At 36.8% G+C, this 144179-nt stretch overlaps 1 protein-coding gene and 1 long non-coding RNA gene across 6 annotated transcripts; both read right to left on the reverse strand.

Moving 5' to 3' along the window:
• Positions 1-16124: 16124 nt before the first annotated feature.
• Positions 16125-77053, reverse strand: POT1 (protection of telomeres 1). 5 transcript variants are annotated; one of them, XM_071423774.1, is made up of 21 exons: positions 76696-77053; positions 75971-76054; positions 72437-72570; positions 68209-68281; positions 66773-66864; positions 62577-62687; positions 60682-60729; positions 59402-59516; positions 52456-52586; positions 42783-43073; positions 38655-38810; positions 32494-32654; positions 30128-30213; positions 28930-28974; positions 28338-28494; positions 26835-27040; positions 25429-25564; positions 22778-22872; positions 21217-21308; positions 18967-19072; positions 16125-17966 (listed from the first exon to the last, which is right to left on the reverse strand). In XM_071423774.1, exons 3-21 carry the CDS (start codon positions 72557-72559, stop codon positions 17854-17856), a joined length of 2337 nt encoding a protein of 778 aa, XP_071279875.1. In that variant the 5' UTR covers positions 72560-72570; positions 75971-76054; positions 76696-77053; the 3' UTR covers positions 16125-17853. The 5 variants fall into 5 exon arrangements, with proteins under 5 accessions (XP_071279875.1, XP_071279876.1, XP_071279877.1 ...); XM_071423775.1 differs by having other exon boundaries at positions 76911-76932; XM_071423776.1 differs by lacking the exons at positions 68209-68281; positions 72437-72570; positions 75971-76054; positions 76696-77053 and adding an exon at positions 67427-67523.
• A 7796-nt stretch (positions 77054-84849) lies between these two features.
• On the reverse strand, positions 84850-88034 carry LOC139588719 (uncharacterized). Its single transcript, XR_011678785.1, has 3 exons — positions 87902-88034; positions 87406-87484; positions 84850-85449 (listed from the first exon to the last, which is right to left on the reverse strand). It is a non-coding gene; the product is annotated as an uncharacterized lncRNA (long non-coding RNA).
• Between the last annotated feature and the right edge of the window lie 56145 nt (positions 88035-144179).

The following is a 144179-nucleotide window of genomic DNA, read 5'->3' on the forward strand; positions in this document are numbered from 1 at the left end:
ATAGCCAAGATTTGGTAGAAGAATTATATTGTGTTTTATTGTTAGATTTTGTTTATATAGACAGAAAAAGAGTTTGGTATTAATGTCATCAAATTTGTGCAGATATCCTTCCCTATAAACAAATCTGAGTCCTCAGCTAGATATTCCTTCCTCCAGAATTTAGGTGGGGATATAGGGCAAGGCAAGTGGTTGGAACATGTTGTTAAGGGGAAGGTCTGCAGGAAAGACAATTCCCTCCATTATTATAATCTTATTTATCTCTTTTAATCTTGGAGACAGCACAAAATATTTCCCAGGCACCCCTAAGCTACCCAGCATAGTTGCACTTGCTGCATATTTCTCCTTAGCACACTGATTTTACAGGTCTATATCCTAAAATTTGTAGGGAATGGCTCCCTCCCCTGCAAAAGATAAGGTATTGCTGCAAGTCACAGAGAACCAATTTTGTACCGATTCCTTAAGTGTTAAAGGGAAAATCAGCCCATTCAGTTGGATTGCAGTGGTAAATTGCATTTGCTGATACATTTGTACAGTATTTACTATGCATAGTGTGTAATTTGTGAACTGTATTCAGATCTCTAGGTTATAAATTCATTTACAAATATAATAAGAGTTTTTAGGAAACACAATAGAAAAAGCTCATTAAGGAAATTTTTCCCTAGAAAAAAACAAACAAACTTCTTAAGGACTTTTCTTTCTGACTGGAGTGACTTAGACAGTCTTTCAATAAAAAGAAGACAAAAGATGCATCTGTTTCATAATCATCATTTAGACAGCATAATAGTGTCAGAATGCAAACACTACAAGAACTGCAGATGCTGGGTCAGTCCTCAAAAAGGACTGATCTGACTGACTGAGTATTTGATATCCAAGGCTTTGAGAACAGTGTAAGATTAGCATACACAGAGAGCAATCTTTTCATTACAAACAAAACCACGCCAAAGCCCTCAAGCCACCACTTTCCTGCAGGTTAAAGTTTTCCAGTTCATTTTCATGAATTGTAATATGTCAGGTGTTTGCACGAAAATGTGTGAAGTACTGTAACAGAATGTGCATCTTCCAGAAGAGCTATGGCCTAAGAAGAAAATTAGTGGGTTTGCCAAAGATGAAAAGTGATTTAGATAATGTTTTCTACTTGCATTTGCTTAACTGGTATTTAGGAATATCCATACTAATTGAGACCCCTGGGTGCAACAGTAATAGAAACAATAAAAGTATTGTGAACATAGATCAAAGTCCCCTTCTTCCCTTGTCCTAGGATTAGAAGCATGAAATTATAAGAAATATTAGAATAGATTTTTAAAAAAATAGAAATAATATTTGCAATCATAAACTCTCTGTTGTTTTCCAGTAAATCTGTAAAGGTTTTACAAGGGGCAGGCCCAGCTGTGGTGGTACCAAAGCCTGCTCATCTCAGAATCAAAACCATCCCCTTCTGGTGCAGTGTGAGCAGATGGAGTAAGACACTTGGATTTTAAAACTGGATGAAGAAGTTTATGTTTGACCTTGGTTAGAAGTCAATATATTATAAGATTTTCACATTCTATGTATTTTGCAGGCACACAGTTGTAGAACAAGTTTTAACCTTTCTCTATAGAACCTACTGAAGAGTCCAGAATTTTTACTTCCACTAATATGTTTCTTCTGGTTCTGAAAGTATGATTATTAAGAAGCATGTCTTTACCTTTAGCAATACTCACTCTATCCATAAAACATATACATGTAAGTAAAGTTGTCAGAAGGAAAATGACAATTGTAAGAACAATAAAAAGATGATGCTTCACTAACAGGTTGTGGTGGGTTTTATCCTGCCTGGACACCAGGTGCCCACTAAGTTGCTCTATCAATCTCCTCTTCAGCAGGACAGAGGGAGAAATGAGATGGAAAAAAAAATTGTGGTTTGAGGAAAAGGTAATTTACTAAAGAAAAAGTGAAGATTGCACATGTGTAAGCAAAAGGGAAACCAAAAGATTTTCTTCTCTACTTCCCATCAGCTGGCAATAATTGGCCTCTTCCTGTGAAGAAAGGTTTTAACATCCATAGTAATTACAAATTGTAAATAACAAATGCCCTTCTTTCCTCCTCCTTCCTCTTAGCTTTTATATTTATCATTAGGTATGAAATAGCCCTTCAGTCAGTTTGGGTCAGCAGCTCTGATATTTTCCCCTCTCAGGACCGTGCCCAGCCCCAGCCTCCCAGTGGAGTGGGGCAATGTTGGGGTGAGAGCACAGATGCTGTGCCAGCCCTGCTCAGAGTAGCCACACACTGGGGTGCTGTTGACCCCTTTCTAGGTCCCAGGGTAAAGCACAGCACCATGGGGGCTCTGGGAGGGAAATTCCCTCCATCCCAGCCAGGGCCATTCACAGCTTACTTGTCTATTCTCATTTCCATGAGAACTGGCTACCAAGCAGGGTACAGGGTACAGAGCACTTCAGATCTCCACCTGTCACTGCTGACATCTACCATTCCCGGTCTTTCCTCTGCTTCCTGATGAATCTTTGTAAAGATGGAATAGGAATTCAGACCACAGTCATTACCAAACTATTCCTGGAATATGAGAAATAAACCTGGCAGAATTAGCAACATGGGATTCTGGAGGCACTGTCCTGTGTTTCCTTTTCCTTTTCTTCATCCAGGAAATATTTTAAAACTTGCTATTACATTTTGGTTATTGTTGGCACTTTTTTGTTGGGTTTCACTTCGTACTCTGGAGTCTAATTTTTCAGCCACAATAAAGGGAATAACCTTACTGAGACTGATTATGATGCCCTAGATTCTTTCAAATTACACCCTGGCCCACAGTTGAAATCAGTGTGCAAACATATAAATAAACACATAGCTTGCAGAGCTGGTCTTTCAAAAATAACCCATTAGCAAAGACAAAATATTGAGAATAGTTATTGTTATAAGAAGCCAGACCCATATTATAACACAAAGCAAGACTTTTAAAGTCAGATTGAATAGATGGATATCCATTTCATTTAACTATAGAATTAATACAGTATAGTCTGAAAAAAAGGAGAGTAAAATCTCATAAAGATTATTATCTTCTTTTTCATTATAAGACTCAATTTTAAAATATATTGAAATATGCTGATACTTATAAGAAGCAGCCGTGGTCACTTAATTGGTTCAGTTTGGAGAAGAGAAGGCTGAGGGTGCCTAATCACAGTCTACAGCTCCCTCAGGGGGGCAGAGCTGTAGATCCCTCTTTGGGGACCAGCAACAGGATGTGAGGAAATAAAGGAAGAAGTTCAGATTTAACATAAGGAAAATATCTCTCATCTGACAAAAGCTGAGGAAGAGCATAAGAAACAGCACTGATGAATAATGTCCTTTGATCTGGGTTAGTGGTTTAGGGGTATGCTGTGCCAGAGAGTTCATATTTCTAATTAGTCAGGAATAGCCTGGAAGTAGGAACTGCTAAGCAATTAACTGTGGGTGTAGAACCCATGAGGAATTAAGCACAGGGAAGTTTTTGGTGAAATCCCACTCCTGAAACTGAAAGCAAAATGCACCTACGGATTTCAGCAGCATTGACAATGTAGTGACTGCATCACTTACCAGTTCACCAACCAGTTTGTCCTTGATCTGTTTGCTTTTCTCATCCCTGATGCACCCAGTGTGACTATCACCTCCTGTTTCATGCTAGAAAGGCTGTGTAACCAGCAGCTTTTTCAATCCACAAGAGCAAATGTTGAGAGTCTCAACTGATGCCCTAAAATCATGGATTGATTAGTGACTCTCCAGTGAGGTGGCAGGGTTCCAGTGGGCAACACCAGCCTTGTCAGCAAAGCAATCTTCATTGCTTGTGGCCTTTGGGACTGAAAAGAGTTAAAGCCAGAAGGAAGGGGGTGAACTTTGGAATGATGTCACCCCCTGTGCATCGCCAAATAAATAATTCCCTGTGGCACTGCCTAGACTAAGGACCCAGTGTGGGGGGTAAAAGGAATGGTGGGCTTGTGCCATGACTGCATTCAGCTAAAAGTTGGTGTCTTCTAGTTGCTTTGTTGATGGCAGCATCCAGAGAATTCCTAAATGTTTAAAGGAGAAATGAAGTATGTTATGGATTTTCCACAGTCTTTACACAGGGAAGAGTTATGTGCAACATTAAGCTTAAATTGATTTTCAGTGTTTGAGCACTGGCCTGGACAATGGATCTAATTAGTATCTACAGTTATTTAAATAGCAGAATTGAATGCCTGGGTTGCAACAGCTCTCTTCTTAGTTTAGAATTATGTTTTGTTAAGGAAACTCCTCTTGTGGTTCTGAGGTGAATTTAATTGGGAGCTATAAACATCAAATAAAACTTGCCTTTGCTATTTAAGCTGTGATAGTTTTGTCTGAGTACTCAGCTTAGAAACAAACAATGAAAACAGAAGCCAAACCACAGAAAAACCCAGCTGCTGTAAAGCACATCTCATGGGAACCATAAATCTGTATTTATAAAGGGCTTAAATTTGCCATGATCCTTTGTCAATACATTTGGACTTTTGAGGTATTTTCCACCAGCTTTGTGCAAAGCATGCAGAAAACTGTCCAGAGTGGTACCTGTGGATCATCAGAAAATTCAAATCCATTACAGTTTAAATCAGAACTCGTTTCTTTAGCTTGTGATAAAGAACCTTGTGTACTCTAAAGAAGGTATTTTGGGGCAGAACAACTGCTAAAATGGGTCCTGGGAGGGCTCTGGGTCTCTACTTTTATGTTCACCCAAGAAAATAGTCCCACAGTCGCAGGGACATGTTAAATTTACTCAGAGAGGAAAGATATCTGCCTCACACTGTGTTGCAATCCTTAGCTACTTGTTACATTTAGACAAAAACAATTGTGTGGCTATTACATGCTCATCTCCTTTCAGAGTGAGAAAACAAGACAGATTTATGACTAAATGTGCATGACAGACTTCTCAGCTCCCATGGAGGTGATGTGGAATGCAGGAGTAGCAGCACCTTGCAAGTACATGAAGGAAAGGCTGCTCAGGGGCTGCAAGTGGAACAGAGTCAATGACAGCTCTGGTGCAGGGGTCACACCAGGGATATCACACATTTTCCTTACCTTCCCTTTCCTCAGATTGCATCCTGGATGAGTCATATTTAGGGTGTGGGGTATTTTTCTCTGCACAAACCATTATGGTATTTTAACAGCAGCCAAGTGTAATGTTAACCCCTGTGATCTGAATGATGTTCCTCTAATTTGCAGTCTCTTAATTAAGGTCTGACATGGCTCAGCTATTATTTACACTTATAGTGGTTGCCCATCTGGGCTTCACTAATAAATAAGCACTTTAATGGCTGAACTACTTAATAAGCCTTCAGTGAAAGAAGATGAAAATTAAGGAAAATCTTTCATTATGAAAATATGCTGTGCCATCTAATTGTTCAAAAGCAGATGTCACTCAAATTCAATTAAGCTGTTTAATGACCTGTATGCTTATTACTAACTTGATGGAAGGTTTGACACAGTTAAAGTAAATACAAATGGCTGGAATGACTTTATCTTGTCATGTTTCTGCATTTTGCTACTTTCCCAAAATATCCATGTCAGTCTGGGTTTTTTTCCCTTATGATATATGATAAATTTGCATTGTGTGGTCTGAAATAAGAGCTTATGAAAATTGTTAACAGACATATTTTTGTTATTTTCACTTCCAGATGTGTAGTGTTTTTCTCACAAAAAATATCTCTAATTATCCAAATGTGAGGCAGTTTTGAATGTTGTTGGTTAGATAGCCAGCAAAGTTCTCCAAGCAAGATCTTAGTTTTGTGATGTAGCCTCTTTTGTTAGTGACAGACTGGGAGAGATATTAAGGCTCCTTTTTCTCTCTAAACAATGTCTTAAAATATGCCAAGATTTACACCACATTAATGAAATCCATATATAAGTTCATCCTGGTCTATTAAGAAACAGACATGCTATATTCACTGATTATTAAAATATTATTCAGCACTTCATATTTTATAATGTGTTTCTCTCTCTTTCTTGTTTCCCTCATCCTTGTGACTTTTAAATCAGCTAATTATTGCTTGGCCCTTATTACTTAAAAAATTAAGTGTGGATGATCTTTGTTACAAACTTAAATCCCTGTTACAGACTTCCTGCCACACAGCTTTCATGGCCTTATGAGGTGGCTGTATCAGAAATATGAAGTTGTGTGGATGAGGTATGGCTCATCCTGGCTCTGCAGTGGTGGCACAGACTTAAAGAAGTTCTAGAGGTGCTTCCCCCAGCCATGTGTACATGCCAGCTGCTGCTGTGCTGCAGAACTTCTCCCCACAGAAGTCACTGCCCAAGTCCTTTCTTGGCTTTGCTGTGGGTCAGCTGCACCTGCCCAAAGCAAACAGAAAATGTTCAGTGCTGCATGGGACTGGGAGAAGGGCTAGAATGGCCTTTGAAACATCTGGGTTTTAGACTAGATCTGGTGCAAATATCTATTTATTATAAGCAAATTGAGTTTTTCAGATGTGTTGGTAATCCTGAAACATCGACTTAAACCCAAGAAGAAATCCTGAAGTGGATCTTAATGCAGATGCTCTGGGTGGACTGGAGCTTCCTGCAAAGAAGTGGGAAGAGAAGCTTGTCCTTCATACATTGATCTCAGGTCCAGGATCTGATTTCCAGACTCCATGATGGGAAGCAGATGACCTGGGAGCCCTGGAGGCCCAGAGCCATCCACATGGTCACAGCCCTGGAGCAATAGAGCCTGGAAAACAAGGCTCTTCAGCATCTGCTGCTGCTAGGCAGCTGGCAAGCCTCCAGCTCAACATAGCCATGTTCCAGCAGAAGGCTTTGAACAGAATGCATTTCTGCAAAATGCTTGCATTTCGACTTTTTTCATTTTATAAAACATTTTTAAAACTGCTTTTGCCACATCCCAGCCTAGATTTTGCTGTTCCAACAACCTGCAGTAGAACTTATGTCCATTTCCTCTCTTCTTGTAGGAATATGGGGCTGCCTGCAAAGCACTGCTCCACCCTCTAATTCTTAAATGTGTCCCTGTGTTTCAGAAAACAGCCAAAGGTACTCTTTGAGTAAGAGTTTTGCCACGTGTGTTTTGAGATCACTGCAAGTGTTGTGTGTTTTTAATTAGCTGCTAACATTTTGAACTGGATCTCACCCCATTTGTGCTTCTCCACATACAGAAGTCCTTGATCTGTGTTAGGAAGTAGATGTTTTTGTTTACCTATCAATGTACTAATAGCAATATTGGAAAGTAAGGACTTTATAGTTCAGACATGGCTAAAACTTGTGACGTGGAAAAAGTTTTACGTTGCTCTGGAAGAGAGATTTTGAAAATTTTAATTTGGAGCTATGAAAACATATCCAAGCTAAACTTACTTGACAACCAAGTGCCAGAGATTTGCTAGAAAGTCTTCTGAATAGTTAAAAAATGCAACAAAATAAAGAACAACAAAAACAGTGATTTCAAAAATGTGTGTCATTCTCCTCATTTCAGTTGCTATGGTCATCCATTGCAATTACAATTCTGTTGGAAGGTGAATTGCAAGCTTGTAAAATGTGCTATTCTCTTTTCCTCTAGCTCCTGTGCTTTCTCTGTTCTGCATAGTTTAAACTTCTAGGATGTTTAGCCAGTAAAATTTACTGAATTAAGCTAGGACACACGTCTTCCTTAAGAAACTTCCTTTCCTTGGTTTAACTTCCCCTCATAGGTGCTTCTCTGGGGGAAATCTCACTTATGGGGACTCATGTGGGCAAAATCTTACTCTGTCTCCTTCAGAGTTAAATGTAACATGGGCCTTTTCCTAAGGCAGGGCTAGCCACAGCTCATAAAAATGATGATCTCTGCACCAAGTGCTGTGATTATTCAGCAGAGGACTGAGTCTTTCACTTGGGATATTTCATAGGAAAATGTAAACTTGTCCTGCCAGTGCTCAGAGCTGACTGAAATCCATGTTGGAATGAGCAGCACAGTCCTAGGCTAGGTCTGATTCCTGTGGCTCAGAGTAAGGGTGGTGTAGAGCCTGTGCACCTCTGAACAATACTCTCTTTTGTCAGTCTGAAAAGAAGGGCTGATATTATCTAAAGATGTTCTATTAAAAAGGTAGTCTGGAATTACCAGAGACAATTCTGAAACTTGAACAGATCTTCAGATGTCCTCCAATACAACAGCTTTTAAAAAATTAAGTACAAATACTTTGTGATACACCACCCAAAGATTGCCCTGTTCACTTGGTCTTTTTAGCTGTGGCTACATGTCACTAAATGCTCATCAGCAAATCCAGTTTAAAAAGTTACATCCACAATTCCTGTCACTTATTGCCACTTCTTCTTAGCTCTGATAACCCAAATTTTCATGTGAGTCTTTTCACAGCTGCACTTGTGGAATAATGCAGACTGAGTGATCACTTCCTAACATTTTTTTAAGAATTTCATTTATTTTAGGCCAGGATATTTAAAATTCCTTTGGAGAGCTGCCTTGCTCAAATCCAGAGGAGATGATAAACTTTTGGAGAGGGGGTGTAGGAGAACACAGCTGGGTACAAATGTAAATCTGGAGGTGGAATTGCTGCCAGCACAACAGCAGCTTGTGTGGAGAGAGAGCTGCTTCCCTCTAACTCACTATAATTTAAAAATTGAAAATTCTCAGTTAAGCTCTTTAAGCATTTTTTGATGGTGAAATTCTCAAAATTCAGAAAGGATTTCCAGAACAGAACAGTCAGGAAAAGCTGCCAGGCCTTCAATGACTTCTGGAAGCATGAAATAAGCCAACAGGTTTTGGTGAGGAATGAATCCAAGCTTTAATAAAGATGAAACCTCTTTCTCTGAATGTTCTCAGGCCAACCCTGCCTAAATAAGAGTAGGTAAGGGGAAAAAAAGTCAGGTTTTTCCATTCAGATGCCCTCCATTCATCTGTTTCATTTATGAGCTGCATCTCATCATAAGCACACTCAGCTTACAACAGGGGCTGTCTCCATGTGCCTGTCTGGGAGGGACACAGCACATTTGATTCCCAAGTCTGGCAGTGCTTCCTGCCTAGACTGGCTTAAAAATTATGCATTAGTCAGATATTTTCTGTCCATTGAGATAAAAAAGGAAATACTTCAGATATACTTCTAATAAGATAATATGTTTGCTCAGGCTGAGCTTTGGATTTTGCATAAGTGGACACATGGCTAGCCAAATGAATGAGCCTGTGGCAAGCCTTATGCAAAAACATAAATGTCATCATTTTCTTGGACAGCAGGCCAGGACTCAGGAAAGACTTACTGTTGCTTGCATCTATGCTTGTCTCTTCTCTAGAGCAAATTTTGGGTCATCATCCTCAATTTGTGTATATTTAAGTGGATTCCCCTTTAAAAGCATCCTGATGCTGCCAGAACAATAAGGGTAAACATGAAAAGCTTAAACATCCTCCAGATATATGCCAAAGAGATTAGAATTACAAAACAGAGGATGAGTAAAAGGCTTGGGCTAGAGGGCCTGTCATGAAGGTCTTATTTACAAGGAAAGCACTTATCTTCCAGTATCTGCAGATAACAATAATATCCAGAATAAGAGAAATCTGAGGAGTATATCTCAGTTCCTTCTTTTACACACTGATAAACAAACCAACATTTTCTTTCAATGAGCACATACATCTTTGGGCTGCAGTATTTCTAGCACAATTAGAAGAGGAGATGTGATACTCATTTGCTCCATTTTTTGAAGCCCCTTCCATCTACTGGCATGTGTCTTAGTACTAGATGGATTAATAGATAATAGTGCCACTGCCTGAAGCACAGCTGGGTAGAAGTTGCAACAGATTGTCTAATTTCTAAGGGGTTGATTTAACCTTAAAAATATGGCTGTGGTTCTGCACTATACAAAACAGATGGGTTGTTTGTACAATTAGGCCTTTAGAGTTAAGTTCTCCTCTTGATTAAAATGCCCAAGACCTCTATTACCAACTATCAGTTAAGATGTGTGTGTCCAGTACAGGGAAGGATTTAACACTGAGTGTTAAACAGTGTGTTTGTCACACAGCTGGGGACAGAAGGGTAGCTAGCACACTGCACATTTCTGCCCCATGGTACTCCTGCTCTTAATTTGGGAAATCAAACCATTTATGGATCATAACAAATTCATTTGTGTTTATCAAAATCCCACATCTCATCAAGGGCCTGACTCTGCTCCATCAGTGAACATGCCAGAATTTTTAGATTAAAAACTTTCCAAGTGATTTGTTATGCTTTCAATTCTCACACTCTTGTCTTTAAGGCCAGGACATCTCAGGCAGCAATGGCCAGACATAAGTGTCCTAGTGCAAGCATCTGCTCCTGAGCCTGCAAAGTTAGAGGCTGTACTGGGCACAGATGCACAGCTGTCCATATGTGTTTTGAAACTGTTCAGACTCAATTATTGTAAACTTTGATTTAATCTGCTGCTTCTATTTTGAACTTGTCAGTGCTCTCTTTTAGATCTAGACCAACTGTTTCATTTTTTAATATCTAACCTTTAAAAATTAATTTGAGGATCAGCAGGAGAGTACTGATATATTCTTTGAAAGTTGATGGTGTTTTACACCAAGGAGGTGCCAGTTCTTTTGGGATCCCAGTAAGAAAGGCACTGACTCTCAAAGCTGACTAGATGATTTATTAGGTATGGAAATTGTAGAGGGCTGACAGCAATCTGAGTCCCATTTGAAGCTGAGAAGTGCAGCTGTTGCAGAGCCAGAGGAGCCCCTCCTTGTGGGTCCCAGCCCCCCACACAGTGTTTGCTGGGACTGGGCTTTGCCAGCCCGGTGCTCACTGGCACTCCCAGGTACAGACTCATCTGTCACTGACAGCTGGCAGGTTTGGAACCTGGACTCAGCTTTGCAGAGTCCCAGGGACAGTGCACTCCTGTTTGGGATACAGAATAGATGGAGTCAACTGATGAGGTGATTAAAAGATGGTTTATTGCAAAATCAGTCTCATGGAAGGGGGAGACCATAAGGTTGTTACATCCAAAACCATCACATCAGAAGCCATTTTACTTCTATTTACAATGCATTTTATAAATTTCTTATCCAATCAGCTACTTCCACAAAGCTCACTAGCATCTTCATAAACCAATTGTTAATTGCTACATTTTACACGATTCTGCTGCAATGTCTCTTTTTATCCAATCATGTAACTCTACAGAAACTTATTGCTGTATCTTCTTCTACTTTTTACCAATTCTATAACAAGTTCCATTGTTACACTTTAATTATTTCTATCTTGCTTAGCATATTTGTTTGCTTATATGAGGCATGTTTCTACTAGCTTTAGAACATATTTCTGCTTAAACTACAAATCTTTATTCTTTGTGTCTGTTTCACTTTTCTGTTCTAAAGCATCAAGCCTCCTCCAAGGCCTTAGGTCAACCACTGTATCCATCTCTATCTCTGAGCTTGTACATTCAAGGCCTTGGGAGCTCTCTGTGCTTTCATTTCCCACACACTCCAATACTCCTAACTCAATAAAGGTATGGTTCCCAAAGAGGTGCATTCATATTACTATGGTCGAATACCTATTGAATACATGAAAATTGGTTACCTGGGAATTTGTTATGTATACCTTGATCAGTTATGCTACAGTATAAAGTAGCTGTATGGTATCTATAAAAAAAAAAAAAATCTCTTTTCAATACAGTGCCTCCTCTGGGGCCTCTGGTCTATTTAAGCAATTTGTTATGCTTTTCATGAAATTAAGTTAGTATTTGGTTTAAGTTTCAGATGAAAATTCTTTACCAAAGCTGAATTACCAAAAGCAGAATATATCACTGTCCCATTTTTCCATGTGTCAGTTTCAATTATAATTGATTTCCAATTCTGATTTGCTTTGTTGCACGTGCTCTTGACAGGAGAATTTGGTACAGCTCTGTGCTTTCCTGACACATATTAGCCAATGACCTCGATATTTGAGATGAGCCTTGAGTACCTTTGCCATAGCCCCTAAGAAAAGAGTTCAGGATTCCCTGCTCCATCACATCACATCAGCTACCTCTTCACCCAGATTGAAAAGTAGGCCAGACATTCACATCTTTCTAGACCTTACAGCAGAGCTAAATGAGTTTTGAAAATTATTGCTAATTTTAAACTGCCTTGAAAAGCTTGCTGTGAAAAGGTACACTTAGAAAGTATCATTGTGGAATACCATCTTTGCCAGAAAGAGTGATCTGAGTAGGTCTGGCACTTGGTGAATGACAAATACTGTCATTCTGCCAATTCTTTTTCTATTCAGTTTTTAAAGGATAAAACCAATTTCCAGTAACTGGACCCAGAGGAATTAAACTCATTCTGAAATATAATTGTGAATAAGTCGAGTTAATCACTTCCAACAAACTGGAATAATATTCAAAATGTTATTTATTATCAAATCATACAGAGCACAGCAGTGAACAGATCTGCATTAGGATTTGCAAGGTATAATATCTGATCTGTAGAACTGCCACTTTAGATGTTTAAGGTTCACTCCTCATTCCTCATTGTTCCTTCATGTGTAACTTCTGACCTATCCCAACCCTTCAAACAAAGCTTTTGAAGTTTTCTTTTCTGCTTTTATTTCCTGCAAGAAGGACCCAAGCCACAGCATGTGGCTAAACAAATGCATTGTCTGACCTGTATGGAAAAAGCAATTCTTCCCCTTTCTCCTTACTCTTAAAGCTCTTTGGTTTACTCTCAACAAAACACCAAGTAATGGAAGCAGCTGTTTTCCTTTAAGTCAAATGCAGTTTTCTGGGCAGTGAGACCTTACACACATGTCATGGTTTAGGAATGGCAGTTCCCAGTTCAGTGCTCCCACTGAGACTCTCCAAACCCCCTTCCACTCTCTCTCACTCCCCCAGTTTCCCCTCTCCATCCCCTGCAGCAGAATGGGGAAGAGAACTGGAGACACAAAAGGCAAAGGTCACAACTTGAGATAAGAACAATTTACTGGAAACAGCAATGGAACAGGAAAATGAACAGTAACAGCAACAACACTAATGGCAGAGGGTGGAAGAAGAGAAATTATGCACATGGAAAAAAATCCCAGATAGTAGACCAGAGGGCCTGCTCTGCCATGCTTACTCCACTGCAAAGAATCTCTTCTCCTCAGAAGGGAGTGAGTCCCTTTCCCCCACCCCTGGCAGTGATGTGAAGTGGCACAGAATAAACTCTGCATCCCAGCCATGCCCACTCCTGGCTACAGCAAAAAATTACCCCTGTCCTGACCAGAGCCAGGGCACTATGACACTACAGGTAGCAGGGCACCTCTGTGTGACAGGAGAGCACAGGGCAGCATGCCTGGATGGCCTGTGACAGCTCTGCATCCCTGGCTTATGTCAAACACAATCACTTCCATGTTTCCATTCTTATTAATGGGATTTTATTCCTTTAGCATAGCAAGTATGTTGGGAAAAGTGCACCTCCAAGATGGAGCAGCAAATGAATGTATGTCAGTGACAGCATTTAAGAAAGCTGGGTGGTGAAAGCCCCCTACCCACGCCCTGTTAAAAACAATAAAGAGCCCCTTTGTTTAATACACACCCTGTCAGTGACTGATCATATTTGTCACTTCAAACACTGCTCAGAGGGGCTTTGAGTTGCTGAAGGCATCATTTGTAGACAGAAGAAGAAAGAAATAAAATCTGTAATTAAATCTGTTCCAGCAGCAGATTTTGGTTTCAGTTTTGCTGCTCTTTTAACCAAAAATTCCAGCAGCATTTATAAACTGCCATTATGCAGAGAATTACTTTCAGTGAAGTAACACCTCCATAATTCAAAGCTATCTGATAGCTGGCCTTTGAAATTACACCTGAATATGGACTCAATTCTAAAGGTGGAGCTTGTACAAAACTGTATTTTTTGTCAGTGTCAGTTTAGCAGTGTCAGTCCACAGGCTGTGCACACACAGAGTAGAAGGTACAGAACAAAGTTCTGCTTAAAGCTTTGTGCAACAGAACAGCTGAAATAAAAACCCAAACCCTTTTTCTTTGCTGCCATGTATTTCCCCATTCAGCATATATCCTTGTAAAAAATTCAAATTAAAACAAGTATCTACTAAATGTAAATTTATTCCCAGACTTTCAGTCTGCTCTGCTTACATAGACAAATGGTCCCAAACAGCAGTTTTATGGAGATACCTCTGTAGGCATGTATCAGAGTTCCAGCAGAAAACAAGGAAAAACACATTGTAGCACAGTGTTCTGGGGTGAAGTCCACCCATAGCTTTACCACAAACATGAATTCATTAATTGTAGTACAATGCTGCTCTACATTTTTAAGCACTTTGGAGCTGGTATTCCATCATCAGATGAATGTTTTCCCAAACCATAGTTCTTAACTGGGAATTTCATGTATAGGAAATGCTGTGAACAGGAGCTGCAGCAAACTGTCTCATAAAGATTCTCTATCACTTCTTGGTTTTACTACTATCCTCTGGAATTTTGTCCGTTTCCTCTGAAAAAAATCAGAATCCTCTGATTTTTTGTTTCTAATTCTTAACATTCACTGTATACTTTAAATAATGTTTGAAGTAAATTCTTATTTGGATTTTTTTTCTCTCCCCCACTGAGTAACACTTTTTGCAGTGGTCCCATTGCACCTGAAGAACTTGAACATATATTTACCTAATTTTTTTCACAACTCCATTTAAATATTTGGCCTTGCCCTATATGGTACTATCCCAGTTCCTGCCAGTTTTCCATCTTAATGCAATGGCTTGGCCAAAAAGTGACCTAATCTGCATAAACTCTTGCGATCTAAAATACTGGTATTGAAAAGCTAAAGCACTTATCCCTGTTAAGACAATAAACTCTCTTCCTTCTGTTGCAAACCTCAGCTTGTATCCTCTGGGCTGCACTGCCCTTCTTAGAGTGCCACTTCCTGCTGCTCAGTAGGCAAAGGATTAGCATTAAGCTAAGCATTTCAAAGCCTGGTCTGTAAATCTCTGGGTAACTGCAAAAGCTGATGAGAAAGTTCAGTCACTGCTGAACAGCCAGGAATGCCTCCTTGTTTCTGCAATATGTTATTTATTTACATTCTGTCTTTCCAGCTGGAGTTTCCAGAGTATGACACGTGCAAGAGCTTAAACTCAACTCAATTTGGAAAGACTTCCCAAGTCCTTAAGTTTTTAAATTCCATTAAAACACAGAATTCAAGGAGCCAAATTACACAGGCACCCCTAAAAACCCTATTCCAAAGCTGTTTTGTTTTCTTTTCTTTTTACCCTGAAAATACCTTTGTTTTTAATTACAATTTTATCACTTTTTTTTGCACTTATCCATGTAGTTGGAGCAATTAATAGATTCATGTTCCTTTATTGGTCTTTCATAGTTCTATTATTTTCCCTCACAGCTCCTCCTTTTATATTCAGATATTCTTCTCCCTTGATGTTGGCTGTGTGTGATGTACTTCACATCCCATGCATATTTTCCCTTTCTAGTAGGAAGGTGATGTTTTGATTCAGTTTTCTATATGCTGGAATGTATGTGGAGGAAGAAACATGTGACACCAGCAAGACATGCCTGGAGTTTTCACTGGATCTTAGTATACCAGTATTAACCCAATCTCCTATTGGTTCAGATTTTGAGTGTATTAAAAACATATTTCAATAAATTAAAAACTATTAGAGTAGACATTTGAAATTTTATTAATGTTTTAAAAACTGAAATCACACACCTGGTCAAGAAACTCACCAAAAGAAAGAAGACTTTTACTTGTAAATAAGAAAATTGTAAATAATGGCTAAAAGTCATTGCTGCCCGAGATGCTCATCTTCCAGAAACCAGAGCCTGCAGGTGCTGCATGTTCAGGACACAACAATCTCAGCATTTCCCCCACCAGTCACACACTCACAGCTCTCAGCACTGACCAGGACAAGTAACTAAGGTCCAAATCTCCAAATCTTTTCAGTGACTTCCACTGCTCCATACAAAGGCCACCAATGAAAGCCATTTTTAAATGTCTGTCCAGTAATTCCTTCCTATACAATGATCCTTACTATGAACAAATATGTAGTTATTACTTTATTTCTACACATTATATTTGGAAACAGAAACATGTACATTTTAATCCAACAAACCATTCATTTGGAGGATTATGTTGGATGAAGGCTACTGATGACAAAGTTTTCATAGTTATGAAATTGAAATAAAAATCAAATACAAGAAAAACCTCATTATTTGGATAAATCTTTATTAAACATTTTAATAAAACATTCAATAGTAAAAAAATAATGTCATGCATATGTAGAGTTTTTAGGCAGGGATCTCAGACAAGGCATGTGGTGAAATTATTTATTTCACACTGAAGTTCAAAACATCTTTATATTTATTCCTTTATGAAGACATGTTTAGAAAAAATGTACAGTATCGATATCTTTCACAGTTAACAAAAATCTAAAAACAGAAATTCATGTTTTCACACAATATATAAATAAAAGCAAAGAAGATTCCCTTCAATTTAACTCCTAACTTGTGAAAACATTTGGGTATGACCAGTGTCCAAAGTTTTATAATATTAATTTGTTGTAATTATTTTCTGTTGATGCAATTATGCAAAAATTCAAGAAAACATTCTTATATAAGTCAGTAGACTGATAAACTGCTGGATCAATTCCAAAATATTTTTATTTTTTAGAAATTTTTAAAGGAAATACTCACCACTTTTAATATTGGTTTTCCCTATACACAGATCAATAAAGAACAATATCCTGGCTTATGACATATAAACCCAGTGTAATTTTTACAGTACAAGAAAATTACCAGAGGATATATGATGAAATTTTAAGACAAATTGCATAATCTATTAAACGGCCCTCAAAAATGAAAAAAATAAAATGTCATCTACTATTAAAATAATGATCTACTTACAAATATTGCATCTTGCTTCTGTAATTCTTTAAAAACAGCTGCTGTAAATACTAAGTAATTTTGCTCTGATGGAAAGCATTTGATTTGACAGGGATTTCTACGTTAAGTATCCTTAGAGAATCACGTCCTGAACTTGTCCTAGAGACTTCTGAATGCAAAGTAAAACCACCACATAGCTTTCTAGTCCAGCAGAATTTTCAATCCATGACAGCACCAGATCAGTTCTGTATCTCCAAATTTAGGCACACACTCTGATTATGTAAGATGGAAAGGCAGATCAAGCCATTCAAAATACAGATCCAGCTAACAAACACGCTAACAACTTTGGTACCCAACAAGGCCACCCCAGAATCATTACCATCTACCAAATATCAATATTCATTTTGCAATTTTACACTTCCACGATTGACTTTGATTTTAGTGATAATCACTACATGGTCATGTTCACAACCCCATCAGAATCTACAGTAACTGGTACATGTAGCAGTAACCTGAGTGTTACTAACAGGAGGAGTTTGTCCAAATGTACGTATCAGTACAAAATCAAAGAAGTTTCTAAAAACCAACCTCCCTGTCAAACTGAGAACAGTAATATTGGCTTGCACAAAGTAGTCTGAGTTTACTGGAGAGCTCTGTATCTCTGCCTCTGGTGATGTGATTTAATACAAAAATGAACACACAGCATCATCCTGACTACGTTTTTCAGAGTAAAATTCACAAATTTAGAGTAACCTCCTCACTGCCTTTTTGAAGGACAGATGGAAAGCAGATTGCTTCCATCAACCTCAGCCAAGCAGCTTCCAGTGAAAAGCTTAACACCTCCACTTGCCTTTAGATCACAAAGTCATGTGCCAGGAAAATAGCAAACATATCAAAGTATAATTCCCATTCCCATTCATATATAAACTAAAAATTCATAAAAACAAGTTGAATTCCTAAGAACGGAACAAAAATATTTTTTTTAATGCAGTCTCTGATCCCAGTCCCCCACAGAAACTGAGTTTTACTGGATTACTTGCAATTAGCAACACATGACTATACAACATCTTCAGCAACTGTGGTGTCAAAAATTTGGTAACAAACTTGATTTTTCATTGCGTCTCTGACATTATAGGATTTGATGAAGCATTCCAGCCATGGCAAGTCACCTACCAACAAAATCCAAATTACTGTTCAGTATTCATTTCTCATTTTTATAGAAGGCAAGTAAACTAGAGCAAGATATTAACTTGGATATCTAAATGTACACAATAGTTAGTATTAAGAAAAATTGTTAACTTTGGTATTCCAATTGGTATCTTTTAAGTGTCCCACAAGATCTGAAATGGTCTTCAGTAGCAGTCTTCCAAGACTTGTCCTCCCTGCACCAGCACTCCACAAAACACTTGGACCCAGTAGTCATGCCACAGTATAAAATACATATTTGTAAAGACTTTGCAATAATAAAATTTCATCTCCATGTGTCTCAATGAGAAAATCCTTTACAATCTTTTTTACAGGACAACTTTTTAAAGTATGGCAAAGTCTCCAGGGTGATTGCAGTGGCCACTGACAGCCATGTATTTGGAGCATGCTCTGGAGGTTGGGGCTGCATGACACATCCATCTACCTTGGACATGTTTAATTTAGGCAGAGATACTTTCTGCCACAACACATACACTGCACAAAAATCTCTGTAAATGGATTTGGATTAAGCATTGCTCCATTTCCATGGATATTTCCCATTGCAAGGGATGCTTTAAGTCAGCATCAAAAGCAGGGTATCACCCAAAGCATGTGCTTTGGGAAAACAGAATTTCCTTTTCATTTTCCCTAACATGCTGTGACATTCAGTATGAGGGTGTTCTGGTTAACCTCCATATGAATACAGATGGCATGTTAGTGGCTGCACAGGCATGGCTGTATTCACACACCACTGCATGCTACATGAGAATTTAATGAACCATTTATTTTCTTTCTCAGAGTAGAGTTAATATGAAAGATGTACTTCAGAACAAATTAACATGAACCCTGCTTTCAGGCTCCAGCATTTTTCTGTACTGAGTTTTGCCTGTGCCTAAGTTGAATTCTAAGACTTTTCATAAGCAATAGCAGATTGAAAGACTGCTTTCCTTCCCACCCCCCTTTAAAAAGTAACAGCAAACTGACCTAATTTTCTTCCTGGAGGACAGAGCGCATTCATGGTCATCTGCATCTTTTGCTGAAGAAAATTACTAGTTAAGATTTCAGAGGCAGGAATCTGGAAAAACTTCTCCTGAAAGACAAGAGAAGAATATGAGGTATTGAAAGAGCTGTAAAAAATCATTAGCCAGAACCTCGACCGCATGTTCTTAAAGAAATTTAAAATCGGGTAACAGAAGAATAGTATTATTTCAAAAACCTGTTTGGATACAGAAAAAACCCAAGCTGTCTGAAAATATTAATGCTCTTTGTTTCAGTACCTCTGAGTTTTTAGGGACTACAGCCACCCAGAAAGCACATATGTCAGTCTCTATACATAACTGGCAGATATTCCTCATGAACCTCCACAACCAGACAATATCAGACAATGTTAGGGCCAGAGAGGATGGTCAGTCCCCCTCAACAGTCCCTCACATCTTGAGAGGAACAAAATCACTTGAAAACAAGGGGCACTGCAACCTGGCTTTATATTTGTGGAATTCTCTTTAGTGTGAGTTTCATTTGCTGGCAGTTTTAGAAACTATGGAAAAAAGGTTTATACTGTGGGGTGCGCTTCTGAATGGAGACAGAAAATAATAAATGAAACATTAAAATGTTAAATGAACATTTTCTGTGTATTTTTAAACTGCATACATTAAGCATGACTGAAAAAACTCTAAGTTTATTCTTTCCAAGTTTGCTACCTGATTTTGGATCTCTAAAGGCTCATAATCTTATAACTTCTCATAGTGAGATAAGGTTTTTGGTAGTAATTTCTTATTATTGTTAAAAGATACAAATACAGAATAATCTGCCTCTGTGTAATTTTTGCATGACATGTTTAATGGCAATGATCAGAAGTTAGTGGATAATCTAGCAGCAAAAATGACACTGATAACTATCTCTTCTCTCTCTTCAGTCTTCTTCTGACTATAGAACTTTTTCATTTTTTTCCTTCACTGACTTTTCCTGTAAGGAGGGGAGGAAGGAAAAGCACTGTGTTCTTATGGAAGCACAACTGGAAGCTAATGTAAAGCTGCACTTCAAAGCAGCCCAGTTCCTTCTCAAGTGGTGCTGAAGGACTGGAGTTTAGGCCTGGAAACTCTGGGCTTGTCTTTGAAGTGCCACCAGCAGGAATGGGAGCAGCTGGCACTTCAGAAGAAACTGTAGGTATTTTCCTGCAGCTAAACTGTAGTACTGAGCAGTATCTGCTAAGAAAGTGAGCCACCCTGAAGTAAAAATTTTTGGAATTCTGCATCAAGAGATGGTCTAAATCTTTTCCCCCAACTTCAATTTGCAGTTTTATTTTTCTTGATATAAAAAGGAAAAAGGACACTAGAAGGAAAAGATGACTGTCTGAAATGGGGATTGTAGTCTTTTGATCTCCTTTGCTATTAAAACACCATGTATTTTAAGAAAGAACACATTTTTTCCTGATATTGTTTTTACTTACAGTATTAAAATTAAACAAGGAAGAGTATTCTCTTTAAAGTCCCAGTCTAAGTAATTTAATATAATGGTGGAATATGTGCAGATATATACACATTAAACAACACTACTGTGCAGAAAAAAGTCCCACTAAATTCACTAATTCTTTTTCTGTCCCATTTTGTCACACCCACATTGTCATGACAGGAAAACCATCCAGTCTTCAGTGTCTCAGGTAGCAGGAATGGGCATGAGCTGCTTCAGAGAAAACCGAAGCTAGGTTAATTCTAAGGTGAATAAAGTAATTGAATAAACTACTTCTGAAATCCAAGATAAATATCTGTACAGATATAGCTGCCTAGGGAAAGAGTGCCTCCTTACCTCATGATCATGTGAAATAAAAAAATCAAGGATTACTTAATGGAGAGATTCTACTGAGAGTTAAAAAAGAGGCAATGAGATTTTAAACTGATGCAGAAGCTAGCTACATAAATCCTGAAACATTCCTATCATTCACACAGCATTCAGGCTGCATAACTTAACATTGCTAGTAAAACAGAAATTCAGCAACAGGAATATATAAAAGTTTATGGAAATACAAAATAATCTATCTTCAAGCTTCAGTTTTGTCTTTATGCTTTAACATTCTACACTCTGTACAGTATTAGCTTATAATATTGTAATTAGTCCCACAAAACACTGCAGGTAACATAGAATGAGTATTTGTGCACATACATTTGCCATTTTAAAAACAAATAAAATCCAAACTCTCATTATCTGTAGAGTCTACCTTTACCTAGATTTACTTACATAATCAAAAAGGTATGCATTTAGTGATCCTGTTTCATCAACCAGTGTAAACTTCATAATAAAAACATACTGGAGCAGTTCAATACCTAAAACTGAAAAAAAAAAATAAATTGATATTTCTCTGAGAGGATATGCAAGGCAAACTATAATAACTCGAGCTGACAATATCCCTTTTTTAATAGTAACTGACTTTAAATACTGCCATTAGAAGTATAAATTAACAGACCAAAACACAGAGGCTCTGCTGTCTGACAGCAAAATATCATTTATCTCTTGGGGCCACACTGTGATTTTCCTAGAAACACTTTAATAGATGAGCCTATAAAAACACAAAGATTTTTAAGCACTTATACCCATGCTAGTGAACAAAAAAGCTTATATTTGTTTAGCTCTTAGATCCAACCTTAGTAGGGTCCCCCTTTCCTGTGTTCTTTTATCCATGGAATATTAAAGGAGAGATGCTCTTAATTCAGTGGTAATAAGAATTCCATCTGACAACTATCTTCTGAGGAAACCAGTTTATTTGATATGATGTAAAAAAAAGCTACCAGGCTTATTCAGAAAACAACTTTACTGGCAGTTCTGAAAGTATTCTTGCTTTTTCATCAGCTTTTTCTGGGTACACCTACTTAAACTGGCAGTCATTTTATGTTCAACTGATCTGACAGACTTGCAGGTTTATAATTTAGCCTCAAAATACAACTGATAGAAGAAAAATATACATAAAATAGTGTAACTGTCAGAAATCATAAATTAATATTGCTTTCATTTTGAGAATTAAATCTCAATCAGTGTCAGTTAAATATTGCTTTACAATTATTTAACAGGATACAATTCTGAAAGTTTATATAAGAAAATCACTGTATTGCTCAAGTAGTTTTATTCTTTTAGAAAATGTTTACCATACTGCTAGATATTCCAACTTAATATGTTAGAACATGAATTGATAAACATGCAAATATTCTTTTTCCTTAATGCACTGTAAAGTTTTAAACTCCATTTCCATCATTTTAACATGTTGACTGCATACAGTAACACAAGGAACACATGAAGCACACATCATTGTTGTGGAATAATTCCTTTCATTTGAGTATTATTTCTTGCATTCTCTCTGGAATATGGATTTCACAGAAAATAAAAGTCTAACTTGTATGAGTCATTAAATAAGACTGTCTTTAGTTCAGGTCAGAAAAACAGTATCTACAAAAGGAAAAGCAAGATTAACTTCAAGGACTACAAGCACATACAGTTTAAAGGTAACATCTACAATCAAAAATTCCTGACTTTTGCACTAACCTAAGTGTTACTACTGATACCAGTGGTAGAAGAAACTATTCAACACATAAAATCTTCTAATTCATACTGCAATAGTTCCAAAAGTAACTATGTTATTTCAACTGCTATAAGGGGAATGAATTTTACAGCACCATATTCAACATGACCATAATTACATACTTTCTGTACAAAACTGCAACCCAGAAATGCAAATCAAACCATTTCACATTAATACAGCAGAATCAAGGCACAAAAGTATTTCAGGACAGTTATCATGTCAGCTAACCTTGTGCTATTTCAGTTGGTTCCCATGATGGCCGCTGTTCTGCTGCAATGGAACTTAGATTCTTCATAGGCTTTGGAGTTGAACACTGCTTGCACCTAGCATTTAAAACAAGATATTGAGACTAACCAAACACTGATGTATTTGTAGTAGAAGTGTTCTGCACAGAAAAAACCAAAACTCTGATTTTCTTACACTGTGGAAGTACAGAAGTATTTCTATTGCTGCTTGAAGTAACTATTTTACCAGACACACCAGCTTTAGAGCACAACAAAACCCTTACTGCTGTTTTTGAACTATCCATGAGGAGAAATGAATCTGGGAAAGACTACTTCAGGGATTAGACAGGAATTAAACTGAACATTAAGGCTGAGGGAGCTGGGGTTGTTCAGCCTGGAAAACAGAGGGCTCTGGGCAGATCCTACTGTGCCTTCTCCATATATAAAAGGGGCTTATAAGAAAGACAGAGAGAGACTTTTAACCTGGGCTGTAGTGAAGAACAAGGAGAAACATTTTTAAACTGAAAGAGGGTAGATGTAGACTGTGCAGAAAACCTGTGAATTCCCTATACCTGGAAGTGTCCAAGACGAGACTGGATGGAGCTGAGCAAGCTGGTGCAGTGCAAGGTGTTTGTGCTCAAGGCAGGGGGTTGGATTAGATGATCATGAGAGATCTCCTTCAACCCAAACCATTCTATGATTCTAAGATCACTACATTGCTAGACATATGTTCATATGCCACTACTTCTCACTTTGTAAAAGAAGTAATGAATCTGAACTTGTAACACACTCTAAACCCATTACAGGGTTACAGGAGAAATTTGGCTTTGCCTATGTTGAGAGTATTAACTAAGAGTTGCTAAAACAATCTATTTTATTCCTGGTGTACTTACATCAATAATTATAAAATTACATGTGACATAGTAAGCTAATGCTGCAAGTGGGTGGAAATATTGAAGAACTGTTTTCAAAGTTGTTCCCATTCACCTCAAGGAATGAAATTACAGAACAAAACTATTTGTCCCAAATTAAGCTTCCATATTAGTATATTACAGTTACAGCTTGAAATAAACATTTATTACCTTTTAGAATTATATGCAAAGCATGTTATAAAAATCAATAAAATTACTTCTGCTTAAGTGATATAAAGTTAAGTCACGTTTTCCTTTAAAAAACCCACTCAAACTCCAATAAACTAACTTAACTGTGAATTTTGCTTTTTATATTCAGTGTGTCTGTGTTTATTTTTATGTATAAATGAATATACATGCAAATGCACACATATATAATTCATTCCACTATACAGAATCTTTTCTAGACTTTGCTAAGTATATGCCACTGACAAAAACGTGCATGAAACATAGCTCTGAAACGTCAGCATATTTGTGAGGTTCCTTCTTAAATATCTTATAAACCATTTACTTTTATAGTCCAACCATTTGCAAAGAGAACAAGGTCTGAAGGTGAGTTGTGTATAGCTGGAGAAATATATGGATGTGGATTATGAAAGCACAAGCAGAAATACTTTGTATTGGTGAAGATCCTGTCCCAGTAGGAGTACCCATATACTGCCTTTATTAAAAAAGCTGTAGACAGCAATATCTGTAAAGGTCAAAACTATATATGACAGAGAGAAACAATTATCTGTATTTATTTTATGGATAGTCCCTTATGGGAAACTGTAGGGTTCACAGGAAACATGGAATATTTCTGCACAGAAATGTTTTTACTGCCTGCAGACCTAGCACAGTGCCCCACTGCAGGGTGCTCTGCCTGAACTGCTGAGAGAGAGGACTCAGGAGCTTTCATGGAGGAGATTGGTATTTCTGAGCTCAGTAGCTGCAAGCTGCTGGGCACTGGGGGAACACACTGCTGACAGCTCTCACTGACAGGAACATGGCATTGCATGGCACATCACACACACCAGACCTAGGTGCGAGTACCACATTCCACAGCTTTGGAACTGTGGAATTTAGAAACCTGTTGAAGTCATCTCTACAGTGAATGACAGCCACCAACAGGTAAGGCACTTTGCAGTGCTGTGGATCACAGTAAGTTACAAATGGTAAGGAAAGGCTGTCCAAAATCCCTTATTGCTTCCAAACCTCAAGCTTTCCCAACACTAAGAGAGAGAATGAGTCGTAGATTGACAGGCTATTTATATATTATCTGTTATGTTGTGTATATATATATATATACACATACATATATATATATATATATATATACACACACACACACGCATATATATAACCTATCAGCATACAGTTTTAAAAACAACATATGTTTTGGCTTCAGTCTAAATGAGACCAGAAAATGGAAGATCTGGACAAGAAGAGGTATTTAGGTACTTTGCATTGCATGTGCATTTCCATTTTTACAGCATACTGCCCTGCCCACACACCACAGACAAGACTGAAACTGGAGTGCTGTCTAAGATTTATAGACCAAGAGCCAATCTGCAGTCAGTCCTTTGACACCAGGTGTCAGATGATATGGCATTTCATCCCTGATGTCAGTACTGTGGGTCATGCTAGGTGTTCTACAGAGAATCTTTGGGTGAATTATCCCTTCAAGCACTGCAGTCTGAATTACTAAAGAAAATGCTATCTATTACTGCAACTAGTGAAATAGCAACAAATACTTTTAACCTACCCATAATATTTTACATTCCCTCTTAGAAGAAAAGGAGCTGAAAGATCTAGTAATTCAAGATCATCTTCTGTGGATCTCACAGGAATGACACACTTGAATCTTTTTGTAAGCTTCCAGATTTCTTTTAGTGTTCCACCTATGAAAAACCAAAAAAACATGGTTTCTTAAACAGTAGTCAGAAATAAATCAAACAACTTACTCAGCTGATTTCAGGGCCTTCATTAATAATTGATATCCACTACCAAAAACTCAAAAAAGAGTCCAATACCTTCTCACTTTTATCCAACAGTAGACTCAATTAAGAAACAAAGATGGACATTTATCAAAGCAGATGCTCTGATATCTTCCTCATAGCTAACACTGTAACCAAGAAGTTGGACTTATTTAACATCACTTTCATATGTATGTATTTCATATATAAATACTCCTATGATTTTACTAGCCATTTCCTCAGAAAAAAAATCAAAGCAACAAAACTGACCTTTTATATGCACATGTCCATACAAAGACCTACTTAGTTGCTGACACTTTAATATCTGAAAATAGATTTACTGAGATGTATTGCTCAGCTGTTCTAGGAAAATAGAGAAGAAATAGATTTTTTTTCCCAGAAAGAAAAGGTTAGATTGAAGTTAGTTGGGAACATGTCAGAAATAAAGCAGCTATCAGAACTGATTTATTATAGAAGAAAGCAGAAAACAGAAGGGGTTTTGTCATTGACCCTCACACAAAGACCACCTGACTTACATTTGCTTATTCACACCACTACTTGAGCACAATTGAAGGCTTTGTTTTGAACTCTGAATGGTGCTATATGCAATTTATTATTTTTATTATATAAAAATTCCTCAATAGCATTCTTGCTAAATTGCTTTGTTTAAAAGTCAGTGGCTATTTCTCTTTCCTGAGGAAATCTGATAAAAACCACACCAAACCAAAAAAAAAAACCACTCAGAGAAGCTCTATTACTCTGAAACAACACTGACATCCAGAGGCTGACAAATTTAATTGGAGGCTTGTATTACCAGAAGCCTTTCAAAACTTTCTCCATCAATACTAAAAATAGGCTTGTTTATAAGACTTGGCAAGTTTTTAAATCAGAGCTGAAAAATAAGTAAGCACAGATAGCAAAAAAAACCCCCATATTAAGATGTTAATTTTAGCATAATCAACAATAAACAATATTGGCACAGTTTGAAAATAGACAGAAGCAGCTTATAAGACCTTTACCAACTACAATCTCCCGTTTGCACAACAGTAACTTATAGTTCCAGCTCAGTTTTTCTTTTCTTTGAAGATACCTTTATGATCATCTCTACTTACACTGAATACAACTTCAGCACATCTTTGTACATACACAGAGGACACAGCACTGTAAGAATTGGTGTATTTGCAATTTACCTTACCTTCTACCATTATCAAGGTGTCTTCAGGATGTTGAAGCATTTCATCATGCTTCACAAAATGGATGGCTATTTCCCTCTGTTTCTGCTCTTGTGTAGTCCATGTTACAGATTCATACCAGGATGTATTGTGTAATTCTGGGTTTGGGGCAGTACCAGCAGAGCCATGTAAAATGAAGTCAAAGTCATCTCTATCTGGAACTTCTTGCCTAAAACCATTTCCAAATTGAATAAGTATGTTCTAACAGCTTCTCCTTAGGCAGTCTACTAACAAGGGTGACAAAAAAATTCCAAAAAAATTCCAAAAAAATTCCAAAAAAATATTAGAATATAGTCATGAGAATCAAAGGACATACAGGAAAAATATCCTCATTGTTTTATCAGTTTAAACATTAAGAGTTGTATAGTATATTATGGCTTTCCATGTTAATAAATATGCTAAGTAATATGCTAACTTACCTAGGAGCAGAGGCAGCCCAGTGGTTTCATCCCACACAAATGAAAATCCATGGAAAACCAAATCAACTTTATGTGATTTCACTTGGGCCTTAAAAGGGCCACAAACTGCATAGCACATCATTAGAGTGAAAAGACTATTAAACTTATGTAATTTCAAGTTTTATGTTTTAGTCTGCTTGGCTTTGCATAAACTGAGGGAGCAAAAAGAGAAAAAGGACAGGACCAGGATAGCTTCACCTAAGTACTGTCAAGGGAAAATCTGCAGCTCTGCACCACACAGTTTCTGTCCTGTCCTGCTGGAGTGCACCATTTGTGCATTTCCACTTGTCATACACAGAGAAGCAATAATGCAGGCCATCCAAATTACACAAATATTACAGAATCAATTAGGTTGTAAAAGGTCTCTGAGAGTATCCAAAGCAGGGCAACAAAGATGGTGAAATGCCTTGAGGAGAAGCCATATAAGGAGCAGCTGAGATCACTTGGACTGTTCAGCCTGGAGGAGACTGAGGGGAGACCTCATCACAATCTACAACCTCCTCCTAAGGGGAGAGGAGAGGCAGGCACTGATCTCTTTCTCTGTGTGGACCAGTGATGGACCCAAAGAAATGGCCTGAAGTTGTGTGATTTTCCTGATATTTTTGATCCAGAAAAGATGCCTTATCTGGAAGACATGCTTTAGTCAAAGGTATTTCATTAATTCATTTGGAAACTATTATACCTCTTTGCGTATCCTATTTTAAAACTGTAATAACAAAACACTTAAGATACTTCTATCCAACTGTGGTATGGAAAAAACTGTACTGCTGCATTTGCAAATAAGGAAAAATTATTGTTTTGAAAGCACTCAAAGGATTCTGGAAATGGAACTCATCTAATGATTTAAAAATTTCCTACTTATTATCGGTGAGTTTCAAATCTTTGCACAAAATTATATAAATTTACATTGAGCTTTTCTTACACAAAAGTTGAAAACACACTGAAAATCTAGGCATCCCAAAACACACAGAGCAATTCCTAGTTCCTTATACTGTGCAAAACACTTACAATGAGTTGCATTTGGAACAATGAAGTTTAACAGACTGATGGAGCTTTTGGGGTTTGTAAGTTCTCAGCTTTGCTCTAATGCGATACTGTTGAGGAGCTGAGCTGTTTGTTATGGTTTTCAGTTCTGTGTTACTCAAATCCTGATGATCTGTTAATACTGCAAAACAATACACAGAGAGATGAAAAAGCACCACACATACTATTAATCACCATAATATCTGTAATATTGGAAATGGCAATTGCAGATATGCACTTCTCTTTATTTCCAACTTTTCTTTCCTTCCCAGCTGCAGCTTAGTTTTATCAATAGAACTTATTATTACAGTCAATAAGATAATCAGGCTGTGGGAGCATGGTGTACTTCAGGGTACAGAAACACAACATGTACAAAAACCAAATTTAAGTAGAATATACAAAATATGTTCTATTCCTTTAAAAACAAAAAACCCAGTACAACATACATGCATTTATGCTCTTGGAATTTATACTCTTAGAATAGCTCTTCCTATAATAACCTTTAAGATAATGTTTCAAAACTACTTTTGTTCTTCAGCAAAATTAAAATTCACCTTATGTTCAAAATGTTACCTACCTGTAACAGATAACTGCTGACATCTCTGTAAGTGCAATTCAAGATCTAAAATAGAGAAGAACTGTCTAATTATTTTCCTTCCTTCTTTCCTTTTTTGTCATACAAAAATGGACATATGGACACATACAAACAGGTAGGTACACAGATAGACAGGTAGATACACACAAAACCAAAAGCTGAACAAATGAAAATCCCTATAATGTATGAAAACAATACAACAACAAACAAACAAACAAACAAAAGCAGCAAAAGTAAGCAGGAGACATACATTGCATATCAAGAGTTAATATATTAGAGGGGACGTTAGCATATACATTAAATAGCAATGCTTATCAAAGTGAACACTTTTCAGAGGTATACTGTGAATGATCTGCTGACATAAATTGTATTCATCCCCTGTGATCCTTCTGGACAAGAACATAAATACATTATTCTAAGACCAATAGAGACTACCTGGTCCCCCCTCTGAACAACCTCTATTACACACAGTGAGTGCAGTAAATAGGCATACAATTTTTTCTAAATTTTCATTTATGGACTGGACATGAAGCATTGATTTATTCTTAACTTTTGCATCCTTTTAGAAATGTCTTATGTTTTTATGTTAATAATAGCTGAGAAACACAGATTTTTTAAAAGCTCGAAGCAAAGATAGAGACTATATCAAACCAGCTTTAGAGTTTAATTCCCTTCTAGTTATTCTTTTCCTGGGCTAAAAATACCATTCAGAAAATAATATGGGGTCTGTAGAACTGTCTATAAGATATCACTGTTCCATGGAAGTGCACCTTACACCTCTGCCACTGACACAACTTTTCATCCAACAGTTTAAGAAGGGCTCCTCAACAGGCAGCTGTTTAGTAGCATTTTCAGTGCCTGTCTCTGCAGAATTTCCCTTTGGAGGGAAGCACTTACATAACTCTACTTCATGATCTAATACAGTATGATTAAGAACACCATCTGTGTTTAAGAATATTCACTAACTCCTACAAAAGTATCTTTCCATGTAATATGAAATGCTTGTGCTGGAAGACAAGAAAGAGTAATGTAAATTTCCAGTCTAATAAACTGAAGGAATTCTCTAGGGCTTTGAATGTGAAAGTAGCATTACACACATAGAGAAGCAGTAACTGTGACTTTATCTTGACCATAGATACATATTAGAAGAAAGAGCAAATCAGCTTTCAGTTGCTCTTACCTGTAACATTGCCAAAAGTGCTGTCTACGTCCATTGAACAGCTTTCCATATTCTGACTGTCTGTCAGAGTAACAGATTCGAGGAATCTAATGATAAATGGCAAAATATTTTACAATCTAGAGAAATCTTTTATATATCATCATGCACACACATATATATATGGGATTACAGAGACACTTATATGAAACCTATTTATATACACAGGTATAATGTTCAGACATAAATGTTCCAGCAGAGACATAAAACTCAACTGAACCAGAATTTTCAGAAGATGATATTAATGATGCAGACAAAACACTTTCCAAATCACTTCTGGAACAGAGTGATTGAAACACAAAATAGTGCCAAAAGAAATATGTAGTACTAGAAACAGAATTCCTGATAATGGAATATGGACTTGGTTACTTAGCCTTTCCTAAGGAAGAAAAAAAGTTTATAATGTTTAGAAGCACAGGCAGATCACTCAGCAGGCAGAAAATTAGAAGTGCCAAAATCTGACTAGAACTTAATATGGCTACTGCTGTATGAGCCAACAAAAATAGCTTCTCCAAATATATCATCAACAAAAGAAGGGCTAAGGAGAATCCCTATCCTTTATTGGATGTGGGGGAAACATGACAAAGGAGCAGGCCAATGTACTTCATGCCTTCCTTACCTTCATCTTAATAATAAGACCAATTATTCTCTAAGTATCCACACTCCTGAGCTGGGAGACAGGGATGGGGAGCAGAATGAAGTCTCCATAATCTAAGAGGAAATGGTCACTGATCTGCTACACCACTTACACAGGTTTAGGGGGCTGGCTGGGATCCACCCATGGATACTGAGGGAGCTGGCACAAGTGCTCAAAAAGCCACTTTCTATTATTTATCAGCACTCCTGGGTAAGTGAGGAGGTCCCAGTAGAATGCAGATGGTTATCTACAAGAAGGGTCAGAGGGGCTATCCAGGGAACTACAGGCCTGTCAGCCTGAGCTCAGTGCTGGAGGTCATGGAGCAGATGACTCTTGTGTGCCATCATGCAGCACATGGAGGACACCCAGGGGATCAGACACAGCCAGCAAGGGTTTATGAGACACATCCTGCTTGACCAACTTCACCTCCATCTATGACAAACTGACCTGCTTAGTGGATGAGGACACAGCTCTGCATGTAGTTTACCTGGACCTTAGTAAAGCCTTTGACACTGTTTCCCACAGTATTCTCCTGCAGAAACTGGCTGTCATGGCTGGGACAGGTGCACATTTGCTGGGTAAAAAACTGGCTGGATGGCTAGGCCCAGAGAGTGGTGGAGAATGGAGTTAGCTCCAGCTGGTGGTGTTCCCCAGGGCTCAGTACTAGTGCTAGCTCTGTTTAGTATCTATACCAGTGATGAGGACAAGGTGACTGAGGGCACAGCACCCTCAGTAAGTTTGCAGGTGACCCCAAGTTGAGCAGGAGTGTAGATCTGTTGGACTGTAGGTAGGCTCTGCAGAGCACTCTGCACAGGCTGGACTGATGGCCAAGGCCAAGTGTATGAGGCTGAACAAGGTGAAATGCACTGGGTCACAGCAACCCCAATGCAGAGCTACAGACTGGGGCAGCGTGGCTGCAAAGAGGCTCAGCCAAAAAGGACCTGGTGAAGGGGTTGGAGCGCAAGTCCTGTGAGGAGCAGCTGAGGGAGCTGGGATGGTTTAGCTTGGAGGAGAGGATGCTCAGGGGAGACCTTAACACTTATCTCTACAACAAGGGGACAGGAAGTTGTGTTGAGGTGGGGTCAGCCTCTTCTCTCAGGTGACAGAAGGAGAGGAAATGGCTTCAAGTTCTGCCTGGGGAGGCTTACATTAAATATCAAGAAAAATTTCTTCACAGAAAGTGCTGTTAAGCATTGGAAAAAGTAGCTCAGGCAAGAGTCATCATCCCTGGAGGTGTTTTAAAGTCATGCAGATGTGGCACTTAGAGACATGGTTTAGTGGGGCACTTGGACAAGCCTTACATTTGGACATGATGATCTTAAAGGTGTTTTTCAGCCTAAATGATTCTGATTCCTTATAAGACAGTTTAGTAAAGAATGTAAATTTTCTGCTTCATTGTGGACATCTTTACGTCGCACCCCTTTCAAGTAGCACATATGCGCAGGTTAAAATGTGCATAATTAGAATTAAGCTAATTAAAACTGACATCTTGATCCATACTGTATTTTAAATTTGAAAAAATTGCCTTTATTTTCTCTCCCTCCAAATACTTCTCATAGTGGTGCTAAAGACATATTCTGTTTTCAAGTTTCTGATTCTTAGAAACATTTACAATTCTAAACTGTACAGCTGTTACATTAGCCTAGAGTTTTCAAGAGTGATCTAGAGAAAACCTAACATCTACACTACTTACTCTTTTAGTTCCTTAACATCTGGGTTACTTTCTGGCAAGACTCCTATTCCTCGACCATAACAGGTGCCACCATGAAGGTGAAATTCCATATGTGAGACATCTTCATTGTCAGCGCTTGCTTCTTTTGCATGAATACTGTAAATTCTCAGAAAACTTCCAATCTGAAAGGAAAAGAAAAACCCACTTTGATAATACAAAGTTAGTTATTTACATGGAAAATTCTTGTGCTCATGAATCTTCTTCCTTGTTTTAACTGAACCACAGAACAGCTGAAGCTGGCAGCGACCTCTGGTGATTACCTTGTTCAACTCTTGTGCCCAAAGCAGATCTGTTTGTTTTGCTTTATCAGGAAACATTACTGGCAGCAAAGAGTAACTCAGAACCAGAATAAGCCTTCCTAATAAATGTAATTCTCAAACACACTTCAGAAGACAGACCAAAGGAGTCAATACATTCCTTTCCCAGGGGCACAATTTGCCTTCTACATTCCCAGCTTGACAGAGACTGACATCCTGTGATTTGTCCTGGGAATGATGACATTTAGCAGTTGACCTCCTGCTCATCATTGTGCATGGCTTACTATGTTTACATGTACATACTAACATATCTGCTTATCAGATTTCTCCATCATATCTTACATTACAGATAATATAGCACCAGGAAAAAAGACAATATGTGTTAGAAACTGAAAGATCTTGGCATTTTTTCTATCTCTGTTACATCTCCTCAGGCTCATGGAGAATATGCTTCTTGTTTTGCTTAGAATGATTCTGTGTTTGCTGAAAGAGCTTTGTCAAATTACACAAACAAACTTAGGCTAACTTATACAAGCACCTATTAAAAAGAAAGTTATGCAGTGGTGAACACTGGACACATCTTTATAAATCTGGTTTTATCTCAAAATACCACTCCCATTATCTCCCAAAGAAAACCCACACACTCAACCAAACAACCAAAACCAAGCCCAGTGTTCTCAAGGCAGATAAAATGGAAACTCAATTACACAGTTACCAAATATTTTTTAATATAATTTGAGATCCAGATAATAGCTGGGAAGCTACACACGCTCAACAACCTGGTTTTATATTAATTCTAAACATCTTATAAATAGCCCGATAGAAATGACAAATTACTTTAAATTTACTTCAGTTAAAATTGATATTACAGAAGTCAATTTATTAAGTCATATTTCAGTTTGAGATCCAACTTTAACCAGTGGAAACTGAAACAGTATTCCTATTTGATTGGTCATGTCATACTACAGCACTTTTAAACATATGTATATATGCATAAAAGCAGATGGAGCAGCAACCTGTGTCTAGAATCCTCCTCTTTATCAAGGAACAAACTATGACTGCATAATGCTGGTATCAAACTGCTCTTTTGAACAATAATCACACATGAAAAAGGCAGCATATTTTCCAATTAAGGCAGCAGGGACATAAAAAGTGCACTTCAGCTTGCACCTATTTTGCTTCTGGCATGGAGCTCTTACCAGACTTTTAATCTATCTGCCCTGTTAGTAAGCTGCTCATTTTGTTCATTCAAAGCACCACCAGGACAGTTTGTGCATTTAGATGGCAGTTAAGAGGCTAATCCAAAGACATTCTTTTTTTCCTTTGCAGATGCTGATTTCACTTAATTATGAATATCCAAAAAAGCAAAGGACACTCACATCATAAGACTAATCTAATGACTATGACAAATACTTTTGGAGAAAGTTTCTTAAAAAGTTCTTACCAAAGTTCTGCTTATGGAATAACCTTATGTAACAGTGACAAACTACTTCCCTACTGCCAAGAAATTTGCTTATAATTTGCATATAAGCAGGAAAAAGTTGATTTTAATTGACAAATTTCTTTTTTTTTAAAGATAGTATATAAAAAATTAGTATTTTCTTTATGTATAAACACAAACAATTAAATGTGTGTGAGGAGAGCTCAGAAGCCAAGAATATAAAATGCTGTATCTGCTTTCTAAACTTGTGTGCTGAAATTCACACAAAAGTCAACTGAACTACAAGTTTTAGTACAATATTCACTTTGCAAGACTTATCATCACTAAAAAATAATCTTCCAAACATTTATTGGATCATTTTCTGAAAATTTTATATTTTATATAACATGTTATATTTTATATATTTGAATATCACTTTGAACTACAAAAAAGAGATGCATAATAATCAGCATTGCCAAATACTGAAAGGGTCTGTAAGGTTCTGAATGTCAGTGCAGAGATGCCTGGGTGGACAGCATGCTGTTTCCCTGGATTCCTTTGGGAGGCAGCCTTGCTTACTGTTAAAAACACAGAGCAAATGTGCATGCTATGGATAAAAATGTTACTGTATTTCTGTTTACAGAATGCCTGCAGACAGAGCTCTTTATATACATACACAGCTCTCTGTATTCTGACTCAGAAGAAATGGTGATCTACATTAAAGTAAACACCATGATTCACAGAGCCATCACTAAAATCTACAAACCCAGCTCCTCACTTGACTTTGCAGCAGTTCTGTTTATGACCTACCTCGTTTAGAGGAAGTTCATTTGCAAGTGAAATTAAAGTGAATAAAAATATTTCTTGTATTAATGTAAAATATACTAGTACCCTATTTTCAGTCTAATTAAAATATTACTATTTAAAGAATACATATTAATGTTAGAAAGAATTGAAATGCAGAAGTCATATATGCAGTTCCCTGTAACCAGTTAACTAGAACAACATTTTAGCACAGGAAATTCTCATGATTATTTCAAAACATATAGTGTGTTCACAATCACTCTGGAGTTCACTGAATTCATAACAGCATGTGTCATTGCAGGTAAATATTCATGTTTGTACAAAAAGGCACACAAGAGGCTGTCTTTATCTACAGGAATCACCTAACAAATTCACCTGTACTTATTTTTCTGCCTATACTTATGGTGATTATATTCAGTGGTACTTCTTTGTCATCCTTTTTTATTGCATCAATTTTACTGAGTAAATAATGCACAACTTTCTGCAAATGAGACAAGCATATATATGGCATTTGGGCACCATCTTGGGCAGTAAGAAATACCAACTTACATTTAAGGGTTTGAAGGACTCAAGAGTAGGTCTTGGGTTTTTTCTTTTGGGTTTTTTCCCTTTTCAATGAGTAAAAAGACAGAAGTGGGGAGCATACAACTCACGTGTCAAAGGAATGTTACCTAGGAATGTAATCTATGAAGCTAGATATTGCGGCCATGCAGTGAACTCATTTGAGCTGTATGTTGAAAATGTGACTCTGGCACTGGGAAAGCAAACTTTTTAGTCCAAACTACTATAATGAAAGACATGGCATGATATGGTGGGAGAAACAGCTGAAAATATACAGATTCTGCATCTGAAGATATGTAACATGGAGCAAATACTGTGGAACTATGGACTAGGACTCGTATGTATGCTCAAGGTTAATTGTTTCAATTGCACTATCCATAAAATGGATGGCAACACAGAATTGATAGCATCAAGCCAGAAGAGGAATGCACTGGATCACATATTCAGTGAAAGAGAGAAATAAGGAGATCTCTGACCAGCTGTGGGCAGCTGGATGCCTGCTGACCACTCACTCACCTTGATGCTTACCACCTAAGCAAAATGCCCCAGATGGAAAAACTCATGCCACAGACCTACTCCCAAACTGCATGGCAAAGTCAGTGAGCCCTGAGAAGTTCTGGAAAATTGGCATAAGGCTAAAGAATGTGGAGCAACTGTATTCCACTCAGTTGTAGGCTGGGGTTCCTACAGTTATGAGAAAGCCTCATCTACTCCAAGTACATTGCCAGAGGAAGAGGAAAATTCAAGAAAAAGCAGTGAACACCATTTTCTTTGCTTAGCTGTAGGTCTTGCCATGTCCTTATGACCCAGGCAATAATAATCTGCTTCAGAGATGGGATTTCTGAAAATTCTTTTTGTGTTGCTGAAAAGCCACAGTCTTGCCCAGCAGGAAAGGGAGGCCAGTAAATCTAGAGGGAAAGAGTCTACTTGCAGTATCAACTGCAACATACCTTCAACATTCCTTTAACTAAAGTTCTCTCCAGTGAACATTTTAAGTATTGTTTATCTTAGAAAATGAGATAAAGTGCTCATATCTTCAGTATTCTCTGGACACTTGATCTAAAGTTTTTAAAAATCTCTTGCAGCAATTTCCTTGACAATGTGCTCCAGGATTTGCAAAAAGTTCCCTGTAATACATTACTCACTTTCTCTGGTGTGCAGTACTTACTCAGTTACTTGTGTGAACCTGTGCCTACAGATAACATTTTAAAATAAGAACATGCATTTTAAGATTTTATAAATCTGCCCTTCTTGTTATCAAGGTTGCATAAATCAGATTGCTCCTACATAAAACATTATTTGCAAGCTGTGACTGTCATTGCAAATGGCACACAACAATAGGCAAGAGTGTAACCTAACAATTCTGTAACAATTTACATTAAAAAAGGCCACTCTAAGCTAGTGCTAAGTATAGAAAAGAAGATTGAAAAATAGTGCACTTTTTATTGTGTCTGAAACCACAAACTGGCAAAATATCTAATCACACTTGGGAAGGTACATGTGGATACACTAGACATCTGCAAGTTCTACACTGCTACAAAAATGAATTTAAAAAACACTTTGCATAACAAGATCCTGAACTCAATAAAATATCATACGTATTTGGATTATACTTTTTTATTATATGACATAACTTCCACTAGTATTTAAAAGCCTTTAAAGAAACCCCTCTAATTTTAGGGAAAGCTCCTGCCAAGTTTTATAATATATATGTGTGTATATCTATAGAGGTAAAAATTATTCTCTGAAATACAATTAATTCTACATGTTGCAATCTGAAATTAGTAAATATTTCTGAAATTTAGTTGTCAGCATATCAGCCTTTTTTCATTGGTAACTCCACTAAGACAAGCAACTAGAAAGTCATGTACAAAAATTACCTAATTTGAAACTTCTACAACTTCTGTGACTGAAACCACTGCAACTTTGGATATAGCCAGAGGGAGAAAAACACCCACAAGAGGTCAAGGGGGGTTCCTTAACAATTTCCTTTGAAATTATTAAACCTTCTACTACACAGTGCAGTATCCAGCAAAGATAAAAATGCTCCAGAAATGTGAAAGAGCAAGTGGATAGGAAGTAAAAAACTGAGAGCAAGTATGAAGACATCCCATGTATCACATACTCAATATATATTGTGATTAAATTCCTGAATATAAATGGGGGAGAATAATAAAGGGAGTATTATCAGCTAATCAAGAAAATATGTTTTATTAATATTAAATTTTTTTTTTCCTTCAGATTTAAAACATACCATTTCACTAGAACATAGCTTTTTTACACCAGTTAGCAAGAGAAAAATTCTGGAAGAAAACTTGAAAGTAATGAAATACTTCTGTCAATTTTGTTATGAATTCTTAGACAAATTCTTACACTTATTTTGCTATCTGTAATTTACTTGTGAATGGGTGTTAATTTATCAAAATTATTTCATGTCTGCTGATAGACCCACCATAAAAAAGGGTTATCACTTATCTTTATTTCCTGGTAAAATGTTTTCTTAAAAATGATCTTGAGTATAGAGGGCAAGGCATGAAATGAAAGATGCATTCTTTGCCAAGTTTAAGTATTCAGAAGCAAGATGGCAGTATTGCTGAAGATCTGATGTTTAATTATGTTGTTGTTTTCTCTATCTAAGCATAATCAACATTACTGACCTACTAAATGAAGATTGCACTGCAAACTGCAGCTTATAGAACAGAAAATCTTCTATTGATTTAAGAATTAAAGGTCTTTAACAGGACTACAGGTTTAACACTGCATTGTATCATTTAAAAATAGTTCTAAAGCACAGAATACATTTTCTGAGTGTATTATTTTCACTGTATTATCTATTATACTGCAGTGTCCGGAAAGTGCTTAATTTGAAGAATTTTTTCATGGCAATTTTTGGGTAATGAGCCTGTTTAACACATGTTGAAGAAGTTTTGCATTCAAATAAAGGGTATGGGAAATACAGTAAAAGATAAAAAGGCATGTGAAACTAATTACAGCAGAACTGAATTGATGCATTCTCTGAAGTTATTTCTAATCAGAAAACAGGCCACAAAAAGAGAGTGAAATACCAAACTGTGCATTACCTTAAGTGATTCTGCCAGTTGTACATGATTATCATACACCAGAATGTCCACTGCTAGATTTCTCAGCTGATGAAGAAGAACTTTTTCTCCTTCCAGGTCTTTTGCTTCCACAGGCACCTTCCATGTGGGGTAGGGACATTCAGTGCCATCCCAAACCTGCAATGCAAATGAACTATTTCAATGTGCTCAGAATACTTTAGATTCAGACTTTAAAAAGCTTTTTACTTTTTTTTTTTTAATTAAAAATTATTAACAGTAAGAGATATTAGTTGTAGTCTCAATCTAAAAGTCCTTAAAATACTTGGATTAGACCTTACAGGATTTTGTAACTTATTACTCCTTACAGAGCATAAAATAACCTCTACAGAGAGCATAATCAAGGGCTAAGACCTGGAATTCGTTAATATTTAAATAAAAAAGAACAGCTCTAGCGAAAGCTCAGCTGCTTATCCAGCACAGAATGACACAATATTCTGAGCTGGAAGGGACCCACAAAGATCATCAAGTCTAACTCTTAAGTGAATGATTGAACCCTCAACCTTGGTGACTAGCTGAGACAATCTCAGGGTCAGCTGCCACAACTATCAGAATTCATCATATGCAGAACTGTCTGTACTTAATATTTTAATCCTGCTATAAGGGTCTTTTAACCACTCCAGCTACAGTATGTGAACACTGAGTGCATATACATATATTGCATATGCATATACAGCATATATTAACTTAATTACTGATGATCTCCTATAGCAATATACACTGCTAGTTACCCAGAACATATTAGAAAAACATCAATACTTAACCTAAATTCTTTAACAAGGATTTTAAAACTTGTTTGCCTAAAGCTAAATCCTTGATACACTCCAAGTACTGAAATATCAATAGTTATTTTTCAGCTATCAAAGTGTTGTGAAAAGGTAAGTTTACTGACAGGCTTAACACCTTGAACTCAAAATCTTACTTCTTAACCCAAACATTATTCTGTAAACTATGGTCTCCTGAGTTTCTGAAGATATACTCTTCTCAAATACTCAAAAATAATGGTTTGATTTACTGGCATAGTAAAACAAAAATCTAGAAGCATTTGGAATTCTGAAATGCTGCTTTTCATAGAATTTCATACATACAAGTTCAGCAGAAGAACCTATTTTCCAATTTCAGACAGTTTGTGATTCCAAGGTGCTTTGTCCCACTGCAGAGGGCAGGAAAAAAAGACACTAAAGCCTAATTTTTAAAGGATTTCTACCTCTTATACTTAACTGCTTTGGATCAACAGACCCACAGGAGAGGATCTAAGAATCAGCAGAGCCATGTATAAATGCACTAGGAATAACTCATGGAATATGCATCCAGAATCAAGAGATAAAAGGGAAAACTGTTCACAGAGAAAATGACCCATGACATCAAATTATGTTGCCAAATAACAGTATACTCTGAAGGACCCAGATAATGAGGTGGTATATTCTGCCACAGATTAAAAAAAAGCCTGTTATCTTCTGATCCTGCACCATGAAATACTTAAAACCACCTTTGAAAGAGAGGTTGTCTATTGCTTTATCACATCTTTTCCAGAACTCAGCTTGAAAACAGATTTAGTGCATATATACTACAAATTTAGTCACTGACAGAGTAAAGAATCTTGCATTTGTCAGTTTTTTCACTATTTTTCAACTGGCTTTACTTGGTACACTTTGGTAATTCTACACTGGAGAGATGATCTGAAAAATGGATTAAAATAACCTGCATGCTCCCTGTTCAGATATAAAGCATGGTGACTCACTTCTAAAATGTCCTTTGCCAGAGGAACTAATAGGGCTGGCACCAGGGCACCTTTTGAAAGGAATTTATAAGCTAGTGAAATTTCTTAAAAAAAAAAATCTTTCAGAAATAATTGGGATTGGGTTTTTTCTTGCACAAATACAAAAACAGATAAACCTCTACCTCAGGAATTGGGAAGCTCTACTTTACACTAAACATGAAAACATCCTGGTTTCAAACTGTCTTGGTTTTAAAAATTAATACTGGAATACTGGAATAAAAATTGTTTTTTTTAACCCAAAGCTGGTTAAATTAATTCTGAGTAAGAAACAACAAATTGTTCTATTACTAGTCATGAACAGATTGCAGCTAAACAAAAGTTAGTGATAACACTCGATCACCATGATTGGAAAACACTGAAATGGGAGAGACAAAACACCTGTTTTTATCTTCAGCAGAACATGCTCATTGTAGGACTTACCTTAATGTATACAATTTAACTGACACACAGAAAGGAAGAAAGGATTAATAATAAAACTCTTATGAAAGGCATACATGACAGAGTAATTTCTAGTGTGTATTCTTTAGTCTCCTCCAATATGACTAACAAAATTCTCAGAAAATGGAAAACACTAACAGCTGAGTGATACCATCTTTATGCCATGTCCAACTTTGCTGCTGTGCAAATAGGAATTAATTTATCAAGTGTTATTTAAAAGCTATGCTACAGGTGATGCACAGAATTGCTGAAATTCATTTTAGTTGTCTATGAAGCAGTCTCCACTAGGAACATGAGATCAATGCTAATAATAATAATAATAATAATAATAATAATAATAATAATTTTTCATAGTATAATCAACCATTAATTTAACAGATATACTTGGAAAAAAATAAATGTAAAACATTATTATAAAATGGATAATCAAAATAATACAATAAAATAATATTTAATGATCACTCAATTTGAGCTGGTATTGAATTGGTTCTTTTGTTTGATTTATTCAGCAAATCAAGAAAAAATCAGAAATCTGTCGACAAGTTTTTAGAAAGGTTTCTTTTCTATCATAACCAGTATTTAATATCAGAAATGGATTTTGCCATTGTTGAAAAATGGAGGAATTTTGGAGCAACAGAATATTAATGTAGCATTTTTAAGCTTGTCCAATGTATTGTAAAACATATTTAGGTATTTCATATTTTATACTTAATAACTGATCAACTGTTATTTGACCTCAGACTTCTACCTTCCTAAGTGTACCTTAAAATTTCCCCAAGTAATCACCTTTACTATACAAAAGTGACAAAATTAACTTCAGGTCTTACAACACAGAAAGCGTGTAAAGAAATAATAATTTAAGAAAGCCCTTGTCTCTGTCCTTGCAAAAGGTCTTTCAATGCTGAAGATACACTTATTCATGAACAACTTAATTACAGTCCACAAAGTCATGAAAATTTACTGGGTCTCATTTGACACATATTTCACAAGACATAATTAAATGGAAATGTTTGTAGCAGTTGCAGAATATGTGACAGCATGGACTTAAGGTTTGTTTCTCTGTAGTAATGCATTGCTCTGTATGAGAAAAATCTTTGCTGATTCAATGAAGGAATAATGCCAAGTGCTAATTCTAAAAATATTGTAACAATACAGTTTAACACAGTAGAACCAATAAATATTTTTAAGAAGTCACAAAGGGGAAAATAACAGCTTGATCACTACGTATGTTTTAACAATCAAGTACAAAAAAAAAATATAGAAGTCTTGGAATAACACCAGACCAATACATCTCAACTGGGAATATTGTGGAGACCTCCTTTTCATTTAGGTAATGTTAAGGATCACCTTTAGAATCTGCTCTCCTGTTCTGTGGCACTTTGCATTTTGTATTTTCAGTAAGCACTGATGCCCAGAGTGCTTATGTGTAACTAAAAGAAGCTACCTGAAATCCATCATGATAACATAATCCATTCATTCCTTTTAGGCAGTGCTACTTACTGCACCAATCATATCCATCAAATCTAGAAAAACAAACAGTAAATGCTGCTAACAAGAAAACAGTTTAGAACTAACAAAATTTTTCAAGGTTAAGAAATCTTGTGATATTTATCTACAAATCTTTGTGAAATTATGATCTATATAATGCCATCTTAATAAACCCCAGTAAAAAAACAATTCAGGTGATCAACTTCAAAGACAACCAGGCTTTCTACTCTGTTTTCATAAAAACAAACAGCCAAGGATCACAGATTTGCTTACACTAAAAACATTTCTCTACATAATATTATTTAAATTAATATGTCTGTTTTACTGAAAAATGTATCAGAATGTCTTAATAAACCTAAAAAAATATTTTTAAAAAGGAAGTCTACCTTTAGAAGAAAAGAAGATCCATCCACTTTGGCTTTTCCTACCAGCTGGCAAGTGAGATCAAAGAACAGCATTGGCTGAACACCAGACAGTTTTGTTGCTGGGCCAGAGATGGAAATGTTACTGGCTGCCCAAACACGTAATTCTTCTATTGTTTTCTGTTCTTCATCCATGAATGTGTACACTCTGCTAGAAGTTCGTGGAACTACTGGAGCTCCTACAGTTCCATCAAATGTTAAGGATGCAAATCCCCCACTGGTAATTCCCTGCATCTGTCCATTGTATTCCCTGATCTGTAATAAAATATGAATGAGAAAAAAGAAGTTTGTATGCATGGATAAACAAATCTATTTCTGCTTTATCATGTGCATGGAAAATGGACCACTGATCATTTCTGTCCCTGTTTCTATTGGGAGAAGAGAGTCAAAATAAAAACAAAACAAAAAGGTAAAATTAGTATTAATAAGAAAACAAAATGTATAAGCAGGAATATCATCTTACACAAAAATTTTTGAAGCGGCAGACTAATACTTACCTGTAACATTTACACCTACAGCATCCTTACAGAGTATTTTATTTGCACACATCAAAATATTTGTGTGGGGAACATATCAGGATGGGGAATAAATGGGGAATTAAATGCACAAGAGAAATTAATTTTTAGTGTTTACACAGCAGAGTAATGGCAAAGTTATTATGGATTCCTGTTTTTGGCCCCTCCCAATAGCCATTTCCTAATATTATTGAACTGAAAAAAATATATCAGTTCAAGGAGATACTTGTTTTCCATAAAGCAAGCAGTGATGAGCTTTCATTCCTTGAATTATGAATACAGCTATCACAACTATTCAATGTCTACTGCCCTGCTCATGCAGGTCTCCTGAATCCTGCTGATTTCGCTGTGTATCTGCTGCCATATGAAACACAGCATTTCAAGTCTGAAGCATTCCTTCAAGGGTCTAGTCTAGTCTTACTGCTCCCTGCAATTATAGATTTATCTATATCAAAGCACTGCATGACTCATTATCCAGAAATCTGAAACAGTCTGTTTTGATTCATCCCTTTCTAATTAATGCAGGGTCACCAAGTAAGCGGTAACATGCATGAACATGGCATTTGTGAGACAGTTTAGTATGGGATTCCCAGTGCTCAATTTCCAAATGGTTGAAAATCCCACTGATCTGAAAGTGCAGAACATGCAATGTGTGTCAGAAGTTCTAAACAGCAAAACACTGCCAATGATTTAGGCCTATATTTTATAAACATGGTGAAATTTCAAAAGCAAACAAATCAGGCATTCATTGACCTTGGATATTCATATGCAAACCAGTTCAATTTGGTGACAGGTACTCCTTTAATCCCTGCTACTCTGACATTATGCATAAATGCATTAAGGGTCATCTTTAAGATGAACCTTGATTTACTTAAGCATTCTTCAAACCTGACCAATGGAACACATCAATTCAGGATGAGGTTTTTTTTCAGTGAAACACTGAAAAGCTTCGATCTTTTAACCTCACATTTAAATACTGAAAATACAAGAAAAGCCAAAGGACAAATAAGGAAAATACATGGTTTCATAACCAATTTACCCCCATTATCTACAATCTGGAAAAACATGTTCCCCTGTAAGATGTAATATAAACACACAGATTTACTTTAGTTGCTATCACTGGCATTATATTCCATAGCTTCTCTAAACAGGTAACATGCAGAGGGGATGAAAACTCTCATCACTTTTACCTATTCATCCTGTATCAAAATATACTTCAAGAGTATTTTTCATATCTTGTCTGACATGTCAAATGTTTCTTGAAGTGTTTTAATTTCTAATTTACATATTCATTTATTTCATCATTAGTTCTTTAAAATCATCATAAAAATATCTTGATTTTTTTCTTAGTAAAATTCTATCCTAGTCCTCTGCAAAGGCTCTAAGCCTTTCACAAAACCAGAAAGAAAGTACTTTGTCTCCCTGGGCTTCCACCATCAGTTATTCTCCTCTTTTCCCAAATCCTTTATGTCATGCTTTGAGCATTCAGGAGGCTGACATACTGTACTTCTGACATCTCCCAGTACCCTCATTTAGTGAATTTGAAATCAGCCTTAATGTTGGAAGAGGCAATTATAAAATAATAACTAAAAAAAAGAAATAAAATATGTAAGAAGGTAAATCTCAACTGTCATGAAGAGAAAATTACCAATGATCTTTAGCAAAACCAGATGTCCTCAGGCACAGACAGGTGGAGAAGCCACTGAGTCCCCTCAAATGTAAACAGAATTCAACAATATTATTTAGTGAACAACAGAAGAAACAGGAGAAGAAAATGTAGAGTGGGTTACAAAACAAAGTATTTCACAGCTGGAAAATTACTTGTGCTGGACCCACAAAGCAGATGATGGCCAACAGAAATTCTCTGGGCTTGTCCTTGGAAAAAAAAATCATTGCTAAAGTCATGAGGGATCACTGGAGTGTACAATGAACAAAATCTATGGAAAAATGTTGTTTCATTATGGCACTCATGCAGATCTCAGATCAAGTTGGCTACTGATACTGTAAAAATGCTGTATTTTCCAAATTATTTTGAAATTGAATTAAATTTATAAAAGAGTCAATCTAGGACTTTTGCATATGACAATGATTTCCCCTTCAGGAGATTTTGTGTCATTTCTAGAGGATGTGGACCTATTTTTAAAAAAATTGGTGGAGGAGGGTAAAGCAGGGGGTTAACAATGAAACAGGGCAGACTGCTATCTCTTTAAAAAGTCCCTGAGAATTTTAAATAATTTCAATAAATAATGGTTGCTAAATAAAAATATCCTCTGGGACAAAAAATGGAGCAGATAAAATGCATTTAGCTTGTTCTAAGCAAGTAAATTCCAATACATATTGCAGGAGTCTTTGGCATGGTTTCTGTAAATTAAAGAACAATAGGTGAAATGTCACCTCAATAAACTACATGGACAATAAACTCTAGTGATTTCTATGGGGTACAACCCTATACTGAATATGGTTATTGAAAAGAAGCTAATCTTGAAATATTTATAAATAGATTTACAGCAAAGTAAAATACATCTTTTTTTTTTGAGGATGGTGTTATTTGTTTCACTAAATGGAAAAGTGTGATAGTAAGTAGTGTATAAAGCTGGAATAATAGCATCTCCACGGTAGCTTTCCATCAAAACTGATTGTTAAATTATAGAAGCAAAGGATTATTATGAAACCACTGCAGGCACAGATCATCTTAGAACATCAAAAAATGCCTAGGGAAACAACATATACCAAACTAATGTATGTTTTTATACTTAGAAGGAAGATCTCAATTTTTTTTGATTGTCACTGATGATATTTGTATGAAGGAAAGTATCCTGTCAGAAAAAAACCCACCAGAATGCATCTGGTATATTTCATTATATTTTGTAAATGTTTTCTTATCTTAAGTAAATAGTCTAAACAAATTTGGATAACAGAGGATGCTGATTATATTTTCTTATATTTTAATAATGTAATTCTGGTTTACTTGTACCACCAGCTGTATGAACAGAGAGATACTAATGAAACAGAGAAGTCATTTGAAGTATAAATTAAACAATTTTGAATATGTTCAAATATCACAGGAAGAAAACTGAACTATACAAACTATGTGGAGGCACCTCCTAAAAGAAAACTAACGAAGATAGTCACATGGAAGTAAAATGATTTTTTTTTGAAGACATGATAAACACATTTAGATATTAGGACCATAAGTGATAACTTATTCTCTAGCATTCCTGAATTGCTGCCTGCAAAATAAGATTGTTTGAAATTGGAATAAGATCCCAACATTACTGGGTGGAACGTGCCTGGGCTCTTCTGGCCCTTGCTGCTTGACCAGAGGCAGCAGCTGTGGTGCTTTCACCCCAGAGACACCCCTGGCTGGCTGGATGCTGCAGCTGGCACTTGGAACAAGTCCAGGCAGGCAGGAATTTAGGTTTACCTCTAATGGAAAGGCTTTAGGCGAGGTGAAGAGGAAAAGGAGACGGATTCTGCTGGAGAGTTAATCCAGAGTTTTATCCCATGGTCACAGATCTCCGAATGTTGGTAACAGCTCCAACAGCACCAGGCCCCATGGCCCCGTGTCTTTTTAAGCCCGGGGAAAGGGGGAGGGGAAGGGGTGGGTGTGCCACCAACCAGGTGGGAGGGGGGCAGTCCCAGGGGACAATGACACCTGGACTGGCCAATGACCCCAGGGCTGAGAAGCATCTTTGGAACTTGACCAACCAGACGATGCCCTTGCTGCAATGTTAGGATTGACGGACAGCACTTAGCAAGGGGACAAGGGGGAGGGGAAGGGAGAGGTTGGCACACCAGGGAAACTGGGATAGGGATAAAATAAATAAATATAAAATAAATAAAATAAAACAGGATATTGCTTCACACTGCAACAGTCTGAAACATCTGTAGCAATAGAAACACAAATTAAAGAAGAAAATGAGCAATATAATGTATTTTATTTACAAATTCAATTCACCTGAAGATGTAAGTATTTTGTGGAAAAATTTGTATGCAAGAAGTTTATATACTTAAGTCAGTTGAAATAATTTCTGGTTTAGTAATTTAAAAAGCCAGCAGGCACTGTGATACTGCTTTAGAAATTCAAATAGAGTAAAAAATTACTATTTTGGAATATTTTCTACATATTAAAAACCTGATCCAGTAACTTGACCAAAAATACTGATAGGAAAATCATTTTTGCAAATTGCTAAGACTTGAAATTACAGAAACACTCTATCACTGCCTACAGTCATTATTTCCTGACATTATTTACTATAGGAAAAATACTTGTTTTTAATTTAAATTCCATTCAAAGTGTGTTGTCTGCCTTACAGAAATTTTGAAGGAGAACCACAAGCCATATTAATACTGACATTTCTAAAAAAAAAAAGTTGGTGTTTTCTGTATTAAAAAAAAATCTCCTAACTGCTTACAAAAAAAAATTTAATTCCTTCCATTCTTCAGAAAAAGAATTTGAAAACTGGGTAGCAGTGCAAAAGACACATGCTCTTCAACATCTTTTTTAGTAGAAAGTCTCAAACCTAATTTTGGCCAAGTTTATATATTTGGACCACATTTTCTCAGAAGACACTAAGAGTCTGGGAGCTCTATTCTGTTGAAGCTTAATGTTCATGCAGCCTGCTATACGTCCAAGCTCCAGACTTTCCCCCTCATCCTTATCAACCTGACAGCTATGGCTAGAGCTGCCCAGGAATAAGAAGTAAGCAGATATTTCTGCTAGGTCTTTCTCCCAGTACCTTCCATATTGCATCAAGTAAAAAGAAGAAAAGAAATCATTGGACAAACTGGATTAAACTAAAGGAGAGAGCATAAAGTGACAAGGAAACTGCTAGCTAAGTGCAAAAGTAAGATTGGTCCTGGAAATAACAGCAGATTGTTTAAAGATCAAAGTAAGCAACACAGTGGAACAAATGCTATGTTAAATACTACTAGATTCAGGAGAGTGATGCACAAGGAGACAGAACAGAACTAGTAAGGATAACAAAAAAGGGAGTGTGATACTTCTATGTTGTTATGAAGCCATGCTCCACATATTTGACATTCAGATTCCCTCTCCTCTGTGGACAAATACCTTAGAAATTCACTAGCAAAACCTACATCTTACACTTGTCAATCTACTGATCTATGAAAGGAACAACTGTCTATATTGTGGCTATTAAATCCTTTTGCTCAAAGAGACTATGTGTTTACACTGTAAATCTAAGAGTTTGAATCAGATGAATATGCAATTAATAGCATATAAGGAATCTGATTTTCCTGGTGTTTTTCTCCATTTTTTTATTCTAGAGATCTAGGATGCTGCATTGGGCATGGTAGTATTTGGTCAAAGGTTAGATTTGATGACCTTGAAAGTAACTTCCAATCTTAATGATTCTTAATCTTAATGATTCTCTGATTCTGTGATCTAACCACAACACTAAAACAATAGGATTATAATCCATGGTTATCCCAAGGTTAGTAGATGACAGTTACTGATGTCTGTGCAAACTCAGTTCAGCTCATGATGCATTTATGTGATGATACCATGTTCCACAACCCTCAAGACCCTATTTTTCTAAAGAATATTTTCTGACATGGTGCATGACTTGAGAAGTGCAGTGGTGATGCAATAATAATGTCTAAGAAAGAGGGTGACAGCTTTAGAATTCCGACTTCATCTGTTACAGCAACTGGCCCCTATGTACAGAAGAAGATACGGTTAATGACAGGAAGAGAAGAGAACAGTATCAGGATTACTATGACAAAAAGCTAGAGAATTAAGGCTTTGCAATTGCTACAGAGTTTGCACCATGCCAGGGAAGCCATACAAGTGAAGTTTATAATCAGAGGTCAGTGTCTTGGTCTTCATTCCCCAAGTGCTGCACACGGATCACACAGCTCTCCAATGCTGTGCATTCAGGAAAAAGGGCCACCAGAACACATCCTGGACATCCTGACTGCATTAAACAATTAGAATACACTGAACAAGATGAACACCAAAGTAAGAATGTGCTTCACTTTTTCCAATCCTCAAACATTAAAATGGAAATCAAATACCAATTCTCTTCACTGGAAGTGAGGAAATAAGTTCTTGTTTGTGAATCACTCAGAGGTAATAAGGAATATTAGAGAAAAGCTGACGAGGAAATTAACCATTCTATCACCATGGCAGGGTTTGAGGCATTTTAAGAAAGGCAGAATACCAGCCAAAACTCCTAAGTCAAGGGAGTATAAAATATTGCAGGCTTAGCCAGTACCAGCAGATTGCCCCTTCCCACTCTTTAACAGTGTACCATTAGGCATAATTTCTAAGATACTAAGAGCATTCACAGTGAACAATAAACAAGAAGATCCAAGAAAAATCCACCCAAGAAAACTCTTTCTTTGCCATAAAGATAGTAGGAGAAGACTAGACAAATAGATCACAGGCCTGGCTTTTATACTGGGAGATGGGGGGCTCACCTTCCACAATCTCTGCAGAGCACTGATTATGGCTGAAAGCCCAGGTACAGTACTATAAATCACTAAATTCTGTAATTCATGAGAAATCATCATAAGATGACAAGCATAAAGATACACTTCAAGAAATATTAACAGAAATGTAATAAAACTAGATAATTTTCCAGTTCTATTACTAAGACACTTAAAATTATCCTTCTCTGAAACAAATACTAAGCAAATTAAATTACCCTCTATCCAAAGTAATTCCAAAAAAATCCTCTTCATTAAGTTCTTATTAGCTCTGGCCATCAGATCTTGCCAACACCTCTGTTACTAGAGAAGGAGTTATCCATTAGAAGCCAAAAGTGTAAGTGGAAGCAGTGATTTTTAAAATGTGTTTGCTATTAATGTCAACTTCCTGGAAAGCATATCTGGGGCAGACAGAACATGAGGACACCACTGTAATGGCTGTGTGTATCTATCTGTCCTCACTGGTAAGCACAGCTTTCACAGACTGTGGCCTCTGCTACCCTGGCTTGCTTTCCATTCAGCAAGCTAAGAAAAGGTCATTAAAGCCTGAAGACAAAAGCAGGAAAGAGTGAAGGAGAAACTGCAGAAAGTATAATTAGAAGTCAAACCTACTATGCTGCTTGTGGCTGAAAGAGAAAGAGGTCCTTCCCAGTTCATTCCCAGAAGCTGGCACCAGGCTTTTGTGTCAGACTTCTCTACCTGCTCAGAGCAGATATGAAAACTTCCAAAGTACCTGGTACTTAGTTTGGGGTAATCAGCACATTCCCATCCAGAAAAAGATATCTTAGTCACTCTAGATCATTTTCACTTAGAAAGTACTTAAACAAGCTGTCAGCTCATGCATCTGAAGAGACATAGATTGTGAGCAGCTGGAGGTCTGTTAGGACTGGAAACCACTTAGAACAGCCCAACTGTGATGGAAAAAAAGGGTATATGAGAAGCAAATTGATAGATCCTCTCTTTAAATACTGGAACATCATCTCAGAGAATGATAAAGTACCAACTGACAAGGATTCTAGAATTCTAGATCTCCTCAAAAAAGTGATGTCAAATCAGAACAGTGAGGTCCCTTACCTGTGCTGTATCAGTAGGCTTCCTTAGTAAGTTTGTGATAATAATAAATAGAAGTTAGACAATACAATGTTGGCATAAAAGAGGGTGCATACATAAATTTCCTGACAGTGGTCTTGTTTATTTTCTTAATGTGTACTTAGAAATCCAATACTGACCTACCACAACCATACAACTTTTCACTTTTCAATGCTACTATTTTGACCAGTCCCTTTCTATTTCTTCACATTTATAAAACATGTACTCTGTTTTCAGAAGCAATAAACAAGTTATCTCCACTGAATTTCTGAAATGAATGTATCTGTACAACATTTACCCTGATGGATTCAGAGAAAATATTAAATTTAGCGTAAGACTTTCCCATCTGAAGTCAAATTAATGAACTTCCAAGACTGATAACACATCTCAAGTACTGATCAGCACACAAGCTTCAAAATGTAAGTACAATTTAATTCCACTCTTATTACATATATAGATGACCTCAGAGAAACCTATACTAACCCAGAATAGGTTAGCTAATTTCTCTCTCAATTGTAAATACTTACAATATAAAGGAGTAACTTAAGACTGTTTCTGAATCTTAACAAGTTCTTTCTTAACAATCTCAGTAGTATGAAACTCAAATACTGGATAAATCTTACCACTTTTTACATTCATTGTCATGGGGTTTTCTTCTTTGTTCTCCTGCTACAGCATTTCAAAATGTACATACTTAGTACTACAGATATTTATCCCTTTTATCATCCTTTGGTACAATCCTAAATTTCCTACATTTCTTAAGTTTCCCAGGATACTCTCAAGAGTGTTCAGATATGCAAACTGGGAGAAACTGGGAGGTTTTTCGTTGTTGTTTTATTCTTGGTGTTTTGGGTTTTTTTTTTGTTTGTTTTTTTTACTGGCCTCTTTCATTACATTCAATTTCTGCTATAATTATTTTCCATAAAAAATAAATATGTATGGTTATGTTGCAAATTAATGGTAAAATCACATCTTTGGTCCTATTATGCACCTCTTTAACCCACAGTCCAGCATTACAAGATTTCTATTCATTCCCTGTAGGGTGGTTCCCCTTCCCTACAGAGTTGCAGCAGGCATAAGACAAACACCCAGCAGCAGTATCGAAGCTACAAACAGTTTCCTGCATGCCCTTTGATACAGGTAAATAGGGAGTAATGCAGGATTACACTGGAGCAGCAGCAGGAGTGCACTGCACACTAACAAGCCCAGACAGATTCCCTCTACTGGAGTGATTCTCCAGCTGACCTTAACTGCTCCAAAACAGAAGACCTAGAGAAACTCCTCAATCATATCAGTTTGAAGAGGAATAAATTGTGCTGGTTTATGTCAGTTAAATTCTATCCATCAAGAAGTGCCACATGATTTTTTGTCAAGTAGTTTAATAAATATTGTTGTTGTTGAAAAATGTAATAGTTTACTTTCAGTTTTGGTCCATACCATAACCATAGCTGTTTTAACAATCAGCTGCTTTATCCAATATCTCCAAGAGTTAATTTCTGTACATACAGAACTAAATTATTTCTATGGTCCTCTCAGTGCAGAAGAGCAAGCACATAAACCCCCCACATCCTAGTACATACCTTTATTCTATGAAATCGAACAATATCTCCAACTTTGTAAATTTTTGGTAGAAAATCTAGGTTTCCACTAAAAAGACTGCACGTTAACTTCACATTTGATTGGTCCACAAGTGTTACAATTGAGCAATAATCTGTAAAATATAAAAGTGTCTGGATGAGTAACAGGCATTATAGAATTATTAATACACAGATACTAAATTTGGGAGGAACATCCCTATGGCAAATTTTTTTTTGCTATGATCTGTGTAACTTTTTCTAATTTAATTTTTTTACAGTACCATAATAACTGAAGTGTGGCCCATCTTTTCAATAATTAGCCGAAATAACTGAAAATGAAATGTGTGATTAAGCACAGCTCTGTGTGCAAGAACACACACACCTTTTTCTTCTGTCTGCAACAGGCATGCTATTCTTTCACGTTTCAATTACTTCTACAAAATGAGGCACATATCTACAATTTAATAAAATCATTTTCTAAGATTTATTTTGCACAGCTTTCTGAAAAGGTAATAAGTTCTACAAGTTCTACAAGCAAATTAAAGCATAAATTACATATCCTTGATTTCAACAAAACATGCAAGATAGATATATATACCACAAGAACAGAGTCACACGGTGGTAGCCAGAAAGTAAAAATATGAAATATGCCATTTTGAAGTTAAACTTCATAGAATTTCACTTCTAATAATGAACTAAAAAGTAAAATCAAGACAAGATACAAAGATGACAATGCAGATCAGCTGAGAACATAGTATTTGTGGATGACATAAACAAAACCTGTACTTTCCAGTTCAGCTCACAGAACATGTGTGCTCTGATACCTTATAAACAGAGTAAAAACACATTTGCTCTTTAGCAACATGGCAGCTGGTAACCTACCTGAGAAACCAAGTAGCAGCAGAAAGAAAGGCTACATCCTGGCCCTGATCTCCTGTACCTCCTACTGTCCCTCCAAGAGACACCTGTAACCATAGCCAGAGGAACAGAGACTAGAGAGGAGGAAGGAGGGGTACCTGGGGTGAAGCTGAACCTGGGAAAGGTGGAGGAACAGTGTTCTCCCTAAGTGTTCAAGTATTTCTTTGTTTCTCAATATTAGATGTTTATGTTAACTGGCAATGAATTAAATTCGCCAAATCAAATCTGTTTTGCCCTAACAGATACTTTCTCATCTCTTAAAAAGAGAAATCCAAAGAGAAGAGAAAAAAAATCTAAATGATCAAAAACCCCAACTTCCTTTAGCTGTAATTCTATGAGACACCTGGTGATAATGACACTATACCATTTATACAGCTAGGAATTGAACAAATGTGTTGTAGGTCTAAAACAAAGTCAATGAAGTCCCCATCATGCACATTATGAAGATGCAGACACAGAAGTTGTTGCTAGACAGCTTTGAAAGAGAATGCTAACAGTCTAGTAAAATTGACAGATTTGCCTTCTATAAAAAAGTTACATGAAGGCAGTCATAAAAAAATGATTGTTATATGTAAACTCTCTGAATAGATTCCCTAAACATGAGGGTAGGTATGTAAGACTGAATAAAATACATGCTTCAAAAGAAATATTCTTCCATTTCCAGCACATATACCCTTAAATTTTGCTATCATTTAAACTTAAAAGTTTAAATTCCTTAATGATTTGAGTGAATGAAGGGTGAAAGAAATCCAATGAAGGCTTATCAAGAAATAAAATTTTTCCTACAGATACAAAAACCTTCTGTATTTCTATAAAACTAGTACTCTTGTCCTTCCCAAGTTTCAGAAGTTACTGAGATGACTCTTTTCCACTCCCACCAAAGGCACAAGGTCCATATACAGTCTATTTTAACATTTTATGATAGGAATGTCAAGAATAAACTTCAGTCACTGACTGACAAAACTGCAAGTATTTGCTACTGTAATCCAAAGACTGATGCATTTCTTTGGGTATCATTTCTAGAGGTTAACTTAAAAGATCTGTTGCAAATATGAGCAAAATGAGCAATTAAGAAGAAAAGCCCATATGGTTCATAGATTTACAATCCTTTGGGGATGCAGAATAACATGCTACAGTGCACCGATAAAATCCAACATCACAATCAAGGGGAAATAGCAAAAACATTCCACATTAAAATTGTGGTTACTCTTTGATGCTGTGATTATGCAACCTAGTCAGCTTCATACATGTGCAGCTGCCTATTTAATGGTAGAAGTTAAACACACTACCTCAATTGTCTGTGTAATTAGCATAATCATATAAGACAGATAATCATCCTAGTCAAAGCAGTATAAAATAGTACACTTGCTTTACATAGCCAGGGAACACTTTCTACATAATAGAGGTTCAGTCTTCCATGAAGTCTTCTGTGACTTCAGTCTTCCATGCCTTACTATCACCTCAAAACATCCCTTCTACAAACCTAATTACAACAGAGGTCTCTTAGAACAAAGCATAAATACTCATTTTTTAAATGAAATCCTCATTCAGCGAAGTCCTTTTTGAAGGTTAAAAATAAAAAGCCACTTGTCTTTTCCAGCTGAAATGTGGAAATTGTTTCCTGTTTTCCACAGTAGCATTATAGATCATTGAATGAATTCACTTTTCTGAAAAAACAGTGAGTCAAACTCTACAGAATTGCTGAATTTATATTGTTTTGTTTAACTCTAGGACATTATGTAACGTCATTGTTCACACTTGTGATTTTTCTCAATATACTACCCAAAAAAGCATAATTCCATCATTACCAAGCTAATAAATAAATAAATAAATAAATAATGGAAGTTTACATATTGGAGTCAATTTTCCCTTACTAGAGAAATTAACTCAATTGGTTAAAAAAATCCACTGATTTTTTTTAAAAGAGAATTTTTACCACTGGTAGATTTTACTTGCAATAACCTGTCTTAAAAATACGACACAAAGGATGCACAGTTCAGCAAATTTATATGCTACAGAAGAAAGCTTTCTACTTTCATAATAGATTGTCTCAGTAAAAGCACCAAATTTCAGTGCTTCATAGTGCTACACAGAACTTCAAACTGCACCTACCTTTTTTTTTTAATATATTTGATTATTAGGAAGAGATATTCTCATTTAGGCTTAACATCATGTGAGGAACCACCTGCCAATGGACAGCTACCTATCCTGGTAACACCCCAGAATTGGTGTTACAAAAACAAGGAGACATAACTCATGTTTAATTTAAATTAAAGTATAGAGTGATGGTCTGCATACATTTTACACACTTTTTATACTCTTTCAGCTAAGTCCTTATTGCTCTTTAAAAATACAACTGCTATAACTTGTTAACAAGTTCTTTATTTTATTTCATAAAAAATTTGGTAATCAGTAGAAGGTTGCACTGTCTGCATGGAGAATGCTGACCGTCAAGCTATACAGGTCCTTTGCCTCCACTATGATAGTCTAGGTTCCTTCTTCAGGTTACAACTTTTCCTTCATAATGTCACAGCATTTCCACTCTTTTTACAGAAATCTCTGTTATGCTGGCTATTAGCATGAGCAGAAAGCCAGCATTTCTCCACAGCGTGTTCAGATAGATAAAAAAACCACAAAAACCCCACACTCCACAGCTTCATGTACAAACTCATTTTTCAGTCATCCTAAGGAAATCAAAATTGCTAAAAAAGCTTTCCAGATTAGTAGTTATTGATATTGTAGGACCAACAAGTTGTTTAGTATTCACTGATTAAAAATTTATTGTAGTTCTAGTGAGGACTTCAGCAGTTCCTGACAAATATGCTTGTATAAATTGTTAAGGTGGAAAGCATCGATCTAATTACACATCCCCCTTTGGGCAATCACATATTTATTCTTCAATAACATTTAGTGGAAAACCCACTACCCTGAACCAATAACTTCTCCCTTCCAAGAGATAAAAAAGGTTTGGGGCAATGTTGTTAGCAGTCAGGGACTCTAATTAAAGACTGCCTTCTGTTTCTTTTATTTCAATACACACAAAAAAGACAGATTATTGTAGCAAATTATTCTCTCTTCAAAACTAAATGAAACATTTAATACTGTTTTCAAGAATTACTGAGGCCATTCAATACACAAGTGTCTGCACTAACACCAAACAGCTGAGCCAGCTAATTTACCATTTATATTTCAACAAGACAGGAAAAAATAACATACATGTGCACACAATTCCTATGTGTGTATATATACATACATAAAAACATATGCTGCAGAAGCCCAAAACAAAATCTCTGAAGAATCAAACTGTTTTACTAGAGCTTATTATTTCTAAAATAATAGTGATACACTTTGGAGATACAATTTGGCAACTACCAGAAGCTTCTGGCTAAACAGATGTTTCAATGCCATCATCATGTAATCTCTAGATCAAAGTAACTGTCTTTAGATTTCTATTAACTATTATTATTATCATTATTATTATTAATTCCTTTAGATATGTTTTTATCTTTTATTTATCTTCTATATTTTAAGATAAGAAAGAGTGATTATTTTAAAAAGAAATGCATATAAATCACTGTGAACAGAAAGGAAAACATTATTCTAATCTCGAGGGATCCAGAAATTAAATTGCTGTCTTTACCTCTGCAACAGTTTTTATTCTCTTCTGCAAAACTTATATAAATCCTTAACGTTTTGATTCAGAAAAGAATCCAAAAATGGTCTGAATAGGTTTGAACAATACTTTGAAGGAAAAACTACTGCAGATATAACTGAGTCTGCTGCCTCACAAAAGGATGCCACAACATTCTGTGATGGGCTTGCTTTGCACTGTAAAGTTGGTTTGCTATTCCTTGCTAAAAATTGACTATTGCAATTCAAGTTGACCAAATGGTATCATTGAAATTAGAGCTCATTTTTCAGCTACATAATTTAAACAGACTCTGGGCTGTTTGATGAACTTGGCTCAAGATCAAATAAAACTTGAGAACAAAAATAAAACTCTGGGCTTCAAAAATTCTTTAAGAATCTGATTTGATTCTTAATCTGCATTTTGGGCATGTAGAACTGTTGACCTGGAAGTGTTCAAGCTTTTTAGAAGTGTCCTTTCCAAAATTGCTATCCTTTATTAATTTTGATTCTAAGAAATATTTTGTAAAAATTAAATAGTTACAAACTAAATGAATGTCTAGGTAGGGTAAAATGAGATTTTAACTGAACATGTGACATAAAAATACACTGCATGTATCTATGAAAAAATGCTAGATGGAGGTTTCCCCAGAAAAACAGAACATTAATTCTATGACATTGTTAACCAGCAGCAAGGATTACTCTTCATTCTCCCCTGTTTTATGAAAAATACTGACCAGTATCTACATGAAAAAAGAAGGGTTGGGGATGCAGTAGGTGTCACGTTGTAATATCCTAAAACTTTCATGGTCAAGCACATAATCTCTGTAATTGGGCACTACAAAGACAGAGGCTCTTTTTTTCTTCTATTTACTTACCTTTTCTTTTAAATATCAAGGTTAAGTACTTGAGATATCCTTAAGACTAAGGGAGGGAGAGAAGAGAATATAATCTTTGTTAAAAATTTAAAATATCCTAAACTATTGGGGAAGGAAAGTTAGAATATAGTTCTGAACACTTCCAGCAGATCTTCTATCAGACAAAATCCCATCTGTCTCTTGTATGAGGCAAGACCCAAAGCAGTTTCTTGGGCAGTTTTCAGAACTCATGAAGTTCTCATATACTGAGGTGTCAAAATATATGCCCCAAGGAAAAGCATGCTTAGCTAAAACAACTTTCTCTGTAAGAAATGATTTATGAACATACTGAAAACTCATTTAATTCATCAGTGTTTTAACACTCACCTAATGCAATAATGGCAATGAAAATGATGAACTTTTAATTATAGATTATGTAAACCAACAAGACTAAATTAGGTACCGGTCCAGTGGTACCCACCTTCAGTGGGAACAGAGTACAAAACCTCAGACTTAAGCCTTAATATGTGTAAGATGGAGCAGCATCATTTACCTCAGGGCATATCTATATAGTGAATAAAGATCCTAAAGAATCTATATGTGGATAAAGTACAGTGGCCATGCTTCCAGGGGGCATCAGCTTGAAGCTACATGACTCTTATTATTACAGTGTCAGACAGAGAATGTATTTATGCAAGACTGGCTCAGATCTAAAGCAACTATAGAATTTTCTGACGAGAGCCACTTCATGCCCTGACAATGCAGAACAATCATCGACCATTTTGTACCCTCTGAAGCAAACATCACTCTGGATTGTGCAAAAAATCAAAGACCAACACTGAAATATTGGACTGATTAGTGAGCATTTTTACTCAAAACCCCAGACTAATTAGAACTGTATTAGAGATTTTCATTATAAAGTAGCATACGAATTTACAACTATTGCCATAAATAAGAAATATCAGATTGTGTTCCTGTTCTCCAGTGATACTGTTGGGTTATTTTAATAATGTCAACTGAAAATAGGGAAGACATATCAGGAAGTTATTTGTGACATTTTGGAAAGGACTAGTTGCTAAACAAATAATCACTTTCCCTATTAAATTTCTACTACAGAAATTGAAGTGATTAACTTGACAAATAACTCAGCTGAAAAAAATCTCTTGCAGACAGATTCAGAGACATGCTACTTTGAAAGTCAGGGCATTTAACTACACATTTTTACATATCTGGAAAGAATGGCTGCCCTAATGATTTTCAGCAATCAGTGCTTGTCTAATTAAGATGTTCCAAGTCCTCAATTCCCTGAAGTCTTGTTAAAGGAGCTGGACAAATTATAAATCTCTTTCTTCATTTGCTCTCTCCACCAGTCTGCCTAAACTGGCTGATATCTCTTATCTATTTGTTTTCTTGTTTCCTTGGTATTAGCTGGGCAAAGCTATGGTCAAAAGATCATGTGAATTTGCTGTTCTGGTTGAATTTGTAGAAACATAGTAAGAACAGTTCTGGCTGGAGGACATTTCAAATCTCTTGAATATAGTACATACCAGTTCCTTTGCTAATATATGGAGGCTTGAAGAATTTCACAACGCCATACAGGTTCACTACAGTTCCATCTTTAAGATGATTCAGGGGAGTATACACATATTTTGGAGCAACAGACTGAAAAGGCATGATCCAATAAAGGAACAGAAGAAAAAATTATTCAAACATTCACACAGAATTTTGTCTTGTAACATCATTAATCCTCAGACATATTTATTTAATCTTAAAAGAAGAAATAAAGATTATCTATTTTTTTTTGTATCTTATTCACTTGAGACTAAGAAAGGACTTTTAATTTCTTTCTGTGATTGCACCTTTCTTACAATAAGCCAACCAGTTAACTGAAGTAAGTTTCAACACATGAACCAGGTGAGTAAAAGTCATTACAATAAAGAACAATGAAAGACAATTTTTTACTGCTTCATTTTTACATGTCCATCCAGAGGACTTTTTAAAGCACATATATAAATAGCTTTGTGTATTTCTGCTTGGCAGTGTCACTGCACAGAATCCTTGTCTTGGGCTGGTGGTGGGGGGTAACCTCTCACAGCCACTGCGTACATCTCCTGATTAAAATTCCACAGCTGCTGGAGGATTAAAGAAATTAAGGGCTAATTTCTACAGTATAAGGACTATTCCCCTCTCATCTTAAGGTTGCTGATTAGACTCTTTTAAAGAATAAGAGTTATCTCAAACTGATTGAAAACTTAGGTTTTCAAGTACTATACTGAAAAAATGAAACAGTAAATAAGAATTGAAAACAAACTCTATCACCATTGGTACTGAATCTTTAACATCATGATAAAGAATACTAAAATTTCATAAACCAGTTCCTCTGCTTTTAAACCACTATTTCTTGTAGAATTTTAAGTCAGACACATAAGGGCTTGTTCCAAACAGAAAACAAAACAAATGTTAAAGCCAGTATTGGAAGTCTGATTTTAAATCAAAGGAAGTTTCATATTTCATTTTTTTCTTTTACAACACAAGCATACAATCTTGTTTAGACCAATAGCTACCTTTCTAATTCAAATTTCCTAAACCAACATGAAATCCGTTTGGAGATCGAGATGGGAACTGTACTTCAAGTTTAGAAAATGTACTACTTCTTTCATATTTTATTTTGTGTTCCAGGTATATTATTTGCAAAAGTAAAAGCTAAATGATGGCTGGGATAAGCATATAGAAATAAATTAAACTGGAACAGAAATGAATTCCACACCTTCTTATTAACATGCAGTTAATCTCATGTGATTTAAAAATATCCCAAATACAAACTCACCACAGATGCAGTTTCTGAAGCAGCAGTTGTTCCTGGTTTAGTGTAAATCTGTGGAGAAAAAATAACAAACTTTCTGATTAAAAATTGAAGGTACTGAAAATGTAACAACATTTGATAACTTTAAAGCAAATACAACACCATATAGAAATACAAACCAGCCCTACAGACATTTTTGCTGTACCTAAACAATATCTGAATCTAGTAAAATTTTAGCTACAGAAGAAAAGAAAGCAGTGTTCAGTGCACTCACACTCATACAAAAGGTATGTATTCATACCATGTATTCCTTCATTCAAAAAAACACACACATTTGCTAAAGTCACCCATTTGAACACGTTAGGTCACATTAACAGAGTAGCATTTGAAAGCTGGAGGCCACAAATTCAGAACTACAGTTGCTTAACATAGACCTTAAATGGGTTTAAGGTTTTGTACATGAGGATGTATATACATGTCAATGCTTAGAGCAGATCTATTCTCAGTGACTTGTTCCGTTCCTTTGGGGGAAAAAGCTCACCAGAATGGGATAAGCTTTATTTAAAGATAGTTCCTAAGCTTTTTGAGCCTTATTTATAAGCCAGACTTACCTTCAATGTAAAGTCTTTTAAAGAACTAGTCATGGAGATTTGATGAAAAGCCAACACTCTCCACTCTCTGTGAGGAACACGGGGCTCAGCCACCACCCCAATGCCACAGCCCAGCCTGGCTGCTGGACACAGAGCCCCTGTCACAGTTGTGCCCTGCCTCAGCACTGCCCACTCCTTCAGGGATCTGTTTTTGCTCTCCACCTCAGCTGCACTCCTGAAGCTGATTTCACTTTGAAACAGCTGAGTAAAAAGTTATGACTGGGGAAGTGAAGCCCACAACAAAGTCTGCTCATTTGTATTAATGTTAAGCATCCAATCTGTGTGTCACCAAACAAAGTGCCACAAGCTCCATTCTGTGGTCAGTGATGAGATAAACACTTCAGCACAACCCAGGCATTCAGGGAGCTGCACAGTGTCTTTCAGATTAGACTGTATGTCATGAGGTCTTGCCAATACTCAGTTGAAGGCCTGGAGTAGTTTCTAAAATGTAGACACTTTTAGTCTACAAACACCTATTCGGACTCGGGGCAGTTTTGCTATCCATGATCTTCAATGAAAAATATTCTTTCTACCTATATATCATCATCATCAACAGATAATGAATGCCATGAAACAGTCTGCGCTATCATTTTAAATAATCTTGTTTCTCACTGAGCTGTGTGGCAAGTTTTAGTTACCTATAGAGGTCAATTCCAGAACAAAAGAGCCTTTCTGAAATTAAAAAAAAAAGTTTTTATTTTCTTAAATTTAGGATTTAATTAGAAAATAACTGTTCAGATAAAACTAAACAGAACTGATGTGAGAATAGTACAAAAGAACAAATCTTTTATTCAGGACAAAAATGTACAATTCTCTGTATAAAATTTAGATTATAGCAATCCATGTATTTGAAAGGCAACAACTAATGATTTGAGTTAAAACATTACAATCTCATAGACCAGAGAAAACTAAACATTTTAGACCGGAGATCACTCTTGCACCCTCTACCTTGTCTGCATTATTGAAATGTGTTATCACAACAGTACTTTAAACAGCTCTGGGAATGTATATAAAGCCAACCATAGTCAAATTCTTGCACTCAACAAGTAGAACTTTACCTGAAAAATAATTTGGTTAGGGCTATTATAAAATTACATGTGCACACACACACAGGAAACATGTCTTATTTCCTGATGAACATGGTAAATAATCTATACCATTTAAGTTTCACATAGATTTTATTGTTTTTTTTTCCTATTATAAAGCAAAATAAATGCATTTTGGAAATTAAAAAAAAAAAAAAAAAAAAAAAATTGGGCAACCACGTACATAAATGGTTGATCCAGCTTCTTCAGACACTTCCAGGTGACAGTCATGTCTAGCATCCTCTCTCTCTGTAGGCAATTTTATCACCTTGAATCCTGCAGCTATGAAGGCTTCCTATGGGGACAGAGCAATAACAGAAAGTTATAGAGATTCTAACACATGCTCTATTTTAAGACTATATCGTGAAATTTCACTCTAAAGTCTCAAGACACTGAAGAAACAAAAATCCTGAACTAATTTTAAAATCTGTCTTTGAGTTTCCCAATTTAGTTCTTCTCCCCATGGAATTTATATTTACAACAAATGTCAGAAAGTTTTTCTTTTTAATTCTGCTGAAATTTTCACACTCGTGATGCTACTGTAACGGAGTGCTATTTTTGAAAAAGCCTAGGGAGGAAGATTCACACTGAATAAAGCAAAAGAATCATTATTCTTTGAATACAATGAAGACTGACTGCTTTCTGTTTAGTTTAACTAAAGTAAAAAGAAATCACATGTCAGACCAGCAGCGATAAACCATTTTTTCTTAGCGCTTCCTTCCCATTGAATTACAAATGTACTTTTAAGAAACTCTCCTATAAACACTGTTTTGGCTGGACCAACAGTTTCCTTAAGGGTTAAATAGGTAGGTCAATCAACAGGTAAGCTTCTGGTAGCAAAAGCGACCTTAAAACATCTCTGGCATCACTCCTGAGATTCTGGCACAGAAAGAAATTATAACTCTATTTTCACTTTGGTACAAAGTTCCTCAGACACCACAAAATGAAGAAGAAAAAGCGGATTTAAAGGGTACATGATTCAAGTCCCAGCAGCAGCTCATGTTTTTAGCAGCAACCTCACCAAATCAAAAAGAAAAAAAAAAGGAAAAAGTAAAAAGGAGAAGATAGAGAATACATCAAACATCTTTAGGTAATCAGAGGTGATTAAAAAAGCTATCTGATACAATGTAAAGCTCCTTTATAGTCAGCTCCCTTGCTATCAGAACTGCTTAGCAGGGCTGTGCCAGTGTGCTCCATTCCAATAAACATGTTAGACTTGGAACTCTATTTCTATTCAAGCTTCTACCAAAAGCACTTCCATAAACTTTTACTGAATAACTTTTCTTCATGTATTTATTTGATTACAACAAATAAAAGAGTTTTCTGATTGAAGCTGACAGTTTTAGCAAATATTGCACTATGACAGCGCTTTTTTTGCTATTTCAGCAATCTGACAATGCTACGCTAAATGATTTAAGATCCAAAACCTTAATGTTTTGTGCAAGAAAAAGAAAGGCTTCTAGATTAAGTGACAGTGATATATGTAGTTATTAAAACATTGGGGAAAAAATTTCTGCAGAAAACATAAATTTAATCAGACAGCTTAATTCACAATGAAACTACTTAGGACATGGTGATTTTCAGGTAGTGTCACAATGTACACTTGGACTAAAAAGTAATATATAAACCTAGAAGTAAGCCCTACTCAAAGCTAAATTAAAACATGTCAAAACAATTACAACACTCAGTATTCTCTGCACTTCTAACACGCTGTCCTACTAACATACATGAAAGTTGTTTCATTCTTTCCAGATACAGAATCACACAAATATAAACTTCAGCAAACTCCATTACTTTTGCCAAAATCAGGTGTTACTATGTGTCTTTGTTTCACTGTTAGGTGATGCTACTCAGAATGTTCCTTCAACAGTAAAATCACCCTTTATCTAAAAAGCTATGTCTTATACATTATTTCCATTTCAGCATTTTAGTAGAATATAGAGTGCACAAGATTCTGGGATATGGCTGTTGGGACAGGACTGGAGATCTGTACAGGTAACATCTCTTGTCTTCCTTCCTCTTGCTGTGTCAGAATGAACTTCAGAATTACAGAGACTCAGCCTTTTAACAAGCTGATGTGGAGGAATAGCTACATGACAGGGGCCACGTTCTGGACCAAGAATCAGGAGGATGCAGCTAATCTGGGTCCCTGCACCTGCAAACACTGTGTCCTTGAGCATGGCTGTGGTACAATAACAAGCAGTGAGAGAGACAGGGGAAAAGAAAGATGTAACCCCTAAGGTATGAGGAAGAGCTGATATTGTAGTATAGCCAATAGATTGCTTAGCTTGCAGAATATGTATGAGCTTATTACTTGTTGTGCAAAAAGTCTGCTGCTCTCTTCAATAAATGAAGCTTGCTAAACACTCATATTGAGCGTCCAAGTTTCCCTCACCGCGACAAGCTGATAAGAAGTAAAATTTTCTGGAGTAGTATTAGGTCATTAGTGATTACTCTCACGTAATATATATGCCATATGTAGCACCACATTAAAAAAAAAACAAAAACAAACCTCCTCTCAAACTGTTAAAGGACTGTGCAATTTTCATGAGAAAAAGACAGCACTAACCTCAAAATCTAGTTCTACAAGCAGAAAGAACAGATATATTCTCAGATTTTTTACAAATTCACAGTCAACTTTGACAGGTTGTGACTTGCAGTTTCTAAACATGCAAAAAAATTCTACTAATATTTGTTTGCTGCTTTGAAATTTAATGTTGTATTAGTTTTCAAAGTAGATTAGTTTCCATTTAATCTTTAGCTGAAAAGATCTTGTAATTGCCTTGGGAATCAAAGCTATTTACTTAAATTGGTGGATTTTGATGTCAACGGAAGTATATTGCATAAATAAATTATGAGATTCAAACAACATTTTAAATGGCAAAAAGAAATTCTATTTCCCTCATTCAGAAAGTGTGAAATACAGGAAATACAATATTTTTCCTGATGGTTATTCTGTTACAGATCAAGAAGACTCTCAGGTCTAAAACATGGTCACTCACATGTTTTAGAAATCACCAGCTCCTCCCCCTGGCTACTTTAGCTAAAGTTCTTATAGTATTGAACTTTAGGAAGATATGGTATGGAATTTAAAAAATACTAAAATCTGAAATGGTATGCAGCAAATAAACACTACCTTCTGGACCTTACTGAAGCAATTCTTTAATGGCTAAAAAATGGAGCTTTTTTCCAAACTCTGCTAGCTTCAGAAATCACCGTTTCCTTATATTCATATTCTTCCAAAATTAAAATCTCATTTGAGACATGAGGGAAGCACCATGATGGTTCAGTTCACTGGGGAAGAACAAACTGAAGTTCTAACACACCTTGGCTGTCTAAGGGTTGTTGCCTGTGGGTTGTAGCTTCTAATTCAGCTCTTTAGTAATGATCTTTTTATCTTCTAATTGCTGCTCAGTGCCCTGTTCAACATTTGTATTTTCATCAGGACAAAACTGATTTGTTCACTGAATTTAAAAAGATTCTGCACCTTACATATTTAGCAAATTAGTTCAGGAACTTTCCACCCTGGCTTCCCCATCAAAATTGAGAATTATATGGAATTGAGAAATCTGTATAAAGATTGTGATTTGCCCAGAGACGTTGTGGATGCCCCATCATTGGAGGTGTTCAAAGTAAGCTGGGATAGGGCTTTGAAGCAATCTAATGAGGTGAAATATGTCCCTGCCCATATCTCCCTCCCTATGACAGGAGGGTTGTAACTGGCTGATCTTTAAAGGTGCCTTCCAGCCCAAACTATTCTATGATTTAATATGAATTCATATCACAAATGAAAAAGCCCTAACATGAGCTTGTAATGCTTTATATTCTAATTTTAATTTCATATTTGGCTAATATTGAAATATCAGTAAACTGATAGGCAGTCTTATAAAAAGACTGAGGTAATTTGTTTTTATCTTGCTTTCCTTCTTTAGTGGTAAACAAACTCACAGGCTGACTTGTCTAAGTCTTCTCCTGGAGCTAATCAAAACAAACTTCTACTTCTGACAAAGCAAGACACCAGCACCAAGTCAGTAAAAAAGCCCTGTATGCACAGTTTTGATTTTTTTTTTAATCTTTTAGTGTAACTGTCTTTTAAGTGAATTTAATTATAAAATATATCTTATCAAAATGTGAATATAAATGGGTGACACCTCTATTATCCATATTCATGATCCTTTGCTTGCAAGGTAAACAGCACTGATAAAAATAATTCCTTTTTTTCAATATTAGTGTGAGAAAGAATTTATATAAGCAAATACTATTTCCAATTTTAGGGATAGGTAGACCAAGACAAGACAAGACAAGAAGTCGACATACATCTGTGAAAAACAATTCCTAATCCAAGAATTTATATCTGTATATGTTTTGGTGGTTTTTTACCCCATGGCGTATAATTTTTGCACAATCCTCTGCCATTTTTCCATATATGAAAACATTGATGCTGTTGATCTGGGAACACAAGTTATCCGAATCTGGAGGAAAAAAAGCAAAAGTGATTCCAATCACTATACCTTCTCCAAAACATAACAGCAGTGCAAAGAGGTTTACAAAACAAGTTGATCTACAGTCTAAAATTTTTCAATTAATGTACAAACAGGAAATGTGCTAACTGCAGGTATATTGCTCAGTATATTCTTCATAAGAGGATTAAAATGAGTCTATTGTACACCAGTGTACAATTAAACAGAAATGAAAAAGATTTCCACTTGGATAATTCAATGTGTAGTGTTAGATTAACGACAGACCCTATTGTAGAATCTAATATAAACTGAAGATATTCTAGGTCATAGAAATATTAATTAATAGCCTTCCAGGAGGACTGAAGCAGAAATAATGTTATTATTTTTAGAGTTTTCTACTTTTTACTGTTTCAACGATTTAGATGTGCAAACTTATGTTTCTATGGAGCATGTGCATGAACTCTCCTCTCCTGAACAGTCACTGAAATCAGCAAGACTCAGGGAGGTTAAGCATCCCTTTGAGAAACCTGGAGCCAGCAGGGAGGCTGACTGAGGCTCCAACAATTCCATTCACCTCTGCTAACACCAGGCACAGGCAGCAGCACCAGGCAGCAGCTGCAGACCCCAGGCTGGCTGCTCAGGAGTCAGGAGGCTCACAGGGAGCACATGATGATTCCTAGCCACTGTAAGGAATAAGCTGAGAATGAAATGAAAGAAAAAGGGAAAGTTCCTTGAATCTAAAAGACCCCTGACAAATGACCTCCTCCACCTTCCTGACTGGAGGGGATGATAAACTTAAGACTTAAAAGGAACATATTACTTTTTCATATCATTTCATATCATGATGAACAATTCAGGTGTTTCAAAGTGCTAATCTAGTTACTGGTGTTTAAATACTTGAGTAGTCAGGTGAAATTTCCTTTTCTTAAATGCTTAAATTAAAACAGAATGAAACACAAATATTTTGCCGTTATTCAAAATACTGACCTATATTAAAGGTGCCCTTGCAGAGTATATGCTATTTATATTATAACTATTATGTGTGCAATTTTCTTGGTCCTTCTTATGATAAGCAGTTTGAAAATACACTATTAAAGCTATACATATAGCTAATACATTCCCAGGACAGTCTTTAAAAAGTTATGCAACAAGAAGTCTACTGAAATATAACAACTGCATTGGTTCTATGAACTTACCTGGCATAAGTTTAAGCTAAGTTTAAGAAAGTTTTAAACTTTCTTTTTAAGAAAATGAACAGTTTTAGAGATTATTTTAAATCTAACATTCTACTGAACACAAAAGCAGGAACTACTGATGTAGTACCATAAATTAAAAATGTATACTTAAATGTAGTACCTTGAACAACAATCTTGAAAAAGTCTGTTCCATCTCTGAGTTTTGTTAATGGGTAGGAAAGAGTAACTATTCCCTACAAAGCAAAAAATAAAATAAAATGTTGTGAACTAAGACTTTATGCCACTAAGTTACTGCAATACTGATAACAGCTGAAACATCTGTAAGATAAAAAAGGCAGAATTCATGGAACAAGCATAAATTGCCATTTACATCCTTAACAAAAAAAGAAAAAACAACTGCTATGGATAGCAACAAAAAGCCACATTCCTGAGATATAACAAAGCAAGTATTACATGACAATATTATTTAGATTCCACCGACCATATGATAAACTTAAACAATAAAACAGTAGCTATGGAACTATTCATATAACTTTTAGTAGTTACAAAAATAGCAAAAAGACTAGAGTTTTAGCACAAAAGACATCTAAAGAGTTAGTGATCAAAATCTTAAGAGATACATGTAGCAATTCCTGCAAAAACATTGGCAAAGGATTACAACATAAATATCAGAACAAAATCTCAGTCAAGATATAATAGATGCATATGAAGATAAAAAAAATACAGCTGTGAGAAGAGTATTACAACGTTTTGAAACTGTCATGTCCTAATTGCTTGGTAATAATACAAATGCTCTAAAAGATCCTATGATTTAAAAATTAATTCAAAATACTCTTTTTTATTATAATGCTGGAGTTACAATGAAGCAAAAATCAGCAACTTCAGTGGTATTAATATCTCTTTGGAATCTACATATCCAGTTAGAAAGAGGGTATCGTCAACAAAAAATGTCAGTCACATGTATTCTTTCACAGAATTGCAGATAAAGCACTGTAACCTTCTCAGCGATAAAACAAAAAAAAAAGTTCAACAAAGAATAATAAAATTTTTGAAAACAGACTCTGCAAAATGCTTAAAAATGACACAAACAGCACAAAAATAGACTAAAAGGTTTTTTGTAAAAAGAAAGTATGATAATATGTCTATAAATGCACCATTAAGAGGACAGTCAGGTAAATCACAGTGATTTTACAGTACACATATTCAGTGGGAAACTTGACTTAAATGGTAGCAAATGCTTCTTAAACCAAATCAAGATAAAATATGCAGCAGGGAATTGATACTCCAGAGGCCTTCCAGAGTAAAATTTGTCCTACAACATGCTACCTGAGGAGTAGTCGAAATCAAATTCAACAAGATTTTACTATCTGTTTTATAAAGAAATAATATCACTCCACAAAACCTCAGCATTATTTACCAATTCTGATTTCCAAAATAATTTGATAATTTAATCTCCTTAACAAAACTCATTAGTCTTCTCTGTGAAAAGCAGGAACTTACCTGTTAAAACCAGAAAGGTTTCTCACTTGTTTTCAAAATTACAGCTTTGTTTAAAATGTTGCTATATATACACACACACACACACACATACATATATATATATAGATAATTGTTCTTGCTGAGATTGTCTTGAATTGTATTCACAGGTAAACAAAAGGCTACAGAATTTTGCTTGTAATAAAGTCTTTGCAATGAAACAGTCATCTCAGGAACACTCAACATTTACAGACATATTTTTTTCTTAGTAAGAAATTTCGATCTGCACCAGCACACTATTTAAAAGTGAAACTTACTAATGTGATAGTGGTTGCTTTTTAACCATCTTTATTTTTTATTTTTCCTTTTACATCCCAGTATCTTCCAAAGAGTTTTCAAATTCTGGGACCACATTCTTTGCTATAATGTTTTGGCCCCTCCACTTTCCTTTGTATCTCAAACACCTACACTACAGTAGGTGTTAGTACAGTTCTGTTCCCCAGCTACTACCCATTTCCTCATACTGCCCCACTCCCTTCTCCCCATGCCTCAAGCTCTTGAGCTCCAAACTTCAAAAGAACCCACCTTAGTAAAACTTGCTCAAATTGGCTCTTCTCTCACAAATTCTGCACTGCTTACTGAGCTCAGAGGCAGACTTTTTCCAAAAGGGTTTTTCCAAAACCCTTGATATTCCATATGCCACTAGACAGACTCTCAAACCCACCCCGTACAATTCTTCTGCTGCATGTGTCTCCTTCCTTATAACGCCTCGCTCCCTCAGTTTGGTTCTATAGCTGATTTGGCAGCTGATTTTAAGGTTTGGTTCAGATTTGCTGCAGCAAAACACAGAGAATTATGAACTAAGAGGAGAAGGTATCATGTTTAGTTAACAGACTGAGGAGGTACAAACATTGCTTGTGCCGTTTTTCCACAAATTTGAAACTTGCAGTTTTCAAAGAGGTATCAGGAAGATAAAAACGCAGAAGAATGAAAGGACTGAGGCACACAAGTCAGACAGAAGCATCCCAAATGTTTTTTGTGGCTTTTACCAGAACACAGCTCATAAAAATCCTCTTCTGCCTTTCCCTCCTTGTCAAAGCAGGACCTGATCCCTATTTTGGCAGGTCTAGAGTGACAGTGTGCCACCACTAAGATAAACTAACATCAGTGCATTCTAAGGTTCACTTCAAGCTCAGCCTGCAGAACTGGATTTTCCTTCACATTTAATGGTGCATTAGCACCAGCTTTATCAGCTCTCCAGTTGTGCTGCTGATGCCAAGCTGTTTTAGTCACCTACTAATCCATGTCAGCAGCAGCATGAAGTTCTCTTAACATAAGGCAGAAGTCTGAGAAAGACATTCTACACACTTTCCCTTTCAGAATCAGCTACAGCACTGCATATATGCTTTAAATCATAGTCTGGTAGTAATTACCCTGCTTTCCAAATGGAAACATATATTTTGGCAGAAACATTTTCTAATTTATAATGCATTTTTGTTTCCTTCACCACTTTCTTCTGAACAAGAATCCCTGTTCTTCCATGTCAGGGCTGCTTGCAGACACAGTTCTTCAAAGCACGAAGGTCTATGTATAGCGCAGGTGAACAGGGCCAGGAAACTACCCCCTGAGGAATAAACCCTGTTTGCTAGCAGCAGTGGCTATTGACATTTCCATTTGTTCCTTTACAGGACCTGAGGGAGGCTGAATCATTCTCAATCAAATCACCTCCTACACCACTCAACTGCTGCCTGCTTCCAAACAGAGCAGTTCTGCTCCTTCACTATACCAAAGCGCACCACTCCCGGCATCAATCTGACACCACAATGATCCAGTGTAGAGTGACAGCAGAAGAAAATGATCCTCTCTCCAGCAATATGGATGGTCTTCTGCCAGTTTCCTTCTCATAAATGGACTCAATCACAGGGTCACATAAGCACTAGATTTGGAACTGAGAATATACAGCTGTGGTAGCAAAAATGTTTCTTTCGGATACAGAAAAACAGATCAGTTCAGCTCATATTTTTTAAATGTTTGTGCCATTTTTTGAAGGATTCAAGACAACTTATGTTTTCTACAGAACCAAATTTCCTTAATTCCCCCCCCCCCTTTTTTTGATTAATAGATTGAAAGAAAACCGGGTTAATGCTGATTTCTTGATACATAAGCATCAGAGATGCCTAAAAGGATTCTAAGAGCCACAGACAAAAAAAAAGTTAAACAGGATAGCAAAAGACCACATTCAACAATTGATGCTGCATTTTACAGAGAATACTTGTTTTAGGCATGAAAAAGGTTATTTCTACATTTCATTACTATAGCAGGATTGTACTTCCAATCTGAAATACATTTGGGATTACTGTCAAATATTAGTGCACACTTGGTAATGCTAAAAAAAACTAATTGTGTTTTGATGCTGGTAATTGCTACAAACAACACTTTTCATAAAACTGGATATTGCATAATTTCATACAAAAGGAGAACTACTTTAGAAAGCTTTTTAGTTACTCTGAAATCTGATCTTTAACAGGATTGGGGTGCTTATTGCTATTTCTTTTAAACAAAATACCACTTAACCTCCCCCCAGTCTCTCCATTTGCAGCAAAACATTCTGCATATTAATGTGTCTTTAAATTGGTCCACTGCTTAAAAACTCTGAAAAGAGAAACTCCTACAAAATTTTAGTCTGATAACATAAGAGAAGGGGACAGGACTGTGAATCAATGAAGGTAATAGCAACATGCAGTGAAGTTCAAGAAGGTCATAATTTTCCACTGCTTAAAGATATGCAACAGATGAACACAAGGACACACAGCTGCAGAATGTCACCAAGTGAGATGGAATACGAAAGCACCTTGCTAATGTAACAGGAGCTATTTCAAAGCAAGGCAAATTTTTTTTACTGGTCAGTTTACCTGAATGTATTTGTTGGTATAATCACACCCTTCTTGCAAATGTTTTAAATCCTCCTTCTGCAAATGGCTTGGTAGTGGAGTCTCAGATTGTCCTTCAATGCTCTTCAGCAATTGAACAGGCATAGCTGCTTTATCTAAACAAAAATAATGAAAAGAGTCCTGAAGCTGCTAATTTTGTTCAAATTAAGAGTTACTAGAAGTTGCATCTTACTCAGAAGGGGAATATTTACCAATTTCATAACAAGAGAGTTTAATTATGTAAAACTAAATTTTCAGAGAGATTAGCCTCATCTCTTAGTACCATACACAGCAAGAAGAAAGTAACATTTCCTTGGCAATAGACAACCATCCAAATTACTCAATTTTTCAAACATTCCAAAACACCATAAATGGCAATAAAATATTATTTTACATATAAATAAACAGAAATACATATAAATGCAAAGGGCAATGTAAACAGTTTTAATATTTTATGTACAGATATAATATTTTATGTACAGAAATACAGACAAAAAGCGTGCAAGACTTTGAAAGACTCCTTCCCCAGCACAAGGTCATGGACAAGCAGCCCATATTCAGTTTTTTTCCTATATGAAAATTTGACTGCAAGAAATTAAAACATTTTTCATTTTAACTTAAAATGAACAACAGATGCTTATGTACAGATTAAAAAAATTTCATCAATGAATCAAGTAAAGAAAAAATAACAAAGAAAATAAGAATGGTATCTACAGATGCTGAGCATGGAAGGCACTTGGAACAAGGTAAGAAATGTATGACTGTGTCATCTCTGGTCTGCCCTCACTGTAACAAAAGTCAATGAAATAAATTACTAGTGACAGTGCTATAATGCTGAGAATAGGGGAGAGGAAGAGTGGTCTATTGCAGTGAAGTTACACATAAGAGAAATAGAAAAAAGTGATGTAGCAATAAGTAGCTATTGCTGTATTTTTTCATTACATTGTCATCTCATTTCTTCTGGGGGTATCTTTGTCTTTGCAGTATAATTTTTATTTCAAGTGGGTATCTAAAAAAAGCTGCAACATTATCAATCTTCTGTTTGCAGTAAGTTTCAATAAACTAAGCGAAAAACAATTTCTGTTTTCTGAAAGTCCAGATGGCAGTATTATAGCCACAGCCCTGATTTCCAACAGTTTTAGCAATTTTTATGCGATAGTAAAGAACAGAAAAGAAAGTATTTCCTATAGTATTGAATGGACACAAAAACTTGGTAATCTACTCAATAAAAGCTTAAACTACATTTAAATTACAGTTCAAAAGAGCTTTTGCAGTGCTATGCAGACTGAATTCCTACAAAATATTCAGTTATAATTAAATGGAATTGGGAAACCATTGCAAAATAAAAGACCAGTGAATCATAAGTCAACACACACAGGTGCAGAAAGCAAAATTATACACACTCTTTTAAAAAGTACCTTATTCTTCAGAAAAATCAAAAATCCACCTTACTGTTACTCCAGAATCCAAAGATATCAGACTTCACTAATAACTCGTGACTATTTCTCTTGTTGTGAGCAACCCTTCTTTCTCCTTCCCCATTTACAGCAAAGTCCCCACAGCTCTTATTCTGTCTAACAGATATAAGCAAGAAGTCACAGTCACTCATGACATGTCAGTAAAATATTTTGGTTTGAGGGTGTCTCAGCTGTAATGGAACATACAGGGTGACTAGCTTTTGTTTTTTCCTAGTTTCCAATTCACATGAGGAGCAAGGAGGCAGAAATGAAGCATTATGAACTGACCACAATCACCATTCTGTCCCCTGCACTGCTCAGGGGGAGAAACTGGTAGAGAAATTGGAGTGGAGCTAAGCCCAGAAAATGGGAGAGGTGGGGGAAAGGTCTTTAGATTTGTTCTTATTTGTCATTATCCTACCTTGGTTTGATGACCAGTAAGTTAAATTATTTTGAGTCTCTTTTGTCCATGTAAATGGTGAGTGACCTCCCTGTCTCAACCTGCAAGTTTTTAGTTGTATTTTCTCTTCCCTGTCCTCCTGAGGGGAATGACAAGAGCAGCTTTGGCAGGCACCTGTCTTCCAGCCAGGGTCATCCTATGACAGCACAGAGCTGGGAGGTGCAGCACCAGACAGGTTCCAATTTCTGCTTGAGCTGAAGCAGAAATAAAAGCTTGCTCCAAAGGTGCAGATGCTGTTCCTGCTTTGACTAGTGAGGTATTAGAAGTTAGAACTTCTGTAAGATGTTACTAAATGAAGCTAAAAAATGCCTTTATCTGTATGTTTTCAAACACACACCACAACAGCAGTGTCATTAGCTTACCAGCATTTCAAGTCTCTAGTGAAAAGAGCAACTGGAAGATTTACACAGCTTTTCATTTCAAAGTATCTACTTCCCACTTTATTCTAGCAGACTGAGAAGCTGATCTATTCCAACTACAAAGAGTCAACTTCAAAGTTAATCAGCAATATTGATCTTCACCCAGCAACTGTATAATGAGCCAGGGAGATATACAACATAACAGATTAACTATTTTTTTATCCTGTTTCTATCTGTTACACTACTTCAGCAATTAAAAATAGATTTTTCTGTTTGTTTTTTTAATTTTCCCATGAAGATGTCTTAACAACACACAGCACTGTAAATAACATTCCAGTTGAAAACAAGTGGAATGTTTTTACAGCTCTTAAACTCCTACATATATAAAACTAAGGTCATGTGTTCTAACTGCTAATCTCTGAAGCTTTCAGATTCTTGTTCCTAGCAATTAAAAACCAAAGATATGAGTATCCAGTTCTAAGAGTTATGAAAGTAAATTTTCCAAAACAAACTGATAGAGCATTGGCTTTCAAAATCCACATGAAGATATTGTTAGTGCTGTCCTTGGTGTTCCCAACTCTTCTGGAGAGCAACTCAGTGCAAGTTAGTCTGTCAAATACCTTTGTTGCTCTCAAAAGCCTGACAGGAATAATTCCAAGTTGAGCCTAAGAAGCCCCCAAATGGTGTAAACAGAGCTATACATAAGGATGGATATTGAAAAAAATCCCCAAACAAAACCAACAGAGACTGCAAGAAAGTCAGACAGCAGCATGGGACATTCCTTGAAGAGGAGTGAGACATAACACATACACAGAGCAGAAAGAAGAAGATTGTGAACTACAAACACCTTTTGCCTTCCAGTAATTAAAGTGACAGAAATTTGTAGAGTGAGCAAAGAACTTCACAACTTTAGCAAAGAAATACATGAAAGGATGTAGACTGTTTAAAGTAGACTATATAGTGTATATAGGATGCAACCCACAATTTAACACCCCAGAGAGAATGCAATGTGCACCACTCAAGTGAAATATAACACTGAGCATGGCTATGGTCTTAACTCTTATGTGTTGCTCTGCCCTACCCTTGACATTCTGCCTACTAAGTAGAAAATTTAGTCCTTTCTCTACTAGCAAGAAACACTTCAGTCATACACAAAAATTACATGAAGAGAATAATGTCATTTTGGGAAACAGAAGTGAATAAAACACGTGACTATGTCGACTTCTGAAGGAAACCTCACCAAAGTCTCATGAAGAATGAAGGAATAGCCAAGAGCATCAGCATCTTACTGATGTGGTCAGTCAGTGGTAGATATCTGAAGGCCCTGTAAACACAAATATTAGTCAGTGCAATATTCAGGTATAACACGTAATTGTCCAAAGTTAAAATGATTATGAAGTAAGTTATGCTTCATTGTAAAAGCACAGACCTGTGTAGACCAGCCATTCACCACACATTCCCATTATATTATATGCAACACTTTGTCATAAAAATGAACATTTGCTGCTTGAACAGAATAGGCAGTACAGAACTACCACAAACCCAGTGTGCCATCACAAGACAAAGCTTCTGTTATACAGCAGTCTTAATGAAATCAAGAAGACCATCAGTGAACAAAGTGTGTAGTCTGTCTAGAATTTTTTCAAAAGTCTGATTTTATAATATATTAGTTCCTTGAGAATTCTCAAGAGGTGAAAACATCTTGTCAGATTAACTAAAACAGAAGGAGAAATCAAGTCAGTAGCATGACACATTCCCTCAGCTGCAAGGCTTCAGCTTGCCCTTGCTGAAGAGCATTTATCTTTATGGGAAGTATGTCCTTGGCTGTTCTTACTCTTAAGAACAAGGTGATACTTAGTTTCCTTAGAATACAACAAGATTTCTTACACAAACAAAATTTCCTTTATTTACGATTAAAATTTACTTATCTGACGTTGTGCAAAAGAGACTACAATCAAACATTACCTGAGGAAAAGGGATTCTTACACAGCCATTATTATCTCAACAGCACTTCAGCTCTAGAAAGCAGCATTGAATCCACTGCAAAGCAGCGGCCTCGGGAGGGGAGCGCTACTCGCAGATCCCACACTTCACACGCTATGAACTAATCGCTTCAGAAAGTCAATCCACCAGCTACAAGCAGCCGAGAACTTCAGAACCAAGCCCATCAACACAATTACCAACAGTGTCTACTCAGTGCCTGGAAAGAAACTTCCAAAGCCGTGGAGCACCGTGCGGGGACTGCGTTCCCGGAGCAGAGCCGGTGTGCAGGGCAGCTGCGGGCCGGAGGGAAGCAAAGCCGGGCCCGCAAACCCGCCGGTCCACGTGTGCCGCCAACCCCGTTTGTCCCAGCCCTTATCCCAGTCCCTGTCCCGGTCCTCGCTCCTGTCCCGGTCCCTGTCCCAGTCCCGCCTCGCCGCCTCCTGCGCCACTTCCGCCCTCCCCGCGCTCCGGCCGCGCATCGCGCATGCCCAGGCGGCGCGCGCACGCGCAGCGGCGGCGCCGGGCACACCCGTCCTGAAGGGACAGAGATAGGGACAGGGACAGGGCAGAGAATGGGAACGGGGACGGGCTTGAACCCACTGATGCTCTTCTGTTTTCTCTTCTGGTTCTGTTTTTTCATGTCCGTAAAAGATCTGTTTAGCAATTAAAACTGCGGTGAAGTGAAATCGTGGAAAGCTTATACATTATAGGTGACTTAAAATCATTTGGGAACATCAATTTGCACTGCATATTAATTTAAATGGTCACTTGATTTTCTCTTGACTCATCTCCTTTTTTGCTGTTTCTTTTTCCTGTTACTTTTTTTATAATATTTACTAGATTCTTTCTATAAGTAATCTTAAACGTAGAAGAGTTGGAGGTTCTTATACCCTATCCGGTATATAATCAAAAGAGAAAAAAAAAATAAGTAGAGTTTTGATAAAAGAATACCCCAGCTTTATATATCAGCAAAACAATTGGGTCTGACAGAAATCTAGCCTGAAGTCTGGGTGTTTTTCTTTAATTTTTAATACTGTTTTTGAGCGGTAATCCTGTTCCTCTGCAGGAGGATGGCACGGGTGAGGGGAAGAGCGCTGACGGCAAAGTGCGGCTGCCCGGGGCCGGGCTGTCCCCGTGTCCCCGGTGTCCCCGGGCCGCTGCAGCCCCTCTACCGCCGGGCGGGGGCTATGTACGGATCACAGACGGGACGGGACTGCTGTGGAACGTGCCTTGAGCTGTTTTATTTTCCAGCACCAGTCTCACTACGTGGTTATGACAATGGGAAGATGCCATCAGCTCATGTCCCAGGCAGCAGACCAAGAACTTAATGTTACAACTTACTTTAACAGTTTTTTGCCCAATCACACAAGGCAAAAGCACATTGACAGTAGTTCTATCCAACCACTATAAGCACACATACCTTCAGTTGAAACAATGCTTGCTTATCTCGAATACAATACCTGCTTGTAAGCCTCAAAACACAATCACAGAGCTCCATTATTAAGCTGAAAACTTCCTAATATCTCGCTAGATATACTTTTCTGTAGCTTAGGGAGTTATTCTTGACAAGCATTAATACACAGACCATTGTTCTATTTGTCCACACTTTTCTACTTCTTAACATTATTTTTCTGCTGACCTATCTCATGGCTGACCTATCTCATGGCTACTGCGTAGCTCTAATCACAGTTCTGCTGTCTCTGAGGCCTGCCTTTTGCAGCTTTCCCAAAACCCTCTGATTTTGAGGATTCCCACAACCCTCTTGCAGGGGTGTGGTAATCCCTTCCTGCCGGCCCCTCCAGCCGCTGCCCATTCTCTGCCTTGGGGAAGCGCCTGCTCCCAGCCCCCGGGAACGGGAGGTTCGGGCTAGCCCGTAAAACCTGGATGCCACGGCCGTGCTCAGGCGAACTTAAAGCTGCCACTTGCAGATAGTTAAAAAAGAAAAAAAAACGGGGGTAAAGAACACCCTGCTGCTTGCTGGCATCTGTTGTTTAAACGGCTTTGGAAACCAGCATTCGTCACTGACAGCGACACGGCTCCCTGAGGCTTGCGGGTGTTTGGATGCAGCAAGTTGACACATGCCAAGATCCCAGTGACACATGCCAAGATCCCATTTGTGGTGCTTGCCAATTCAAAATTACAGCAGTCGTGGCTCAGCATTGCAACAGTGACGCCTCCTCCTTTAGAGACTTCAGCTTTCTGTCTCCAGTACCTCAGAGACACCTCTGCTGCCAGGCTATGCTCTCGCTCTTTCCTTTCCCATCTCTGCAGTTCTGAATATCTGGGACAGCGTTCTTTTTCTTGTTTCTCATCGCTTGGTGATTTTAAAAAAGTCCCACTGGAAACAATTTTCTCCTTTCTCTACCTTCAAATAATTTCCTTCACAACCCTCCTCCTATTTTGGAACTCTTTTAGTTGTGTCTCTGGAGTGTTTTATAGTTACACTTAGAATTCAAATCCAATTCAAAAAATGGAACTTGGATCAATCCATGTTCAGGAAGCCTCTGGAGGGACTTCTATGCTTTATACTCATTTTCACCGTTGACAACCTTTTCTGGAACAGGCTTCTTTTCTTTGATCATCACAGTTCTCAATAAATTTTAATCCTGTACCTTCCATTGGGTATTGATGTACCATGCTTGATTATGAACAAAAATATTATTAAGACCTTGTTATACAGGCGTGATAAAAGCAGCCCACAGTGAGAGCTAAGTCAGAGCTGGGAATTCAAGCCCAGCTGGCTACGTGGAGAACTAATGATCTCCTATTTGAAGAGCCAGCTATGGCAGATAGGCTCAGAAGATTAGTGTGACTTGCCCACATCCTTTGTTTCCATCAAAAGATTTTGAGAGATCAATTTTATCTTTAGGCTATTAAGTCCTATCAAGTGAGCATTTCTGGTAGAATATGATCTGTCTTCTTTTATGACCTCTATTTTTAAATCTACATTTTGAAAACAATAGTTTTCAATATAGAAAACAATAAGAAAAATTCAACAGCCAAAACCAAGTTGATCAAGTGGTAAAGGATGCATTCAGGAATTAAACATTTTACAGCCTTGTGTCATTCAGTAAAAAAATGGATAATTTGAAGGAATATGGTGAGGAAATTGAGCTCTAATACACTGATGCATTTTGCTTTTCTTTTAGATTTCTTTTTCTCATGTCTGTAAAAGATTTCTTTAGCAATTAAAATTATGTGAAGTGAAATCATGGAAAGCTTATACATTATAGGTGAATTAAATTAAAATCATTTGTAAACATCATGTTGCACTCCAGAGTAATTTAAATGGTTACTCGATCTTCTGGTCTTGCTTCTCTCCTCTTTTGCTACTTCTATTTCCAGTTACTTTTTCTAAATTTACTATTGAATTCATTCTATAAGTAATCTTAAACCTATTTTACGTCCTGTATACAATCAAAAGAGAAAAACTGAGAAAAAGCTCTATATAAGCAAAAATTTTAGTTTGATAAAAGAATACCTTAGTTTTATGAGTCAACAAAACAATTGGGTCTGCCAAAAATTTAGCCAGCAGTCTGTTCTTCTTTAATTTTAACCTTGCTTTTTGTGGTAGTTACCTTCCTCTTCTTCAGTTAGTAGTTTTAATTCAAGAAATTTTATGAGAAGTTAGATGAATTACACCAGAAGGTGATTTTTAATGTTCCAGTAAGTGTGTGTATTCTCATACTACTTGTAGTAATCTTGAAATGTGCTGCAATTTATATGTATCATAATAGAAAATAGTACCTCAGCAAATGAAAAAATCAAAGCCATGATTCTGATCCTAATGCTGGTTTGCTTTGTGGCTTTTAATAAACCCCTTACTCTACAAAACAAAAGTCCATAAATAAATAAGAGGGTAGCGTTATTCGGAGTGGGATCCTCATGGAAGTTACACATGCTCTTAAGCAGTTTAGGTATCCTTGGAAATCCCCAAATGCAACTGAAGTTCTGGTCTCACTGAAAATAATAAAAGTTTCCATTCATTTGAGGGAAACCAAAAGGTCCCCTGTGCATCAAAATTGTATGTAACATAAGACATTGAATCAAAGCTTTCAGGAATAGGAGCCTTATACATTAAATCAATACCTAGTCACAGGTGCTGCTGAAGACTGTTCTCTTAATAAGGCAAGAGCTAGATAAGGGTTTGGAAACTAGACTTGAGTTCATCGGTTTGAAAAAAAAAAAGAACAAAAAAAAGCAACCCCAAAACCCCTAAAAACCAATAAAAACCCCAAAAAACTGGGCAAGTTTTTCAATTATGTCTTTCCAAACACACATTGCAGTGTCAGTCAGGTCCTTAAGCAATATTGAAAATTCTATCTCTTCGATCTTATTTTCCTCAGATATCTTGTTAAACAGTAGCAAAAGAATTGTTCTGTAGGAATATGGGCTATTTTCATTAGCAGCTGCCTGGGTAAAATATTTTCCAAGTTCATCACGAGACATTTCACAGCCTAAATTCAGCCCCTTCTAGTCCTTTAACTTTGCTTTCCTTTGATGATAGCACTTGATTTTTACTTTAACTTTTATGGATACCACCCAAATTCAGCCAGAGGTCATTTGCAATACATCTGAAATTATGTGTTGCTTGCTAGAACTGATAGGCTAAGAGAGTCAAAAATCCAGATTTATTAAAATCACACAAATTATTATTACAGTATAAATGTTTAAGAATTTCTAGATGATTTCCAGGAATTCATTTTGATTAATTGCATCTGTATTGAAATAATGTGTAGTCACTCAATAAGAAATCATATTACTATAGCATGCTTCTCATTACAAAGTACTGCACTTAAAGGATTTTCCTTCTGTAAAGAACAGTCAGATTCTTGACTTTTTGTAACTGCTGCGAAATCTGAAACGCAGAGACCAGAATTAGAGTAGTTTGAAATAAGTATATATGAAGTACTAAAATAAGGAATTCTTTGCTTTTTGTCTTATATTAGCATTTTGTGTGATTGAAGCTCACTTACATGGGTTTATCTTATGTGGGTGTAAAAATAAGTAGAGCATATGTTTATAAGTATTTAATGGGTAAATTATGATAATTAAAGAAGCAGGAATTGCAGAGGAGGATAAATCTTTTATTAGACCAAATTGTATAGGTTATGATTTGTATAAGTTATATGATAGCACAGAACACTTTCAGAGAATTTTAGTGATATTTCAGTAGCTCAATCACTGAGCAGATTCATGGCTGGCTCCCTGATCAGAAGAAGCCAGCTTTAAATAACTCACTAATGGACTATTGGGTGAAGGAAGACTCATTTTGAGCAGGAGACAATTTTCTTCTGTATCTAGGCGATAAGGAAAAATAAATGGGAAAGGATAAATGTAGGCAAGGAAAAATGAAGAAAATCTCCACTAATGTGATCCTGGAGACATATCTGCTTGCAGCAATTCTGTAGTTCAGCAGCTCTAAAGTGTATCTGAGAATCTCCAAGTTTGCTAGTAAAAGAAGGTGATACATGGAGTCTCTTGCAAAGGATTCTTGTGCCAGCTGGAGCCTTCAAAACTTATTAGGGTTTTGAGCATTATTAAGATAAATGCTAAGAGAATATTAATATATTAATTATATATTAATATTCAGTTATTACAGTTAATGTAAATTTTGGAAGCTGACACAAAGTTGTTTGAATTCAATGTTAATCTTTTCATTGGCTCCAAAGGTTTCCTATTTATTGAATCATCACAGATACTGCAGATTAGATTTCTGTTTGCAGCTATTAAGTATGCTTCTTTGTTTAAAATGAGATATTTTTCTTTTCTAAATCTAACACACTCATTAAATATGTTTGCTCGGTGGTTGTGTTCTTAGCTAATTTTCTTAGCAATAGGATTTTATTTTCTAATAAGGCATCTACCCAAAAGCCCTCTGTAGAAATCAACGATGGAAATTCATTATCTCTTTGCATAGAAGTTTTTCTGTATTTCAGTTGAAATACTCACTAGCTCTAAGAATGATGAAATACTATTCTTTATTCTGACTAGCTATAGAGGTTTGTGCTTCTTTCCTTGACGGTTATAAGCTTGCACTGACTAAGAAGGCTTCTGCAAAAAAAAAAAAAGATCTAATTCATATAATTGCCCAAAGAGTTGATGTATCAGTGTAATGCATATCCCAGGAGTAAGATAACAAAAAGAAACCCCTACGCTTCAGAAGCACTGGATCTTTTCATTTTTTGGAAACAGAGAAATAAAACCAGGGAGGTATTCAGATATTTTGTGAGAAAAGCAGAAAATTTATATAAGAAAAATGTTTATAATTACAAGGTAATTAAAAACAAAGTGGCATCACTCACTGGAGTGTTTAATCTTTTAATGTTGGAGCATTTGTTTGTATATCCATTTATTGCATATGAATTTTTGTTACATGTGCATCAGTTGCAGACAACAGTGGACAGGAATTCAGGAATACATTTTCAAAAAACTCATTGAAAGTGCTTTTTAAAGGGTACAATTGTGCGAGGGCAGATAAACTCAACTATTTCTATAAAAGCTATTTATGTATTATTTGTAAAATATTAAAATGTTTCGTCTGATATTTTCAATAACTGAAGCAATTTATTTTCTGTGACATGTGCTAAAACCTGAGGTTTTTTTCTTTAGAAAATATTCTTTAAATAGAATTCTTTATGAACCAATTTACCTGGAAAATTCAAGTTCTTCCATTTCAAGAATGAAAGTCTAACTATGGTTATTATCACAGGCATCACTTTCTTCACTGTGAAAATCTATAGATGCCATCATGAACTGAAATAATTTTGTTTAACAATGTAGTGATGAACAAAAGAGCCTGTCTTCACCTCACCAGGTTTGTAGTCAAAATACAGTGAGAAAATGAGAATTGGAGTTAATTTAATATGTAGTGAACTACTCACTTTGAAACATAGAATTGGAGTTAATTTAATATGTAGTGAGCTACTTTGAAACAAAAAAATATGTCAAGAAGCTAAAAGAGACTTGGAAAGAAATGTAACTGGGAAGCTTATTCCTATTAAGTTATGTAGCTTTCATGTGTGTGATGGTGCCAGTTCCAGACATCATTGAGTTCTCCAGCCTGGAGAAAACTTCTATACATAAAATGAATTATAATTTATTAAAATACGGACCTTTTGGGATATATAAAATACCCCAAAAGCACAAATCCCATTTATTCACTTATTGAAAATCCTTTAGCTATTTAGGGCTCAATTCTGATAATTCTGTCTTCATTGACTGTGGTGGATTTTTCCAAATACTTTTTCCCTTGTTTTTTGTCCTGTTCATATTTAATTCTGAATTCATTTTTGCATCAAAGTAGTTTTTTAATGATGCACTTCTTTTGGTTTTCAGTAAAATAAAGGTAAAATGAAAATGAAATGGAAATTAAAATTAAAACAAAGGTGGAAAAAGTTTGTGGCTTAAATAGAATGACTTTATCTAGTCACACTAGTTCACCGAGTCACATGTTCACCTCCTATCCTGAGATATTCTGAATATTTTCTAAGAGATCCTTAATTCAAGTTTTAACTCAAAAGGTCCTAAGTACTTTTCAGTACCCTGAAGCTAAAGCATTGGGTGTCCAATCCTCTTAACCTTTTCAGCTTAAACTTCTATGAACAGAAGTTGCTCTACCAGGAATAACAGACCACCTTATGTAAAAACATTTATAACTTGGAAGATATTTGTCTTCAGTCTTCCAAACATTTTTGTCTGTGTAATTTCTGGGCTAGATGATTACTTTTTAAAGCTTCTTTGTCAGGGAAAAACAGAAACAGCATTTTCCAAAACATGGTAAACATAAACCTGTTTTTACATCTGGAAACAGCCAAACTGTTCAAAGTCAGGCAAAATATACCATTTGTGTTTTCATCTAATGACAGAAAGTCTCCCTCAGCAGCTGAATAAGAGGGAAGCACAAGAAGGACTGACCTCTGTATTAGTACCTAACAGTTTAGCTATGAGTTTGCACTCGTCTTTACTTCTAGAATTTGTTTGTGTTATGGCTTAGGAATGGTGCTCCCCAGTTCAGTGCCCCCAGCAAGACTCTCAAACCATGCTCTACTCTCTCTCACTCCCCATTTTCCCCTTTCCCTGCTCTGCAGGGGGATGGAGAGGAGAATTGGAGCCACAAAAGGCAAAGGTCACAAGTTGTGATAAGAACAATTTACTGGAAACAGCAATGGAACAAGAAAATGAACAGTAACAGCAACAGTACTAATGACAGAAAGTATAACAAAAGAAACTATTCACATGGAAAAAAGCCCCAATAACAGACAATGCCACAGTATTTTGACTAGCAGTAACCTCTTCTCCCCAGAAGAGTGTCCCTTTCCCTTGCCCCAGCACTGACATGAGGTGGTGTAGCATATACAGCCATGCCCATGTCCCAGCCATGCCCCCTCCCAGCTACTGCAAAAAATTAACCCTGCCCAGAACTAGAACAGCATAACTCAAGAGTGCTTGTGATTTCATCCACTACTGAACACAATTTTTAAAGTGCAGCTGTGTTGTACTTGATATTTCATATTCTTCTGGACTTCAATGGCACTTGGAGCCACATGGAATCTTGTAGAAATCAGGATTTTTCAGCTATGTCAAGACCTTATGTAACAGACTGCTGAGCTCTTGAGAGGTACTACATGAGCTCAATTTCCACAGAAATCTCAGGGCAGATGTTCAGGCCCTGCAGAGTTATGAGAATATGCTGGTATGTTCTTACAACCTTGGCAATGGTCTTGTTTCCATGCTCTGTAAAATATATCACACCAAGGAAGAATGGTAAATTGAAGATTCTTAATATTAGCAGATACTGATAATGCTGACTTGTCATTGTCCTACAGAAGTATTTTGTTGAATTGAAGAAAACGATTAGAAAATAAGATGCAGTCAAAAGAGACTAAAACAAAAATATCACAGTGTAAATACACAAGGATAAGCAACAGGATAGGTGGCAGTTCTTTAGAGAAGAAAGGAATGAATCACATGTGAGTCAGACGTGTCATTCTGTTCTAAAAAAAAAATTAACAAATTGCACAAATAACCTGTAAGGTGCATAAAATAACCTTCCTGTTCAGGAGTTCTGATAAGCTGAAGTAATGCATCATGTTTCTGTCATAAAGCTTGAAGAAAATAAAACCATCAATCCATTGGAGGCATTCTGAAGGACATCAGTGTGAATGAGGAAAGGCTTAGGAAACATGACCACCAGAGATGGATGAAAAGAGTTGGGGTTATTTAGCCTAAAATTTTTCTAACATGGAGTCATGTGTATGTAAAAAGGGACATATTTTTTTGAAAAAAGAGTATTTTTGTGTGTGTGTGTGTCCATGGTACAGAGGAGAAGTAATACCCTTAAATTTTGTAGTGAATTATTTGTATTTGACAATAGGAGAGACTTTCTGACCAAAAAAAAATTAGTGCTGAGGCATGGAATAATTTTTCTGAGATCTGCATTACTGAATGGATTTTTTTGGGCCAGGTTAATAAAATATTTAGTTTAGCTAGATGATTTGTCTCAGAGTAGATGGATAGACAGGTAAGATACATTCTGAAGGTCATTTTAACTCTATTCTTCTATGATTTTTTCAGATTTGGCTTGAAACCTTTGCTTATTTAAAATTTATTAATTTCTTAAAGCTGTATTATTCTCAATTAGCATTATTCTCAGCTCTTTATGTGAACTCAAAGTAATCCCTAGACAAGGATGGAAATTTGTTCATATGCAGACTGTGAAATATTTACAATTTGTTGCTTTTTTGTGACTTAGCATATATTCATTGTATTTGGTTGGATGTGATAATATGAGCTTAAGAGCTGCCATTTCGTTTTATTTTAAACAATTGTGCTTGATTGTTCATTGCCCCATTTCCATGCTACATTTGTTCTTTGTTCTTTTTTGTATATTGACAATGTCATTCAGTTTTGTGGCTTGTGTGTTTTAATGTTGTTTGTTTAATTGTTTTTAGATAACAAAAATCTACAAAGTGGCAAGAAATTTCAAAAATAGATTTAAAAATTTCTTTGATAATTTGATTAGTAGCAAAAAATTATAAGCATCATAAACAGCATTTTCTGATATGTCATAGTCATTGCATTTAACTGAATTGACTATGACTAGGTGCTCAACCAAGCATCTAATTATTTTGAAAAATTGCAGTTGGATGTTGCATTATGACATGGAATATAGACAAAGCTTCCTGATACTGACTTCTGCATCTTTAAGAAAGAGTTAAGCATAAAGGAACACAATAGTACACCAAATTTGGAGCTTGCAGCTTCTACTAATAGAAGTAATGTTCTCTTAAATCAGGTGGCCAAATGATTTGCATATATTAATTAACGTTATCGTTTATAACTGATGTCCAAGATAGTGTTTTCTAGAGAAACAGGACACTCTTCCAGGAAGAAATTAGGAGGAGTCAGGTAGATCACATTTGTCTCAGCCTTGGTGAATATGAGTATTTCTTTGCTATTTTCATGCAAATCTTTTGTGTTATTCAGTTTGCAGAACATTGCAATTGATCAAACACTGCACATCTGAATATCTTATCTCAAATGTGAAGCTGTCTCTGAAGCATCTACAGCAGTGAGGGTGGCAGTTTTAGCTTCTCTGTGATTTAGGTGGATTACTATAAACAAGGTTCATTTCTGTGTAAGAAGGGGGACTACTGAGGAGGTCAGCAACATTATGAAAAAGATCATTACCAAAAAGGTCTGTGGTGGACTGCTCCTGGCTGGTGGGCAAGCACACAGCTCCTTCTCACTCTTCTCATTTTCAGCATGGCTGAAGAGCAAACAGAACAGAAGATAGCTCATGTTTCAGGCTAGAGACAAGAAGGTCACAATTGCTGTGACAGGCAGAGTAGACTCAAACTGGGCAAATTATTTATTGCAAATTAATATAAATACTTAATTACTCTTTCAGGTATTGAGAAACAAAAGTAAAACAAGAAATAACCATTAAAACATTTAAGAAAATACACCACTTCTTTTTCCAAGCTTCGCATCGGGCTCCTCTCACCTCCCAGCTTGTTATGCCCCAGGTTGTACTTTCAATGATGCAAGGGATCCAGTGGTGGAGGGGTGGCATTGCTCACAAGTCAGGGCTCCTTTTGGTGCTCCTTCTTTGCTTTTTTCTGTTGTTCTTCTAATAATTCTCTAGAGTCTTATATTGTTGTTATTAGATTTCTAAAGTCCATACCTCTTTGGCGTATTCTCATGGCTGCCAATCTTCACTGACTCCTTCTGCTGCATGCTGTTTGTTCTCTCTCAGGTCAGGGCTTCTCCAAGGCTCTCCCTGACTGGCTATCCACCCAAAGGCTATGTTCTGTCACAGCTCTCGGCCACCACAGCTCTCAGCTGTCTTATCTTGTGTTAACTATCACATCAGGGTCAAAAATTGTTACTCTTCTAATAATTCTCTAGAGTCTCATATTGTTGTTATTAGATTTCTAAAGTCCATACCTCTTTGGCATATACTCATGGCTGCCAATCTTCACTGACTCCTTCTGCTGCATGCTGTTCTCTCTCAGGTCAGGGCTTCTCCAAGGCTCACCCTGACTGACTATCCCACCCCCTTTTATCCCAGTCATCTTCATTGGTTACAGCTGCAGCCCATCAAGGGCAAACGGGATCTCCGGGGCAAAGCCTCTATACACATATTCAAATACATCTCCTCTACTATATTTTTCCTCTGCTTTGGCATGGGCCTTCCACAGGTTCTGTGCCTTTGGGAATTGTGCTCTGCTGTGGAACAGCTCCTGCCTCTCTGACCTCAGTATTCTCTTGCTGTTTCCCTCAGGTTCCCTCTACCAATCTCTGTTCTCTCATTGTCTCCATGTTCTCTCCTCCTCTTTCAAGAGTTTCTATTCTTTCATAAAAAGATTTTTGCAGAGGCAATATCAAATTCAGTGATGGGATCATCTTTGGCTTGTGATGGGTGGGGAGCTATCTGGAAGTGACTGTGTCCAGTGCTGGACAATCTCTGACCTTCTTCCACAGAGGCCACCCCTGCAACTACTCATCCCCAAAACTTTGCTACACCAATACAAAAGGTTTTATCCACATTGCATTTTCAAATAGAAAATCTATATCACCTTGTAACTCTTTAAGAACTGAATAGATTCATCAGAATTCTGAAGTTCTACTTGCTCTCATCAGCTTTAATGACTCCTTTCTTTTTAGCCTGCCTCACAGATTTTAATTTAAACAAATACTATATAAAGGGTGTATTTTTTAGCTATTAGTCTGACTTTTGGAGTATTCAACAGATATTGCTATACATTGACAATGACAACTTCATTTGTATTGACGTCCAATTCTAAATTTCTTTCAGGATGGGCAAAATTTATTCTTATTTATTAGTTTTATTACTCTAGAAAGTAGGAGATTTATCAGGAACTTACACTGCATTGTCCTGAGGAGAGCATCAGCCACTGACAGTAAGTGCTTTCAACTGGCACAAGAGAAGTCCAGCAATGTAATAAGGTCAGTTTGATGAGAAGTAGTTTTAAGACAGCAGCAAATTAAGCTTTGCCACAGTTCTTAGTGAGTCATCTGTCTATTTTCTTGATGGTCTGACAGAAGCCAGGGTCCACTTGTGAGAAGAAGTCAAGAGGGAGAAAAAGTCCAAAGGCATGAGTTGTCATGAACAAGCTATAAAAAAAGGGTTATAATACTGTACAATATTACCTTCATTGGAAAAATAGCCAACTGCAATTTCAGAGGATTCAAATATCTCACAACTAGTATATTTTATTAAATGATGTTAGAAATCACAAACAGAAATAAAAAAGGCAAAATTATTGCAGTAGTGATTTAGGCTGATTACTTTGTACATCTCTTAAATTCTTGAAAATGCCATCACTGCCAGATTCTGCCTTTTTTCTCATCCATCATTCTTCATAGCAATTTCATTAAATTCTTGGGGTCAGAAGAAGAAAAGAAGATTAAGCAGGGTCTCTGGCCTCTATGAAAAGGACTTGTTACAGAGTTTTCTTAGGGCAGTGCAGTTTGGCACATCTCACAGGTAAAAAGATTCAGAGATGGCAATCATGAAGTTCCTAGGCAAGATAATAGCAAGACATTGATTGATAGGTAGTCTATTTGTTACCATAATCTTACTCTAAACTTAATAACCACTGAAATATAGAGTGATTTCCCATATGATGTGCTTGCAAAAGAAAGTAATACACTACTCAGAATATTAAAAATATTCCTTTCTTATATTCACTTCAGGAATCAGATTGTTCTGGAAATGTTTGTCAGGTGGTACTGATAAAATGGAAATTGTGCCAGTACCACCTCAAATGATATTGTATAACAGAGCACAGCTCCCTCTGGTATCAACAGGTGTTGCATCTGAGAATTGATGTGGACTCTATATAGAGTGACATTTCAGAGATTAATGGATATTTATGGAAACTCATGAACAATCCTTACATGAATTATTTAACTGTCATAGGCATTTCTACATAGAAAATCAGAGAAAGTTGTTATGACGAACTGAAATGGAAAACAAGGTAACAAAGAAACAGGACAAGAAAAACAGCTATAAAACCAATAAAAGATGCAAGTAACATTTTAGTATCTGACTAGACATCTATAACATGTTGTAAAGCTATACAATGTCACCTAGGGAATAAACTAACATGATTAAAAGCTCTGAAACAAAATAGAGGCTAACAATTAGCCATTTAAGTTTATTGATAACTAAAGAGGAATATTCCTACAGTAGATTTTAAAATTTTATAAGGCTCTGATGAAAGCCAAAGGATGACAGTAGGTGTTGTGAAACATCAGAGCTTATCAAGTGGGGACATGAGTCTCACATAATGCTTTTCCTTTAAATCATTGCAGTATTAATTGCACTTCTGAAAAATACTATGGAAAATTGTTCACAGCTTTCCACAGAGAAGAGAAACATCCTCAGAACATAAGAATAAGTAACTGCCATTGCCTTTTTTAACTAGAAGAACAGGAAAACAGTCCTGAAAACCAAAAATTGATCTGAGAGAATAGAAAACACATTCATCTGTTGGCTGCTCCAACTGTGGTCATCAGGGCAAAGTCCTGCAGGAGGACACTTGTTAGTGGAATAAACCATCAGCTGATATATTTTTGCCCAAAACTTTTTTGTTAATGGCCTGGACAAGGGGATAGACTGCACCCTCAGAAGTCTGAATATGATGCAAAACTGGGAGGAACAGCTGATGGCTGTGCTACCTGCTCTTCAGGAAGACCTCAACTGGCTAGAGAAGTGGGCTGAGAAGAAGCCCAGAGATGAGCCATTTGAGAGGGAACTCTTGGAAGGAACCTCACTGTGATCTCTGAAGGAGTCTCTGGAAAAGTCTGTCTCTCACCACGGCTGAGAAAAAGGGAACCTGCCTAGTTTAGGCTTTTGTGCCTGAAGTTACACTTAGGGAATGTGCACCTTTTAAAGCAGCCAGTTTGTAGAGCCCTAGCATATAAAATCAATCTGACAGAAAGGATATTTTCTATCATATGACAGCCAGTTCTCAAGAAGTGGAATATAGAGCTGAAATGACATGTTTCCTCACTGTAGTTGCTGTTCCAGTCCTGAGTAACGCTACCTGGTGCTTGTCCAACCAATGTCCTGACAGCTTGTCAAGAGGCTCCTTGGAAATAGTTTTCACATGATTTACTGCATCAAACAAGCTGTCTTTACATTCCAATTCAGGCTTGACAAATTTGTCAGTTTCTCCAATCCATTCACAGTTCATAAAGTCAAAATTTCTGTGATGCAACCTGAGAGACTGGCAAGGAAACCCCTGGAGATTGCTTCAAGTGTGACTAATTTAGAAATAATGCAATATACTCTTAAATCTCAACAAAAGAACGAGGCTTTGAAGGTAGCAGGAGGTCTTCATTAAAAGCTATTTAACAACATCTGAGAGTTTCCTGTGCAGCAAAGATTTATGTTTGAAATTCTCACTGGTCTGGAGAAACTCAAGGCTCCCCTTGAGAAGGTATTTGGTTCAGATTCATAAGCTATTAGAGTGGGAGTTATAAAAATGATGAGAGTAGAACCTTTAGGCACTTGGTTGAGCAAAAAAACCCACTTCTTTTGCTGTCTGGGTAAACAACTTGAGTACTGCATTCCTGAAATATTGTCATGCTTTTAGAATTGTGTTAGTAAAGAAGTTTTCCACTTAAGTTTTTTGCTATTTTTTCTGTACTGCAGAGAAGAGCAGGGGTGTTACAATATGTATGTCAGTTAAAGGAAAAGATGGATATTAACAATTGACTCTCATCCCCTTTCACACATGATTCTTGTTATTTTAGTGAAATTGATTTTTACCATATTTTAACAGATGACAGAAGTTCAAAGAAGCAAAACTGTGTAAATTACTAGAATGTCCTGGTTTCAGCTAGGGTAGAGTTAATTTCTCCTCAGTAGTTGATACAGTGCTGTAGTTTAAACTTGGAATGAGAATGGTGTGGATAACACTGGCTGAAGGGATATTCCACACCATAGAATGTCATGCTCAATATATAAACTGGGGAACTTACCTGGAAGTGGGGTTGATCTAGGTTCAGGAATGGGGTCTTGCATCAGTCAGTGGGTGGAACAATTGTATTGTGCATAAATAATTTATTATTTTCTTTCCCTTTTTATTGTCATCATTATCATTATTATTGTATTTTACTCCTAAAATGAAAAGAGAGAATTGGGTTTTGGGACATGTTCCCATCCCGATCCTTCAGTCCTCATGATGTGTCTGAATTGTGCACTCGGATGCTCTAACGGTATGAGCAGATCTTCAGGGTGCTCTAGGCTGCACAACCTTAGCAAAACTGGAACAGCCACTGAACTGACAAAGGCCCCCAAAGCTAAGCCCCATCCCTTGACAAAGCTGTTGCTGAGCAGCAAGTCAGGCTGATGCACAGGGAGGGCAAAGCTCAGCTGAGGCCATGCCCAGCACAGGCATCGCTGCATCCCCAGCTGGGATTGAAACCATGACATAAGGGAAAAGAGGGTGAATAAGAATACAAATATATAAACTAATTGGGACTGTGTGGAATTCTAAACTGGAATTAAGTTTTGTTCACATCACCATACTTTATGAAATGGTATAGCCTGTTTACCGTAGCACGTCATGACATGACGTAGAAATATTGTGGGATGGGATTAATTTACTGTTTTCTGTACTGATTGAATCTCTGCCTGCAGTGGAGTGATCAGTTCAGCTTTTTGAAAACTGCATTAGGTTTTTCTGAAAAACGATAGCAGGCTCTGAATGAAGACAAAGCAGATTTGTTGCTTAGCAGAACAACATATATATGGCAATGCTTCAGAGGACAAGAAATGATCTTTTAGTGCTGGCCAAAGCAGTGGCAGGAGTATGAGTTTGAGATTACTGGAATGTGTGGGCAGAGATGTGTAATTGATATTCACAAAATCATAAAAGCCTTTGGACAATTTATGGCACAAACAGGACAAGAAATTGCTTGCAATCTTTTATACAATTGCTTCTGACTCACATTCTCAGCAGTAACCTGCACGCTTGGCCACGCTTGGCCCTGCTGTGCAGTTATATGTCAGAGAGCCCAGGGTAACAACAAAATTCTTTTGTTCTTGAGACATGAATGCAAACATTACTTGAGGAACTTTGATTTGTGCTAGTACACCTGACATTTTCTCTGTCAGCAGAGAGAAATACCAAATTTGACAAATCAAACTGCTCTTGCTCAAAACATTCTGGAAATCAATTTGTCTGTTTCAGCCGGCAGTTTATAAATTCCTCAGACATGATGTTCTGTCCTCGAGATGAAAAATGCTTCAAAATATGAGGATGGTTTTTCACTCTTTGGGGTCCATGACATTTATCCCAGCCTATAACTTGTGCAGCAGTTTGTTCACAAAGTCTTCAACAATCCCTTGTTCCTTGAGAAAGTGTTCAGTCCGTTAATCAACTGGAAGCAGCTACAGATGATCATGGTGGGTTTGGCCAACAAGAGCCATAGTGTTCTTTCTATTTTCTATTACCAAGAAGTGTTTGGTAGTTTCCTGCAATAAGTTTCCTCTGCTTTAAGTCATGATCTGTGCACTCAAAATAGATTCCAAAGGTAGACATAATAGAACAGGTGAGCTGCAAGTAGCCAGACAGTTTGGATTTGTCTGGAGCTGCATGGAAACAGTTTTATTTGTCTAGTTCAGCTGGGCTCCATGCATGCATGCAAGTATTTGCTGACATTACACCAACAGAGTTTACCTAGACAAGAGAAGTTCCCCTTTGTTTTGTGTTATCACAGATTCAACTTCGAACCTGATAATAGCTACTGGTCTTCAGCTCCACATTCTCCAGTTTTGTCCAGGTAAGGTGCTGTTCTGCTGAATGATGAACTAGCTTGAGAGTACTCTGTAATCCAATATGGTTAGTTAGAGGATTTTCTTGAAGAATGGCCATAAACAACATCAGAGTATATGTGACAAAAGGAACGTGTGGACATTGTTGTGCTTTGCCTCTGTTTTGTTTGTGCTCTGTAGGTTTGCTCCAGCGAAAATGCTGCAGGTTCCCTTGCCAGGGGGCTCCTCAGCTGTAACTTGGAGCAGAAGAGTGGTGTGAGATCAATAGCAAATAAGTAAACAGCATTAGATCAATATAATGTGATGATGTAAAATTGAATCAGGATTAATAAACATAGTGTTTGAGACTGCAATGTGCATAGGAAGCCATAGGAGCTGTTGCCACATTATATGACTGTTACAGCATTTATTTTACATGTTTATTATATGTACATCTAAAATTTTATATGTGCATATTTCATACAATCTTAATACTTAGCAAAAATTTCTAGCTCTTTATGCAGTAGGTAATGATGCTTCTGTGTTGGAACACAACTGCTAATGCTAGTAAGCTTTTATCTTTTCAGCTAGTGTGTTTAGCGGGATTTTGTCAAAGTGCCATGAGTAACTCACTCAAAGAATTCCTGGTCATGATGTTGGAATTGAAAGGTTCCAATGAGGACTGCCAATAGATTGCATGCAACCATCTAATTTCCCAGGATAACAGCGGTTACTAGTTTAGAAAGAAGATTCCCTGTACAACCTTTTAACTTGATCTCAATAAAATTCTGTCTAATCTCTTGCAATCCAGAATTTCTGAGCCTGCATTCTGAAAAATGAGTTGGGTCTTTCCTACTTAGGAAACTGGTTGAAGGGCTGATTCAGGAAATAAATTAAAGTTGCTTTTATTGCTTCAAGTTACCATAAGTATTATATCTCAGAGGCCCCAACTTTTCTCTGTAACCACCTAGGTCTAGTAATTTAGTGGTTTTGCCCCTCATGAATCAGCCAAATCCATACACTGATGCTTTGAAAAAATATGTCAATAGACTTTGCTGTAAATGAAATATACAACAAAATATCATAAAATGCAAGAAGCACATAAAGTTAACTGCAGAAGTGCTTAAAAGCATACAGTAATCAATGTATCACGTCCTTTCAAATTCTCTATAGTCACAGATGCAGTCATTTAATATTACTGACATAACTACTCCTTGTGAAATCAGTAGGAAATCTCACAATGGATGATATAAAGGATAAGCATTGGTAATTACAGCAGCATCACATATAGAGAAAGAAAGATTATTTTTTCAAAATTCTATAGTCAGATGGAGCAGACTTAGTAAAAAATCAGAAATTTTTACGACCACAAAATAAAAACAAAACCCAACAAGTCAGATCTCTTAAAAGAAGATACTGATTTTGGCATCTCTCTTTTAGTGAAAGTTCATCTAAGAAAAGAAAAACTGTCTCCTCCGAATTTCACCTCAGATTTTTAAAATGTAATTTACAGCTTCTCATGATGAAAAATTGTGATTTCACTCAGAGGAAACAACAGGAATTTATTGAGGACCAGAGGTAAGTTATTACAAGCTCTTCTGAGTAGCCTAGTGATTTCTTCTTGGGTTTTTTTACTACATGAGATTTCCTGACAGAAAAGTAATTGCAGGTGTTCAAAAAGATATGGATCCAGCTCACAACATCCAAAGTTAAAGCTGTCAGTTGAAGTACAGGAATCTATCCTTTCTCTGTGGGATTTTTACTTTTCAAAAATGCAGTATGGTTGTATTAACTAGTACTTGGACAATAAAAGACCAATGAGCAACTAACTAAACAGCTTCCCTTGAGTTCTGGTGAACAATTGTCCAAGGTAGATTTCTGTTTCTGTAATACTGGCAAGCCAAGAGCCAGTTTTTTATCTTTCTTATGAATAAAAGTAGCTTGAAGTTATCCAAATTTACACAGCAATTCCATCACTAGAGCATTCACATACTGAGAGTACTCCTGGGTCTTACAACCAGCTGTCACAGAAGAGCCCTAGTGCCAGTACTAAGCTGTCCTACTGACCTTCTTTCACTGTTGGGAGTACTGCTGTAGCCACAATAATATAAAGATAAATGAAATATAAAATAAATAGAGAGTGGAAATGGCCCAGATACTTGAAAAATGCAGAGCTGGAGGAAACAGGATTATTTTAAATATTTTTCCATTATTAAATGGAAAAGTATTAGCATATCTCTGCCACAGACTGGATAAAAGTTGGGCATAGGAATGGAGAATGATGCAAAACTTACAGGCAGAAAACTTTCACTATTCTTGAATTTCTGTCAGGTGGAGATTCCCTCTACCATAATTACTTACAGCACTTCAATGCTATGTGGATGTCAAGGGAAGGTGTTAATTTTGATCAGACAATTATTTCACCTTGCTTAATAAACACTTTTGAAAGAGGCTTAGTGCTGCTTCTGAGGACATGGTGATGATTTGATCATCCATCCCTTCCTGACAGGATGGGACCTTGTTATCACTTGTTTAATGGTCCTTCCTTGTCACAGATTCAGATATTGATCACATTTTGTTTATAAAATAAATAACATTATATTACCGGTCATAAAATTAGCCATTTACTTTAAAAATATATCAGGAACATTTGATTGTAGGAGTTAATAGTATTGACAGTTTCACATCCTGCCTACAGGCTTTGCAAAAAAATACCTTGGAATAGCCTTTGAAAAAACAGTGATGGCAAAAACACCAATTACTTCAAACACTAAACTAAGCAATTTATTAATTACATTATGGTACAGAAACCAAGGGGTCTAGAATCAGAGAGCAGAATGGTTTCTTTTAATCTTTGTTTCCGGGGTTTTAATAGTTTTAAATTTAGCTAACACTAATAATGAGTAAAATAGGCAAGATGGGCAATGCTGTTGCATCGGGAAGGAAATGTGAAATTTATGGTTTGTGTACTGTCTACTTTCCCAGGAACCAGTTGGCATCATAATCCAAGCACTATTTTTTACAGCACTAGGATCAATACTGAAAATGGGAGAGGTAATAAGCAGCTTTAATTCTTCCCGTAAAGTCAGAGCACCATCTACCAAATGATAAATAGCCTCAACCATTGCTCTGCTTTCTGAAAAGCTCCTCATCCACAAGGACCTATTTAATTATTTCTTTGTTTTTATGGGTCTGTCTACAGTCATTTACTTTTCCTTCACAGTCGGTTACCCAAGGTAATTCTAACTCTAATGACACTGGGATGTTTTGCTACAGACATTGGAGGACAGCTTAGAGACCCTGCTGAAAGCATTTTCCTCTTGCTAATAGTAAAACCCCCTTCCTCTGGGCCTCTTGAGTCCCATTATGAAATATTTCTAGTGCCCTGTCAAGCCTAGCATGGGACCCCTACCCTTCTACTCTCATGCCATGGCCAGAAGTCCCATTCCAGCTCAAGCCTGGGCCCTTAGTCTCATCTCATCTGCCTGTCTCCAGCCCTGTCCACATCATTCCCCAGCTGTTGATTAGATTTCCTGGACTGATATTAGGCTGAGTCATTACCTCAGCTTTCTCTGGATGGTGGGTGGAACCCACTGGTGTGGGCATCCCTGCTGTGCTCACCCTGCTGAGATACTGTGGGTCTGGGATCTGCTGGTGGGGATGCAGCGATGCCTGTGCTGGGCATGGCCTCAGCTGAGCTTTGCCCTCCCTGTGCAACAGCCTGACTTGCTGCTCAGCAACAGCTTTGTCAAGGGATGGGGCTTAGCTTTGGGGGCCTTTGTCAGTTCAGTGGCTGTTCCAGTTTTGCTAAGCTAAATTCAACAGGCTGTGTGTCCTAGAGCACCCTGAAGGTCTGCTCACACCCTTGGAGTATCTGGACTCCCAGAGAACGGTTCAGCTGAGTGATCAGGATGAGAACATGTCCCAAATCCCAATTCTCTCATTTCATTTTAAGATGAAAACTCTTCTGAATTCTGTTTCAATGGTCTATTATTCCTGTGATTTATTAAAAAAATTATTTATCTGTGTTTGTTTTGACTGGGGTAGAGTTAATTTTCTTCACAGCAGCTGGTATGGGGCTGTGGTTTGTATTTGTGCTGAAAACAGTGTTGACAATAGAGAGATGTTTTTGTTCTTGCTGAGCAGTGCTTGCACAGTGTCAAGGGCCTTTCTGCTACATGTACCACCCCACCAGCAAGGAGCCTGGAGGTGCACAAGATGGTGGGAGGAGATACAGCCAGGACCTCCGACCCAAACCAACCCAAGCAGCATTCCAGATCATGTGGCAACGTGCTCAGCATGTAAAGAGAGGGGAAGGAAGGGTGGAAATTTTGGAGTGGTGATATCTGAGTTCCCCAGTCGTGTGATGGAGCCCTGCCTTCCTGGCTATGGCTGAACATTCTTTGTTTTGCTTTGCTTGTGCCTGTGACATTTGTGTTCCCTGTTAAAATGTCATTATTTCAACCCATGAGTTCTCATTTTTCCAATTCCCTTTCCTATCCTGCCTGAAGAACTCAGATTGTATGAGATGAGTACAAGGGGGAATGTGAATGTGTATCCTTTAACCAGACTGTGCAATCAGTTCTGTAGCATGACAAACGAAAACATTTCCTCAGAATAAAATCTAAGCATAGGATCAATAGACCTGTTTTTAAAAGATAAAACCAAACAGGCAAATCTAATGGAAAGAACAAGCAGCCTTAAGACTGGTGTTATATTACATTTTTTTGTTGGAAGGTGAGAACAAATATCTAAATTTTGCACACTCTTCTTTTCCCATTATTATATTTTTTTTGTTTTGTTTTCTTCTGGTTTAAATTCTTCTACATCATTTCCATCTCAGCACCATTCCTATTTGCTTTTGGCTTAAATGTCTTTCTTTGAGACATTAATTGATAAGTTCTAAAGTGAATCAATGATCCTAGCTGTGCTCTATGGGAAAAAGATTATAAATAAATAATAATAAATAATAATTATATTTTGGAAGGAGTAGCTCTCCTCAGACCAGGGCCTGGAAATGTTGCATAGTACTAATGTTGTTCGATTTATTGCTCTGTTTCTTAATTACCTCTGAAAAAAATAGTCAAATCTTTCTTGCTGTCAAGAAGCTCTCATAATAAGCATATCATACATAGGTCCCCACTTCACACAAAGCATGAGAATATGAAATTAGAATTTTAAACTCTGTTGTTTAACCTTTTTATTATAATCTCTGCCTATTATACTGTAAAATATTGCAGCTCCTGTTAAGAAGTGCAGTAGTAACATGTAGAAGAAAATATGTTAATGCTTGCATAATCTGGCTTACAAGGTCTAGCTAAAGCTTTAAATGATATTTAAACATATATCTATATGAATTAATTTCATTTTTTTGCTATATTTAGAGCATTCCTAATAAAGCTATTAGTCCTTTTATGTAAGCAAATCACATGGGTTTGGGTTTTTTTTCCTTTATTTTGTTCCTGATTCTTTCCTGTGAGTTTTAGCAATCAGCCTGAAATTCTAAGTCCAAACTTTCCAAGGAATCACGTTAAAAGAAAGCTTTGTTAAATTATTGGATTTTTTTTCTTCTGAAATAAAAACTCTGACTCCAAAACCTAAAGTGTTGGCTGGCAGTATCTAAAATGATCAAATCACTGCAGTCAATTCCTTTTTTCTTGGTTGTTGGAAAGAATAAGCAAAACAGATGTACAGGAATTTCACAGCCTGAGGCAGCAGAAAAGGTGTTGAACAAGAAGGTTTCACCTTTACCCTAATTCAATTAACAAGTTTCAGTTTCCTGAAACTGTTGCTTCAGTTGCCAGATTTTGTTTCTCAAACATCACAAACCATCACTCAAATATCACAAACCATGTCATCTCAGATAAAGATGGCTAGCCAGAAAGATTGAATAATTTTTTAACTCTTTTATGTCAGCAGAGTTTTTCCTTTAGTAATGTCAGATGTTATTTTCTTTAATTAAAGGAATTACTCAGAAGAGATGAACATTTTGAAGGTGACCATAATTTTAAATGCCTTGACAAATCTTTTCTTATTAACCTGTTACAATTGTCCCCTTTGGGTACTTCAGTAGAAGAGAAATATCAGGAAACTGGGAACAAGATAGAGGAGGGCCATTAAGGTGTTGAGGGCCTGAGGAATATAGAGTGGGAAGAGGGGCTCTGAAGCTGAATTTGCTTAGGCTTAAGGAGGTCTTTCCCCCCTGAGATAGAGACAATGGAGCTGGACTCTCTTTGGAGGTGATGAAATGTCTTCACAGAGAGCAGCTCAGTTCAGGAGCTGGTAGCACAGACAGGCTGCAGGATCCAAGCCCCACAAATCCTTGAGCAGCCTGCTCCAGCCTTGGAAGTCAGCACTGTGCCAGGGAGTAGCATGGAGGGGCTGCTCTGCACAGGTTGTCTGATCATGCAGGGATGGAGTTAGGAAAGCCAAGGCTGACCTGGAATTGAGTCTGGCAAAGGGATAAGAAGGATACAAAGAAAGGATAAAGTGAGTACATAAATAGCAAAGGGAACACTAAGGAAAACCTGGCCCCAGTGCTGCATAGGAAAAAGGAGCTGCAGACAAAGGGCATGGAAAAAAACAAGGTACTTGGTGCCTTCTTTTCTTCACTCTTAACTGGCAAGACCAGCCTTTGGGAATCACAAGCCCCTGACACCAGAGAAAAGTCTGGAGCAAGGAAGAATAACCCTTGATAGAGGGTTATTCTCTATGTTAAGGAGAACTCAGGCTAACATACAGAAATCCATGCAGCCCGAGTGGTTGCAGCTCCAAGTGCTGAGTCACCAGAAGCATGAGGCAGTAAAGCAAAGAAGATGATCAGGAGTAGTCAGCATGTTTATGAAAGGAAAATCCTACTTAACCAACCTGATAGCCTTGTACAGTGAGGTGACCAGGTTGGTAGGTGGAAGGAGAAAATGGGGGTTTACCTTGACTTTAGGAGGGTTTTTGATGGAGTCTTCCATGACATTGTCACAGGTTAGATGACAAAATCTGGTTTACATAAACAGAGAGTGAGGAAGGATTAAAAGCTTGCTGAACAGCCAGGACCAGAGGGTTGTCATCAGTGGCATAAAGTCCATTCAGATAAAAGTCACTACTGGTGTAGTGACTCCGTGTCTTCTCATTCCACCACCCCCTTGACAAGGGGACAATACTGAGAGACTATAAATTAAAAGCAACAGTTTACTAAAGTCACAAATAACAACAACAACACACATAGCAAAAGTACACAAAAAATACCCGTGCCCCACCCACAGTAAGGCATTTACCAGTGGGACAAAGCTAAGACGGCTGCTGTTCCCATACCACACAGCCCCAAGGAGACTGACAATATGGTGGGAGGCAGGAGTGCTTCTGCCTATACGGGCCAAGAGAACAAAGAAGACAGTGTGGTAAATGAAGTTTTGTGGTCCAATGCACTCCACTTTCCAGACAGATGATGGGGAGACAGAGAAAAAGCAGAAAGAAACCTGGGAAAATGGCACGGTCTGAAGCAGGAGCCTGTGCTGCTGTTGTGCTGGCCCGGTGAGGTCTGCAGGGAGCAGGGTCTCTCTCTCCGGGTGGCTCCTGGGCTGGGACTGTGACTGCACTGGCTCCTGGGGCTGCCCCCATGGCAATGTCCCACACAACAGCTGCCTTTTCAAGGCCTGGGCTCCACCCAGCTGGAAAAATGATGACCAGCAAACCTGCAGTGATGACAGGGCGGCCCTGCACGAAGGCTACCTGTCCCCGAGCTCCAGGCAAGTGAGGAGCAGCCACGCTTCTGCTTCCTCCTGTGCTTGGAGAGACAGCCCATCAAAGGTGACATGGATGATGTGGAATAGTGCTAAACTCCTACCTCTATAACTGGGACAATTACTTATTTCATTTTTTTTTTATTAGACAGAAAGAGATATTTCAAAATTACGGAGAGTTTTCTGTTCAGATTTCTGTCCCTGTTGTTGCAACTCCAACATGAAGAGGTTTTGATTGATAGGGTGCATCCTCTCACCCTTGGCAGAGCTGTTGCTGGTTTGCCAGCTTGTTGCCTCTCTCAGCAGGTTTTCTACCAAGTCTCTTAACTGACTGTAAACAGCACGTCAGATGGGGTCATTTTCTATCCCACATCCTGCAATAGCTAGTAAAACTGAAAGGCATAGAAATGGAACTAAAACATATGGACTGTCAATAAAATACTGTCACCTTAGAGTCATTATATACTCCTTGAAAGAGCCCAAGTCTCTAAAAAAATCACTGTATGGAGGTTTCCTTTCCCAACATAATTTCTATCTTTTTAATTTAGTCCTCTTCAGAAAATACTATATTTCATCATTTAACTCAGAAATTGAATGCCTTAGGGCTTGACTTTATTATGCACTAATAAAATGAAGAGAAACAGACCTTTAAAAATAATTGTGAAAGTACAGTCTGTCAGCAAGGATTAGATTCAGCTGTGGCACTGTCTTGAAAAAGTTATTTTGCTCTAAAATACATTAAATATTTATTAGCTTCACCTGAGGTAAACATGTAGTTGTTTACATATCTTCAAATTTGTATATACACACTTGCAAATGAATTTAGAAAGGAGCACCATATTCATGAATATATACCATTCTTAGCTCTATTTTAAAAAATAAATCGTCAAGGTGTTCCATTAGCAATAGGCCAGGAGTAGAAAGGTGGGATATTTGAGGAGCAGGACCCATTTCCTTAACCTGTCTAATAAAATGTGCTGTTAATAATTTGATTTGTTTTGTCTCCTTTCTATCTCAAACTCTTCCTCTCCACAAGCCATGTCAATTGACTTAGGGCAGAAGTCATACACAGAAGTGTAATGTATTCTGGCTTTCCTCATACTTACCAGTAAGAGAAGATGGTCTGAACCCATAAGAAACCTAAAAGCCCATAAGAAATGTCTCTGTTGTGATCAAGAGGTTTGTGAAACTGAAGATCTCAACAAACTGTTTTCAAAATCTTTCTGAATCCAGATAACATTCAGAGAGTTTTCTCTCGCAACTAGGATAAATTTTTGGTAAAATGGGGACAAGTTGCTGGACCATGCAACACAGCAATTAAAAAAGTTTATGCCCCAAAACTTGTCACTTTTGGCATCAAATTTTTGAACTTCAGAGTTCCTCAGGACTTCTGTGACTTCTTATGCACAGAAGGGGTTCAGTGTCTGAGAAAACTGTGCCTATTCCACAACCAGAGTACCTGGACTAACCAATGGTCAGAGATCCTCAGAGCACACCAAACACACAAACAAGTGAACAAGAAAGTATTGAATGCTCTAGTGCAGTACAGGAAATCTGTGTTCCACCCTGTTGTCTCAGCTCTATTTTAATCTTCTGTATAATGTAAATGAATTGTCATAGGAATTGAGACAGCAGCAGTATTTAAAGTTAATTTTAGACCTTGGATCAAATTTTTTATGTGATTTTCCAATGCTTGTCATAGTTTCATCTGCTCAATCCCTTTTCTCTGGAACATTATTTACTTAATGTTTTTTCAGCACTTTTATTTCTACCTCTTTAATAATAGATATCTTTCAGAAGCTATGATTTATTATTCCTATCTGTCTGCTGCTTGTAAAATATTTTTATATGTTCTATGGCAGTAATTCAGATTCTTCTGTTTTGTTCCTTGCAAGAGTGCACAAGTTTTCTTAGCTTTTTACTGCCCTCACCAAATTTTTCAAGTATATTAGATTTCAGTCTATCAAAGATTGTATTCCTAGCACCTTTTAGCCTATAAATCTTATAATTTTTCTCCTCTTGCAGTCCATTTATTGCCTGTGTCTTTGATTGCCTGATTTTCTTTTCCTTTTGTAGTGAAATAATGCATGGACACCACATGACTTTTTTACAATTTTCTTCAGCAATTTGTAATTGAAATTTGAATTTGTCTTTTCTATGTATTTTCTCAGCTACTTACATAGATTTCGACAGTTGAGAGAATTAATCCTTAAATAAATTCTCCCAGTGGTAAGATGTCTCCAGCTTTTCCCATGATTGAAACACCCTTTCATTTGCATTATGCTGTCCTTACTCCTCTAGAAAAAGCTTTGGCCTTCACTTCTGCAAACATCTCGTGCAGGTCTGTGTGAACTTCCTTGCACCCTCTCTGGGGGATGCTGGCAGTCCTTCACTGTGGTGTAAAGGACAGTCAGGACACCTCTTGCAGTTACCTTTCTCTTCAGCCCTTCCAGCCAAAATGCATATTCCCAGTCATGGTGAGCAATCAGTAACTTTAGAAACATTACAATGATGTAATGAAAGAATATTGCTAGGGATGAAGTTTCACTCACATAGATAGGCTTCTGCCAAGTGTCAGCATTCTTGCTGATCTCTTCAGATTTCTTTCCATCTACAGATCTCAGACACTAAATGCTTTTAGTTCTTGTACCTATTGAGTGATGTTTTTAAACCTTTTTATTTCTTTTCTCTAAATTAGTATAACTCTCATTTAGGATTTTTGAAATTACCATCAGCTGTGGTGAAATGCAAGAAGTTTCTTACATGCTCTCAGCTTTCAAATCATGGTCTCCACCTGCAACCCATAATTTTAAAACTGAAACAAGTCATTGATACTGTCAGCTGTGACCAAAAAATCACCTGGAAATGGAGAAGATTTATTTTTGGCCCCAGGAAACAAAGACCAGGTTATTTTTCTTGCTGTCAGTCATTTTATTTAAGATTTAATATCTTTAAGGAATGTCCCAATTACATGAATAATGAAATAATTGGAAATATTAATAATATTTTACATCCACATTTGCCTTTTTATCTTTTAAAATATTAAAATATATTCTTCAAATTAAAAAAGAAATCTGAAAGGTAGATGAAGCCTACTGGAATTTATTAAATTCAAATAGAAAAGCTATTTTTTCATATATTTCTATGCTTTCCGTTAAGGCACTCAATGAAAATGTTTCTGTTTCCCAAAGATCATACCTTAGGCTCTGATAGAATAATCAGTTTCTCTATTTGGTGCAAAAGACTGGAGTGCACATTATAAATGTTCTTGATCTGACACAGTGACAAAACTCTTTCACATTCAGATGCTTCTCATGTCTATGAACTAAAACTCATATAGCATGTAAACACCAAAGTAGTAATTAATTCTAATCTGTATTAAAGTCAGTGATGCCTGCATCACATGGCTACAAATAAACAATGAACTTTGTGGGAAACACTAGTGACACAACAGTAAACTTGGTATAGTCTCCTCTGCTTAAGCAGTTAAAAATGGTGGCATTGTTCTAACTAATCTAACTGCAGGGTCCTTTAGCCAAAAGACTTTGCAAGTGTGCTCAGCCTCCTCTGACCACTGAGGGATTCCTACTGAGGTGTCTTTCTGTTCATATTTGATAACACAAAGGTATGCCTTATCCCTTGAGATCATATTATTGCTCAGCAGGTATAAGTTGATATTGCTTTGGTCATGTCAGTTGTATGCCTTTTAAAACTTGTGAATATGACCTATGATAGGATTTTGAGTCAAACTCTCTAGGATTTTATTTTGTTAAAGTGATTTACCCTATTCACTATATAATTTGAGCAAATTAATATTTTTGGAAACATACTTTGAGGAAAACCTATTAATACAAGCATTCACAATGTGCTCGTCTGTGTGGTATGTCTGCTTCTTACATAATGAGCAGGAAATAAAGAAAAAAAGGAAAGAATTGATTGAATCAGTTTCTTCAAGCTTCAGCAGTGTGCATCCACACTGTTTTCTCTTTTTATGCCATCTAGTTTGCTCTCACTGTCCTGAGTCAACAGAAAACATTTACTGTGTGCCACTTTTCTATGAAAAGGCAAGAATATATGAAATATAGTGCATGCCCATTCTGCACTGTAGAGTATTATACCCCTTTGACTCACCTCAGACAAAGTAAATGGAAATTGCACTTTTGTAGCTCAGGGCACATAATTTTAGAAGATAGGATGCACCTCTTGACAGAAGAAGGCTTGAAATATGCATGAGCATTCTTCTGAGAGTTTTCAGTCTTCTGGAATTAACATAGTAAGTATTTTAGCAGATGCATCAGGTTAAAAGAGTAAGAGAAGATATTCAGCCCTTGGTGTAGTCTCTCACTGCAGTAAGTCTTTTGCACATAGTGTGCAAGTAGGCACAGAGGGGAACAATAACAATCTAATCATGTTTGGGGTTTTTTTTTGCAGTTTTAAACATTAAAGAGCACCCTTTCTCTGCCATACTTAATTTCAGGAATCTCAAAGCCTCAGTTATTGGTCCTCTCCTTCTCTTTGTTGCCATATCCATGGCTCTCTCATGCACTAAAAGTCAAACTGGGTATTTCCAGCCATGTGAACACAAATCATTACAATTTGATCTTAAATGCCTGCTGCAACAACTCTAAATGCCACTTAGATCAGACACAGGAAGCATTGCCTCTCATACATTACCTGGGGGTAACACAAAAGCATAACAGAAAAAGGAACTGTTCATATCTTGGGTTATTATTTTTGCAGAGCTGTGATGACTGGTGCATTCATGCTAATAACATGACAAACATTTCACATTTTTTAGCAAAAAGAGTAGGTTTTTGGTGTGGCTGTCACACACAAAAAAGGACTGCTGCTTTCCTTTTCAGCACAAAATCTTATGGTGACTGTGTAAATGATTTGACAGAGGACCTGGCATAAAAATAGAATCATGATCTCTCTGAGATGGCTTTGGAAAGCACTGTCTGAGATAATTTCAAAAAAATCTTTTGACTTACAAATCACATTTTTAATCTTCTGGTAAAAATGTAAATATATCTCAGATACTGTTAGTCCCATTTAAGAGGATATTCTATATAAGACTAGATTAGAGAAAATGAAAGAAGCTTGTTTTGTGTTTGGCAATAAGAAAAGAGTACCTTGAACTACCATCGTACACTGCTTGCATACAAAAGTGCAAAACACTTGAAAAATGTATCTCTGGAGTTTCTTAACAGCTAGAAATTACTCTCTGTTATTTAGAGGATTTAGTGCCAGAATACTTTTTTTAAAAATAAACAATCAATAGATTTGTATTCTATTTTGTACTTCTACAGATGCTGAAATGAACTAAAGGGGAAATTAAGAGTTTAATTTTGCCTGGCTTATATTTCTGGAAGCAAGAGTTATAGACTTTGTCCATAACAACTATGCAAAAGGAGGTACAGGAAGGTAATTATGGTCCACCTTTAACAAAAATTATGTTACCTGCCATCCTTCAAGAGTCCAGATCTTATTTATTATGATTCCTCAGTGTATAGGTTACATTTTAAGAATCCAGAGCAGTAATCTTTGTAAATTTACTCTAGTCACAGAACAATGGCTATTGTTGATGGAGGGCTACACACATCCAAAGTGGAGGAGAGCATGAAAATAGGTGGCTTGATACTTCCTTGACAGCTAGTGAAACCTTTAATTAAAAACAAGTTATTTGTTGATAACACAAGAATCTACATATGAATTTTGTGGATAACCATTTTGTTTTAGCCCAGAAAATGGTATGAACATAACTTCATTGAGACTTTAATAGGATATGTCTCACCTAACTTTAGTTGTGTGAAAATTACATGTTCAGCCTAAGGTGATTATATAGAGAGCTCTTAGGCAGTGAAGATATTTTCGGTGTGGGCCATTATAGCCAGAAATAGATTTCTAATACAGAATGGGATTAATTCCCTCTGGGTGTGCTCGTTTCTCTCCACAGGTTAGGGCACAATGACAAGTCCAAACTAGGCACACAGTTAAGTGACATAAATCCTGCTTCTAGGTGAACAAAACACACATAAAGGAGAGGATGACATTTTAAATTTATTAACTCTGCTTCCAGAATTACTTTAAATATATTGTCCTGAGATATTTGTTTCACCAGATGTTTATTCACCACAACCCCTAATTTAATTTAATTTAATTTATTTAATGAATATGTGTGCATTGACCACTGAAAATGAAATTTTGTCCTGTGTTAAACAGAACGTAGGGTCTGCAGCTGCTGTAAACTGAAACTGCTGGATGATGAAGAGTTGCAGAGCTTGTGCACTATAACATGCTGAGTAGCATGTTCCCATTTCTCTAGTCAGGTGAAGAAATCCACACCCATGAACTTCAAGGCAGGCAATGTTTTAGCCACAAAACCCATTTGTTTATCCAGATTTGCCACCACAGGAAAAAAACCCTTTTAAAATATACCCTAAATGATGTCAAATTATACTCAGTCCTTCCTCAGTGAGCAGCACAAGCTGGAAGAGTGGCAGTACTTTGCAACAGATGAAAACTGAGAAGAAATCTTGGCTAATGACACACTATTTTGTATGTGGTCTCTTGGTCCTTTCTCCCCATTGTACCCAGATGGAGATAAAAAAGGAAGACTAAAAGATCCCATGTTCTCTCCCTGCTTTGCATGGCATACTTTAACCTTGGACCTGAAATGATCTGGGCTAGCTGACAATAGAGCTTAAAATTTTGTCAACCAGTAATAATTTGCATCAGCACTGTAGCCTTCCAACAGCTGTCCACACAAAGAAGGTAACATGCAGAAAGGTTAAGTAAGAAATGGATGTATAGCCATATTTCTGCCTGATGCTGAAAAAATGGATGGAATAGAACAGACAATATGGTCTTTTATATTCACATCTCTTTCAATTTCCCTTAAGCTGAAACACTTTAAAGTGCATTAGTACAGACTTGCTTTTATACAGGCTCTTTTATTCAGAATAACAACACAGAGTAGCAATGGCTGATGACACTCATGATATACCGTAGAACATTAGGAATTGTTACCTCATTCAGATAATAAGGGATATTTTTCTTAGCCTATTACAAATTTTATATTTAGTAATGCACTTTCTTTTTCCCTTAAAAAAAATTGACCTTGTCAGGTGAAATGAAGAGCAAACCAAAGAGAGAGCAAAACTACACTCACTCCCTGTTACCAGCTCAAGTGCAAAGGAACAGTTCTCAGCGGCCCCTGGCTCTAATTCTGTTCTCCCACAAGAAACACTGCAAGCAATTTTCAGCTTGTCATCCAAGCATGTATTTTGATTTGATGATGAAAATTACCTCAGTATTTAAACAACTCTTTCTGAAAAAATTTACTAAGCCTAGGTTTGCAGCCAGGGTTTACTGATTACAATACAGGTCATGAAACTGAGCCCCTTAGAGGAACCATTCCCTCTGCATATGTACAATAAGCTCTACAGGATTGCTCTGATTCTGTTTGGGTTTTCTTTTGTTTTGAGTGAGGTTTTGTGTGTGGATTTTTTGGTTTTACTTTTTTTTTTCCCCCATCTCAGTAGATCATACTTAAGAGACTCCTCTGTCTCTGCCTGAACTGTCAAAATCCAGACACTATGTGCTAATTGCTGTGATTATGACATTAAGAATAAAATTTCTGACTCTTCTGTGGCAGTGGGGCCAGCTCAGCAATCTCTAGTGTAGGAAGGATACATTAAAGGTTTGAATATAGTGACATATTTATTTCATAAGTGTCACAGCCTTCTCTCATAATTAAATCTGTTGGGTATTCCTTTGTAAAAAGAGAGCTTTACTAACAGTTAATTTTTATGCATTTTTGGCAACAGAAAGTAACATTGGTTGATTTCCTTTGACTGGCAGAGGAGTATCTTTAAAAGTAAAATGTGGTGGTAATACCTCCCATTTCCTCCCCTTTCAGTTTTTTTAAGTGGAATTTCCTGATCCTCATTACAACAGTGCCCCACAGGGATGTTGATGTTTGCACATAACAATGATTGCAAACAGCAAGTAGATAAATCTTGGCATGGAAAGAAAACAGGTTATAAATGAAAAAGAAAAAACTCTACTAGAAATGCAAGATAATGTAGCGGGCCGGTTTCGCTGCTGTTTGAAACCAATGTATTTAAACAGAGAGTGTTAGGCTGAATAATTAAGAATTATAGAAGAGAAAATGTAGAGAAACAAACATGTACATGGTTACGCCATAAATGAGATTTTTACTAGAGGGAGAACTTCCACATTTATTTCTTTATGTTTGAAATGGTGCCAAAAATGAGTGAACAGAAGAACTTCAAGACAGATCAGACCTTAGAGCAGTATTGCTTTTTCTTTCAATTTCTTTTATTCAACAACTATACAATAATTTTGTTCTTATTTCAGCTTTCATAGTAAAACTGGGAATGGAAAATCAGACCGACATCTGTGAAACAAGGAAAGAAACATTTGAAAGCCTTCAACATAAGGACATAACTGATACCAGGGAGAGTTCAGGCTGGCTTCTTTTAGCACTCTGGTGGGTTTAGCAGTCACTGCAGCTGGCCTAACATGGTTGAAAATGAGAGTGCTTTCTAAAATATTATCAGAAAACATTAATTTGATATCTACTGAAGGGAGATGCTCTGCTCAGTGATTACATTGTGTCCTGATGCACACTGGGATTTTGTGGCAAGACACATACTATGTTCTTTCAAAGTCACTAGAGTTACTTGGAAGGTTCCTCCTGAGTAGCAGAGCAGAATTTGACCCCAAGCCATCATTCCTCCTCTGGCTGTCAGCTCTCCCAGCAGCACGCCACACAGGCTGCAAATGGAATCTGGCTAATAACAGCCCTAGTGGGTTTATCAGTGGATGGATGGCAGTGTGGAATTGTGTTCCTCTGTCTTGTTTCATATTCTGGAAAAAAAAAAAAAAGAAAGGAAAAAAAAGGAAAAAATAGAAAAAAAGACTCATACTGTTTGTATTTCTGAAATGACAGACATGGAATGGAATTGTGTAAGTGGCTATGATTTTGTTCTCCTAGTTACTAGAACTGAAATATTTGTCTGTGTATATATACACACACACACACATATATTACACAGGGAGGAGAGTCAGAAAGGACTTAGAGAAAGGTCACTGTAATTCAATTCCAATAAGTTAAATTTAGGAAAAAAATACAGCAGTGAGCAAATATATACATACCCACACACTGCTGAATGTCACCCTCTTCTGCATAGCACTATGAGGTTGTTCTATATGACCTCCATATTTCTTCTTCCCCCAGAAAATCCATCTTTGATAGGGCACACACAGAGAAATATATGGAAAGGTGATCAGCCTAATCTTTTATTCTGTTTGCACAAATCCACATGATTTCATTGTTAGCTGTGTTAACTCCTTACCAACTGAATATACAAAAAGAAAAAGAAAGCAATAAGGAAAGGTGATGAGAAGATGGGAAAAATTCTGTGAATATGCCACTGGAACTATATGGATAGATATAGACATAGACATAGATGTAGCCACTGATATATAGGCACTAGGCTTTTCATCATGGGATTGAGGCCACTTACCTAAACCTTTTTTTGGGAAGAGACCATATTTGGTGTCTAATGAGCTAGATGGATTTACTAAAGTGATTTTGTCAAATGATAGCATTCCCCTGCGCTCAAAATGAGCTGATTTATCTTGTAAAATTAATTCAGCAAGGGACTTCAGTCCATCAGTTGTAAAATAGCATATTATATGATGTATACCAGCCAGACCAAAATGCTTGGCCATCGATTTGATGTCTATAGAAAATCAAAGGACTTAACAGGGTTAGGAAGGGAAATAGGATTACTGAAGTAAAAGGGATTGAACTGTTGCAGAATAAAGTGTAACTTGAATCAGAATTATGTTTGCAGATAGCATCTATTGTAGTACAAAGATAGCACAATGCTCAGAAACATGCCCAGTTCTTGCTTACTGCCACTATTCATTTCTCATTTCTGGCTTGCTTCTTTTTTTTTTTTTTTTTTTCAAATTACTTTAGATTTTTTTTTCTTCAAATTAGTTTAGATGACTATACAATGCTGTAGTCCTAACAATGATGACATCAGAGATACCTAGTCAACCATAAATGTTAAGGGTTTATTTTATAGTTTTCCAAACTCTTGCTGCATCTTTTTTTTACCAGTTTGGTACTCCTCAGGAGAAAAAAAATTTTCTCAGTGAAGTTCTTTTCCCTTGGTAGAAGATAATTTAATAGTGCTGGAGCTTTTGTAAAAAGTGGTGTTTTTGGTATACCTATATAATGATATGTATGATTTTGATCTATCACTCCTCTTTAAAAATTTATATTAACATTTTAAAAAACACTTATTTTGATTTTAGACATTGAAGTTTCCAGCTCAGCACAATTCAGTACAATTAATTTCTGATTTCTTGTGTCCTTCAATCTCCTCCAGTACCCTGTCTTGTTTGCAGCAAAAGAGAAGGTTTATCTGAAAACCAGTACCAACTGGTAAGGAGAACACTGAGACACAAAAACCAATTGCAAGATAAGCTTAATACCAAAAAACCAAGAAGATCTATGGAACAAGCTGCAAAAGGCAGAAACAAGGTGATTTTAGGTCAATAAAGTAATAACCACACAGTTTTTCAGGGCACCTGGAGCTGGGGCTGAGGCTGCTGCACCCCTGGTGTGCCCTGTTCCTGGCTGGCAAAGAAGGCAGGACACCCCAGGCAGAGCCTGCCCTGCTGCCAAATGGACCTTGGCTGCCAGGTCCTGTTCTTCCCACCCTGGGGACAGCAAGGGAGAATACAGCCAAACATTATAAACGTCTGTAGATTCAATATTGAATCTATTGAATTCAATATTCAGCAAGTTTTTTTTTTTTTTACCAAAATGAAAAGCTCATGTACTTTTCTGATGCACCAGGACAGTGTGGAGGAACTTGGTGCATCACTGGGCATGCTTCTTGACAAACTACAGGCATGAGCAGGGGCAGTCAGAAAATACAATGAGATCCAGCAAGAATTATCCAGTCCAAGGATAAATATAGGGGAAATAACAACATTTTATAGTTTAGGAAAGAGAAGACTGAAGAGAAACGTGATCACAAGTTAATAAATACCATCAAAGTTACAATAAAAGCGAATTAAAGGAATTACATTGTCTGATAAGATGGCATGACAAGGAATGATGGTCTAAAGGTAGGAAAGGTAGCTCTTAAGTTAGAAATTAAGGAAAATTCTTTAACAGCTAGAACAAATGGCCAGAGTGGGAAATCTCCAGGGATGGCAGTCAAGTCACTGACATCATGAGGTTTATTCAAGAAAGAAAGTTTCTTTCAATGTGTCTGATAAAGAAGTGCAACAGAAAGTAGAGTGACAGCCCAGAAAATGAACTGACTTTTTAGTAACTGAATTTATGAGGTTGTGATTTTTTATAGATATGACTGTATATTTAGAAGAAATAGACATGGAAATTGATTTTGAAAAAGAAATACTTTCTTTTATTTTATGTTCATTCAAATCAACATTCAATTAAGACAAAAAAATCTAATTTTATTTTTCCAAAATGCTTTTTGGGGAAAATATCTTTATATTATCATTTCTGGCTCTAAATTTTTGGTGACAAAGAGCCAGTTTTTTTAATGAGACATGAACCATATTCCTAAATAGGAACAAATTATAGAAGTGCTAATAAATACCTTCTTTCTGTTTCTACTGATGTTAAGACATTAAAATCCAGATCATAATAATCTAGAGTAAACCACAGGACTGCAAGTTATGGGAAAAAACTGGTTTTTTTTAATAAAGAAAAGCAACTGTTCGTGATTCTAGAGATAAAAAAATAAGCCTCCTGTTGGTGAATTTTGGAAAGACATAAAGTAAAACTGCATATGTTAAAGTAAAACTGCATATGTTTCTAAGAAGTAGCAGCTGAGGACTTGATGAATTAGTGAAAAAAAAAAAAAAAAGAAGGACTGGAAATATCGCTTACAGAGCAGCTCAAGGTTCCTCCAATGTGGCGGTGTCTGGTTTCTTTTCATGAACAGAATTCTTGGGATACACACAAGTACTTTCTATTGCTAATAAGGCTCCTTGTTCTGGTAGAGCCCAGAAAAGTATGAGGTTTTTTCTTTTTCCTTCCACTCTTTCCCCAGCAGCCCAGTAGAAATCTCAGAAATTAATTCTTAGCACTTCCAGCAGCCTGTGAGATCTGGCATTAGAGTACTGGTAAAACTTCAGAGCCAAAATCTAGTTTTGGATTTCTTTGTATTCCACTTGAAGTACTTTAGGATTTTCTTTTTGGAGCCCAGCAGCAGAGATGTTTCAGCATGCAAAATAGAAAATAAGAAATACAAATGCCTATCTCCAGTTTGTTAAGAGCCAGATTACAGTGACTTCAAGTGCTTCTGAGGTCCATATAGAGAATATATAGACCTCCTACAGAATACATTTTTTCTGTCAGAGGCCTATTTTGGCCTATTTTGGTATCAGACTGGTACCAGGAGGAACTGAGTTGATGTCTGATATATTTTACAGTGATGGCTAAATTGGCTGATCTACATGCTTAAAAAGCCCCCAACAAACAAACAAAAAAAGCAGGCATAATGATAATGTCTTTCTTGTTCAGCTCTACTCAGAGGAAATGTAGGACTTTCAAATTGAAAATGTTATTAGGAGCACTGCATTATGATTCTTAGGAGGGCTGAAGTGTGGGGTTTTTTTTGTTGTTGTTGTTTTTTTTTTTTTTTTTTTTTTTTTTTAATCAGTGGTGTAGAAAAGCTTTTAAAGCAGTAATTAGGTATCACAAATCCATGGAGATGTAGGTAAACAGGACTTACCTGCCACAGAAATACAACCAAATTCAGACTGGCATGCAACAGCAAAGAACAGACAGTAGAGTGACATGCAATTTTGCTCTGAATTAATATCAAGTAGCAGTCAGCAGAGAGACTAGACCTTGTGTAAACTGAAATCAAACTACTTTGAAATGAGTAGTGACATCTGTGTTTGAAACATTTAGGTAGACAGACTAGCAGACCAGCAGATTTCAGCTACCTGCAAACCAGCAAAACCTTTCTTATTCTGATTGAAATACATTGTCTTTTCCTTATCCAGTTCCCTTTTTTATCTCATGGTTTTGGTTTTTAATTTAGGGAATAAATAACCTGCATTGAATACAAGCAATATTTCTCCAATATTCAGTCCTCTTGAATTCTGTCATTCAGTGTTGACCCTGATTAACTTGTGACATTTTAAAGAATCACTGTATAATCTGGTGGACTTGCAATATCAAACAATGAAACTAGCAGAAGGGTTCAGGGCAGAGGATGCTTAAAAACTACTCCTGAAACCAATAAACATAATTTGTGGCCTGAAAGGGAATTTTAAATGAATGAAAGAAGATCAGTGAAAGGTTTGGTGCACTGATGACTGGAAGCATCTTACATGAAGAGAAGTTTGGCAGTGACAGGACGAAAATGTTAAATGTGAGTAGGCTGGGATACTGATAAATCTCTGAAAGAAGAGAGAACACCAGAGGTATTCATAAAGGAAAGCTGTATGCTATCCATAAATGAACCTGAAGCTGAGAAGTGTATTTATTGAAAATATTTTAGGGGCAGAATTTCCTTCTACTTTTTTTACGTATTGCAATCACAGAATATGGCAAGATTCAGACATGGGGCAGACTGGTGACAGTAGAAGCCTGCCTGTGGGTCCCAGAATGGAAGAGCACTGCCTATACTAACAGGAAAAACCTGGCCTAAGGCTTGTGAGGATCTTTCATACTGCTTGGGATGCCAGCCTAGGCAAGGATCAAGATGACCTTGTTTAATACATCTATCTCTGCAGCAGAATTTGTTTCTTAGGGCTAGATGTTGCCAGAATTGTTGCACAAAGGGCACTGGAGCTTCCTTCTCCCAAAATGTGGACCCTGTATTTGTAGTTTGAATGGTGGGTAGGTTTTTGCAATGTCTTCAATGGGGCAAACTGCCTCATCTTGTTCTTATAGAGACACAATTTGATCTCCCCCTTTGTGTCTCAAGACTTGCTTGATGCTTGTAGACTCTGGAGAGCAGGCTCTGCATTTAGAAGGATTTGAAATAAAGATATTAATACTTGTAAAAACTCCAGTGTAAATACAGTTTGCATGATTATTTCCAAGAGCATAATTTTACTCAATATAAAAATTAATCCCCAGATAATAAAGGGGTCTTGGAGGAAGAGAAGGTCATCAAACTTACTAGATATTACTTTCAATTAAGTAAATGGCAATTGCTTTTGTTACCTCTGCTCCTTTTGCTTTATTATCTTTGTACTGAAAGGGTTTTATCTGAGAAACAGTTGCTTGGTTTGGGTTCATTTATTAGGGGGATGTTAGTGTAAAATAGCCTTCTCAAAAGTGCAGTCATATTCTAAGGAAGATAAAAGAAAGAAGTGAACCAAGGTTAAATCTAGTAAGCTGGCAGATCTAAGCCTCAAAAATTTAATATGAATTTTAAATAAAGTTAGAATAAGCTAAGATAGAGAAGACAATAGTGGTCTTTTCTTCAATTAGTAATAGTCACAATGCATTTTTGTTGTTTTTGTCTCATCAGACACTGCAGAAAACTGTGCCACTTTTAATGGATTATTATAGTTGAAAGTTTGGTGGTGAAGAAAAGAAGAAATCTTGCACAGTTAAGGACGATGCAACATGAAAGTATAACAGAATTTTGTCCTCAATTCTACAATGAAATATGTAAGCTTCAATATTTTCACTGCAGGAGTCGCAACAACAGTTATGAGATTTTTTTTCTTTAATGAAATCTTTTCCCAATAAATTCAGTCACTAACCTGTCTTAGCTCAAATATTTGCCATGTAGCATGTTATACTGACTGTAAATTTGCTTTTCCTTCTATCTGAGGGAGATGCAAAATGTGTTAGAAATTTAGATAAGTTCATTTTAATTTCACCTGCAGAGAAATCATCTGGGTATTCTCCACTGACAGAGACTAGTGATAATTGGGCTTCTGATGTCTCCTCTAGGCCTGCTGTCCTGCTCAGCTGTGTTCAGCATATATTAAAGTGCACAGAAGCATGTGCAGTCTGATAGCAGCCAGTAGACTCCTGCAGTTTGTTATGGTTTTCTCTGTTTTCTGCTGTGGACATCACAGTCATGAAGCAGAAATAATGGATGTCCAGAGAAAAATAGACTAATACACCATCATGTAATTTTTCCTTTTCTGACCTGCATTTTGATGGAATTTCTGGTGAAAAGATAAGCTATGAATGAAATCCTTGCCAGAGGTTTTGCAAACACAGCAATAATATATAAGATAAAATAAGTACCATGGAGATCAGTCTAGTCTCCTTATCTGACTCAAACACTGTTGTTCCTTACTAATGAAAATATAGAGTGAATCTCTGCATGGAGACAGAGTGAGCAGGTGGAACTCAGTCCTCTACACTGCATGGCTTTGTTAGTACAACAGTAGCAAAAGTCAACCCTACATTGCAAGTTAGCCCAGCATGTTTGTCTAAATTAACTCATATTCTAGTAAGGTATATTTCTCATCACACTTAATAAGGAGAGTTGTTGCAGACATCTTTTTGTGAAAATCTTTTCTTAAGATTTTTTCTCTTCTGAGAAGCTGAAGCCTCAGAAACAAAATGTAAACAATGGTTGTCTGCTGCTGTGGAATGCAACAGGTGGATCCAAGATTGGTCTCCTGTGGATGTTTGGATTTACTGACCAGTCACGGCAGAGCTCGCTCTTGCGCTCTGTCTGAGCCAGCTGCTTTGGTTATCATTCTTTTCTATTCTATTCTTAGCCTGCCTTCTGAGGAAACCTCTTCTTCTATTTTTTTAGTATAGTTATAATGTTATATATATATATATATATATATATATATATATATATATATATATATATATAAAATAAAAAATAATAAATCAAGCCTTCTGAACATGGAGTCAACATTCTCGTCTCTTGCCTCAGCCAAGAACCCCTGTGAACACTGCCACAGAGAGTACTCTTTACTGGTCTTTCAGTAGAATGGTCTGTAAAAAATGTATCTGAAGGCTTCCTTTTGGTGGTTACAGTGCATGGCAGCAAGGTCAACCCTAACTTCCTCAACTGTTAGAGAAAACAAAATTCAGCATCTTACAGTGTTCCTGAATCTACATGGGAGCATAGAAAGTAGTACAGGGCTCCACATCACATTTTATTTCCCTTGGAAAGCCACATAATGCTCCCATTTGGCTGGGACTCAGTAGTTCATTGTGGGTGATTGTAAATATTTTCCTCTTTTGATCTTTTTTTATCTTTTAATCTTTTCATTGTCTTCACTTTTGAGTGTCAAGTAGGGATATGCACAACACAAAACTGGTCTTAGCTCCTTAAAGGAAGAGATGAGTAGCTATGTATGAGTAAAAACAGGTTAGATTACCAAAAAGGAGAAAATGCCTGTGTGGTTTCAGAGGTAACCCTGTTGCTAATAGTTAGAAGGAAGGTAAATTGAAGACATCCTTACTTAAGAGAAGCTTGGGATCCCTATAGCTATATTTTACTTTTCCTGCAAAATTCTGGTGTCAACACCAAGAGCTGCTGGTGTACTTGCTTCTTGGGCCATGACTCCTCGGCTCTGAGATGAGGGTAACAGTGAGGGTCCTGCTGGGGGATGTCTGAGTTTTGAAAGCAGCCCCTCCCATTCCAAAGGCCTTGGAACCTTCCAGCTGAGCAGAAACCAGCAGGCACCACCCTTTCCTGTGCCTCCTGTGTACAGACATCAATAGGAAGCTGTGCTGTTATAAATAAGTAATATCTTTTCTCCTTGAAATTGGTGTTCAAAGCACTGTAAAGATCTGTCAAGGCTGTGTAAGACAGCAGCACATCTGTCTTCTGCTGAGCACTAAAATGTCCTTTTAACAAAATACCAGGGCTTAGTCTTCTGACAGTACCTCTAACTTGTATTTGTTTGTTTTTTTATTTGTTTATTGCATTCTGATTTCTTTGAGGGTTGTGCCATTGCCAGAAGTAGAACAAGTCTGTGGGCTGGCCCTGAGTTCCTGCTGGCCAGAAAGCTATACCTGGCTAGCTTGCTGATGGGGTGCAATCTATCTTTTTCAGTTTAGCTTCTTTATTTTCTGGCTTGAAATTCCTCTGTGTGGATGTTTTCTTTGTCTGCTTGCCAAATCTATGGCTAGTTACAATCACACATTTACTGACAAATTAATATTTTCTCTTGGTGTCAACTTTACACGTATTTTCTCCATATATGCAAGACTTTATTTGCAGTACCTGTGTATTTCTAATCTGTTTATCTTTGGTATACAGCCCCTCTCCTACAGAGACATGTAGAGAATAGAAAGTGAAAATAAACTAAATTATATTACACAAGTACATTTTAATATGCATAAAAAACAGTAGAGTTAATCCTTCATAAGTCTTTTCTATTTAATAAAAATGACAACCCTTTCTCTCTTGTCCTCCCCTTTCTGCCTGGTCTTGATTATTCATTTTTCAAAGAGTTCAAGTCTCTTACAAATGCAAAGAAAAGAACATTAGAGCAAGGTAGTCATGGATAGTTCTTTATAATTTTTTTTTCCTAATTTTCTTATTTTTATTATTTTCTGACTTCCAGCAGTTTCTTTTGCAGGCCCTGGGTGGGAAGTTATATTAAGGATACTATTTTTTCATCTTCTTCAATATATAATTGCTTGATACACTGTGAAATAAGTCCCTGAAGCTTCTATGTTAAACTCATTTTTATTATGCTGCTTCAGTAATAAAAATTAAATAAATAATATGGAAAAGAGATGCTGGATTTCAGTAGGTGGATCTGTCATATTGTTTCTGAAGTTTGCTGCTGGAGAGTCCAGAGATGCACAGAGGTGTTGCTCTTTAATGACTATTCAGGACAACTGTTTACTTGTTTTTTTGGCTGGGGTGATATTTTTATCCTCTTCCACCTTTGCTTCTAATGTTGAGACCTCTTAACATCCACTTCACAGCACCTTGAAAAGGAAGGTGGGATATGGTGATACAAAACTTCACAGTAATGGAACACATGACCCCATCAGTCTCTCTCTAGGATTTCCTGCTGACTTAATCAAGGATGTAGGAATTAGAAGTTGTCTATTACTGAAGAAAGCCTTAGTATGGGAGTTCTATAAAAATGGTACCAAACTTCCATTTTTTATTCTTGCATGCAATATTTTTTTCTGTCACATATCTGCTTTTAAGTCTCTAAGTAGCCAGAGTGACACCCAAGTGCCACAGAAGAAGCTGGGAAAGCCTGTTATGTGTGAAACTTTAAAAGCCAATCCTGTTTGATGATTTAGCCTGTTTATTCTGTAGGGGAACTCATTCTGCATTGCCTGCAGCAGGCTTGTGTAAGTACCTGTAAAGTTAAAGAGGGATTGTGTGTCACTCCCTGTATATTGTTTGAATTTATAGTTGGCTTGTTGATTTTACCTTAGAGATACATAAATCTGTGATGGGCTGATGTTTCCTGGGTTCTAGAAGGAGCACAGCATGGAGACAGAGCTTCTCCTGGAGAAGTTACCCTTGGAAGAGGTCTCCTCTGTCTAGGCCCAGCACTGGCTCTCCCCTGCCACCTTAACACTCCATAAAGAGGAATCACTATCAGTAGTGGATTAAACAACTGTGTTATGGAAAAGTGAGGAGAATTGACATTCTGAATGACCCACAGTCATTTCCAAATTTAGAAGCAATGATTTAGAACTGATATTAGATATTAAGACAAAGCACAATATTTTATGAAGATAATTGGCATGAAAAAGATGGTGTATTTAGTAAGCTTGCAGTTCTTTCTACCTCTGAAAATATTTTTATAAATAGCTGAAGACACTCTAATGAAATGGGATTTATGAAAAAAGTCAGTATCATTATTATTATTATTTTTTATATTGTAGTAACATGATTTTCCCTAAAGCTAGGTTTCTCTTGAATTGGGCATTTTCTAGGTATGCCATAAAATGTCCTCTTTCCTGATTTTTGGCCATGTGACCACATAAACTCCACCACTCTTCTGACTATATTTACCAATAAATGATTGGAATTTCACTGTGATTTATTTATTTTGGTCAGTCATTTGGATTACAATTGATATAAAGCCTATCCCCCCAGACCCAAGCAATAGACACCATTCAAGCCCTATTGCAGGAGACAATGCCTCAGTCCAGGGCAGTGTGAACAGGCTGGGGAGCAGCAGATAGAAGCCCTACAGCAGGACAGCTTCAAGAGAGGAATGATGGCCAGATGTCACAGGTCTGCCAGATATTCTAGTTACTATGTCTGGCTGACCTCTCTGATGTGTTTTTTTAAGCAGAATTCTCTTTAGAGGGGAAAATGAAGTTATCACATTTTTCAAGGGATAGAAGCTGAAACAGGGAAAATGAAATACATGCCTGTGGTTACCCAACAGAGAAAAGATTGGAATCTAGTTTTCCTGACCATGATCTTTCTTACATGCTGCACATACCCTGGGCCTTAGTTTTTATTAGAACAATATGTCTTTTCTTCATTACACCAGTATTTTCCAGATGATTACATACTTCACTGATATTCAGTTTTCAGACCTTCATAGCCTCCTGAAACTAAAACAAATTTCTTCTGGAAGAGAAAATGACCAATATCTGACAGAAGTGCCCTTACACAATACCCCTTTTTTTTAAACACACTTGTTTCAACTGAAAGATTTTAAGTGCATAAAAGAAGGTGTGCATTTTTTCTCTCCATCTTGGTCTACACAGGAATAACCAAGTCAGTTTTACTCAGATTCATTTTCATGAAGTTTACTGGCAGGTGACAGCTGAAAGAAAGATTTTACTGCTTGGATTTTTAAAAACCTCCATCTGAATTTGTTTTTCCTTATTGCCAGTTCATCTGCAATAAATTAATATGTCTAAGTATGATTTTAGAGGTGCCACTGGGAAGGAGCTGATTTTCTAAAGTAAATGTATAATAAATACAGCTTCCAAGATTAATTAATAGAAAGGTAAGAAAAATATGGGGAAGAAAATCTGATTAATTATATACATCATATTTTTCCCCTGTTTTTCTAATATTGTTTCAGAGTGAATATTCAACAATTACTTCACTGAAAAACACTTTTTATGCTATTTAATTAATGTGTCGTTAATTACTAATTAACTAATTAACAATGAAATGGCTATAAAATAAAAGAGTATTTCTATTTTATTGCTTGTTTTTGCATTTCCTGCTAGAGGAAATATCATAGATATTCCACTGCAAACTTTAAAATATTTAAAATTTCTTCTGGAAGTTGTTACACAGAATCAGTGTTGCAGAGATATCTAAACAACTGATTCCACAGTCAGATCTCTCTCCATTTTCATGTTATTTCTTTTCACACAGAGATGAGTAAAAATATGGAAGTTAGTTCTTAAGTCACCATTTCTTAAAGTTATTCTTTATGTAAAGACTTTTTACTGCAAAAAACCTACAACCTGTTAATGCAACTATTCTATTCATAAACATTTTAAAGAGGGGTAATTAATCTCCTAAATTGAGTTGTCTTCAGATCTCTGGTGCTGTAACATCAAGCAGATGTGCCATTGATGGTAGAATGTGGAAAAGAGCCTTGGGATTCAGCTTACATTTCCTCCAACACAGCCTCTTTGAAAAAAAGCAAAACGAGTAAGGCCAAGCCCCTTAGTAATAAAATCAATGATGAGATGAGTGTTAAAAATGATGAAGTGAAGGATGGCATCTTCTTCCTTGGGCAGTGACTAACTTTTCTAAATATTGAGCTACTGCTAAGATAGGCAAAAAAAAAAAAAGTGAAAGAATATGCTTATCATGTTTATTCATCTCTTTCTGAAAAGCTGAAATAAATTTTCAGTACTTTTTTTGCTTATACATTTACTTCCCTACTTCAGGATTGTTCTAATATGTCACCCCTTTATTTTAATTTGATAATGAGTAAGTTTCCTGACAAAAGGCTAGAAATCAAGGTTAACAAGTAACAAATTAGTATAAAATCAAAATGTCACAACGTCTCTGTGGAATGTAGCTGCAGACATTGGTTATTCAGGATCAATTTTTCATTATATTCTGCAAATGATTTTAAGCCTTTCTTCATCTATGATGAATTGTTCTTTATCAGCTGCCAGAAGATGGAGCTCTTTTAATAAACCATGATGCTATTTGGAAAAAATGTGGAAAAAATTGCATAGAAAAGCTTTAGAAAAACATTAAGAATTATTTCCACTTTTTGCTAACTATGGCTTATTTAAATACATTTTAAAGCAGGTAAAATTGTATTCTATTGCGAATCTGAAAAGCAGCTTGATATATTAATTATATTTTCAGATTTTCTTAATTTTTAACCTTACACTTTAAACTCTCTTTTTCTTCCATCTTCTGAATTTTCCAAACATTTCCAAATAGATCAGAAGTTGCTCTTTAGTTAAGACATATGGACTTGCAAGGGTGTAAAGTAAGTGAAAAATTGCCTCCAAATTCTTTTCCTGTGTTCCTGGTTTCAGTGGTGTAAGGCTGGAGGGGAAGGCTGTGTAGCTGGGCTCTGCAGAGCTTCATGGCTGTCAGACCAAACATCTTTCACTGACACCTCTGACAACTGCTAAGCAGGTGGGCTTCACTTCTGCTGACAATGAGCCACCTCACACAAGTGACAGTGGAAAGCCATATAAAGGTGCCTGTGAAGGTATCTGTGCATCTCTCCTGCTGCATTGACCATGGAGGGAAGGCAGATAATGAGGTTAGACTAGACTGCTAACTCTGGGACGGGTAATGTCAGCCAGAATGAATCTAGAAATCTTATTAACAGAATTTGTGAAGAAAAGATCGAATCTCTATTCACAGCATTGATTCAGACTTGTTTAATATAAGCTGTGATTCACACTTCTTTAGTATAAGATGCAACCACAACAGAGTACAAACATAAAGTTCAAATTGAAGGGAGGCAGAAGTGCAGCTTGGAAAGAATTGTTATTTTATATCCAATGCCGTATCTTAGCTTTCCACCTAAAACTGAAATAACTTTTTCATAAGTGTCAAGCCTGGATGGAAGAATCATAAAATACAGATTTTGTTACTTTAGATAATTCTTCCTACTGTTCTGGAGAGTTAAAGTATAATATAATGAAGAATTTTCACATTGACACAGCACTTGAAATGTAGACCTCCAAATGTTGCTTGGTATGACAGGATGGCCTTTTTCATCCATTTTAAGAAAACTTCTTTTGCTTATACAAAAAATTAATCCGTTTGTGTGATCTGTCTGTCAGTAGCTCTCGCTGACTTTGTCAATCAGCCTGGATTACACTGAAAGTCACTTTAGGTCTGAAGTGCAAAGATGATAACTGTGTGTTTGTATGAGTGTATGTATTTTCACCACTCTTCTGATGCAGTGAAATATTTGCTTCCAATGGAGATTAATGCTATAATAAATGCTTTTGCATTCTAGCCTGGTGTCAGTTAAAATGCAGCAAGTCTGCTCTGTGGGTTATTCACTTTGCAAAGCCTTTGCAGTAGTACACAATAGCAGTTTTGTCCTACAACGTCTTTGCTTTGTATTACACTTCTCTGGATGCTCCTAAAACCTTGCACAGCTGTACTGTACATGGGAGGTAAAGGCTGGAGATTCACTTGACACCTTTGCTTTCTCTCAAGCCATTGAACAGAGAAAAGTATCTGCTAACATTAAGAACTGGGAACATTCAGAGAAGAAGATACAACATTGAATGCAGAGCTTAACTGCTGTCACTCTGTATTGATTTTTTAGGAGTTTATGCTCTACAATTCAAGCCAAAAGTTCTGACAACCCTCCTGAAATTCACTTTTCAGGTGCATTCCCTCTCATACACCCTGAGCCTGTAGGGTGGGTATAGGTTTCAGCTTTGCTCTGATTAATACTGTTTTCTGGGATTGTGAAAGTCCACACTTGCATTCCAATTTCTGAAATTAATTTAGAAAAATGTCCAAAAATACATAATTTTTATTTCCTTTTTTTTAGGATTTTTTTTATAGTTAGCTTCCAAGATATCCATTATTTTTGGATCTTTCTGTAGGTTTCTCTGATGAGCAAAGGAGGGATCACCAGTACCACAAAGGAGAATGCTTACTTGACAGTAAATGGCCCTAATGGACACATGCCAGAGGAGTCAGCAAGAATGCGTGGTGACATCCATAAATGATGGTGCATAATGATGACAGAGAGAGTGCATATATAATTATTTGAGTCTTTTATTACTTATGGCTTTCATATTTGTGCTGACACATCCTCTTGAGGTGTCTGAAACAATGTTATATCAAACTCATACAGTGTAGCACCTTACATCCTTTTGCCCAAACTAGAAATATCTTGCTGAATGATGAACAGGTGGAGGGTTTTCTGGCAGGGTTTGCAGTACTGAGCTTTGCTGTAGCACTCTTCTCACACATCTCTCCCATTTCATGAACATTGTAATTACCTCTCATAAAAATAAAATCCACCCTTGCATTCAATGTAAGTACTAGATTTCACTATTCTTTTCCTTAATTTCCTTTACTCATTTGAAGAAGTGATAATGCAATTGAAGGCTACTCAAATCCCAAGGGAAATTAAAAGCAGCTTTTGGTACTGAACTTATAAATGGTACTTTAGGATTGAAACTGATGCTTTTCCATCAATTAAATCTGATTTTAGAACTAGCTCATCTTTCTTAGTTATTATGTAAAAGACCATATGTAAGATAGATAAGCAAATTAAGAAGCAAGGCCAGGAGGAGAACAGAGAAACAATACATTGTATTTCTAAGGTTGTCTTTATATATGCCATTTGTGACCATAGTGGTAAAACTGTGTCATCAGTCAAATGTGCACTGAACTCTGAAAAAGAGTAATTCTTTTACAGGAATACTTTTCTTCTAATATAGATGTTTACAAAGCAGAAATCGTGTCCCTTTCGATCATGTAATTGTTTCCATTCTCAAGCAAAACTCTATGCTCAACTAAAGTAGTTAAAACAGTAGCAAAACTGTAGGTTAATCAGGACTACTGGTTTTCTTACAGTGTTGTCCAATGTGACTTAAAATTTTCAGTGAAATTTTTCAGGAGGAAAGTGTTTCAGTTGATAGTAATCTGTAAGGCTTTGTTGGAACAACAACCAAAATCAAAGTGGATGTATTTTTTCAGAGTATGGGGGATTCCCTGACAGAGGTAGTTACAGAAAAAATATTTATTCTTGAATTAAGCAAGGACGTTGGCTAGAATGTGGAATATTAATTTCCCTCAAATATTTAAATCTGACACTCTGGAAGACAATTCTGTTTTGGCAGACCTCCTTTTACTCTTTTGGAGGAAGGCTTCTAACTAAGGAAACTAGTAGAATAGTCATCTCCATGAAACCTAGGGGCAAAGGAAGTCCCTAACTATCGACCTACATACCTATATACTAATCCCTAGCCGATAGGTATATAAGTGATACACTAATATTTCTGTTTATTACATCTTGGACAATAATAGAATGAATGTGGGAGGATAGCAACCCTTTGGAGAAGACATTGTACATCAAGTCATTACTTGTAGATCCTTTTATTATAGTTCAAGACATTTATAATGTATTTTCTTCTGACTTGTAGAAGAGATATCCCCTGAGTTGCTTTATAATTTGTAGTAGCCTATGAAAGGCAAGAACTAGGCTGCCATAAGCCTAGAAGAGTAACCTAAAAAAGGCTCTAAAGGTCTGGGAATTAGCTTGCACTTTTATTACAAGATGGTAACACCATTACATGTTCACTCCAGGCAGTTTCACATTTCATTTAATTACATTCACAATTTGATATCCTCTAATTTTGTACCTTAAACATGCAATAAATTTATTTGATAATAAAAAAAAAAAAATCCCCAGAGATATGAGGAGTAAGAAGCAGATTGATTTTTGAAGTTTATTTGTCACTATGAGCAGAGATTAGAGCTCAAAGAGGAGTGACTCATGATGTCTGTGCTCTTTGCAGCATGACCGACAGTTTGCAAGAAAGATGCCTATTTGTCTGGGAAGTTAGCAGGAAAAAGCCATTTTATTCAGCCAGAAAAATGTTGTGTCCATTTTTTCAGTCTTGGTGGGTGCTAATACAGTCTGTATACCCAAACCAACACTTTCCCAATATGAGCAGTTTGCATTTATATCTGTCCTGACTGCACCCTTTTCCTTAGCTTTGGCCTTGGTATAGGGCCCACGTGGAACAATGTAAAAACTTTGGACTTTGGTGGAATTTGGATCTGATAAAAAGGTACAGTGCTAGTTTTTATTGCAACAAAATGGCTTTTTGACTCCTTTGTAGCAGATCTACAGATGGATATTGACACTTCTCATTCAATCTTCTGTTTTCAAAGAACTTCTCTCTGAGTTGCCCAATTTCCAGTAAACGACCTCTAAAAGACTTCAGATTCCTCCTCTATTGTGAAGTGCCTTTAGATTTAGTTGCTTAGCTTTGAAGTGGAAAACTGCAGCAATCTAGAATAGAATTGTTAAAAAATATTGTGGTTGGTTTCAGTTCTAGTCCATTATCTTGTGCAGAAGACAGGAATACATTTCCTTTATCTTGTTTTTCACTCTGTTGTTACATGATTATAGACAAACAGTATTTATTTGATTGTGTTACATTGTGAACTACTACAGAAAGAACAGACAAAAATAGGAAAAAAGCCAAACCAAGACAACATTTTTCTATTTCTAAGATTACAGGTCTGCTACATTTAGTCAAAGTTACACTGCTTACCGTGGACTTTAGCTGGTTACCTTGAGATCATATTTAGGCAAATGTAATATGCCTCTTCCTTTCCAGTTCAGCACACTTCCATTTTTTGCTTTTTCTTTTTTTCAGTGTTTTATATTATTGAGTCCTCTGCTAATGAAGGTACTTATATTTTCCAAAGAGAAGCTGGATATTCCAGCAGATTTAAGCATTTCCAGAGATAGTCCTAATTTTACAGTGTAATGTACCTTGATTAATTGGTTTGATTTTCCTAAATTTGATTCTGAACCATGGACAATCTTTCTGTTGTGGAAGACATGCTGGGGTCTAGTACTGCAGAATACTTTGTTCCAACACACTGAGTGGAGGATAATCCTTCTTTTTGGAGGATACGTAATAAAAAGGTGAGGCATTCAAGGAGGCAGGATAACCTGAAAACTCAGGAAAACCTGAATTTCATACAGCTGTAAGCTACAGAAAAAAATGGTGCTTGACTACTGTGCCTGATGCAGAGTTTTTAGGACATGAGGGCATGTATAATTTAGCAGTGACAGCAGTAACGGCAGGAGAAAGAAATTTACTTCAAAGGAAGAAGGAACAGAGGGAGGGAGATGTTTTAACAAACCTGGGAGCTCTCTCTGGGAACAGTGCCTTACAGGATTCAAATGCAGAAGGCCAGACTCTTCTATTGATTGCTGACTGATCTGTATTTTTTCTTCTGTCAAAGTTAGTGTATACTCAGCTTTTAGATTTAAGATCTGCTTTTAGCTTTAAAGGAATACAGTCTTGGATGAATTTTCTCTAACAATTGCTTTTTAAGGAAAAAAAGAAAAGTAACACACGCAGAGAACAAAACCTTAATGCAATAATACCTTTTTTTTTGTCTCTGGTGGTGTAGAACAGAAAATTTAACTACCTACAATCTCCTTTTATCCAGATGGCAGTCATCTCCCTATAAACATTGGACTCCTCCATAGACAGAGGTCTGAACATGCTCTAGGATAACTTTTCCTTAGCTGCTTTGATCTGCAAGTCAGGTGGTGTAGAAGGTTATCAAGAGCAAAGAATCAACACCATGGGAGTTTCAATGATGAGGCAGCAGTCATGATTTAACAAGTCATGTATGTTGAACAAAAGCAGAAAGCATCACTATTCTGTCCTTCTAAGGTGAGGTGTGTCTCCTTGTGTCCCAAGGGAATCACAGCATTTGCCAGGAATCCCAGTCTCATCTTTTCTTACTTGGTTAAAACTCCACTGGTCCTTTGTTGTCCCACATCACCTGGGAGCACCTACAGGAGATATTGTGTGTAATTTTATTATATTCCATAGATTATTAATGAGGAAGGAAGGAAGGAAGGAAGGAAGGAAGGAAGGAAGGAAGGAAGGAAGGAAGGAAGGAAGGAAGGAAGGAAGGGAAAAAAGTTGTTCTCATTCTCTTGTAGGATTCAATGGCTCTCTTTGCTGAAATGGGAATAATATTATCAAAAACATTTAAATCACTGTAGGATATGCTGAATATGTTGCATATTCATCTTGAACTCATCCATGAGGTAGCAATAAAAGCTGAGATTCTAGCCTGTGTTCTCTTTCAGTCTTTCTTCATAAGAATCAGTTTGCTGGATGAGAATCAGCAGGTATCTAGATTATTCACTGCGTATACTTTGTACAGTCCTATTCATTTGAGGATTGTGATTCCAGAAATAAAGTAATATCCCCCCAAATGTGATTTCCCAAACAATCTTTAACTTCAATGGAATTTCCCATCCATTTTAGCACATCCCTGTTATGTGACACTAGGAATCCTGACAATGATGCACTGCCAAACTAAAATAATAACTTTTATGAAAGGTATCAAAATGAGGGGAGGTAATCTTGGGAAACAACATTTCAGCAAAATGTCCAAATTTATATCTGTTTCCAACTGTTAATTGAATGAAAGCGTGAAAATGAAAGCACTTTCTTTGAAAGACCCCTGCCAGCCTTACTGAATGTAGTAATAATGAAGTATTTTTGTCTTGAGAAGGCTGTTGTTTTCAACAGCTGTGTATTCTTGTTAGCATTGGTGATCTCTGTTACAAAACAAAATCATATGCAGCTGTATTTCTGAAATTCTTTGTGGTTAAGATACACTATTTTGTGGTAAGCACTTATGATGTAAAACACTGTTATTATGTAGAAAGTATTAAAAGTCAGCTGGTACTGGGCTGTAAGTTATAAAGTATGAGACAATAATTATATTGTCTTTCTAAGTACGAGGAATTATTCCCATACCTCAGATGTCTACTAATAAAACGTGTACTGTAAAACTGATAATTGTGGAAATACAAGATTGAAAATTAATATTGGTGATGGAAAGGACAGTTCCAGAAAAAATATCTTTAGCTCTTTTGGGTTATTCTGTGCAATTTTGAAATGGTTGTACTATTTGTGTGAATTGACACAGGCAGGCACACACTACCACCACAAAACTATGGCTGAAATGCCAAGAGTAAATTTATTTCATTACCTCACTAGTTGGAGGATCCCAAAACAATACTCAGGTGGAGACACACAGGTGGAAATGATGGCACCATCATGCTGAACCCACCCTAGCAGTGGCACAGCTGCTGTATGCATGCATTTATTAAAGGCCCATGCAGCCCATGCTGTCATCTCCCTTGTGCTCTTTTATAATCTCTGAGCTTTGATATTCTCTCTCCCAGCACTGAGACTCAAGCAGGTCAGTGAGAGTGCCTCCAAGCATCTGTAAACACCTATGTTACCTCTACACAGAGATCCTACTCCTCAAAACAGTCAGAGGATCCACAGCAGAAGGCACAATATACAATATTCATATACCATACAGTATACATGGTTTTCCACATGTTATCTCCAGGCCCTGGCATTCCCAGCTGCAAGGTCACACGAGCCAATTAACCATCCTCCTCATCTTTCTTCTGCTTCTAACCCTTTCCTCTCAACATAGTTTACTGCAAAAAAACTTGGCATAGAATGCTGAGGGGTTAGGATCAAAGTCTCTCCAATTTGGAGACAAGGATGTCATGTGGGACGGTGTCAATTGCTTTGCAGAGGTCCAAGTAGACAACGTACGTTGCTCTGCCAGATCCACCAATGCTGAGCCCCATCATAGAGTGCCACCAAATTTTTCAGGCATGATTTGCCCTTTGAAATGATATGTTGGCTGTTACCAATCTGCTTGATCATTGAAATATGATCTTCTATAAAAAAGCATCATCAAAATTTAAAATTTTCCAGATTTTAAATGGCATTTTCTGTAACATTTAGAGCAGGAAGTAACCGAGGTAAACATAGCTTGTATTCAGTTTGGGATTGGTCGTTTGTCTTTTTTTCCCTTTTGCCTATAAGACTATATTCAGCCTACAAGTTAAATTAAGTGACTTTTTTTTTTTTTAAAAGGATGCTGTAAAAATGCATTAACAAGGCAATTTTTCTCATAGAAGTCCTCAGATTTTGATCAGCACTAGTACAGAAAAATAATCTAGAAACTGGTAATTACTCATGGTTCTAACCTTTAATCCTTAAGGTTACTGAATGCTTTGCCATGGGAGCAGTTGGCCAATGAAGAGCTCTAAACTTGTAGCCTCATACAGCAGTATTGGCCAGGGACCTCCATCACCCTGAAACTGGGCTTGGTTATCTGTGTCTGACTTCTGATTTGCTGACCATATTTCCTTACCCTTTGGTGCTTAGACATAACTCCTTTGTTTAACCCCAAAAAACTGTGGGATTTCAAAGAAAGACCCATCAAAATTGATTCTAGTTTACAGTACTTAGTTGTGATGCAGCTAAGAAATGAGCCAAAGGGAAACTTTCAGAACATGTATGAAGGACACAGTGGGATTTCTCAGGACATTTATTCCTTAAGAAGCCAGTTCTAGAAAAGGGATGCTTAAATGTTGAGATATTCAATTTATGAAGTTTATTGCATACATTCAGTTTCTTTTTAGCTGTTAAATAGAAAGTTCATGCAAGAGACTATTTACTTTCAAAGTCATCACAGAAGTTGTAGGGTTGATGAAAATGATATCCTGTTATCAGAAGACTTTATTTTAAATTTGCAATTTTCATTACAATATATTCATAAAATAGCAAGCTAAAAATTCATTTTAGGATGAAAGCAGTAACAGAGTGATAAAAAACAGGTAAGATACACAAACCCCCTAAATCATTCATTGGGAATAATTGAATTAGCTTTGTTTGTATAAAGGTTCAGTGATCTGTATAAAAGCAGAAGCTACAACAACACAACTCTTGTAGAACCTGAGAACTAAAAAGATCTGAGGGATTGTTTATCTATGTATAATTTTTTACTTGTTTTCTAATGATACTATTGGACCAGTATATAATGAGAGCAGTGGCTGTGAAATAATGCAATGCATATATTTCCAGAGGACAGAAATTATTAACAAACTTCCTGGGTTTTCTCCTTATGTGGCATGTGTTGCTCCATTGGCTTCAGCTGCACAGTAAAAGAAATTCCAGCTCTTTATTTCTTGCTCTGTCATTATTCTTTCACTCCTTCTGCCTCTGCTCTCATAGTCTCAAAAGAATAGACTTTTCTTTTGTTCTGTTAAGCATGAAGTCACAGAAGCAACTCTTCAGTAGGGAGAGACTTATACTGATAGGAAGAAAATTTCAAAAGGTCTTAGAACTTGTCTTTTTGTCACCAAAATCCATAAGAGTTTTATCATTAACTTCAAGAGGAGTGAATTCAGAAATGAATGCTTTCAAAAATCCTTCAGCAAAAAGTAGCTTTTTCTTACTCTTTTGCCTGCTATATTTCTCTCCATCCTTTCTTCCAGCTCCTTCAATAAATATCTTTTGAGTGTTATTCAGCACATACATATCTTTAACTGGAATTTTCCAAATACAAGAAGTATGTGCTGACTTAGAGTATATATTTATATACAAAGTAGTCAGTATGGATATAGTATACCAAAAGTGTATTTTAATAGTGCCTCTCAGAACCTAAGTGAGCGTGACATGATTTAAGAGACTTTAGATGCCCATCTCTATTTTTGCATTACATCCACTAAATGCATACAGCACTACAGAAAAATTTTTAGTATTTATATTTAGGCAGCCACTTTTAAAATGTGAGTTATTTTTTTTTATTTAAAATTTTCAAGCTGATGTTACACTTATTCTGTTAGATTTTATTCTAAAGAAACCCCAAAACTATTTCAATTTTGTATTTATTTTCATATATTGAACATAGAGGAATAATTCTTTGGAATTAAATGTTTACAGAAATGTTTACTGAACGTATCAAGTCAGATGTGATTGATGTATTCAGTGGAAGTGATATGAAGATTTCATTTTATTTATTTATTATTTATTTATTTATTTATTATTTAAACATGTGCCTGTTTTCTCTTCATCAGCATTTATTCTCAGTGTCACATCTCCCACTCCCTGAGGTTTCATGTAAGGAAGTTTCTTTTGGACAGTTTCCCATCTGTTCAGGAAAGTGCTGTAGAAGTTTTGCATTACATCCTTCCTATGTCATGATCATAACATCTAATGCTGTCAAAGTCTACATCTGCTATATCATATTTGCCAATTCTGCTTAGGTTCTCTAGACATCAATGTTTAGACAGGAGAATCCTACCCACTTTGTCCACAATGTTCTGTAATGTTTTGAAGGGGATAGAGAGGGCAAGGGTACAGACACATGACAGGATGTAATAACTCCGGGACTTTCTTATGGTCATAGTGTAGAAAAAATTACTCAAAGCACTGTTTTCCAGAATATTTAATTCCTTATTTCTTTTTCTTCAAAACTAGTTGGATGAACTTTTCAAGGTGACTTTGCAATTTAAGTTAATTTACAACCTGTCAGAAATTGTGGCTTAAAATAAATGACCCTGGAGTTTTTCCATTCTATTCTAGAAGTAAGTAAATAAGAAAATGCATAATCTAAAAAATAGCTCTAGTTGCATTTTTAAGCTCACAGTTCAGAAGAATTTTGCCAATTAAAAAGTATAGGTGTAGATTTACTATGGCCTATTTCTTTTGATATTCTGTATGCAAATAGTGTTACAATTATTATGAATTAAAATATGGTAATAAAAATAACTAATTTAGGCTCCTGATCATTTAAAGTATTTGAGCTTTGATGCTTAAAGCACCAGTGGACTTATATTCCATGCCTCCAGTGTACCCAGAAGGTTCATCAAGAAACCTCATTCTATTGTTTACATTTTAAAATTTACTTCCATGCAGTGCCAGCTCCCAAGACATTATCCAAACATCTCAGAGGTCTTTGTATCACCCTTGTTGATTGCTATTCCACGGACAGTCTTATTGCTTTTTCAAGGTGACAGTCTTTATTCCTCCTTTCCAGCCTCACAAGGTACTTGCTGGCTCTGCACTACTCCAGCCCAAACAGTTACAGCAATCTGGCATGGTAAGAGAAGACAGCTGGAGAGCAGTGCTTTTTAAAAGTAGCTGTTCTGCTGCTGCAGGATAGAGATGTTCTGGCCCTTGATATTCCTGGGCAGTGAACAGGTGTATCAGGCTTCCTGGGTGATGGATAGCTCCTTTCAGCTCAGCTGGGGAAAAGGGTTTTATTTGTTAAGGAGCTCTGTCTGTATTTGTGCTCTAAACTTTCTGAGGACTGCTGTGACCTGAGCTTTTCTGTTCATCTGGAAGTACAGGAAGCTGCAGCTTTGGGTAAAATTTGATTCCAGTCCTCAAACTGAAGTCTGTAATAAAGTAAAGTATTTTAAGCAAAATTCAAATTCTGCAGTTTGGTTTTGCTATAAAAATGAGTAGCATAAATTCTTTTTATTTCAGATGAAAGCAAACCCATCACTACATTGAAGTTTCCTGCGCATTTTGAAATTAAGCCAAATAAATACATCTTTAGAAGAAAATCCTGCTTGAAGTAACACATCAGTTCCATTGCTTTGCTATATTTCCAGCCTGCAAAGCTACCAGTAAATTTGCAGGAAATTGCATATTCCATGTGGTAGGGTCAACAGAGTTGGAGAAGTCAGGTGGTGTTATTAGAAAAGAGGTTTCAGAAATCACTCTGAAAATCCTGCCACATTTTTTTTCCTGTGGACTGTAGATACTCTTGTTATTGTAGTCTCTGCTTAGAGAATCCTTTAGAAAATGATAGAAAGCTGCTTTAGGGAAAAACACTTTTCATATTCCCTCTCTTTCACATCTTCTTATGAGCCAATTGGTCAGGCAATGAACCAATAAATTGGATCTTTAAAACTTTGGGAAGCATTCAGCATTCAGTGCTGAGTTTACAAAGAATTTCTTGGTGGGTTTTTTATCATATTTTAGGAAATATTCTCAAAATCCAGGGTGGAATCTGTGGGAATAGGGAGTAGGGAATCAGAAAAAACTCTAGTTCAGAGACACAACATATTATTAGGGAGACCCTTTTCTATCTTCTTGTGTAAGGATCTAGTATTTGAACACGTTTCCAATATGCAAATCTCTAATAACCTAGCTCTGATATGCTGAGCTCTGTCATCCTGGTCACTGTAACCATCCAAAAGTCCAGCCTCCCCAGCTTTTGTACAGCTATTCACTGGGCAATAGACTGGCTCTACAGCAGTAGAGGCTGGGTACCCAGCTTGGAAATGGAGGTCAGCTTGGAAATGGAAGATTTTGTTTAAGTTACAAAGACCCACATGTTCACATGTGAACAGAAAATAATCATACTAATTACCTTTTTTCCAAGTCAGAGGAGGAACTGATTATGAAACAGGCATGGGAGGCAGTATCTAAGGAAAGAACTGAAATAGGCAAGTAGGAAAATGTCCAGTAACAGGCTTCCATCAAAAAATCTTGTCTCTCTTGATTCAGAGACAACCATAACAAAGGAAAATGAAAGAGTTTGAAAAGAAGATGATGGATTTTCAGATAAATGTATGTATCTCTGGGAGCTGTCACCTTCCCTGAGGTGTCAGGCCTCTCTCCCTGTGGTATGTCTATCTGGAGTGCACAGATTAAGATTTCTTATATGTCAAATAACCCCCCAAATGCCACTGGGAACTAAAAGAACTTTATGTGCTAAATACTTACACTATGAAAAATTAACTGGAATTACAGAGAAGAAACCACAGATTGTTTAATCTTTTTAATGCTATAATCTGTCTTAAATTTGCAAGGATCAAGAATGTAGCTTGCAGAAACTCTTCCAGTCTGCTGTATTGCAAAGTGTTTTACTTCACTAAGTATGTGAATGAGAACTGCATATGCATAAAAAGTCATAAAGGAGCTCAGAAATTTCCATCCCATTTAATTTAGTTTGCATAAAGACAAACTGTAACTCGATATGTGTGCATTTGTATACACATATGGAAATATATGCATTCATATATTTGTGTGTATATATGTATATACACGTATACATATCTCTGAGCATGTATTTGTTGGATCCTGTATGAGTACCTGGAGTATATGCTTTCCTAAACAGAAAACACAAAAGAATCCTGCTTCTGCTGTGTACTGTCTTGGAAGTTCTTGTCTCTGAGGAATCTTCACATAAACTCCCAAGAGAATATGACAAGACATCTTTCCTAGGTTACCCTATAGAAGATTATTTTCACATTGTAGCCTGCTATATTAGAAACCCTGGATGCCTGGAAAAACAAGAGAAATGGAAGTCATCAGTGGTCAATAGATCTGTTTCCTTTATTAGAGGACTAGAGAGAAAATGGACAGCTTCTGGATAGATGTAGCAATTAGAATTTCTACTTCAGTCTTTTAGTAAGCCACTAAAAGTTGTCTTTAAGTGAAAATTATTCTTTAGTTTGTTATGAAAATCCTCTCAAAAGTTGGAAGACATGATTTTGTCATTTAATAAATTGCTATGCAACTAATCAAACCAGCCTCCCAACCCACAAACCAATAAAAGCAAACTGCTCTGGTAGTACTTTCTGCACAGCAGAAATCTGACAGTACCATTTCTTGTGCAAACAAAAATAGAGGGCTGTTGTGCTTAGCTATGAGAAGGAGCTTTCTGATGGAAAGTAAGTGTGAGTAATGACATTTTTCCATCCAGCCACAGCATTTATGAGATTAGACTGTGAGAAGTATCTTTGTGTGATTCCTCTTCCTCTCTCCAGAAGGGCTCTACTCATAAAATCCTTCACTTGCATTTTTGTGCTAGTTTCCTCCAGGGAGCGTGAAATTTTCTTTGTTTTGCCCTTGGAGTATATTTGTTGCTGTTCTTTACAAACAATTCTTGATGTGCAATTTTAAAATATTTTCAAATATTTAATATGGTGGAATAAGAATGACAAAATTTATATCCCTAACTGTAAACCTGCATTGTATCATTGCTATTTGCTCTCCCTAGCTAAATTAATTTGCTCAATGCTTTGATTCTAAATATTTTCTGGTTATTCTGGATTTATTTTGAGCACAATAAATATTTGACTGTGAGTCTTAATGCTCCAATAATATAAAGACTGTTAATATTCATTCTTTTTTTTTTCCTGATAACCTCTTTTTCTTTTGGAGCAGCAGCCATGATAGCTGAGCATGTATTGAGAGCTCAGAGCATGTAGCTCTGTCAATGTATTGAGAGCAAAGTCCTTTTGAAGCAAAGCTCTTGCTGAAACAGGAACCAAAGGCTATATTACTGCTGGTATGAAGGAGGAAAATAACCTGTTAGGTAATTTTATTAGATATTTACTCTTTATTTGGAAGGATTCACATACTCAGATCCTTGAATGTGGAGCTGAAATGTGTTAGATGAATGGGAAGAATTGACTAATATTACAAAAACTACATATGATAAGGGAATCAAATCCTAGTATTAAGAATGTGGCCCAACCTATTTCTCCATAAATGAGTGAACTGGGCATCCTGTCATAACAAGCTCCAGTTCCCTGATTTTAAAAACTGTAAATTGGGTAGCACTGTATATGGCTCTTCTCCACTTATCCACTTCAGGCAGCAAATATCTTAATCATCAGATCAGAATCTGAAATAGAGCTCACAGGCAGTGCTCCATTAGCTGCAGTCATATGCCATTCAACTCTCTACCATCTGTTTCAATGATCTGTTAAATGGGCAAAATTAAGCCCATTCTCCACTGATTCTCCACTGATCCACCCAGACTCTAAAGGCTTATCCAGCACAGGCTTTTTTTATGATCAGAAGAGCCTCATCCACAAAGTTCTTCAGAAGACATTAATGTCTTCTAACCTTTAGCATGAAGAATCCAAGGCAAAGCCACAGGCAGCTATTTTCTCTTTCAGAAGAATCTTTTGGCTCTGTGTTCTTCTTTTGCCAAATTTACCACCATTCTAATATCACAACTGACTGTCTAGGTAACCAGAATAATCATGCTCATCTTTCTTCATTTTTTGAATACTTTATAAAGACAGACAAATTCCAAGTGAAGGAACACACATGTTGCACAATATTAATAAACATTAAAGTTCATGCAAAGAATGCCTCTATGGTAGGAACAGGAGGCTCCAGAAATAAGGTTCCTGAATTCTGATTATTTTGTTTTTATTATTGCCAGATGGTTTCCTTCCCTCACCGATTACTTATTTTTAGTTGTCTTTTAAACTCACTTGTAGTGAGTGATTAATTTGAATACTTTTGGAAAGGAAACACAAAAGTGTGTTTTGACACAAGTTGAATTTTTATGAGGGTGTATTTTTAAAATTCCACAAGTTGCTTAGCAAGTTCCAGTGAAGGGATATTTTGAAATATAATGTTTCCGTCGATACACCAAATGTAGAATGACAGTTCTGACCACTAAAGTCATTCAGCAGATTCTGGAAACCTTTTTGGCAGAGATCTGCCACTCACATGTTGTATAGCAGGCAGAAGTCTGATTTAGCTGGGCACCTGATGATGCTCTACGAGAGTAAGGAAGCCCATGGGGATGGCACAGCTGCAATCCCTATTCCGAATGTAGCGTTCAGAATATGTTCAAGGAAAAGATAAAATGCCTGGGTTGCTCAGCCAATTCCTGTTACCATAACAACTCTGGAGAGCAGTAATTTAGATCAGCCTTAGGGTTACTCTTTCAGCTCTTGCAGAGGAAGGGACATAAGTCCATTTACAGGTGGTGGAGAAAGCAGTGCTAATGATATGACTACCTATGTATGTGTGAATCCATTGTGTCAGCTAAATCAAATATTGAGGTTGCTGTTATATTCCTTTAGACAGGTGGCAGCAATTGTCAAAAGTGGAAAGGAAGAGTCTGAATCTATAAGAAAGGAGCAGGCTCGAGGTATTTCATTGAACCGGACGTGTAGCAAACACTGTGCCTGCACTCTGTCCAGTGCCTCCCTGCTCCTCCTTCCAGGCCTTGCCAGGTGTTCCTGTGCACCTTGTTAACTTTGCTCAGAAGTGCTGGCAGCAGCAACATCAGGCTGCCAGAACTGAACCGACTCCTTTTCATGCCAATTCCTTGGCTGCTTCTGTGAGGAATCCATCAGGTTGTTCCCTTGCCCCAGCTTTGCTGTCTATAGCAACTCTTAGAGAATGCTCCAGGCTTTGCAAACAAACTTCTACAGCTCAAAACTTGTACAAACTCATAAGCTTGTAGAAACCACAATTTCCCTTTTCAGTGCTGCTCAAGTGCTCCCCTATTGATGTGGAGAAGCTTGTCCTGCAGAATCATGTATTTTTTTGTCTCATTCACCATCTGCCTCCATGTCACTTCTGTTTCCTGGCCTCTTCATACACGCCACGTGAAACCTGCGACAAGGTATAGCTGCTGTCCATTAAATGAACCAAGACACTTTTGCTCCAGTTGTGGTATAAATCACAGACAATGATGACTCATACTCTTTGAACTAACATATTCTTTTCCATGACATGTAATATACAAGAAATAAGACTTTAATAATTTCACTGGCTTGCCTCACTTGTATTCATAAATGAACCTTTAACACCTCAGTGAAGAAAATGCAATTGACTGTGAACACGAATCACACCTAGAGTGTTAATGTAGGCCAATATTTTCTTCTCCTTTAGAAAGAAAAGACTTTGGGGACCTGAATGCACAGCATTTGTCTCATTATGTCTTGCATGCTGTTGCTTTGCTTTTTCACAATGGCAAGGTAACCTGCTGACACAGCTTGCCAGACTCCTGCCTCTCAGTGGATGTTTAAGCTGGGCTGATGCAAATGGGCTGTTGAATTGCATTCATTTGGCAGTCCTCCCACTCAAAAGATGAAGAGCAGCAACTTTGATTTACAGGGCCTCTTCTCACTTACTTCTTTTGTAAGGCAATATTTTTTGTTTAAGAAACAGATACATTGAGCTGAGAATTTAAGCTCTGGTTAATGATTCTGCAGTGAAAAACCTTTTGCCTGTGTTAAAGCTAACATTCCTCTGGCAAAACAAGGTACACAAAGACACTCCTGAATTCAGCAAGTCTGCCTAAATATATAAAAAAAATTGGTGGTTGAGTATTTCCAAGTGTGTGGCGGAAACCTACAGAACAAAATTTTAGTTTGGAAAAAACCAATGGATGTTCTTAAAATGTACATATTGCCATTGAGTATTAATTTCAATATATTCAAATTGTTAATATAAATATTCACAAAAGTATTGAATTACATTAGGAATCTTTGATGTATTTTATTTTCCTTTTCAATTTATTCTTTAGATCTGTTAAGGTTGATCAATTAGAGAAAAATGCCAACAATATATTTTTAAAAAGTCCTACCATTTGTTTTTAAATGAAGCTCAACTTTTAATTTGAATAATTTTAAGCTTTTTTTAATTTAAATAATCCAACTCCTGGTTAAACATTGCATTCATAATTTATTGCATTTTCCCAGTATTAGTGGCAAGGAAAGAGATATGTAAAATTCAAAACTTTGGACTGTTTTGGATTTTCAGATACCAGTTTTGCTCAGAAAGGGGAGTGTGAATAGTCTAGAGAATGTGACTATTTGATGAGAAATGTTTGCATGTGAATGGTTTTCTTTTATTCATCTCATGTTTAATCCTTCTCATCTAAAGCTATAAAATTAGTGTAATGTATTTCCATATAATATAAAATGGAAGATAATAATAGTTTTGGAATATAATCATAAGTTTTTCATCCCTGTGGCACCTGTTTCATGTCCAATTCATGCCCAGCAACAGAAGTACCTGAGATCAGGTTGAGATGACTGCAAGAGCAAAGGCACACAGGCATATTTCAAGAAATCTAAGCACAGACCTAGCTATAAAATTTAGGCACTTTCAATGAGCTTTATAATGTATTTGAAGTATTTTTAGATTATGTTTGCTGTGTTTAATTCCCCCATCCAAATAGGTGCTGCTCCTCACTAGGGTAATTGCTTCTCCTAATCTGTGCTGATCAGTTTTTCTGCCTGCAGTGCTGTGCTGGAATTAGAGTAGCATCATCTCAGTCCTGATTCTAAATGCAGCCTTACTAGAGATGATAGCCTTAACATTTTCCTCACCAGTCTCAAACAGGAGGCAAGGAAGTGTCTATATCAAAGAGCCAAAAGCTTTAGCTGTGCTATCTTCTGTGTATTTCTGCAGACTATCAAATACTGCAGAGAAACTTTTCCTTACCCCAAATGCTCCCAGTTCTCTTAAAGCATAAACACTAGTAAGTACTAGCCAACTTTCCTAGGAAACTTATTCTTCTGCCTTTCTGTCCCAGTCTCCCTTCCTCTCCTGCCTTTCCAGTCTAATTAGACAGTTTAGACACTAAGCTCAGGACAGCAGCTGGAATCCCAGCCTCTCACAGGCACCGCATCTGCAGCTTGATTTTTAATGATAGGGGGAGAGAAGAACTCCCATCCCTCCCCTTCTCTGACGCTGATTTTGGTTGGTGTACTCGTCCTCACTAAGTCATCCCAGCCACCATTTTTCTCCCTCGTACCCTGTCAGGGCTGTACATTTTTAGGCATTTGATTGTCTATGCAATTCACACAGTCTGGCACAACTCAATTAGGCTCAATCACACCTCCAGTCCTTCAGCTGACTGGCATGTGTCATCCCCTCACTCACCAGTGCAGACACCTGATCTTCTGAGCCAAAAGGCTGATATTTTTAATAGCACTCAGAAGCATAAAATGTCAAATAAGTTCCATATTACCCAATAACTACTGGCCAGGTACTTATAAGATATCAGGGCCAAGGGAACTTTAAAACTTACACAATGCTCAGAGATTGTTGAATGTCCACTGCATTCGTTTGGAGACTGCTTTTTACATTGCTGCATGTAGAACCAATAACTTATAGTTCCTTGGTATTGAAAATATCTAAGAATTGATGTAGGTGCTGTTCATGACCTAAAAAAGTTATCTACTGTGAGATGCTCAAAGTAGAAGTCACTTTGCCTAATATGGATTTTAACCTAAAATCCAGAATCATACTTGGCAGATTTGGCCAGGCTGATTTTCCTGTAAGGGCATATTGGAAAGTGTCATGTAAGAATAAATGCTGATTTTATGACATGCAGAATTTGAGCTGCACAGAGATAGGATTTCCAAACCCGGTCACTTGACTATTCTGCTATTACATAATTATATTTTCAGATCTCTAAAACTCCTCTCCCAAGCTGTCAGGATGAATGGGCAGATGGCAGAGGGGGTGACAGGTCAGATGAGCAGGTAAGGCCATAGCTCTCTACCATCCAGATAGGATGCAGTGACAGCTGGAATGACTCTTTCCCCTCCTGAGCATGAGGAGCAGCTAACTGCTGGACTGACCAGCTGGTTCCAGCACACTTGGTCACAGAGCAGGCAAGGGTCACACTGTAGCACTGCACTGCCCAGGAGCTGCTTGGGCAACTCTCCCTCGATGATCTGACCTGGATTCTGCTGCTGTTCCTTTGCAGCTCCAAGTGAAGCCACTGCTTGCTAATTTATTTATACCAGGTTGTTTGGAAGAGAAGTCGACTGGACCATTAGTGTCAGCTATGTTAGAAGACAACAGCAGTGGAAGAGTTTTGCTGGCAGATTTGGGACACATGAGAGAGCACTTTGAGGCTGAGAAACTGCAGATATTTCAGATAACTCAATTCTCTTTTTACAGTAAATGTATACCTGAATTCTATAAAGCAAATTAAAAATAGAAAGAAAGTTAATATTAAGAACTGATTATAAAGTTACCACTATTAGTAGATAAAGAATACATCTTTCAATATTTCATCTGCCTTAAGACCCTATGTTTATTGTTCTGCTCTTTTTTAAAGAAAGTATTAGGCTTCATCCCTTCCCTTTCTCCTCCCCAACCCCTCCCCCTACTCTGTCCAGAGTTAGTATTGGAATCAAGATGCATCTAGAGCTGTGCTATGATAGAGCATCGTTCCCTCCAGATACTGAAAACTTAGGCTGATAGGTTCTTCCAAAGAAAAGCAATACTTTCAGATTACTGGTATCCCACCACATGTTTGCTGTTTAGTTTTATTTTATTTATTGAAGTTATGATAAGCAAAAAGCCTTGTCTGAAGAGTTTTGAGCAGTAAAGTGTACAAATTCATCATCAGACAGGAAAAGCTTAAACAGATTTTTTTTTCTGTACTGTATGTGAGGAATCAGTTACATTCATGGGGTTGTGATAAATTTACATCCTGTGTTTTTTCAAACATGATAATGATGAACATTCTGGCCTGATGACTAAATATAGCTTTCCAGAAGGAGAGCACATGTGACAGTCTGCAATGCATGTGTCTGAAGAATTAGTACCCAGCATGTAAACTATGAGTAGAAGAATATGAATGGGGTAATAAAGCTGCATTTAGCTGTAAAAACAAAATCAGAAAGAACTTTAAAATTGCTTGTCAAATCAGGGTGGCTCTTGTGTTAGTGAAAACTTGGTATGACAGGTGGAATGTACTTTGATTATCTGTAATTAAACATGTTAGACTCCAAACTTTTGGCTACAAGTCACTGGCAGAAAAAGCTTAAACACAGAAACTTCTAACGTGCTTCCTAATTCACATACATGGAGCTATCAATTGCAGAGAGAAAGTTCCTCTTCTATGAAATGTTAAAATTAACAAAATTCATGTTTTATTAATTATGAAAAATGTGTAGAATTAGTGAAAAAATTTTTCAATTTTTCTAATATTTAGAGAATAGAACTCTGCACACCTGCCTTGGAGGGTCTAAGTAAAGGCTTGGCACCTCTTCAAAAGCAAAGCAATACTTGAGAACTCTAAAACTCCAAAGTATTTGAAACTGATGTCTAGATTTTAGATGAAACCCTTTGAGTCTTAAATGCTCAAAGTACTGTAAGTCAATGTAAAATTTTACACAAAATTTAATTTAACCCTGACCCACATGAATCACGTTTAGGAATAACTTTTGCCATTCAGGTCTTCACATCTTCTCTACACAATGAAAAGGGCAGTGGACAAGGACAATGATGCTGATTCTACATAAGGCACAGAGCAGTCATAAAATATCTGGTCTTTCTTTCCTGGACAGAAAAGGGTTTGAACAGTCTGATTAGATCTGAATATCTATTTTATTACTAGCCCTCTTAGATAAATAGTTGCAAATTTTTTCTTTCTGTAAAAACAACCAAATCACTGAGTGTTGGAAGGAATTAAATTCCCATGAATAACTGTCTTCTCAATCAAATTTTTATTTAAGATCTTGGAAATTCTGCCTATATAACCTACAATAGAAGATGGCTTTCAAATTATTTGCCATTTTTCAGATGGTCTTTGAACTACGTGGTTGATAGAAAATGGCATCTTTTTATGTAGAAAGACTGAATATGAAATCAG

This window comes from Agelaius tricolor, unplaced genomic scaffold, assembly GCF_023055355.1.
Source record: "Agelaius tricolor isolate 1412-34295 unplaced genomic scaffold, bAgeTri1.0.p SCAF_3, whole genome shotgun sequence".
Taxonomy (NCBI): Eukaryota; Metazoa; Chordata; class Aves; order Passeriformes; family Icteridae; genus Agelaius; species Agelaius tricolor.

What these genes read in the sequence shown, in the direction of transcription:
- POT1 (XM_071423774.1), bottom strand. Translation starts at nt 72,559, where the DNA reads ATGCCTGTTCAATTGCTGAAGAGCATTGAAGGACAATCTGAGACTCCA. An exon ending in ATATATTAGCAAAGGAACTG is followed by an intron (nt 52,587 to 59,401) that starts GTATGTACTATA and finishes TATATTTTACAG; the next exon opens with ATTATTGCTCAATTGTAACA. An exon ending in CACTTTTGGCAATGTTACAG is followed by an intron (nt 28,975 to 30,127) that starts GTAAGAGCAACT and finishes TCTCTATTTTAG; the next exon opens with ATCTTGAATTGCACTTACAG.